The following is a 144,179-nucleotide window of genomic DNA, read 5'->3' as shown; positions in this document are numbered from 1 at the left end:
CACAGTGAAGACATCTGCCCTTGCATTATGCTACTCTGCTGCTGAGTATGCATGCCCAGTGTGGAACACATCTCACCACGCTAAAACAGTAGATGTGGCTCTTAATGAGACATGCCGCATTATCACAGGGTATCTGCGCCCTACACCGCTGGAGAAATTACACTAGGTTCTTGTGGGTTTTTTCGGGCTATAGAGCCATGTTCTAGAGGCATTTCTCCTGACGTTTCAGAAATTACACTGCTTAGCCGGTATTGCACCATCTGACATCCGCTGGGAAGTAGCAGCCAATAGTGAAAGGACCAAGGCAGAGACATCTCCAGCTCATCCCCTGTTTGGGTATCAGCCAGCACGTCAACGACTTAAATCAAGACATAGTTTTCTTAGATCTACAGAGACACCCGCTGGAACACCCCAGCAAGCGAGAGTCCAAAAGTGGCAGGCTCAAACCCAGCACCTCAATCCATGGGTGATACCAGATGAGAGACTCCCCCCTGGGCACACAGAAGACTGGGCGACTTGGAAGGCGCTGAACAGACTGCGCTCTGGCACCACGAGATGCAGAGCCAGTCTTAAGAAATGGAGCTACAGAGCACCCACAGGCCCTTTATGGCACTTTAACCATTCCCAACCCCCTATATCCTGGTTTGCACTAGCCAGCCCTTGGGAAGTCTGACTTAGCCACGGTAGTCCACGCTCTGGTTACATCCCGCCTAGATTACTGCAACGCTCTCTACGTGGGGTTGCCTTTGAAGACGGCTTGGAAGCTTCAACTAGTCCAACACTTGGCAGCCATGATTCTAACAGGAGCGGAGCACAGGGAGCATACAACCCCCCTGTTGCACCAACTCCACTGGCTACCGATTTGCTACCGGGCTCAATTCAAAGTGCTGGCGTTGACCTTTAAAGCCCTAAATGGTTCCGACCCAAGCTACCTATCTGACCGCATCTTTGCCTATGAACCCACCAGGACTTTGAGATCTTCCGGGGGAGTGGGGGGGCTGCTCTCGATCCCGCCAGCTTCACAAGCACGGCTGGCATGGATGAGAGATAGGGCCTTCTCGGTGGTGGCTCCCCGGCTGTGGAACGCCCTTCCCACAGACATTAGATTAGCACCATCTCTAATGGTATTCCGCAAAAAAGTAAAGACCTGGTTATTTGTGCAGGTGTTCGAATAATTAGTGCAATGAATGGTAACGACATAGGAATGGAACAATGGATGATGAGTCTGGATCATGTTTTTTAGTGATGAGACGCTAGTGAATGGTTATTATAGTAATTGTGTACTAATTGTGTATTAGATTAGGTTGTTAACTGTTTTTTATATTGGTGCATTGAATTTTGCTGTTTCTTGTGTCCTGTGAACCGCTGTGCGTCGCCTCTGGGCTGAGACAGCGGTATAGAAGTAAAGTAAAGTAAATAAATAAATAAATTTTCCTGGCCTTTCATATCCTGGTCTGCTCTAGTCCTGTTGTAGTAGAGCCTGTAAGTAATGCTGCAAGTGGTAGTATGGGTGGCAGAAAGGGTAAACGGAGTGCTTGTGAGCAAGAGTTGGATGAGGAACAACAAAAGAAAAGAATCGGGGATATATTTATGGCACCTACCGATGCAGACTCATTCGAAGGGTTTTCTGAAAGCGAGGGGTCAATGAGTGAGGGAGAGGAAGGAGATACAGTGGATGTGAATAGGGAAACTAAGAGGGTTACTCAGGAGCAGGAGTCGGATGAGGAGCGACAAATGAAAAAGATCCGGGATATACTTACTGCTCCCACAGATGAAGCGTCATTCATGGGTTTCTCTAGGAGTGATGGGTCTGGGAGTGATGAGGATGGGGATGACACACTGGATTGGACTAAGGTACAAGAGGTACAAGATGTATGTGCTCAGCCAACGGGATTGTGGCGCAGCTGGCTGAGTGTCAGCTGCATTAAGATCACTCTGACCAAAGGTCATGAGTTTGAAGCCAGCCCGGGTTGAAGTGGGTTTCCAACCAACTGTGTAGCCTGTTGTCAACCTTTGCAACCTGAAAGACAGTTGCATCTGTCAAGTAGGAAAATTAGGTACCACCTTAAAGTGTGGGGAGGCTAAATTAACTAATTTATGAGGCCATAAAAAAGGATTCTGGCAAGCACTCCAGCAAAAAAGCATGCGGGGAATGCGGAAGTACTTCATCAGTGTCGCAGATGGACGATGAAAGCGACAGCTCCCCTGGCGACCAGAAAAAGTTAAATAGCTTGTGTCTATGTCTGTATATGTTGTATGTCAAAATTGGCGTTGAATGTTTGCCATATATGTGTACACTGTAATCCGCCCTGAAATAAAATAGTGACACATTTGTGGGGTTTTCTGGTGGTGGGGACTGGCAGTCAGGAGATACTTCTGAGTCTTGGGGAGATCTAAATCTTGACAGAAGATGGAGGAGTTGGAGTGATGGGCGTTGGAGTTCACGTGTGGAGTCAAGGACAGCTGTAAGAGATGATGACGGGGCGGAGGTCAGCTCATCTTCGGATGATGAGGTGTAAGATAAAAGTAAGCCCTGAAATGGTGAATCTTTGCAGAAGGCAAAGTGTTGGTTACATTCGTGTATCGTGTGGATTTGTCGCTGCCTGTTTTCGTGTTGGGCTTTGGGTCTGGGTTCTGCAGCCTGGAGTTCCTGTTCCTGTGTGTTTTGACTTGGATTGACTTCTCATGAGTGCGGATTTCTCCCTTCCTGAATCTTGTACTGACTTGACGATGACGGTGCTTGACGGACTTGGAAACGATGCTTCTTTGGACTGCTTCGACGACAACTTCTGGACTTTGGCTGGCTTCGGTTTCTCTTTCTGCGGTTTCTGTTTGCTGTTAACTGTTTGAATGCAGTGCTGTTTGTTTGCTGCTAAGTACTGTGCTTTAATCCGGATTTTGATCTCTGGTTAATCTGGATTATATTTCCGTTTGCTTTTTGAACCAAGTTTGGTTAGTTTTTTTTAAAGTTTGGCCAGAGACACTGAAGGCGGGACTGAAGGCGGGAATGAGAACAGGGCCTCCCCAGATGATCTTAGAGTCCTAGATGGTTCATTAGGAGAGATACGTTTGGACAGGTAAGCTGGGCCAGAACCATTTACAATTAACAAACACAGATGGTACATAAACAAAGGTAAAAGCTTCCCCTCTTTTTCCATCTCCAGCATCTGGAGGATGTGCTTGACTCCGGTCACAAGGGGTGCTGTCGGTCCATCTTCCATACCGAGGAGCTTTGTTGTCTTTAGACACTCTCCCAATTGGATCACCAGCATGTCTGCACGGGCACCTTTTATTGCCTATTTATCTACTCACATTACTGTTTTCAAACTGCTAGGTGAGCAGAAGCTGGGCTGATGGTTGGGAGCTCACCCCAACCCAGGCTTGAACTGTTGACCTTTCAATCGGCAAGATTTTCTGCAGCTGGTGGTTTAACATGCTGTGCTAAAGCCCGGCCTGTATTGTATTGTATTTTAGTGTATTGTATTGCTTGTATTCTTTGATTTGAGCATTGACTGAGAAACTCATCCACATTGTAATATGATCCCACATTGACTGCCATGGTGAAATCTATAGAATCCTGCGAGTTGTAGTTTTACAAAGTCTTGGGTCTTCTCTGCCCAAGAGTGCTGGTGCCTCACACAATTCCTTTCTCAAATAACCTGGGCAGTGCCGGGTCCCCAAGCTAGTCTATCTCTATATCTCTATATCTGATATCGAGCTCTCTCACAGCGATCCGACTGCCGTGAGGTATCTCCATCTCCATCTCCATCTCCATCTCCATCATCTCTATCTCTATCTCTATCTCTATCTCTATCTCTATCTCCATCTCCATCTCCATCTCCATCATCTCTATCTCTATCTCCATCTCCATCTCCATCATCTCTATCTCTATCTCTATCATCTCTATCTCTATCTCCATCTCTATCTCCATCTCCATCATCTCTATCTCTATCTCCATCTCCATCATCTCTATCTCTATCTCTATCATCTATATATATATCTATAATAAAAGTCAGTGTTTGTATGTATGTATGTATGTGTGCAGCGGATGTAGGTGTATGTGGCAGCTTTTTGATTGGCTCCCACTGTGGTACAATTTGCATAAGGTCTCTGATTGGGCAGCCACAACATTCCAAAACTCTCAAGTGGCTGAGAGAAAAAAGGAAATTTGCATATGGTTTCTGATTGGCCAGCCTCAACAGGAGCCCCTGGTGGCGCAGAGGGTTAAACCCCAGTGCTGGCAGGCCTGAAGGCCCACAGGTCGCAGGTTTGAATCCAGGGAGAGCTCCCTCTGTCAGCTCCAGCTCCTCATGCGGAGACATGAGAGAAGCCTCCCACAAGGATGTTAAAAGATCAAAACATCCTGGCATCCCCTGGGCAATGTCCTTGCAGACGGCCAATTCTCTCACACCAGAAACGACTTGCAGTTTCTAAAATCGCTCCTGACACGACAAAAAACAAACAAACCCAAAATACAACTCCGTAGCATTGCGGCATAGCAGTTAAAGTGGTATCAAACTGAATTAATTCCAATGTAGATGCATACAGCCACCATTTGATTAGAAATGAGTTGAAGGCACACAACAACAACTTAGAGCTTTAAGTTTAAATACTCTAGAGGCAGCGGATCCCATCTGATCTTGGAAACTAAGCAGCATCAGTTTTGGTTAGTACTTAGTTCTGATCGACTGAAGGAGCGGCATTCAAAGTCAGGGAGCTTCCGAAAGTCTTTGGTGTCCCTCCTCCCCATAAGCAATTTCACACTTCTTTGCTTTTTAGAAACTCTCAATCGCTCTCCATTAATCCTTTCCATCAGAACCATTTGATGCGTCTTCCTTTGCACAATTTATTTTATGTATCTGTTTGTTCAACTTATGTCCTGCCCGGGACTCAAAGCAACCGGCAATAAGAGGCGCATTAAGATGGAAATGCCGTTAAAATGGCGAGAAAGAAAGAATAGAAGAGATTAATACCACAACGAGGACGCATTGAGAATGAGAGATGGCTTTGCAGACAAACACTTGTCATACCCAGCGTTACTCAACGTTCATGCAGAATAACAAAATTGTACTTACTTACTTAGGCGATCCCTCATAGTCCGAGGATGATGGTCCTCCAAGTTCAGTGTCCTGGTGGTGGGTCCGGAGGTGACTGTGGAGCCCAATTCTTGACCTGCATCTTCTCCCACAGTGAAGGCATTGGTTTCTAGGTGGAAGGCGGTCTCTGACGGGGTTGGCTTGGCATGCCTTCCTCTTGACACATTTCTCTCTTTCACCCTCCATTCGTGCCTCTTCAAATTCTGCAGCACTGCTGGTCACAGCTGACCTCCAGCTGGAGCACTCATGGTCCAGGGCTTCCCAGTTCTCAGTGTATATACCAGAGTTTTTAAGGTTGGCTTTGAGCCCATCTTTCAATCTCTTTTCCTGTCCTCCAACATTACATTTCCGTTCTTGAGCAACTGCTTTTGGAGACAGTGGTCGGGCATCCAGATAACATGCCCTGTCCAGCGGAGTTGATGGCGGAGGACCATCGCTTCAGTGCTGGTGGTCATTGCTTCTTCCAGCACGCTGACGTTTGTCCGCCTGTCTTCCCAAGAGATTTGCAGGATTTTCCGGAGGCAACGCTGATGGAATTGTTCCAGGAGTTGCCTGTGATGTCTGTAGACAGTCCACATTTTGCAGGCATATAGCAGGGTTGGGAGGAGAATAGCTTGATAGACAAGCACCTTGGTATCCCTATGGATGTCCTGGTCCTCAAACACTCTGTGATTCATTCATGAGCCAAAAATGAGCCAACAATGTGATGTTGTGGCAAAAAAAACCAATGGGATTTTGGCCTGCATCAATAGGAGCATAGTGTTTAGATCTAGGGAAGTCATGCTCCCCATGCTCTATTCTGCTTTGGTTAGACCACACCTGGAATATTGTGACCAATTCTGGGCACCACAATTCAAGAGAGATATTGGGAAGCTGGAATGTGTCCAGAGAAGGGCGACCAAAATGATCAAGGGTCTGGAGAACAAGCCCTATGAGGAGCGGCTTAAGGCACTGGGCATGTTCAGTCTGAAGAAGAGAAGGCTGAGATATGATAGCCATGTATAAATATGTGAGAGGAAGCCACAGGGAGGAAGGAGCAAGCTTGTTTACTGCTTCCAAGGAACAATGGCTTCAAACTGCAAGAGAGGAGATTCCATCTGAACATTAGGAAGAACTTCCTGACTGTGAGAGCCGTTCAGCAGTGGAACTCTCTGCCCTGGAGTGTGGTGGAGGCTCCTTCTTTGGAAGCTTTTAAACAGAGACTGGATGGCCATTTGTCAGGGGTGCTTTGAATGCAATTTTCCTGCTTCTTGGCAGAATGGGGTTGGACTGGATGGCCCAGGAGGTCTCTTCCAACTCTTTGATTCTATGATTCATTCGGAAAAATGCTGCACTCGCAGAGCTCAGGTGGTGTTGTATTTTGATGTCGATGTTGACTTTGGTGGAGAGGTGGCTGCCAAGGGAGTGGAAATGGTCAACATTTTCTAATGTTACACCATTAAGCTGTGAAGGCAGAAGAAGGCTGAGAAGCCATGGTCATTTTGTTAAACTACACCACCAGTGGAACCTCACTCTGTGAAGACTGTGTGTTGATCAGTTGTGCACTGACCTCCACATATTAAAAAAAACTCACGCACAGGTGTCTTCCAAAGAAAATAAAAACGAACAAAATTGTGCAATATATGGCAATGGGTATATCTACATTGTTGAGTTAATGCTATGGAATCCTGCGAGTTGGAATTTGCAGTCTTTGGCAGAGAAGTCTCAAGACCTTGTTGAACTACACCTCCCAGCATTGCATAGCATTGAACCAGAGCAGTTCAAGTGGTGCCAAATTGTATTCATCTTGTGTTGTAGATGCACTCCTGAAGGGAGCGTTTCCATTCTCTGAGCATCCAAGCAACCAAAAAATATTAAGGAGTGGAATTGGAAGGGACGATTTGGGGTTTGTTCTTCACTTTCAGGAATAAAAACATAGGAACTCATAATCACCCCACAGCTGATATTCCTACCACAATGTGAGGTGTGTTTTCTGCAGTTTCAACTCAATTATCGCTGCATTTTGTTAATGCAGAACATTTCGTTTCCTCCAAACTTGATGCAAGGAAGGGAGCCCAGGCGCAAAGCACACCAATCTGAGAATAAGAATAGCAAAGGAGGTCAGTAACATACTGCATAATTATCTGTAGTGCATCTCCATAGCAGAATTAATGCAGTTGGATGCCACTTTTAACTCCTCAATGCTATGACATCATGTGATTTGGAGTCTGGTGAAGGCACAGCACTCTTCAGCAGAGAAGCCTAAAGACTTTGTGAAACTGCAGCTCTCAGAATTTCAAAGGATGGAGCCTAGCACCTGCTGGTGCTAGGTGTGAATGTTTCAACTGATCACCTTGATTAGCATTGGATAGATTTCCACAGATATATAACCCAAATTTCCTAGTTCCAACAGACCTCACTACCTCTGAGGATGCTTGCTGCAGATGCAGGAGAAACGTCAGGAGAGAATGCCTCTAGGACATGGCCATATAGCCTGAAAAAACCTACAACAACCCAATGATTCCGGCCATGAAAGCCTTCAACAATACATTTCCGACTCTTCGTGACCTCATGGACCAGCCCACGCCTGAGCTCCCTGTCGGCCGTCACCACCCCCAGCTCCTTCAAGGTCAATCCAGTCACTTCAAGGATGCCATCCATCCATCTTGCCCTTGGTCAGCCCCTCTTCCTTTTTCCTTCCATTTCCCCCACCATAATTATCTTCTCTAAGCTAGATAGATGGATGGATTAATAATAACCATCAATATTTGCTTTTGGGGATTCAGTCCTTGCCATTAAGATTCATTGCCTCTTTTCCCCCCAGGCTTTTCCCTTCATGTTACAACCAATCTTTGCAAACTTTTGACATGATCAAGAAGATCTTGCTATTTATCTCGCCATTAAGCTCAAATGGTAATCAAATTGAAAGTGGGAGAGGAGGGGAAGTAATTGGGTTGGTCACTGAACAGAAGGCTATGACCCATTGTCTTCTAAAGTACGGCTGGGTCACCCTTAATGAAGGTATTTGGCTAAAAAGATGCAAACGAAAAACATTATGTTGGTCTCCAGTTGGGGAGGTGAGCTTTGCAACAGAAAATAGACTCTTTGTCCCATTACAGCTGGGTTTCTGTTCTTCCTCCTCTGCTCTCTTAATTTCAGAGGAAAAGGGAATGTGTGGTCTTACAGAGACTTTTGCACTGTGAAATCACCACTTAGCGATCATTTGGCAGATATGGGGCCTGAACCTGAGAACGGCTCCAGCAGAGGAGAAGCAATTTCGGAAGTGATTTATGAACGCGATAAAGAAGGGAGAAAAACCCTGCTTGGAGAAAGAATGGAGACAAAACAGCTGGAGGCTCTTTTCATGGTTCATTTCGAAGCTCACTCACCATCCAGAGAACAGAAATATTGTTATCGGAATGGCTGGAAAAATCAAAATAGAATGAGGAGCTGAATCCGCTCTGGGTTTTAGTTTGAACTGTAAAGGAGCTACTGAAGCATCTGGACCTATTTCATCAAGTTAGTGAATAATAACACTTGGAATTGACCTCAAAGTGCTGTCTGAGGATGATGCATCTGCATTGCGGATATAATGCAGCGTGATCCCATTTTATTTTATTTTTCATGTCAGGAGTGAATTAAGAAACTGCAAGTTGCTTCTGGTGTGAGAGAACTGGCCATCTGCAAGGATGTTGCCCAGGGGACGCCTGGATGTTTTGTTGTTTTACCATCCTTCTCTGGGGAGCCAGAACTGACAGAGGGAGCTCATCTGTTCTCTCCCCAAATTCAAACCTCCGACCTGTCAGTCTTCAGTCCTGTCAGCACAAGGGTGTAACCCATTGTGTCCCACATTTTAATTGCTTTGGCTCAATGCTATAGAATACTGAGAGTTGTAGCTTGACAAGGTCTTGGATCTGCTCTACTTATCTGATCTGCTTATCACTCAGCCCTTCACGTGATACCTTGTCTGCTATCGCTACTTCTGACTCCCTTGAAGTTTGCACTTTCTGAGCCAGTTTTCTTATAGAGAGAACCATAATTTCTCACTTGAAGACCCATCACTTTGTGTCACAGGAGAGCTCACAATACTCTCTAAATCATCAGTTAAACTATCAGTCTCTGCCTGATCTATAATAGAGAAAGTCCTACCATTTGATTCAGGCTTGAATGCCATGAAATACAACACCGCCTGAACTCTGCGAGTGCAACATTATTCCAAATGAAGCACAGAGTGTTTGAGGACCAGGACATCCGTAGGGATACCAAGATGCTTGTTTATAAAGTTATTGTCCTCTCAACTCTGCTATATGCCTGCGAGACATGGAGTATCTACAGATGTCACATGCAACTCTTAGAAGGATTCCATCAGCATTGCCTCCAAAAAATCCTGCAAATCTCTTGGGAAGACAGGCGGAGAAATGTCAGCATGCAGGAAGAAGCAAAGACCAGCAACATTGAAGCGATGGTCCTCCGCCATCAACTCCACTGGACTGGCCACATTGTCCGGATGCCCGACCACCGTCTCCCAAAGCAGTTGCTCTACTCTGAACTCAAGAATGGAAAATGGAATGTCAGTGGGCAGGAAAAGAGATTGAAAGATGGGCTCAAAGCCAGCCTTAAAAACTCTGGCATAGACACTGAGAACTGGAAAGTCCTGGCCCTTGAGCGCTCCAGCTGGAGGTCAGCTGTGACCAGCAGTGCTGTAGAATTTGAAGAGGCATGAATGAGAGAAACGTGTCAAGGGGAAGATGCTTCAAGACAACCTTGACTGGGACTGCCTTCCACCTGGAAACCAATGTCCTCACTGCGGGAGAGCATGCAGATCAAGAATCGGGCTCCACAGTCACCTACGGACCCACCACCAGTACACAGTTCTTGGAAGACTATCCTACTTGGACAAAGAGGGATCACCTAATTAAGCCATTACTCACTTGGTGTGCATTGACACTGTAGAATGAATGCAGTTTGACACCATTTGAATAATGCAGATGCATCCTTGGTGGACTCCAAAGAAGACAAGGCAGAGGAGATGGACCTAGAAAAGCCTCTGTCTCTGGATGATGGCTCCCTTCCAAAATCAGGGCAGCCAGTGACTTGCAAACATAGTTGCTTTTGCTGTTAACCATCAAACATTTGCGCAGGGCACCGCTCGCCCGCCACATCCCACTGGGGCTTGCTCTTCCCCTGGCTTCATCTAAATGGTAATTAAGTGCACCAGCAATTATCACTAATTAGCAGGCCATGTTCCTTCAATGTTTTTGGCTGCAGAGGAGAAAAAGCCTGAAGGATTGCTTCTGCGGCTGGCTCAGATCAAAGTTTAATGCCTCCTTTTATGATAAGGCCTAATTAGAACCAGGACAGAGAAAGAAGACAAACTTGCCCAATCACTGGACTGAACATATTCCACTATTTTTTAAAATCCATAGGAACGTAGAAATCGAAGGCAAGAACTGATGCATATCGGAAACCTTCATGATCTAGAGGGTGAAATCTTCCAGTCTTCTTCTACACTGTTTACATCTACACTCTAGAACTACTTCAGCTTGATTCCACTTTAATGGACACCAAACTAAAACTTTCAGAATTCCACAGTATGAAGCCATGGCTGTGAAAATGGTGTCAAACTGCATTGTTTCTACAGCAAGTAGGTGCTCATTCTGAACCTTATTGACTTTATTCCAGAAGCTGGGGGCAACCACCAAGAAGGCTATCCAGGAACAAACCCATCTTACTAACTTAGGTGATCCCTCGTTGTCCAAGTAGGATAGTCTTCCAAGATCAGTGTACTGGTGGGTCCATAGGTGGCTGTGGAGTCCTATTCTTGATCTGCATCTTCTGCTGCAGTGAGGACATCAGTTTCCAGGTGGAAGGCGGGTCTCGGTCGGGGTTGGCTTGATGCGCCTTCCTCTTGGGACGTTTCTCTCTTTCGCCCTCCATTCGTGCTCTTCAAATTCTACAGCCCTGCTGGTCACAGCTGACCTCCAGTTGGAGCACTCAAGGGCCAGGGCTTCCCAGAGATTTTAAGGTTGGCTTTGAGCCCATCTTTCAATCCCTTTTCCTGTCCACCAACATTCATTTTTCCATTCTTGAGTTCGGAGTAGAGCAACTGCTTTGGGAGATGGTGGTCGGGCATCCAGACAACGTGGCCTGTCCAGTGGAGTTGATGACGGAGGACCATCACCTCAGTGCTGGTGGTCTTTGCTTCTTCCAGCATGCTGACATTTATCTGCTTGTCTTTCCAAGAGATTTGCAGGATTTTTCTGAGGCAACGCTGATGGAATCATTCCAGGAGTTGCATGTGACGTCTGTAGATAGTCCATGTCTCACAGGCATATAGCAGAGTTGGGAGGACAATAACTTTATAAACAAGTATCTTGGTATCCCTACGGATGTCCCGATCCTCAAACAGTCTGTGCTTCATTCAGAAAAATGCTGCACTCACAGAGCTCAGGTGGTGTTGTATTTCATCGCACTCAAGCCTGGATCAAATAGTAAGACCTTCTCTATTATAGATCAGCCAGAGGCTGATGGTTTAACTGATGATTTAGAGAGGATTGTGAGCTTTCCTGTGGCACAAAGCGATGGGTCTTCACGTCTGGGAAATTATGGTTCTCTCTGTAAGAAAACTGGCTCAGAAAGTGCAGGCTTCAAGGGCATTCCGAGGAGTCAGAAGTAGCGATACAGATGTTCCGGTCCTCAAACACTCTCTGCTTCATTCAGAAAAAAAGCTGCACTCACAGATCTCAAGCAGTGTTGTATTTCAGTGTCAATGTTGACTTTTGTGGAGAGGTGGCTGCCAAGGTAGCGGAAATGATCAACATTTTCTAATGTTACACCATTAAGCTGTATTTCTGGCATCTACACTGTTTATCTACACTCTAGAACTACTTCAGCTTGATACCACTTTAATGGTCACCAAACTATAACTCTCAGAATTCCACAATATGAAGCCATGGCAGTGAATATGGTGTCAAACTGCATTGTTTTTACAGCAAGTAGGTGCTCATTCTGAGCCTTGCTGACTTTATTCCAGAAGCTGAAGGCAACCACCAAGAAGGCTATCCTGGAACAAACCGACATGAATCTGGTTCCAACCATCCAGGTTCAATGACTCTGTAGGTCTTTCCCAGAGGGAATGTGCTCTTGTTTTGCATTTCCAGCTTTTTGGGAATTTTAAGCTCCTTCCCGAATACCGAAGGAAGGCACCAACTTGACGTCTCAATGGGAAGCTCCACCATCCGCACAGCCATCAAAATATGTCCCATGCAGACACCGGAATGAGACATTTCAGAGTTAGAAACCCATGGGACCGAGCTCTAAATAGCCCCAAGCTCTCCAGGAACAAGGGGTGATCTCTACAAAGGAGAAATCAGTTTCTCCCTGAGATAAAAAGGATATGAAATGTATTGTTGGTTGACAGGATCATAAATATTCATTGTGTGTGAAAGGGAACAGATTGCAGAGTGCAGGTAGTTCAGATGTAATATATATATATATATATATATATATATATATATATATATATAAGAGGACAGGTTCATCTATATTTATGAACTCAGGGGACGATTGCAATGAAGTGCAGGGTGGTTAGCACCTGGATTTTGCAGCTGTCAAGACCAATGTGAAATTCACAGCAATGCATATATTTCCCTACGTCCATCATGGCTAGTGGTGCCTGAGTGTGGGAGGGAATCCTGATGTTTCAGGACCAAAACCTGAAACGAAATTGATGTAACTGGGAGTGGACCCTCGTGATGGCATCACATCCCCTAATAAGGTCACAAAGGTGGAACCTGGTGATGACATTAAGCATTGTTTATTCAAAAGTTCATAGAACTGCAATTGACCACAAGGGTCATCCAATCCAATGCTGTTCTGCCAGGCCAGAAGACACCAACTAAGAACTCCCAAAAGAAGTCAGATCTGGAGGTGACTAAGGCATGGACTTCCCTGGCCAGATCCGACTTCAAGAGGTACGGTCGCAGCTGGCGCACGAGTCTTAATTGCGCAAAGGCCCTCATGGCTACCGCTGACGCCTGAGCTTCAAGCGTAAGTGATGAGTCCTGGAGGACACCCAGACTGCGGACCTGAGATTTCAGGGGGAGTGCAACCCCGTCCAGCACAGGTTGCCACCCTATATCCCAATCCGGTTTACGATCGACCAGGAGGACCTCTGTCTTGTTAGGATTGATCTTCAGCTTGTTCCTCCTCATCCAGACAGCCACAGCGGCCAGGCACTTGTCCAGCACCCGAGGGGCTTCCTTGGAATTAAGTGGAAAAGAGTAGTAGAGTTGGGCATCATCTGCGTAGAGATGGCACCCAACTCCAAAACTCCAGATGGCCTCTCCCAGTGGTTTCATGTAGATGTTGAAGAGCATGGGGGATAGAATGGAACCTTGCGGGACCGCACAGGTCAAATGCCAGGGGTCCGAGCAGGTGTCTCCCAGCTTCACCAACTGGGAGCGACCCTCTAGAAAGGATCAGCGCCATGACAGAGCCGTACCTCCAAGACCCATCCCAGAGAGTCATCCCAGAAGGATACCATGATCGATGGTATTGAAAGCCGTTGAGATTTCCAGAAGAACTAACAGGGTCACACTCCCCATGTCCAGCTCCCTGCAGAGGTCATCCACCAAGGCGACCAAAGCCATCTCAGTACCATGACCAGGCCTGAAGCCGGACTGTCACTGTCCAGATAATTGATTTCTAAGTGTTTGCAGACCACTTCCTTAACAATCTTGCCTGGTATTGACGTGAGAATGACCAGACATTGGCCATTGTTTGGGTCGTCCTTTTTTTCCCTTCTTGAAGATAGCCCTCCTCCAATCTTCTGGGACTTCTCCCGTTCTCCAAGAACTCTCAAAGATGGTTGCCAATGGTTCCAAGATGACTTCCGCTAGTTCCGCTAGTTCCGCTATCCCCATTGATCCCTAATGCTTGGAAATAGGTTTAACAGGATACCCATTCCCCAGGACTTATGAGACATAAAAATGGCATTCCCTCCTCCTCCAATGTTGCAGGAAAAAAGATATCCAATGGCTATAGAAATAATAGCAGTTGGAGGTAGATGTGGAGAGCTTGGGTCTAATTTTTGCCTCGGCATTTATTTTTCCTATTACAAGCTTACAGAAATATGTTCAAACAATATTAACATAATCACCCCTCCAGAGTTTATGCAAAAATATTCCAAGCGTCACACTGCCATAGACGCTGCAGAGGAAACCAGCACATTCCCCTAAAATGTTCAGATCTGTTCATTTCATTGGGCGTTTTGCAGGCAACTGTTTTATCACCGTCTTCCTGGAGCAGACATGATCCCCGCAGGTACTGAAGTGGTAAATTAGCATCTTCGTTTGCAAGGTGCACACTTTTTTTTTAGGACTAGGACTGAAAATGTTTCTTCTCTAGGTCACCAAATTGGCACATCAGGCTTCTCTGCAACACCTTCAATAATGTATTCATTTATGTGATAGCCCTGAAAATGACATCATTTGAAATACAACATTTGAAGAGTGTTCAGGCAAAAAACTCCTGTCGGAGACGTGTGAGAGAAATAGGAAATGAGATCAGTTTTGCCCTTAGGCTCTGAAAACTCAACATCTCAGACCCTGAGCTAAATCCAGCCCTGCTTTGGTCCCGGGAATCCCTAGTATTAAGCCAGTTAAAGAGGAGGCAAACTCTCACGTGTTTCCAACAGGAGTCTTTTTTCCTCCATGGCCACCCTGCTTCTTCATGACATCATTTCTCCTTCCATGGCACCATCTGGTCTTTTCCTAACTTGAGCAGTAAATACATCTCCTAGCACTTAGTTACCTAGAAAACCTAAAGTTACAAAATACTGCCCAATCTTGGAAATTTTACAGGGTCAGCCCTGGTTTGTATTTGGATGGGAGGTTCTGCAGGCTAGATTACAGTGAAGCCTATTGAAATGAATAACTTCCACAAGAAATCAGGTTTCTCTGGAGGAAAATTCCTAGAGATATATCCTCTCTAGTCATCCAAGGCACGTCTGGTGGAATCATATGATGATTCTATGGTAACTTCTGGTTGAATGATATGGTGCTTCTTTGGTATCTAATGGAGGTATCATATGGTGATTCTATGATATCTCCTGGAGGAATCATATGTTCATTCTATGGTATCTTCTGTTTGAATCATATGGTGATTCTATGGTACATTCGTGAGAAATCATATGGTGATTTCTATGGTATCTTCTGTTCAAATCATATGGTGATTCTATTGTATCTTCTGTTGGAGACATATGGTGATTCTATGGTGCCTTCCAGTGAACTCATATGGTGATTCTATGGTATCTTCTGTTGGAATCATATGGTAACTTCTACCTGAAGTTACCATAGAATCACCTTGGACCTAAAATGATTCTGTGATAGCTTCTTGTAGAAACATGTCATAGAATCACTTGGAGGACCTAGAAAATTCCTAAAGAGCTATTTTGTTGGTTGCAGGCAGGTCAAGTTGGAGATATTGATCCCTTTAATATGGTGGTCATATTGTTCTTCTACATGAGGACATTTGTGCTACACAACTCTGGAATATAATGTTGACTCTATGGACTCACACTTCACAGCATGCTCGAAGGATGCCATATATTTGAATTAGACCATCCCCAGTTCCCTACTCTTGAAAGACCTTGGTCCCACCAATAAGGGAGTGTAAGAACCCTCTTGCTGGTATATTAAAGATTCGGCAGGAGCTCTTCTTCCAGCAGCTGTTCCTCTTTTTCCTCGAAGCCTTTTGCATCTACAATGAAACAAAACATTGTTTGGTGCTTCAGGTGTGAGTCAGCAGAGGTGAATAAGAAAGGTCCTCAATTCAACCGCCGGCCTCCAGATGCCCCTATGAAAGGTCAAGCAAGGAAGCCTCCTGGTGTGTAGAACAATAATGAAGGGAGGAAAATGAACAAATGAGTCATTGAGCATCACCCAGAGAGAGGAAAGGAGACACGGATTGTACACTCAACTGCTTTTGGAAACTGTTTGGAAACTTCAGCCAATCCAAAATATTGTGCTTAGATTGTTGATGGAAGGTGGATTTAAGAAGCTTGCTCTTTCCTTGTTCCATTGGCCACTAGTCCAGTTCTGATACATACATACTAGTAGTAGTAGTAGTAGTAGTAGTAATAGTAGTAATAATACCTGTCTTTCATCATGGCTCAAAGCAGGGTACAACAAAAGCTGGATCAATACTGCCATATAATGCAATTTGGACATCTGTAGGGATACCAAAGTGCTTGTCTATAAAGCTATTGTCCTCCCAACCCTGCTATATGCCTGCGGGATGTGGACTGTGTACAGATGTCACATGCAACACACATGGAACAATTCCATCAGCACTGCCTCCGGAAAATCCTTCAAATCTCTTGGGAAGACAAGCAGACAAATGTCAGCGTGCTGGAAGAAGCAAAGACCACCAGCACTGAAGCAATGGTCCTCTGCCATCAACTCCGCTGGACCGGCCACGTTGTCTGGATGCCCGATCACTGTCTCCCAAAGCAGTTGCTCTACTCCCAACTCAAGAACAGAAAACGGAATGTTGGAGGACAGGAAAAGAGATTGAAAGATGAGCTCAAAGCCAACCTTAAAAACTCTGTCATAGACATCGAGAACTGGGAAGCCCTGGCCATTGAGCACTCCAGCTGGAGGTCAGCTGTGACCAGCAGTGCTAAAGAATTTGAAGAGCCACCAATGGAGAGTGAAAGAGAGAAATGTACCAAGAGGAAGGCATGTCAAGCCAACCCCAACCGGGACCGCCTTCCACCTGGAAACCAATGTCCTCACTGTGAGAGAAGATGCAGGTCAAGAATAGGGCTCCATAGTCACCTACAGACCCAAGGCCAGAACACCGACCTTGGAGGACCATCATCCTCGGACTATGAGGGATCACCTAAGTAAGTAAGTATATGGTCAGTGGAGACCCATATAATCTGATTTAACTGCATTGAACTGCATTATATGAATCTACACAGACCATATAATTCAGTTCCAAGCAGCATTATATGGCAATGTTGATCCAGCCTATGCCGTTGTGCCTGGGGGCTATAACTCTTAGTGAAAGAGACATAGACGTGAAATCTTTCCCCCAGGGGATTGCTTCTTGCCTTCCTTTAGAGAACTGGAACTCCCAAGGACCAAAACACTGTAGATAACTCAAAATAGATTTTATTGTTCACAAAGAGTTATCCCTTTAAGGCAATAAGCTGGAAGTTTCAAAGGGGGTAAAGGAAAATATACATTAGAGTCTCTGGTTGTCTTGGGTCCAAGGAGATTTCGCAGCTGAGAAGCTTTTCCATGTCTACTCTTTCTCAATGGCTGTAAATGCCTGAATATTCAGAGCCCCAATCCAAATGGCCTATATTTGAAAGCACAAAGCCTTCCTCTGGTGCCACAGGACCGGTTTGAAGGTGCTTGGGTCTCCTCAATGTTGTCCAGGGCAATCTGGGCATGAAGTATGAGTCCCAAGGGTAAAAACCTTAGAATTGGTCATGAGAGGTAACTTAATTAAGGGCTTTAGAGCCAAGTCTCTTTCTCGCATCTATCTGATAGAAAGTTTGATGGTAGAGTGGAAAAGGAAAAGCTTTGCCCTCCTCCAGGAAGAGGTGGAGCCAAGCAATTGAGCTGAGGAAGCAATATAACTGGTGCAAACAACATTGATTAACAGCTATAAATAACCAATCAATCAAACTATACATTTACAAAATAAGCAAGTATGGGCATGTTATACAGTTTAAACCCTTGCAAATTAAAGTTCTACACACAGGTGGTGCTACTCGTGCCATCACACAGCCAAAGGATTACCTGCTCTGAACTGCATTATATGGGTTTAAACCAGTGGTTCTCAACCTGGGGGTCGGGACCCCTGAAGGGGTTGCGAGGGGGTGTCAGAGGGGTTGCCAAAGACCATCACAGATAGTATTTTCTGTTGGTCATGGGAGTTCTGTGTGGGAAGAACTCCCATCGTTGGTGGGCTTCAGAATGATCTTTGGTAGTAGGTGAACTATAAATCCCAGCAACTACAACTCCCAAATGTCAAGGTCTATTTTCCCTGAACTTCACCAGTGTTCACATTTGGGTATATTGAATATTCGTGCCAAGCTTGATCCAGATCCATCATTGTTTGAGTCCACAGTGCTCTCTGGATGTAGGCAAACTACAACTCTAAAACCCAAGGTCAATGCCCACCAAACCCTTCCAGTATTTTCTGTTGGTCATGGGAGTTCTGTGTGCCAAGTTTGGTTCAAGTCCATTGTTGGTGTAGTTCAGAACGCTCTTTGAATGTAGGTGAACTATAAATCCCAGCAACTACAACTCCCAAATGTCAAGGTCTATTTCCCCCAAACTTCACCAGTGTACATATTTGGGCATATTGAGTATTTGTGCCAAGTTTGGTACAGACCCACAATTGTTTGAGCCCACAGTGCTCTCTGGATGTAGCTGAACTACAAGTCCCAAACTCAAGGTCAATGCCCACCAAATCCCATCCTCCCACCAATCCTCCCATCCCAACCCCACCATTATTCAAATTTGGGCATGTCGGGTATTTGTGCCAAATTTGGTCCAGTGAATGAGAATACATCCTGCATATCAGATATTTACATAACGATTCATAACAGGAGCAAAATTACAATTATGAATAGCAACGAAAATATTTTAATGGCTGGAGGTCACCACAACATGAGGAACTGTATTAAGGGGTCGTGGCATTAGAAACGTTGAGAACCACTGGTCTAAACTAACCATATAATGCAGTTCCAAATTGCATGACATGGTAGTGAAGCTCCAGCCATACTTAAATCATAGATAAAAACAAAGTGCTGTTAAAATAGGCATATTGAAGAAATGTAGAACAAAGATTGCAACCTATAAAGTCCTTTATGGTTTAAATCCGAACTATCCAAAAGGTCATATCTCCCTACACATGCTTACCTCAGTGATTCAGCCCTTTAATGAATATTGTACTAATCTACCATTGCGTTATTTTTAATGAATATCATAACCAGGTATGGTGGCACACGGATTTAATACATATCATTATAACCCATAGCTGATCCATGCTTTAATAATTACTATAACAATTTAGTTGCACAAGGCATCAATTAGTATCATAGTGACCCATTGTCAGGCAATCCTTTGATAAAAATAAAAATACTAATCCATTGTCACACAATGTGTTAATAGACACAATAATCATTATGAATGAAATAGTGGTGGCGATTAGGGCTGGGCGGTTTCGTTAATTCGTAATTCATTAAAAATTCAGTATTTTTTGTTAACGAAGCGATAACGAACCATTCTGGAGCAACTTAAAAACGAAACAAATTTTTCAATTCGTTTCGTAAATGCTTCGTATTTCGTTATGTATTCGTTTCGTTATTGGTTTGAGGTCGTTTCGTTATTATTTCCGCATGTCTGGGGCAGGTTTTATAGTTGTTTTTTGTTTAATTAGTGAAAAAAAATTATAATATCACACCAACAGTCAACAAGAGAGGGAGAGGGAAGCTTCAGAAGTTCCCCCTGTCCCATATGGAGGTTTTTTAGCGTATTGCGCGGTCGCGTCCGCCATTAACGAATTGATTTGTTATTGTTTCGTTATTGTTTCGTTATTGTTTTGTAATTTTTTTACCATTTACGAAATTTCGTAAATATCGAACTTTTTTTTTAAAAAGATTTCGGAATTCTTTTAAATATCAAAATGCAAAAAACCCCAAAAAACGAATCGATTTTAGAAACAAATGTTTCCATTGTTACCCAGGCCTAGTGGCGATGCAAAGGGAACTTGTAACCTTCCTTTGAGAATAATTTAAGGTGCATCTACACTGCAGGGTGAATGCAGTTTGTCAGAAATATTAAAAATTAAGTAGGTATTTTAAATTATAAAAATGTGAGCCAATCACTGAAAGGGTTAAATACACGCAATGATTCAGCAAAAGCTGCAGTCCTATATAAGCAGGTGTGCCTGTAGCTTAGTAGCTGTCAGTCTGGGGTTATTTTTTTATTTGTCATGTCCGGCAACCGAACAGTTGTATTACATTTTTGACAGAACAAACAAACATACATACAAAAGACACAGAGTTTGCAAGTTTGGTAGTTGATTAAATGTCCTTTGACCAGTATCTGGCCCCTTGGAGTGCCTCTGGTGTTGCCGCAAGAAGGTCCTCCCTTGTGCATGTGGCAGGGCTCAGGGTGCATTGCAGCAGGTGGTCAGTGGTTTGTTCTTCTCCCCACTCGCATGTTGTGGATTCCACTTTGTGGCCACATTTCTTGAGGTTGGCTCTGCATCGCGTGGTGCCAGACCGCAGTCTGTTCAGCGCCTTCCAAGTCTTCTGTGTGCCCAGGGGGAAGTCTCTCATCTGGTATCAGCCATTGATTGAGGTTCTGGGTTTGAGCCTGCCACTTTTGGACTCTCGCTTGCTGAGGTGTTCCAGCAAGTGTTTCTGTAGATCTTAGAAAACTATTTCTTGATTTAAGTTGTTGGCGTGCTGGCTGATGCCCAAACAAGGGGATGTGCTGGAGATGTCTCTGCCTTGGTCCTTTCACTATTGGCTGCTACTTCCCGGAGGATGTCAGGTGGTGCAATGCCGGCTAAGCAGTGTAATTTCTCCAGTGGTGTAGGCTACAGACACCCTGTGATAATGCGACATGTCTCATTAAGAGCCACGTCCACTGTTTTAGTGTGGTGAGATGTGTTCCACATTGGGCATGCGTACTCAGCAGCAAGGGCGGATGTCTTCACTGTGACTGGTTGTGATCTCCAGGTTGTGCCAGTCAGCTTTCGTATTATATTGTTTCTCACACCCACTTTTTGCTTGATATTCAGGCCGTGCTTCTTATAGGTCAGAGAACGGTCAAGAGTGACTCCCAGGTATTTGGGTGCGCTGCAATGCTCCAGTGGAATTCCTTCCCAGGTGAACCTCAGAGCTCGAGATGTTTGTCTGTTCTTGAGATGAAAAGCACATGTCTGTGTTTTAGATGGGTTGGGGATCAGCTGCTTTTCCCTGTAATAGGCAGTAAGAGCACCTAGAGCTTCAGAAGCTTCTGTTCAACCATCTCAAAGCTCCCTGCTTGAGCAGTAATGGCACGATCATCAGCATAGATGAAACTCTCTGTCCCTTCTGGCAGTGGCTGGTCATTTGTGTAGATGTTGAACATGGATGGAGCAAGCACGCTCCCCTGACACAGGCCGTTCTTCTGTTTCTGCCATCTGCTTCTCTGGCCCTGGAACTCAACAAAAAAGCTCCTGTTTTGCAGCAGGTTTCCTATGAGGCGGGTGAGGTGGTCGTCCTTTGTGATATTATACATTTTTCTCAGGAGGAGGCGGTGGTTCACAGCATCATAGGCTGCTGACAAGTCTATGAAGACAGCTCCTGTGATCTGCTGCCTTTCAAAGCCATCTTCTATGCGCTGAGTCCGGTTCAGCACTTGCGATGTGCAGCTCTTGCCTTTCCTGAAGCCAGTTTGCTGTGGGATCCGACATGGGTCTATTTTTTCCATAATTCTATGCAAAATAAATCTCTCGAGAACTTTATAGAGGTGGCACAACAGGGAGATTGGTCTGTAGCTTTTTGGTGAGGTGGTAGTCCTTTGTAGGTGAAATGTCAGGAGAGAATGCTTCTAGAACATGGCCATATAGCCCAGAAAACCTACAACAACCCGGTGATTCCAGCCACGAAAGACTTTGACAATACATAAAGAACTTTATTTGTGTTATGGAAACCTTGATTTTGTAAATAATCCAACCATATTATTTTACTACAAAATGTCTCATAAAGAAGACATAACATTGGTCTGTGTGTTTTTGTTCTTTTTATCACTTTGGGCTACTGTTGTGGGTCAAGCTGCTGCAAATAAGTGACTCTGCTATATGTTTATGAGGAGGGTCTTTTGTTAATAAGCGCACTCCCCCAACACAGTTGGATACCACTTTGACTGCTATGGCTCAATGCTGTGGCATTCCAGGAGTTGTAGTTTTGCAAGGTGTTTCGCAAGGAGCATTGGTGCCTCACCAAAGTGCAGTTCTTTGTGTGTTCTCTTTTGGTATTGAGGCACTGATAAAGAAGAGATGCTGGGACTGTTTTGTACCAGGTCCATTAGCTGAGAGCCTTTGAGAAAATTGAAAAGAGAAAGATAAAAATATAGCAATAATGGTAACTAACACAAAGCTTGCTCCTTTGAAAGTATGGACTCACTAGATGCATCCCTATGGCGCTAGTGTGGCAGGTTCATTCCCTAATAATAACAGTGGAAAATTTTGCATTGCGTTGCACTCAAGGTGATGATTTATTAGGCAGCATAAAGCAGATGCTTATCCACATGCACCCATCTAATTACACACAAGAAAGTTGCTTTCCTACCGCGCTGGGAGAAAGAAAGAAAGGAAGAAAGAAAGGAAGAAAGAAAGAAAGGACTGTAGGCTCCTGCTCAAAAAAAGTATCTATCTACCTGGAAGCAGAGACAGAATAATTACTTCTAAAGAAAAATGTAAAGTTCAGATCGCCACAGTGGGTTGCCTCCTAAATATTTATCTTGGTTGGGATGCCTTATGGCATCTAGTATCTAATATCCATGTAAGGGAGCAGAGCAAGAAAATGCATGGAAAGCCTATATGTGTCTGTTAGGAAGTATGTCCCTCTAAGGGTGCATCTGGACTGTAGAGTTAATGCACTTTGGCACCACTTTAACTGCCGTGACTCAATGCTATGGAATGATAGGAGTTACATCTCTCGGGGTGCATCAGCACTGTCAAATGATAGGAGTGTGCATTGTCGAAGGCTTTCATGGCCGGAATCACTGGGTTGCTGCAGGTTTTTTCGAGCTATATGGCCATGGTCTAGAGGCATTCTCTCCTGACATTTCGCCTGTATCTATGGCAAGCATCCTCAGAGGTAGTGAGGTCTGTTGGAACTAGGAAAAAGGGTTTATGTATCTGTGGAATGACCAGGGTGGGACAAAGAACTCTTGTCTGCTGGAGCTAGGTGGGAATGTTTCAACTGACCACCTTGATTAGCAGTTGATTGCCTGGCAGTGTGGAGCAATCTTTTGTTGAGAGGTGATTAGATGTCCTTGTTTGTTTCCTCTCTGTTGTTGTGCTGTTCTAATTTTAGAGTGTTTTTTTTTTCAACAAAAGATAACAGGTTTATTTAGTAAACAGCATATGGTTGCAAGTTGTAAACTTTCTTATTGAACTTTGAACAATACTTGGTTTGAAATACTTTCCACTCTTCCAGGTTACACAGTATCATTTACTCTTCCAGGTTACACTGTATTGTTTACTCTTCCTGAGGTGAAGTTCTTTTTATTAAACAGTGTTTCAATACAGGAATATCTTTCCTATTTGATCTGTCCTTGATCAAATAACTCAACAAGCTTATTCTTTAGCCTTAACCTAACTAAAGAAAACTGGCTATGTTTCTCCTTACAGCCTTGTTAGACTGAGAAACCTCTAGATTGCTTATTCAGGCTTCCCAAAGCCTCACTATTTTACTTCACCCTTCTTTTCACTCTCTCTCTGCTCCCCATACAAACTCACTGCTTCCCAGAACACTAACCAAATTTTAGAGTTTTTTAATACTGGTAGCCAGATTTTATTCATTTTCATGGTTTCCTCCTTTCTGATGAAATTGTCTACATGCTTGTGGATCTCAATGGCTTCTCTGTGTAGTCTGACATGGTGGTTGTGAGAGTGGTCCAGCATTTCTGTGTTCTCAAATAAAATGCTGTGTCCAGGTTGGTTCATCAGGTGCTCCGCTATGGCTGACTTCTCTGGTTGAAGGAGTCTGCAGTGCCTTTCATGTTCCTTGAAAAACTCTAAAATTACAACAGCATAACAACAGAGAGGGAACAAACAAGGACATCTAATCACCTCTCAACAAAAGATTTCTCCAAGCACTGTCAGGCCATCAAATGCTAATCAAGGTGGTCAGTTGAAACATTCACACCTAGCTCCAGCAGACCAAGAGTCTTTTGTCCCAAGCTGGTCTTTCCACAGATATATAAACCCATTGTCCTAATTCCAACAGACCTCACTACCTCTGAGAATGCTTGCCATAGATGCAGGCGAAACGTCAGGAGAGAATGCCTCTAGACGATGGCCATATAGCCCGAAAAAACCTACAACAACCCAGATAGAAGTGTGGTTTGGTGATGCACCAGCACTCTTTGGCAAAGAAAACTAAAACGACAAGACCTAGGATTCCATGGCAGTTCAAGTGGTGCCCAACTGCGTTAATTCTACAGTGTAGGTGTACCCTGAGTTTCATAAGGTGTACTCCCAGGTAAGTGCATATAGCAGTGGTTCCAGAGCACAAGAAACAGTCCAAGAGAAGTTACAGAAAAGTCCAAGGATCAAGCAGGGAATGTTATGTGATGCCACGCAATGATAATGGAGATGTTGTTCTGCAGCAAACCAACCACCTTGATTCTATTAATTTAAAATCAGCTGTAACTCAGCACAGCCGAATTATTCCAGCATTTCCCTTTTAAGGCAGACCATGGCCTTGCCTGCCCTTTTGTTGCTGCCACTCTAGTCTATGGCAATGCAAAGGAAGATGTGGCTCAGCCTCCCAACTCTCTTTAATCAAAGAAGACCTACCTTTGATTCAGGGTTAAGGAGGTTGATTAGAGTCCGTAGAACGGTTAAAATATTATACCATCAAAACAAGTCCCAGTTTCTCATCCTGATACAGATAGCAGGACTCAAGCTGAGTAATATCAGATCTCCTATCATTCATACACTCAACATCATCTTGTTCAACCTAATACCAATTATTTGTTTTATCTCCCTCAACTTTTGCCAACAGACACTCCTTTCCAAAGATAATATTTTCATGTCCCTTGTTGCAATGTGAAGGATGCCTATAGAAAGGAGAGTGGACTCTGAATTAGGAAATATAAAATGCACCCCCATTGGAGATATCGCCAGCCACTCTTCCATCCCTGTTTGTCTTATAGTGACTTCTTCATGAGTTTCCCTGTGAATGTTGCCTCACCACACCTTAGATTTCAGGAGATAATCCTGTCATTACCATAACCCCCTCACAATGCCCCAGGAAGACTCAGAAATCACAGAATGGACTTGCACAAGTCTATGGGTCTTCTTCCTCTTCCTTCCTGATATGATCAAATTTGTTCCTGGGAACTCTTCCTTATTTTTGGTTCCAACCTGGATCTCACCATAGGGCTTCCAATGAAATGGCCAACTTCCTAAGCATCTTTTGCTTACCTGGACTGACACCATTGTATTAATATCACTTGCCTCAATGCATTCCTCCCTGATTGTGCCCCTTTCAGAGAAAGGTCAATAAACAGACACAAGCTTCAAAATAATCCAATGATATTTATTAAAGTTTTCCACCATGGCAGACACCAACCAGCAATGACACTGGAAGGAATCCAGGCCAACAAAGGAGCAGATCCTAACTGGACTATTTTTGGACCAATCAGAAGCTAGCTCAGGAGCCCTGAATAGCTGTCAAAATGTAATAAATAGGATTTTTATTTACAGTTGTGGTATGTCACCAGCTGCGCCCATACCTTAGGAAGTCTAACTTGACCATGGTAGTCCACGCTCTGGTGACATTCCGCATAGATTACTGCAACGCGCTCTATGTGGGGTTGCCTTTGAAGACAGCCTGGAAGCTTCAAATACTCCAGCGTGCGGACCATTTGAAGCCAGGTTGTTAATAGGAGCGGTGCTCAGGGAGCATACAACTCCTCTGCTGCATCAGCTCCACTGGCTGCCAGTTTGCTACCAGGCTCAATTCAAAGTTCTGGCTTTAGCCTATAAAGCCCTAAACGGTTCCGACCCAGCCTACCTATCCAAACACATCTCTTCCTACGAACCCTCCAGGAAGTTAAGATCATCTCAGGAGGCCCTACTCTCGATCCCGTCTGCTTCGCAAGCACGCTTGGTGGGGACGAGAGACAGGGCCTTCTCTGTGGTGGCCCCTCGGCTGTGGAACTCCCTGCCTAGGGATATTAGATCAGCCCCCTCCCTCCTGACTTTTCGGAAGAGAGTAAAAACCTGGCTCTTCGAGCAAGCATTCGGAACCCCGGAATAAATAGTCAAGCTTAAGATGGAAAATGACCCAGGAACTGCAAGATGATGAAATGGATGAGGATTGGAATGAGAGGATATAGCTCTTTTTAAACTGTTATTGCATTGTGTTTTTTGTTTAAATGCACTTAATTGTTTTTGCTTTTTGAATGTATGTATTGATTGCATCGAATTGTGCCGAGATGTAAACCGCCCTGAGTCGCCTGCAGGCTGATATGGGCAGGATATAAATAATGTAAATAAATTAATTAAATAAATAAATGTCGGGTTTTTGGATTGCTGTCTCACTGACATCTTCTTTCGCCATTGGAAATAATCTTCTACTTTTGCCTTCAACCCATCTGCATCTCATCTGGCCATCTGGAACACTAGACCTGCCGGGCTGCGAACCCACGGTTCTTATGGAAGCTGAAATCAGATAACAAGGGAACAGTAAGCGAAGAAGACAACTTCTACTACTTTTGGCGAATTGGACCTGTAATAAAACACCGGTTTTATGGGTATGGGAGTTGAAACAATCAAGGTAAGGCACATTAGAAAGAAAGAAAGAAAGAAAGAAAGAAAGAAAGCAAGCAACATCGGCCCACACAAAACCTTCCTTAGCTCTGGGTAGGTCCCACTTTCCATCCAATTTGCTCATCAGTGCAGATCTAATTGGCAAGCTCTACTCCAAACCCAGATTTAATCAGGAATTCCCTCCCTGGAGCTTAGCACCAAACCTCCCACATGTCTCTTTAGTCACTGCAAAATGGTTTTGAAATGAAGTCTCTCTTTGGCATAAATCTACTGACCTTAACAGAAAACAGAATGAGATAACAAGGAACGCAGTCTAGCTTTTCCTCTCCCCCAAACTCACGATATAAACATATGAAAAAAGCTGTTTTATGAAAGTGGCAGAATCTATTGTATCCCCAGTAACAAATTATATTGTGTTTGGAATTTTATCTCCTTCGCTGTCAGATCTTCCTCAGGGGAGATTTCTTTCGGAGAGGAAGACAAAAGACTAATAACAAAAATGATGGATGTTTTCTCCTTTCTCAAAAAACAAAGCTGGGCCATGATTTGGAAGCTCACCTTCCAGGGAAGAACAGCCTAAAAAATAAGATTTTTTTTCCTGTAGAGGTGCCGACAATACAGTGGACTCTATTATAGAGATATGAAACATTTTCAGGGTGCAGATGCATCCTTAGACTCTTATTAGTCACAGTAGCTGGAGGTGGACTTGTTTGGAGAGGAGTTTCTTAATATATTTTTTAACACACGCTGCCCTCTGGGCATCATGAATAATAACTGGGATATAATAATAGTTCCTCAAGGCTACATGATTAACCAGACAACCACAGACCAAAAAAAAAAGAGAGAGAAAGAAACCCACAGCCTGACACAACACGAAAAAACAGATTAGAAACACCGAAGTGCTTGTTCTTGATTCTTATCCAATTGATTGGAAAGCAGCATATTAAAGCGCTCTGGGTACTCCCCTCCCGATCAGTGTGTTAATTGGAACTAAACATCCAGCTTACTTTGCAGTTTTCTCCAGAAGGCAAATGTTCGAACATGGTTTTGTTTCGGCAACAACTTTCTGAGCAAATTGAACAGTGGGGAGCTTATTGAGTGGGAAAGAATGCAAAGCGAGGAGTCCAAAGGCTGCTTCCAATTATAGTCATTGACCCTCATAGAGGTTAGGGTTAGAGGTGCATAGTAATAGAATCATAGAATCATAGAGTTGGAAGAGACCTCATGGGCCATCTAGTCCAACCCCTGCCAAGAAGCAGGAATATTGCATTCAAAGCACCCCCGACAGATGGCCATCCAGCCTGTTTAAAAGCTTCCAAAGAAGGAGCCTCCACCACACTTCGGGGCAGAGAGTTCCACTGCTGAACGGCTCTCCTTTCTTGTAGTTTGAAGCCATTGTTCCATGTCCTAGTCTCCAAGGCAGCAGAAAACAAGCTTGCTCCCTCCTCCCTGTGACTTCCTCTCTCATATGACCCTCATCATGTCTCCTCCCAGCCTTCTCTTCTTCAGGCTAAACATGCCTAGCTCCTTAAGCCGCTCCTCATAGGGCTTGTTCTCCAGACCCTTGATCAGTTTAGTCACCCTCCTCTGGACACATTCCAGCTTGTCAATATCTCTCTTCAATTGTGGTGCCCAAACTGGACACATAATTCCAGGTGTGGTCTAACCAAGGCTATGAGGGGTAGGATGACTTCCCTAGATCTAGACACTATACTCCCATTGATGTGGGGCTAGAGATTGCTAGAGGTTATGGGCCAAAGTTCTACAACAAGCTAAAGAAAAGTCTTTGTGAGTGACCACACATGCTTTTCCTTATCTCCTTATTTTGCATTTAGCATGAAATAGTAAAATTTGGGATCTGGAAACAGAGTGAAGTCCTTTCCTGAGAGTCATAATTGTCAGGATTTTTTTGAACCTGCATTGTTGTGTGGAGGACAAGCAGGCACCTGGTGTCCATTTCAGAGGCCAGTCAGTGAAAAATGGTGCAAATTTTCTTCCACAGCACATGCTTTCCATCACCTCTGCATATGAGATTTGGCATGCTTTGCTCCATAGTTGGTCACTGGAAGGGAATGACAAGCTTTGTTTGCAATGAGAAACCCCACTGTGGGACAAAAAACAGGTTTATTGCAAGGAATATGTGTTCCTTTTCATGTCTTGGTAGGACAGAAGTAGACCTCACAACCTCTGAGGATGCTTGCCACAGATGCAGGTGAAACGTCAGGAGAGAATGCCTCTAGAACATGGCACCGGGACTGTGGCGCAGCTGGCTGAGTGTCAGCTGCATTAAGATCACTTCTGGCCAAAAGGTCATGAGTTCGAAGCCAGCTTGGGCCAGAGTGGGCTTCTGACCAATTGTGTAGCTTGTTGTCGACCTTTGCAACCTGAAAGACAGTTGCATCTGACAAGCAGGAAAATTAGGTATCACCTATGTGAGGGGAGGCTAATTTAACTAATTTACCAGGCCATAAAAAAGACTCCAGCAAAGCACTCCAGCAAAGCATGCGGGGAATGCGGAAGTACTTCATCGGTGACGCAGATGGACGATGAAAGCGACAGCTCCCCTGGCGGCCAGAAAAAGTTAAATAGCCTCTGACTGTCTGTCTATATCTGTTGTGTGTCTTTGGCATTGAATGTTTTGTTACGCTAGCAGAAGTATCGCAGAAGCTAAGAATAATGGACTCTGGAGTAACCGGTAACAGGCTTCAGTTTTACTTGAGCAGTTCATAAATCCAACACACACCATCAGAGAGCAGACATGAAGAAACACAAAACGAAAGAGATAGGCACTAAACACAAACTGCAGCTGGAAAGGAGTTATCTCTGACACTCCCTAATTCTTCACAGAGCAAGAACTCAGGGTCACATTCTCACAGCTTGATTCATTTGCTGTTTAACGCTTCTGTGTAAACATACATCCTGGCCATACAAATCTATTACAATCACTATTCTCCTACATAAAATTACATTTAAACATACATCATACATTAAATACACACTGACATGTTTGCCATATATGTGTACATTGTAATCCACCCTGAGTCCCCTGCAGGGTGAGAAGGGCGGAATATAAATACTGTAAATAAATAAATATAGCCCAAAAAAACCTACAGCAACCCAGGACAGAAGTTGTTATTTGGAAGCTTGAAGACTTTGTTTCCTCATTCGAGGGACCGGGAATTGAGTCCTGGGAGAGACTTACATCACTCTAGCTGTCAATGACATCTCCAGATAATATTCTGAATAATCCAGACTGTATGTGCCATTAGCAGTGAACTTTGAGGAAGCCTCTGTCCCATTCTTCTGAGACTGAGAACCATCGGCTGGTTCTCCTGAACTCCTGTCATTCGAGTTCGCCTCGAGAGCTATGCCACGGATTCATAATTGCGAAGAAGTTCCCTTTCTTGGTTGCTCATTTCAGCGACTTCATTATTCCGCTGCCTTTGGAGCCGCTCCTGGCATGGATCTTGCCTCCGTCTCTGGAAGAAAGATGAAAGGTGTCAAACATTAACCCCGTCTTTGGAGGAAAAGTTCCTCCATGCAATCTAAAATTTAATTTGGCTCAGTTACTTTGGAGATGCAGTTAATTACTGGGAAATTAATATTGGCTTGGACCGAAAAACAGATTTGTATCTTGCCGAGGAAGCATCAACCCCGACCTTTTTGCTGAGGGCTTGCCAGCGCTTGGGCTTAATTAATTACCAAAAGAAATGAACGTCTGCAGCAGCGTGACAACGACTGAACTCTCCCACGAAGTGGAGGAAGAAAACAACTGACACCATTCGGAACATTTAGAGACAATGCAAAAGGCGTTTGATGTTTCTATCGAGCTGAACTTCCCCAATAGACAGTAATTGTTTATGCCACTCCTGTGGTTGTTAATGGGTTGGATGGCCACCAGCTGTCAGGCAGAGTGGTAATTTAGCCCCAAATGATAGCTCAACCAGACGGAGTTTGATGCCAGGGTTTGGGCTCGGAGTCATCATTTACTTTGGGGGTGAAAAGAGGCCAGGCCAAGAGGCAACCTCCACACAAGGAAAAGCAACAAGGCATATGAAGTGTGTTCAAAGTCGTCTGCTATTAGAAATTATTCAGATCATTTTTTCATAAATGTCAAGAGAAGATGGATTGGGTAGTTGGAATAATTTAGGCACCAAAAGAGGCCTTCCAAATACTTCTTTGGCTACAGAAGCCACTTTCTGTCTTACTTCTTTGACCTATATATTCTGCCTTGGCTAGAATATTGTGTCCAATTCTGGGCAACACAACTGAAGAGAGATGTTGACAAGCTGGAATGTGTCCAGAGGAGGACGACTAAAAGGATCAGGGGTCTGGAGAACAAGCCCTATGAGGAGCGACTTAAAGAGCTGGACATCTTTAGCCTGAAGAAGAAGTCTGAGAGGAGACATGATGAGCACCATGTAAAAATATGTGAGAGAAATTCATAGGGAGGGAAGAGTAAGCTTGTTTTTTGCTTCCCTGGAGACTAGGACACAATGGAACAATGGCTTCAAACTACAAGAAAGGAGATTCCATCTGAACATGAGGAAGAACATCCTGACTGTGAGAGCCTTTCAGCAGTGGAACTCTCTGCCCCAGAGTGTGGTGGAGAGTCCTTCTTTGGAGGCTTTTAAATAGAGGCTGGATGGCCATCTGTTGGGAGTGCTTTGGATGCAATTTTCCTGCTTCTTGTCAGAATTATTATTATTATTATTATTATTATTATTATTATTGGATTGTACAGTCCTGCACACCTGGTGATGTGGATGCATATCCATGCTCAATGTGCATCCATTTCCAATGCCATTGCATGACTGATCCTCTGCTGAACTTGAACCAGATGAGGATGTTCTGCATTGGCCACAAAAAAATCCATCCATCTTTCTAGGGAGAGCTACACTTGTGAGAGACAGCAAAGTTTTCCTAGTTTGTGTCCTTTGTCATGTCATTGCACAACCCAACATCCAGGTCCTCTCCTCCTGTTTCAAGATTACAATGGAGTGAACTTTGAGAGTGGAAGTGAATAGCATTCTAAGAAGCTGCCCTTTCTCCACCACTTAACCTTTTACAAAGTCTGGAGAGAGATCGATGCCTTGAGAAGCTCTCCCTCTGTGCTCTTTTACTTCTTGCAACTCAGCATCAGGTTTTTCATTTCCAAAGAGAATCATCTGGTATCAGAGAAAGAGGTGCTGAAACCATTGCATACAAGAGCTCAGACATGGATTCACACACACATATCTAGGCAAACGTATATATTCATGGACCCAACCAACTCAGGGCAAAGCATCATTTCTCTGCTTCTCTTGAGACAACGCCTCCCGCGCCTTGAGAATTCACACATTGAGCAGGCTCTGGGAAACAAAGCCGACACGCCATATGATGTATACATGCACACGCCGGGAGGAAGAACACACAGCAGCATGGTTTAGCCCACAGGGGGGAAGTTGTCTAATTCAATAAACGACATAAATTAGGAAATAATGAGTCACACACATGCTATTCCAGAGCGGCGAGAAACCTCTCTCAATCCATTATGACAAAGAGAGGAGACGGAAATGTCCCCAACAGGATTCTAGCTATAGTTACGGATATTGCTCCCATTAATCCAACTTGGATGCAAGAAAAATACAAAGATATAAGAAGATTAATATTTTCCCCAGAAAAGGATCTTCTTATTGTCTAGGAAGCTTTGGTTCTGAATCAAGAGAGAAAAGCAGGGGCATTATTATTATTATTATTATTATTATTATTATTATTATTATTATTATATTACTAGCTATACCTGCCACACGTTGCTGTGGCCAACCTTCCCTCCCTTTTCCTCTCCTTCTTTCTTTCTCTCCTTCCTTCTTTCTCTCTTTTTCTTTCCCTTCTTCTTTCTTCCTTCTCTACCTGTTTCTTTTCTCGCTTTCTTTGCTCTTTGATCCCATCATGTCTTGTCTCTTTCCTTCCTTCCTTCCATCCCTCCCTCTTTCTCTCTTTTGTTCCTTCCCTCCTTCCTTTCCTCTTTCACTTTTTTATTTCATTCTCTCCCTCCTTCTCTCCTTCCTTCTTTTTCTACCCTTCTGTCTTTCCTTCTTTATCTCCTTCCCTCCTTCTTTCTTTCCTTCTCTCCTTCCTTCCTTCCTTCTCTACCCTTGTTTCTTTTCTTCCTTCTCTCCTTCCCTTTCTCTCCCTCCTTCTCTCCTCCTTTCCTTCTCTACCCTTCTTTTTTTCCTTCTTTCTCTCCTTCCCTCCTTCTTTCCCTTCTTCTCTCCCACTTTCTCTTTCTCTTTCTCTTTCTCTTTCTCTCTCTCCTTCCTTCTCTACCTTTCTTTCTTTTTTCTCTCTCCTTCCCTCCTTCTTTCCCTTCTTCTCTCCCTCCTCCCTTCTCTACCCTTCTTTCTTTCCTTCCTGCTCTCCTTCCATCCCTCCTTCTCTCCCTTTCTTTGTCCTTTTTGTGTATGTGTTTTGTGTGTGTAATGTTGTTGTGTTTTTTTAAGTCCCTTCTGCTGTGTTTTTCAGTGTTTCTATGAGTGCTGGTCACTCGTTGGCCTGAGAGGTGTCTTGTGTCCAAATTTGTGTCAATTTGTCCAGTGGTTTTTGAGTTATGTTAATCCCACAAACGAACATTACATTTTTATTTATATAGATTATTGACACAAAAACACAGTATGACACAGCAATCGAGATCTATATGCTGGATTTGGTATCACAAAATCACAAGTCGAACACTTCCCAAGTGTCTAGGACTGTGTGATGTGTTTTCGAATGATGTGTGCAGATCCAAGGTGGCCTTTTGCAGTTGACAGATCATGATTTTGTCAATGTTTATTGTTTCCAAATGCTGGCTGAGATCTTTTAGCACAGCACCCAGTGTGCCGATGACCACTGGGACCACCTGTACTGGTTTACGCCAGAGCCTTTGCAGTACAATTTTGAGGTCCTGAGAATGGTTGAAGTTTTTTGTTATTTTTCTTCAATGCGACTGTCACCCAGTATGGTGACATCAATCATCCAAACTTTTTTCTTTTCCACAAACGTGATGTCTGGTGTATTGTGTTCCAAAACTTTGTCAGTCTGGATTTGAAAGTCACGCATTATTTTTCCGTGTCCATTTTCCACTACCTTTGCAGGTTGATTATCCCTTTACCAGTTCTTTACTACTGGCAGGTGGTACTTGTGACATAAGTTCCAGTGAATCATTTGAGCCACAGAGTTGTGCCTCTGTTTGTAGTCCGTCTGTGGAATTTTCTTGCAGCAGCTGAGAAGATGATCCATGGTTTCAACAGCTTCCTTGCACAGTCTGCATTTTGGGTCATCAGCTGATTATTATTATTATTATTATTATTAGAAACACAACAAGATTAGTACACAGCAAACAAGATCACTCAGCTGGCTGTTGTATTGGATCACACATCGAACCCTTTCCAAGTGACTAGGACTATGTGATGTACTGGCGAATAATGCGTGCAGATTGGAGTAGGATGGCCTTTTGCAACTGACAGGTGGTAATTTTGTCAGTGCCAATTGTGTTTAAGTTATTATTATTATTATTATTATTATTGAAACACAACAAGATGAGTCCACAGCAGACAAGATCACTCTGCTGGCTATTGTATTGGATCACACATCGGACACTTCCCAATAGGCCTGGGCGGTTTCGTTTCGTTAATTCGTAATTCGTTAATAATTCGTTAATTTTTCCAATTACAAAATGATAACGAACCATTCTGGAGCAATTATTAAAAAAAACGAATTTTTAAATACGTTTTGTAAATGCTTCGTATTTCGTTATTGTATTCGTTTAGTTATTGTTCCGAGATCGTTTCGTTATTATTTCCGCATGTCTGGGCCAGTTTTATGGTTTAATTAGTGAAAAAAAATTATAATATCACACCAACAGTCAAGAATAGAGGGAGAGGGAAGCTTCAGAAGTTTTTGGAGGTTTTTTTAGCATATTTCACGGTCGATTCGTTATTGTTTCGGAAATCGATTCGTTATTTTTTTACCATTTACGAAATTTCATAACTATCGAACTTTTTAAAAGGAAAATTTTGTAATTATTTTAAATATCGAAACAAAAAAACCCCCCAAATACAAATCGATTTTAGAAACAAATTTTTGCGTTGTTACCCAGGCCTACTTCCCAAGTGTCTAGGACTGTGTGATGTATCGGCAAATAATGTGTGCAGATCCCAGTAAGGTGGCCTTCTGCAATTGGCAGACGATAATTTTGTCAGTGCTGATTGTGTTTAAGTGCAGGCCAAGATCTTTAGGCACTGCACCCAGTGTGCCGATCACCACTGGGACCACCTTGCCTGGCTTGTTCCAGAGTCTTTGCAGTTCAATCTTTAAATCCTCATATCGTGTCAACTTTTTCAATTGTTTCTCTGCAATCCTGCTGTCACCTGAGATTGCAACATTGACAATCCATACTTTGTTTTTTAACAAGATCCTGAGGTCAGGAGTGTTGTGCTCCAAAACTCTGTCAGTCTGAATCTGGAAGTCCCAGAGTAGCTTGACGTGTTCATTCTCTCTAACTTTTTCCGGCTTGTGATCCCACCAGTTCTTTGTCGCAGGCAGATGGTCTTTGTGGAACAAGTTCCAATGAATCATCTGAGCAAGGGTGTTGTGCCTCTGCTTGGAGTCTGTCCGCATGATCTCCTTGCAGCATCTTGTTTCATCTGCTTCCTTGCAGAGTCTACACTTGGGATTTGTCACTGGCTTTTCAAGGGCAATAGAGAAATGCCTAGCCTCACCCCCTACCAACCCCAGAGATCCCTTCGTTCTGAGGACCAAGATCTATTCCAAATTCCCAGTGTCAAGACCTTACGTCTAACAGACGCAGAGCCTTCGCAACAGTGGCACCACCACTCTGGAATACTCTGCCACCTGAAGTCTGTGCCTTGCGGGACTTACCAGCTTCCCGCAGGGCATGTAAGACATACCTGTTTCGACAGGCTTTTAATGTTTGATATTGTTGTTTTTAAATTGTTTTAAATTGCTTTTAAATTTTGTTAGATTTTAGCCATTCTTGTAAGTCGCTCCGAGCCCCAGGGGAGTGGCGGCATATAAGTTCAAATAATAAACAAATTATTATTATTATTATTATTATTATTATTATTATTATTGGGTTGTTGTAGGATTTTTCAGGCTATATGGCCATGTTCTAAAGGCATTTTCTCCTGACGTTTCACCTGCATCTATGGCAAGCATCCTCAGAGGTAGTGAGGTCTCACTACCTCTGAGGATGCTTGCCATAGATGCAGGCGAAACGTCAGGAGAAAATGCCTTTAGAACATGGCCATATAGCCCGACAAAACCTACAACAACCCAGTGATTCCAGCCATGAAAGCCTTCGACAATACATTATTATTATTGTTATTATTATTATTATTATTATTATTATTATTATTATTACTTGGGCCCACATTTTCCAGCTTAATTGCTCTCTTACAAGCACCTGGTGATCTCCATCTTTCCGGCAACTCTTGCTGGGTCCTTATTTCTGCAAGAAGATATTATTGTCCGCAGAAGCAACATCCATCATCACCCAGATAGGAAGGGAGGAAGGAGCGGCATTGCTATCTATGAGAGGGAGACAACATCTAGCTTGAGAAGGAAATGAATCTTTTCCTCCTTGAGCTCATCGAAGTATGTGATAAAAGAGTCCGATGAAGGTAGGAAGGGAGGGCAAAACATTTCTGATTTCCTTGTTGCACCTTCCCCTAAAGCAGCCGCCCGATTTGTGTTTACATTCGCTGGCGAGGAAAGGGCAGATCTATTGGAAATGGGAGGCACCTGCGAGGAAAAACGCATGATAATAAATCCGGGTGACTAGTCTAATGTAATGGAGATCCTTTTTAGAAAGCAAATATGGAATGTATTTTGGTCCCTGAATAGTATAACATCAACTTAATTCACCATCAAACAGTCCCTGAAGGCACAGCCAGTGAGTTAACATTATCCATTTCCAGATTTGGAGAGAAAGGAAAAAAACACCCAACTGTTTTAAAGCTACAGGGTGAGGTATTTTTAGCAATGGTTTGACTATAATGCCCATCATCTTAGACCAGTGTTTCTCAACCTGGGGGTCGGGACCCCTGTGGGGGTCACGAGGGGGTGTCAGAGGGGTCACCAAAGACCATCAGAAAGCATAGTATTTTCTGTTGGTCATGGGTGTTCTGTGTAGAAAGTTTGGTCCAATTCTATCGTTGATGGGGTTCAGAATGCTATTTCATTGTGGGTGAACTATAAATCCCAAGAACTACAACTCCCAAATGGCAAAATCTATTTTCTCCAAACTCTACCAGTGTTCACATTTGGGCATATTGAATATTTGTACCAAGTTTAACCCAGATCCATCATTGCTTGAGTCCACAGTGCTCTCTGGATGTAGGTGAACTACAACTCCAAAAACTCAAGGTCAATGTCCACCAGACCTTCCTAGTATTTTCTCTTGGTCATGGGAATTCTGTGTGCCATGTTTGATTCAATTCCATCATTGGTGGAGTTCAGAAGGCTCTTTGATTTAAGGTGAACTATAAATCCCAGCAACTCCAGCATTACCAAATGACAAAATCAATCACCACCAACCCCACCAGTATTCACATTTTGGGCGTATCGGGTATTTGTGCCAAATTTGGTCCAGTGACTGAAAATACATCCTGCATATCCGATATTTACATTACAATTGATAACAGTAGCAAAATTACAGTTGTGAAGTAGCAACGAAAACAACATTATGGTTGGGGGTCACCACAACATGAAGACCTGTACTAAGGGGTCGCGGCATTAGGAAGGTTGAGAAACACTGTCTTAGACAATGGGCATGCTTATAGAGTGGATGGGAGTTTGAGTTTGCATCTACACTGCAGAATTAACACAGTTTGAACTCACTTCAACTGCTGTAGTTCAGTGCGAGGATTTGTCTTTCAGGGAGGCACCGGCATTCAAAAACGGCCAAAGACCTTGCTTAGTTACAGCTCCCATGATTGCACAGCATTAAGTTAAAGCGGAGTCAAACTACATTAATTCCTCAGTGTAGACACACACACACACCCTTCCGATGCCTTTCTGTCCCTCTGACCCTGGCCCAAATGTATCGGCCAGGCATTTCTCTATTGCCCTTTTCCATCTGTCGAAGATAATCTGCCTTCTGCTCCAACAGCATCAGTTATAGGTCAATGCTTATTATATTTTTATCCCTGGACTTAATATCCTTTGGTGCTCCACCGCAAAGAAAATGCATTAATTTCCCAAAGAACAACAGGCGCTGTTGTTATTACTTCCATATCTCTCAGCTTCTCATATGTTTAGGGAAGTGTGGGTGATGTTGTAACTATTTTAGACTGCTATTCCTTGATGCATCTACACCAGGCATGGGCAAACATGGGCCCTCCAGGTGTTTTGGACTCCAACTTCCACCATTCCTAAAAGCCTCAAGTCCCTTCCTTTTACCCCTCAGCTGCTTAAGCGGCTGAGGGGGAAAAAGGAAAGGGACTGAGGCTGCTGAGGGGATAAAGAAAAGGACTGAGGCTGCCGAGGGGGATAAGGAAAAGGACTGAGGCTGCCGAGAGGAAAAAGGAATCATAGAATCATAGAATCAAAGAGTTGGAAGAGACCTCCTGGGCCATCCAGTCCAACCCCCTGCCAAGTAGCAGGAATATTGCATTCAAATCACCCCTGACAGATGGCCATCCAGCATCTGTTTCAAAGCTTCCAAAGAAGAAGCCTCCACCACACTCCAGGGCAGAGAGTTCCACTGCTGAACGGCTCTCACAATCAGGAATTTCTTCCTCATGCTCAGATAGAATCTCCTCTCTTGTAGTTTGAAGCAATTGTTCCACATCCTAGTCTCCAAGGAAGCAGAAAACAAGCTTGCTCCCTCCTCCCTGTCAGTTCCTCTCACATATTTATACATGGCTATCATATCTCCTCTCAGCCTTCTCTTCTTCAGGCTAAGCATGCCCAGCTCCTTAAGCCGCTCCTCATAGGGCTTGTTCTCCAGACCCTTGATCATTTGAGTCGCCCTCCTCTGGACACATTCCAGCTTGTCAATATCTCTCTTGAATTGTGGTGCCCAGAATTGGACACAATATTCCAGGTGTGGTCTAACCAAAGCGGAATAGAGCATGGGGAGCATGACTTCCCTAGATCTAGATACTATGCTCCTCTTGATGCAGGCCAAAATCCCATTGGCTTTTTTTGCCACCACATCACAAGGGAAAGGGATTGAGGCGGCCGAGGGGGAAAAGGAAAGGGACCAAGGCTGCCGAGGGGTGAAATTAAAGGGACTGAGGCTGCTGAGGGGAAAAAGGAAATGGACTGAGGCCATTAGGAATGGTGGGAGTTGGAGTGCAAAACACATGGAGAGCCCAATTTTGCCCATGCCTGATCTACATAGTAGAATTGATGTTGTTTGATGCCACTTTGACAACAATCCTGCAGAGTTGTAGTTGGGCCTCTTTAGAAATGGGGCTCTATGCCTTGCAAACCTACAACTCACTTCATTCCATAGCCTTGAGCCTTGGCAGCTGAAGTGGTGCCGAACTGCATTAATTCTACAGTGTGGACGCATTCCGTCAAATCGTGCTCATTCTCAACTGAGAAAGGAAAAGTTGGGTGGCTAAAATAATCATATACATCAGTGCTTCTCAACCTTCCTCATGTCGCGACCCCTAAATACAGTTCCTCATGTTGTGGTGACCCCCAACCATAACTTTTTTTCCTTCCTGCTTCATAACTGTCATTTTGCTCCTGTTATGAATCGTAATGTAAATATCTGAAATGCAGGATGTATTTTCATTCACTGGACCAAATTTGGCACAATTACCCTATATGCCCAAATTTGAATACTGGTGGGATTGGAGGGGGTTGATTTTGTCATTTGGGAGTTGTAGTTGCTGGGATTTATAGCTCATCTACAATCAAAGAACTCCCGCCAACAATGGAATTGAACTCACCTTGGCACACAGAACTCCCATGACCAACAGAAAATTCTCAAAGGGTTTGGTGGGCATTGACCTTGAGTTTTGGAGTTGTAGTTCAGAGAGCACTATAGACTCAAACAATTATGGATCTGGACCAAACTTGGCATGGATACTCAATAGGCCCAAATGTGAACACTGGTGGAGTTTGGGGAAAATAGACTTTGACATTTGGGAGTTGTAGTTGCTGGGATTAATAGTTCACCTACATTCAAAGAGCATTCTGAACCCCGCCAATGACAGAATTCGGCCAAACTTCCCACATAGAACCCCCATGACCAACAGAAAATACTGTGTTTTCTGGTGGTCTTTAGTGACCCCTCTGACACTATTTCATGACCCCTCCAGGGATCCCGACCCCCAGGTTGGGAAACACTGATATACATGGATCTGGGAGAAACGCTCAAGTTGCCAGGGGCCTAAAAGAGCTGGGGATTTATAGCATCGTCCTTCGATGGATGGACTCTTTTGGCTGTCTATTGATTCCTGACCACGAGTGCCAATCAATAGGGTGATTGTGAATCTAGAGGCCTACATCATGCATCAGGAAAGTGTCCTGCCGCCGCTCCCAATGGGCTTATGTATATTGGATATTACCGCCTTTGTCATCTTTCATTAAGAACAGCTGCTTTTATTCAGTGCGGTGGAATGAAATAGGATATATTATTCAAAGCCTCGCTGGAGCAAACCTATAAGCCAGCTCTGGGAAGCCTACGGGGGCATCCACACTGTCGAATTAATGCAGTTTGGCACCACTTCGACTGGAGTGGCTCAGTGCCATGGGATCCTGGGAGTTGTAGTTTCACAAGATCCTGAGCCTCCTCTTGAGCCCAAACTACAAATCCCATGATCCCATAGCACTGAGCCATAGCAGGTCACATGGCACCAAATTGCATTCATTCCTCAAGTGTCGATGCACACTATCTCTCCAAGCTACAAATCCCAGGATTCCATAGTAATAAGTCATGGCAGTGAAAGTGGTGTTGGTCCCAAGCCTCCTCTTGAGCCCAAACTACAAATCCCATGATCTCATAGCACTGAGCCATAGCAGGTCACATGGCATTCATTTCTCAAGTGTCAATGCACACAATCTCTCTCCAAGCTACAAATCCCAGGATTCCATAGTAATAAGCCATGGCAGTGAAAGTGGTGTTGATCCTGAGCCTCCTCTTGAGCCCAAACTACAAATCCCATGAACCCATAGCACTCAGTTCATGTGACACCAAGTTGCATTCATTCTTCAAGTGTCAATGTACACAATCTCCCTCCAAGCTACAAATCCCAGGATTCCATACTATTAAACCATGGCAGTGAAAGTGGTATTGAATTTCATTAATTCTACCATGTTCAGTTTTCTATTGCCTGAATTCTATGGGATCCTGGGAGTTGTAGTTTGGGAGTTGAAACTTTCCAAAGCCTTTGCCCTCCAAGGCCTTTACCCTGAGCCATGGCAGTTCACGTGGCACCAAGCTACATTCATTCCTCAAGTGTTGATGCAAACAATCTCTCTCCAAGCTACAAATCCCAGGATTCCATAGCATTAAGTCATGGCAGTGAAGGTGCTATTGAATTACACTTAATTCTCTAATGTCTGAATCTTATGGGATCCCAGGAGTTGTAGTTTACCAAGGCTTTTACCCTCCAAGGCCTTTACACTGAGCCATGGCGGTTCATGTGGCACCAAGTTGCATTCATTCCTCAGTGACGATGCACACAAGATCCCTCCAAGCTACAATTTGTAGTTTGGGAGTTGTAGTTTTCCAAGGCCTTTACCCTTCAAGGCCTTTACCCTGAGCCATGGCAGTTCACGTGGCACCAAGTTGCATTCATTCCTCTGTGACGATGCACACAATATCCCTCCAAGCTACAAGTTGTAATTTGGGAGTTGTAGTTTTCCAAGGCCTTTACCCTCCAAGGCCTTTATCCTGAACCATGGGAGTTGTAGTTTTCCAAGGCCTTTACCCTCCAAGGCCTTTATCCTGAGCCATGGCAGTTCATGTGGCACCAAGTTGCAATCATTCCTTAGTGACAAAGAACACAACATCCCTCCAAGCTACAAGTTGTACTTTGGGAGTTGTAGTTTTCCATGGCCTTTACTTTCCTCTTTCCAAAGAGTGTCCATGCCTCTCCAAACTACAGCACTCATGCTTCCATAGCATTGAATGAAGCCCCTTCAAATGGTGTCAAACTGCATTCATTCCACAGTGTAGATGCAGCCTTGCTCTCTTGTAGTTCTCCAAATAATAAATACCTCAGATTGCTTAACTCTTGACATTTGCCGGTCCCTTTCTCCGGATGGGTTTGGCACCAGCCTCGGCCTCATTGGTGACGTGTGCATTATGTCTGTGTGTGTGTCATGTGTGTGTCCCAGGGATGGGAGAGCGAAGCAGCTGTGCCGCCCGAGGCCACGGGCTCCGTGTGCCACGCTGTGCTTGGAGCGCGTGGCCCTGCCAGGCGGGTCAAGGACTCCTTCGAAGCACAACCCACGACAAAACCCACAAAGGGTGACACACGTGTTTGATAGCTAAGTGGGATGAAATGGTGACTTGTGGTTTTGTGTTTTGCTTGCAGTCCGGTCAGGATAATAAAGAGCAACAACAACACCACACACACACAAGAGCTGGGTTAAGGGCAATCGATGTCATTGCCATCAACTCTCTCCCGATTTGGTCACATCTCACCTGGAATGACCCTTGCTCAATTCTGATCAGAGAGGTCCACAGAAGGGCCACCGAAAGGGTCAAAGGGCTGGAAACTATGAGTCCCAAAGAAGAAATAATTAGGGAAGTATGTTTAGTTTGAAAGAGAAAAGCTTGAGAGAAAGGGACATGTTTAAATATGGGAAATGATGAGGGAATTGAGTATTGAGGAGGGAATAGGGTATTTTTCTGCTGCTCCAGAGACTAGGACACAAGGGAGCCATGGATGCCTCGCCAATGGCAAGAAAAGAGATTCCACCTAAACATTAGGAAGGATTTTGAGTCTCCTTGGGAGAGATAAAGCGGGGATAATAATAATAATAATAATAATAATAATAATAATAATAATAATGAACTTCCTGGTGATCAAAGCTGCTTCGTTGTGGAATATATGGCTTTCTTGGAGGACAATGCCTGGCTCGAGAGCGATACGTGTGAAAAAGATCTTGGAGTCCTCATGGACAACAAGTTAAACATGAGCCAGGAATGTGATGTGGCGGCAAAAAAGCCAATGGGATTTTGTCCTGCATCAATAGGAGCATAGTGTCTAGGTCCAGGGAAGTCATGCTGCCCATGCTCTATTCCGCTTTGGTTACACCACACCTGGAATATTGTGTCCAATTCTGGGCACCACAATTCAAGAGAGATATTGACAAGCTGGAATGTGTCCAGAGGAGGGCGACTAAAATTATCAAGGGTCTGGAGAACAAGCCCTATGAGGAGCGGCTTAAGGAGCTGGGCATGTTTAGCCTGAAGAAGAGAAGGCTGAGAGGAGACATGATAGCCATGTATAAATATGTGAGAGGAAGCCACAGGGAGGAGGAGGGAGCAAGCTTGTTTTCTGCTTCCTTGGAGACTAGGACGCGGAACAATGGCTTCAAACTGCAAGAGAGGAGATTCCATCTGAACATGAGGAAGAACTTCCTGACTGTGAGAGCCGTTCAGCAGTGGAACTCTCTGCCCCGGAGTGTGGTGGAGGCTCCTTCTTTGGAAGCTTTTAAACAGAGGCTGGATGGCCATCTGTCAGGGGTGATTTGAATGCAATATTCCTGCTTCTTGGCAGAATGGGGTTGGACTGGATGGCCCAGGAGGTCTCTTCCAACTCTTTGATTCTATGATTCTATGATTCTATAAGAAGAAGACGAATGTCCCTTGTACTCTATTCCAGAGCTAGGATCCAGAGTCTGGTGAAGAATCCTTTTATAGAGGCTTTTAAACAGAGGTTGAATGGCCGTCTGTTGGGAGGGCTTGGATATGGATTTATACCTCGCAGAAGGAGGTTGGACTGGATAGCCTTTGGGGTCCCTTCCAGCTCTAAGTTCCTATGAACAAAGGCACCCAGAAAGGGATAATGTTGGAGTGTGCACAACCCTTTTGTGGAAGCATACTATTTATTTATCGTGTCAGGAGTGAATCAAACAGTTGTATTGTATCAAAAAAACAGCAACAACAACACAAAGTTTGCAAACTTGGCATTCTATTAAATGTCCTTAGCATACTGAATGGCCCAATCAGCATGATAGTTACAACAGATAGGACAACACAACCTACAAGGCAGAGCTTGAAAAGGAACACAACAAAAGTACCCAACAGCCACAAGAGAAGATTCAATAGTGCTGAACAGAGGCTGCAAGGAAGAAGAACACTGAAGGGAGCACGGTATAGAAGCCAAAACCAACACAATGCACATATATGTCACACACACACAATACAACACAACACACACACACAGCCCAACCCTTCTCCCCGCCCACCAATTAAGCCCCGCCCACATTCCCCTCCCTGGCTCTGTGCTGCTTTGGAGCTGTCCATCCATTCAGTGCTGAATCTCTCTCTCGCCTCCAAAGAGACTGCAGGACGCGCCTCCTTCTCTTCCTCCTCCTCCTCTTCTTTTTCCTCCTCCTCGATTCCGAATCGGGAGCCTGTCCGCGTGTGGACCCCCCCGAGGCTCCTTTTCGCGTGTTAGACTCGCTTCAGCACCGCTTCCCAGGGAGCCCAGACCCTCTCCGAAGCGTCCCTTAGGTGCCCAAAAGACGCACGGATTTGGACACAAAGGAGAAGCGCCTCCAAGTTGAAGTTGAAGGAGGAGGAGGAGGATTCAAGGCAGGGAAACGTCTCCTTCTCTATCCCAAGAGCTGAAGGACTTTGCTCTCCAAAAAGGGTTGGTTGAAGTTCAAGGAGGAAGAGGACCAAAGGGCAGCCTCTTCTTCCCCATCCCAGGAGCTGAAGGACTTTGCTCTCCAAGAAGGCTTGGTTGAAATTCAAGGAGGAAGAGGAGGACCAAGGCAGGGAAGCATCTCCTCCTCCATCCCAGGAGCTGAAAGTCTTTGCTCTCCAAGAAGGGCTTGGTTGAAGTTCAAAGAGGAAGAGGAGGACCAAGACAGGGGAGCATCTCCTCCTCCATCCCAGGAGCTGAAGGACTTTGCTCTCCAAGAAGGCTTGGTTGAAGTTCAAAGAGGAAGAGGAGGACCAAGGCAGGGAAGCATCTCCTTCTCCATCCCAGGAGCTGAAGGTCTTTGCTCTCCAAGAAGGGCTTGGTTGAAGTTCAGAGAGGAAGAGGAGGACCAAAACAGGGAAGCATCTCCTCCTCCATCCCAGGAGCTGAAGGACTTTGCTCTCCAAGAAGGCTTGGTTGAAGTCAAGGAGGAAGAGGAGGACCAAGACAGGGAAGCATCTCCTCCTCCATCCCAGGAGCTGAAGGACTTTGCTCTCCAAGAAGGGTTGGTTGAAGTTCAAGGAGGAAGAGGAGGACCAAGATAGGGAAGCATCTCCTCCTTCATCCCAGGAGCTGAAGGACTTTGCTCTCCAAGAAGGGTTTGGTTTCAGCTTCTTCTGGGAGTCTCCCTTCTTTGGGAGGAAGAGGTTTCCAGGAGGGTCAGGAGAAAGTGGCCTCACCTCTTCTTGGAAGGAGCAAGTGGGCATGGGCAAGCCATTGGCGACCCTGGAAGAGTGAGCAAGAGCCAGAAGGAAGGGAAAGAAGAGAGAAGGGTCCCAAGCAAGGTGTGGGGTATTTCCCCCAAGAGGAAGCCCCCAGCTCCCACTTCTCCACCCACTTCTCTTATGGCTTGAAGGTAAGGATGTTGACATATTTTCTTCTCTTTGCTTGGAAATGGAGAGTTATTCTCCAGGTCTATTCTGATCTGTGGCATTGTTTGGCAGTGTGGGCAAACGCTGAGTAAATGTGGTGGGAAGCAAAGGAAAGGCAGAAGGGACTTCCAAACAGCACAGGCACTCGCTCCTCCAACCTTCTCGCCTTTCTTTCTTTTTAAATCAATGGGAACTAGGTTGTGGTGAGTTTTCCAGGCTCTATGGCCAATATGTTCCAGAAGCATTCTCTCCTGACGTTTCGCCCACATCTATGGCAGGCTTGTTGGAGGTCTGTTGGAATCTATCTGTAGAATGATGTCCAGGGTGGCAGAAAGAACTCTTGTCTGTTGGAGGCGAGTGTGAATGTTGCAATTGGCCACCTTGATTAGTATTGAATAGTCTTGCAGTTCCAAAGCCTGACTGCTTCCTGCCTGGGGGACTCTTTTGTTGGGAGGTGTTAAATAGCCCTATTAGGAGCCCTCGGTTGCACAATGGGTTAAACCCTTGTGCCGTCAGGAGTGAGAATAATCTTCCAGCTTCAAAGCCTGGGTGCTTCCTGCTTGGGGGAATCCTTTGTTGGGAGGTATCAACTAGGGGTATTAGGAGCCCCCTTGTGCTAGCAGGACCGAAGACTGACTGGTCGGAGGTTCAATTCCAGGGAGAGAGCGGATGAGCTCCTTCTGTCAGCTCCAGCTCCCCATGCAGGGACATGAGAGAAGCCTCCCACAAGGGTGATAAAACATCAAAACATCTGGGTGTCCCCTGGGTAATGTCCTTACAGACAGCCAGTTCTCTCACACCAGAAACGACTTGCAGTTTCTCAAGTCATTCCTGAGATGAGAAAAATTAGAAATTCAATTCCAGGGAGAGTGCGGATGAGCTCCCTCTGTCAGCTCCAGCTCCCCATGTGGGGACATGAGAGAAGCCTCCCACAAGGGTGATAAAACATCAAAACATCTGGGCAATGTCCCCTGGGCAATGTCCTTGCAGATGACCAGTGCTCTCACACCAGAAGTGACTTGCAGTTTGTCAAGTCACTTCTGAGATGAGAAAAATTGGAGGTTCAATTCCAGGGAGAGCACGGATGAGCTCCTTCTGTCAGCTCCAGCTCCCCCTGAGGGGACATGAGCGAAGCTTCCAACAAGGGTGATAAAACATCAAAACTTCTGGGCAATGTCCCCTGGGCCACGTCCTTCCAGACGGCCAGTTCTCTCACACCAGAAGCAACTTGCAGTTTCTCAAGTCACTCCTGAGATGAGAAAAATTGGAGGTTCAATTCCAGGGAGAGTGCGGATGAGCTCCCTCTGTCAGCTCCAGCTCTCCATGTGGGGAGATGAGAGGAGTCTCCCACAAGGGTGATAAAACATCAAAACATCTGGGTGTCCTTGCAGATGACCAGTTCTGTCACACCAGAAGCGACTTGCAGTTTCTCCTGACACATGCATACAAAACTGGCCCTGATTGTTTCCTGTCTGGAATTCTAAAAGTCTAAAATCAGTACAGTAAATAAAGAACAAAACTCAGAAGACAGGGAAATTCCAGACAAGAAAAAATCAGGGCCAGTTAACACCCCCCCAACAAAGTATTCCCCCAGGCAGGAAAGAGCCAGGCTTTGAAGCTGCCAGGCTATTCAAGTTGGCCAATTGAAACATTCACACTTGCCTCAGGCAGACAAGAGTTCTTTCTCCCACCCTGGACATCATTCCAGATATATCAACCTCACTTACCTAGTTTCCAACAGACCTCACAACCTCTGAGGATGCCTGCAATAGATGCAGGTGAAACATCAGGAGAGAATGCTTCTGGAACATGGCTGGACAGCCCAGGAAACTCACAGCAACCCAGTCAATCTAGCCATGAAAGCCTTCAACAACTCAATGGGAACTTCTCGATTGCACTTGGGTACTCATCAGTGTTTCCTTCCATGAGAGATGGGAGCAGAGATCTGCCATTTCCATCCACACAAGAAAACTCTGTCTTGGTCCATGAAAATTAAAAATGAACTCTTAGGATATTATCCCAGGTTCGAGAGCTATGGAATGGAGACAGTAATGAGTGATGAGTGGGACAGACCCACAGAGAGCATATGATATGAAGAGTGATGGGTGAGACAAACCCACAGAGAGGAAACATTGCATTTCCAAAAGGAAAGTTTGGAAGGATGAATAGAGAGGACAACGTCGCTTCCAAGGTTGCAGGAGCTTTGGTTTGAGTCCTAGGCTTAGGGTGCATCTGCGGTGTAGATTGAGTACGGTTTGATGCCACTTTAATTGCTATGGCTGAATTCTCTGTAATGCTGGGAGTTGTAGTTGCCCAGTGTCTTTGCCAAAGAGGGGCAACTACAACTCCCAGGATCCCATTGCCTTGAGACATGGCAATTAAAGTGCTGTCAAAAGACATTCAACATGTGATCTAGATCAGAAATGAGCCAACTTGGGCTTTCCAGGTGTTTTGGACTCCAACTCCCACCATTCCTAACAGCCTCAGGCCCTTTCCTTTTCCCCCTCAGCCTTTGGACTCCAACTCCCACCGTTCCTAACAGCCTCAGTCCCTTTCCTTTTCCCTCTCAGCCTTTGGACTCCAACTCCCACCGTTCCTAACAGCCTCAGGCCCTTTCCTTTTCCCTCTCAGCCTTTGGACTCCAACTCCCACCATTCCTAACAGCCTCAGGCCCTTTCCTTTTTCCCCTCAGCCTTTGGATTCCAACTCCCACCATTCCTAACAGCCTCAGGCCCTTTCCTTTTCCCCCTCAGGAAGGGGCCTGAGACTGTTAGGAATGGTGGGAGTTGGAGTCCAAAACATCTGGAAAGCCCAAGTTGACCCATTCCTGATTTAGATGAAGAACGTGGTGTTGTCTCCAAAGTATTTTATCTTTGCCTGATTTTTTGTTAGGTGGGAGCAGCAAGCAAACACATTGTGCTGTCGCTGCAACGCAAAACACATTGACTCCGCATTGATATGGATTGTTATTAATGATGTGGCATGATTAAGTATGTGGATACTTTTACTTGCTCCACTTACACCATGAGGAAAGTTCCCATTTTTTGCACGGGAGACTGAGCTTGCAACAAGCACGCCCTTCCTGCAAGTCAATATTTCTGTTGCTCGGTTGTAGGCTTTGCTCATTCCTTCAATAAACCGTGGGGAAACGTGACCTTCTAGGTTACCCATCCAATTGTGTAAGGTTTACTTAGTAAACAAAGGCAACGTTTAAATATTTTGCAAGCAGCCTTGGCTTTTGCTTCCTCTCCAAAAGGTTGCTTCACGCAGGGATTTTCTTTCCCCTTTTCCACACCATTCTTGGCATGGAGATGGTTGTTTATTTTATTTTGTTGTATTATGTATTTGTTGTGTTTATTTTCTATTGTCTTGCATATTATTTTGTTGTGTTATGTTTGGGCTCAGCCTCATGTTAGCCACCCCGAGTCCCCATTGGGGAGATGGTGGCAGGGTATAAATAAAGATTGTTATTATTATTAGTAGTAGTAGTAGTAGTAAGAGCAAATTTCTGGCACCAAAAAGGTTGAGGGAAATTGTGAAAAGTGGGGTATAAATAAAGATTATTATTATTATTATTATTATTATTATTATTATTATTATTAAGAGCAAATTTCTGGCACCAAAAAGGTTGAGGGAAATTGTGAAAAGTGGGGTATAAATAAAGCTTATTATTATTATTACTATTACTATTACTATTAGCAAATTTCTGGCACCAAAAAGGTTGAAGGAAATTGTGAAAAGTGGGGTATAAATAAAGATTATTATTATTATTATTATTATTATTATAAAGAGCAAATTTCTGGCACCAAAAAGGTTGAGGAGAATTGTGAAAAGTGGGGTATGAATAAAGATTATTATTATTATTATTAAGAGCAAATTCCTGGCACCAAAAAGGTTGAGGGAAATTGTGAAAAGTGGGGTATGAATAAAGATTATTATTATTATTGTTGTTATTAAGAGCAAATTTCTGGCACCAAAAAGGTTGAGGGAAATTGTGAAATGCGGGGTATAAATAAAGATTATTATTATTATTATTATTATTATTATTATTATTACTCAGAGCAAATTTCTGGCACCAAAGAGGTTGAGGAGAATTGTGAAAAGTGGGGTATAAATAAAGATTATTATTATTATTATTATTATTATTATTATTATTATTATGAGCATATTTCTGGCACCAAAAAGGTTGAGGGAAATTGTGAAAAGCGGGGCTTCCAAAGTCACATCTCTACCAATTTATTATCATACTTGCTCCCTATTCCCTGCTTATATCATCTTCATAGGTGGCGCAGCAGGTTAAACCGCTGAGCTGCTGAGCTTGCTGACTGAAAGGTTGGCAGTTCAAATCTGGGAAGCGTGGTGAGCTCCCGCTGTTAGCCCCAGCTTCTACCAACCTAGCAGTTGCAGACAGCCAATTCTCTCACACCAGAAGCGACTTGCAGTTTCTCAAGTCACTCCTGACATGAAAAAAAAGTTTGGAAACATGCAAATGTGAGTAGATCAATAGGCAAACCAAGAATGGGCAACTTGGAAGTCCCTGAACGGAAGTGGAGTGGGCAGATAAAAAGACAACCTGGCAAAACGGCACGACCTAAAAGAATCCCACACCTTGTGTGACTGTGGAGCAGAACAGACACCTCCGCATCTGTATGCTTGTCCACTATGCCCTGCCTCATGTACGGAGGAAGAATTGGTGGAGGCTACAGACAATGCCGTTGCTGTTGCCCGTTTTTGGTCAAAAGATAATTAGCACTCCTTCTATTTTTATTAGTTTTATACTAATTTATGTAATGCTTTTGATACGAAATAAATAAATAGGTAGGAAGGCAATGGCACTCCATGCAGTCATGCTCGCCACATGACCTTGGAGATGTCTATGGACAATGCCGGCTCTTTGGCTTTGAAATGGAGATGAGCACCAGCTTCCTCAGTCAGACACAACTAGACTTAATGTCAAGGGGAAATCTTTACCTTTACTTAGGTGTAAGTGTAAAGTGTTCAACTTAGGCAGGAAAAAAATGCAATGCATGGATTTAGGATGTGTGAAACCTGGCTTGAAATAGTCCATGTGGAAGGGATCTTGGCGCATTCGTGGACCACAAGCAGAACATGAGTCAAGAGTGTGATGCAGCGGATGAAAAAGCCAATGGGCTTTTGGGCTGCATCCAAAGGAAGGTGGAATGGTGCCTTTCTGTTCTGCTTGGGTCAGACCTCATTTTGGATAGCGCTGTGTCCCGTTCTGGGCAAAGCAATCCAAGAAGGAAATGGACAAGCTGGAAGATGTCCACAGAAGTAGAGCAATCCAAGAAGGATATTGAGAAGCTGGAAGGTGTCCACCAAAATAGTCAAAGGTCTAGAAATTATAAAGCCCTCTGAGGAGTTGGTTATGTTTAGCTTGGAGAAGAGAAGAACAAGAGAGCCAGGTTTGAATATTGGAAAGGATATCCCAGTGAGGAGGAGGCCAAGCTTGTTTTATGCCACTCCGGATACTAGGACGTAATGGAACCGTGGATTCAAACAGCAGGAAAAAAGATTCCATCTAAACATTAGAAATAACTTGCTAATGGTTAATGCTGTTTAGCCATGGAATTTGCTGCCTCAGACTCTGGTGGAGTCTCCTTCTTTGGAGGTTTTTAAGCAGAGGCTGCATGACCATCTGTCGGGAGGGTTTAGCTTAGTGTTTCTCAACCTTCCAAATGCTGCAACCCTCATCTTGTGGTGACTCACCAACCATAACATTATTTTTGTTGCTACTTCATAACTAAAATTTTACTACTGTTATGAGTTATAATGTAAATATCTGATATGGGAAGTCTGACTTGGCCACGGTAGTCTACACTCTGGTTACATCCCGTATAGACTACTGCAACACTCTCTACGTGGGGTTGCCTTTGAAGACTGCTCAGAAGCTTCAAATGGTCCAGCGTTCGGCAGCCAGGTTGCTAACAGGAGCGGCACTCAGGGAGCATACAACTCCCTGAGTGGCAGGAAAAACGAAATGCAAAGAGACAGAATGGGGGACAATGAGGCCTGGCTCGAGAGCAGTACGTGTGAAAAAGATCTTGGAGTCCTTGTGGACAACAAGTTAAACATTAGCCAGGAATATGATGTGGCGGCAAAAAAAGGCAATGGGATTTTGGCCTGCACCAAGAGGAGCCTAGTGTCTAGATCTAGGGAAGTCATGCTCCCCATGCTCTATTCCGCTTTGGTTAGACCACTTTACCTGGAATATTGTGTCCAATTCTGGGCACCACAATTCAAGAGAGATATTGACAAGCTGGAATGTGTCCAGAGGAGAGCGACTAAAATGATAAAAGGTCTGGAGAACAAGCCCTATGAGGAGCGGCTTAAGGAGCTGGGCATGTTTAGCCTGAAGAAGAGAAGGCTGAGAGGAGATATGATAGCCATGTATAAATATGTGAGAGGAAGCCACAGGGAGGAGGAGGGAGCAAGCTTGTTTTCTGCTTCTCTGGAGACTAGGATGCAGAACAATGGCTTCAAACTACAAGAGAGGAGATTCCATCTGAACATGAGGAAGAACTTCCTGACTGTGAGAACCGTTCAGCAGTGGAACTCTCTGCCCCAGAGTGTGGTGGAGGGTCCTTCTTTGGAAGGTTTTAAACAGGGGCTGGATGGCCATCTGTCAGGGGTGATTTGAATGCAATATTATTATTATTATTATTATTATTATTATTATTATTATTATTATTCTGAACTCCACCAACTATGGAATTGAACCAAACTTGGCCCACAGAACTCTCATGACCAACAGAAAATACTGGAAGGGTTTGGTGGGCATTGACCTTGAGTTTGGGAGTTGTAGTTCACCTACATCCAGAGAGCACTGTGGACACAAAAAAATGATGGATCTGAACCAAACTTGGCACAGATACAATATGCCCAAATGTGAACACTGTTGGAGTTCGGGAAAAATGGACTTTGACATTTGAGAGTTGTAGTTGCTGGGATTTAGAGTTCATCTACAATCTAAGAACATTCTGAACTCCACCAATGATGGAATAGAACCAAACTTGGCACACAGAGCTCCCATGACCAACAGAAAATATGAGAAGGGTTTGGTGGGCATTGACCTTGAGTTTGGGAGTTGTAGTTCACCTACATCCAGAGAGCACTGTGGACACAAAAAAATGATGGATCTGAACCAAACTTGGCACAGATACAATATGCCCAAATGTGAACACTGGTGGAGTTCGGGAAAAACGGACTTTGACTTTTGAGAGTTGTAGTTGCTGGGATTTAGAGTTCATCTACAATCTAAGAACATTCTGAACTCCACCAATGATGGAATAGAACCAAACTTGGCACACAGAGCTCCCATGATCAACAGAAAATATGAGAAGAGTTTAGTGGGCATTGACCTTGAGTTTGGGAGTTGTAGTTCACCTACATCCAGAGAGCACTGTGGACACAAAAAATGATGGATCTGGACCAAACTTGGCACAGATACTCAAAATGCCCAAATGCAAACACTGGTGGAGTTCAGGAAAAACAGACCTTGACATTTGAGAGTTGGAGTTGCTGAGATTTATAGTTCACTTACAATCAAAGAACATTCTGAACCTCACCAATGATAGAATTGGGCCAAACTTCCCATACATAACCCCCATGACCAAGAGAAAATACTGTGTTTTCTGATGGTCTTTGGTGACCCCTCTGACACCCCTTCAAGACCCCCAGGGGTCCTGACCCCCCAGGCTGAGAAATGCTGTCTTCCTGCATGATAGAAGGGGATGGACTGGATGGTCCTGGGAGTCTCTCCCAACTTTAGGTGCCTATGAATTGCAAGATTGCTTAAGTGTAGACTGTGTGGAGAAAATGGTCTCAGTCATTATTTGCTATGCCTAACTCAATGAAGTATTGTTGAGTCTAGTCATATGTCATACCTATTGAGTCACCAACCCTACTTTAGTTGACAATAGGCTCCAGGTCAATGTGATTTGTGAACTAGACTCAAGGTCTTATCTAAAATATGGGACCGAGGAACATCAATGAAATTGTCACAGGCTTTCATGGCTGAAATCACTAGGTTGCTGTGAGTTTTCTGGGCTGTATAGCTATGTTCCAGAAGCATTTTCCCCTGATGTTTTGCTCACACTTATGGCAGCCATCCTCAGACCCCTCAATCTCTGCCATAGATGTGGGCAAAATGTCAGGAGAGAATGCTTCTGGAACATGGCCATACAACCCAGAAAACACACAGCAACCCATCAATGGAATTGATGCAAGCTTGGCACTCCTCGGAGTTGTACTTGTACAAGGCTTCTTTGCCAAAGGGTGCTGGGGTCCCACCAAACTACAACTCCCAGGACCCCATAGCATTGAGTCATGGGAGTGAAAGTGGTGTCAACCCGCATTCATTCTCCGGTGTAATTGCAAAAGTCGTTAATGAATGCTCCTGAAATCGATAGGAACTTTAGGAGGGTCTGCCCCAGGAGGAGAGACCCTGAGACCCCACCAAAGAGGGATTGCTACTTTGGCGAGCAAAGAGAAGCCTGATTTTCAGCAATTTTGTTTCCCTAAAAATCCAGAAGAAATCTCACCAAAGTCGAAGAAGTGGCAAGGGCAGCGGCAGCGCGGCAGCAGCAAAGCTCGGCTTTTGACAATCAGCTGTTTCCTTAAAATTATATTCTTAAAACTTAAAAGGTTATTCCCCGAGCGTAGAAGCCCTAAATACAAAAAGCAAGATAGCAGATAGTGTTAAAATTTAGCCAGGAAAAATATGCCATCAAAATGGAGTCGATCTGCCATCTCGCGGATACGGGGACCCGAGGGGTTTCCGTATCCGCGGTTTGGGGGAGCGCAGATTTGGCCTCCCTGATACGCCAGGAAGGCATCCCGAGCAGGCTTGCAGTCTCCCGCGGCCTGGAAAAGGTTAGTTTCATGCATTTCATAGAATCATAGAATCAAAAAGTTGGAAGAGACCTCATGGGCCATCCAGTCCAACCCCATTCTGCCAAGAAGCAGGAATATTGCATTCAAATCACCCCTGACAGATGGCCATCCAGCCTCTGTTTAAAAGCTTCCAAAGAAGGAGCCTCCACCACACTCCGGGGCAGAGAGTTCCACTGCTGAACGGCTCTCACAGTCAGGAAGTTCTTCCTTATGTTCAGATGGAATCTCCTCTCTTGTAGTTTGAAGCCATTCTTCCATTGCGTCCTAGTCTCCATGAAAGCAGAAAACAAGCTTGCTCCCTCCTCCTCCCTGTGGCTTCCTCTCACATATTTATACATGGCTATCATATCTCCTCTCAGCCTTCTCTTCTTCAGGCTAAACATGCCCAGCTCCTTAAGCCGCTCCTCATAGGGATTGTTCTCCAGACCCTTGATCGTTTTAGTCGCCCTCCTCTGGACACATTCCAGCTTGTCAATATCTCTCTTGAATTGTGGTGCCCAGAATTGGACACAATATTCCAGGTGGATAGTTTCAGGCAAGAAAGGGACACAAAATATCAAGCAGGAGAAGTTAAAAGTTCCAATTTGATTAATCTTTATTTGGGGATTGGTTACATAGTTGGGACTAGCAAAGGAGTGAAAGGAGAGCGCACACGGCTGTATAGAGTCCCTGGTTGAGGCTGCTGCTGGCGCACATTTCATCAGTTTGGCCCAACTTGGCAATCAGGAACTGTGGAACTCCCTGCTGCAGGCCACACCAGCTTGAAGGCAGGGGTCTAGGATGCCCTCGACGACACTCCCACCTTCCACTTCTCAGAAGTCTTCTCTTCCTCCGCCACAAAAAGGTTTGAGTAGTTTTCCAACAATGTTGCTCATTTACACGTATCTTATAAATACGATGGATCACTCCAAGGCTTTTCCAGTGTGCAATTTTCCTATTTATATATGTTTATATTTTTTCCCCTCCTAAACAATTCTCGGTGGGTTGCTACTGGCAACCAGGAGGAGTTGGTTGCCTTTTTCTTTGTCCATAGAAGAAGGAATGTTTCCTTCCACGCAGCAAACCCTGGCGCATTAATTTCCCCGGGGGAATGTGGGTTTCCTCCATCAAAAAAAGAAATAATCCTAGAATCAAAGAGTTGGAAGAGACCTCATGGGCCATCCAGTCCAACCCCCTGCCAAGAAGCAGGAATATTGCATTCAAATCACCCCTGACAGATGGCCATCCAGCCTCTGCTTAAAAGCTTCCAAAGAAGGAGCCTCCACCACACTCCAGGGCAGAGAGTTCCACTGCTGAACGGCTCTCACAGTCAGGAAGTTCTTCCTCATGTTCAGATGGAATCTCCTCTCTTGTAGTTTGAAGCCATTGTTCCATTGCGTCCTAGTCTCCAGGGAAGCAGAAAACAAGCTTGCTCCCTCCTCCTCCCTGTGGCTTCCTCTCACATATTTATACATGGCTATCATATCTCCTCTCAGCCTTCTCTTCTTCAGGCTAAACATGCCCAGTTCCCCAAGCCGCTCCTCATAGGGCTTGTTCTCCAGACCCTTGATCATTCTAGTCACCCTCCTCTGGACACATTCCAGCTTGTCAATATCTCTCTTGAATTGTGGTGCCCAGAATTGGACACAATATTCCAGGTGTGGTCTAACCAAAGCGGAATAGAGCATGGGTAGCATTACTTCCTTAGATCTAGACACTATGCTCCTATTGATGCAGGCCAAAATCCCATTGGCTTTTTTTGCCACCACATCACATTGTTCTGCATTAAGTGCAAATGATTGGAGACTCTGGTTGCTGTTTTTGGTTCGGACACAAGGTACGTCTACATTGTAGAATGAATGCAGTTTGACACCACATTGACTGTTACGGCTCAATATCAAGGTCTTATCTAAAATATGGGACCGAGGAACATTAATGAAATTATCAAAAGCTTTCATGGCTGAAATCACTGAGTTACTGTGAGTTTTCTGGGCTGTATAGCTATGTTCCAGAAGCATTCTCCCCTGACGTTTCACTCACACTTATGGCAGGCATCCTCAGACCCCTCAACCTCTGAGGATGCCTGCCATAGATGTGGGCAAAATGTCAGGAGAGAATGCTTCTGGAACATGGCCAGACAGTCCAGAAAACACACAGTAACCCATCAATGGGATCCTAGGATTTGTAGTTTGGTTGAGGACAATCTCTTGGCAGGCATCCTCAGACCCCTCAGCCTCTGAGGATACCTGCAATAGACGTGGGCAAAATGTCAGGAGAGAATGCTTCTGGAACATGGCCAGACAGCCCAGAAAACACATAGTAACCCATCAATGGAATCCTAGGATTTGTAGTTTGGTTGGGCACTATCTCTTGGCAGGCATCCTCAGACCCCTCAACCTCTGAGGATGCCTGCCATAGATGTGGGCAAAATGACAGGAGAGAATGCTTCTGGAACAAGGCCAGGCAGCCCAGAAAACACACAGTAACCCATCAATGGGATCCTAGGATTTGTAGTTTGGTTGGGCACCATCTCTTGGCAGGCATCCTCAGACCCCTCAACCTCTGAGGATGCCTGCCATAGATGTGGGCAAAATGTCAGGAGAGAATGCTTCTGGAACATAGCCAGACAGCCCAGAAAACACACAGTAACCCATCAATTGAATTTGTAGTTTGGTTGGGCACCATCTCTTGGACATAGAAAGCCCTTGTAAAAGTACAACTCCCCAGATCCTGTTGTGTTCTGGGCTGCATGACCAAAAAGTAGGACCAAACTGCATTCATTCCACAATGTAGATGCATCCTTAGCCCCACATTTTGGAGGCTTTTAAACAGGCTGGATGTCCATCTGTTGGGGGTGCTTTGAATCAAAGGTCTGGAGAACAAGCCCTATGAAGAGCTGCTTAAAAGGCTGGGCATGTTTAATCTGAAGAAGAGAAATCTGGGAGGAGACATGAGGAGGGCCATGTATAAATATGCGAGAGGAAGTCATAGGGTGGAGGGCGCAAGCTTGCTTTCTGCTTCCCTGGAGACTAGGACGCAATGGAACAATGGCTTCAAACTACAAGAAAGGAGATTCCACCTGAACATTAGGAAGAACTTCCTGACTGTGAGAGCCATTCAGCAGTGGAACTCTCTGCCTTCGAGTGTGGTGGAGGCTCCTTCTTTGGAGGCTTTTAAACAGAGGCTGGATGGCCATCTGTTGGGGATGCTTTGAATGCAATATTCCTGCTTCTTGGCAGAATGGGGTTGGACTAGATGGCCCATGAGGTCTCTTCCAACTCTATCATTCTATGACTCTATTAGCTACAGGTTGCTGATGGAACTTCTGTGGAGACCTTCATTCAGGCACAGAGTTTGGATTGAGATACAATCCTTGTGGATAGGATGCCTGACTTGAAAATGACTGTTAACCCTTCTCCTAACAGCTTGGGTTGCAATTCCCATTATCCCCAGCCTGCATAACAGATCATCAAAAGTGATGTTGTTGTTCAATAACATCTGGGGACTCAAACTGGGCAGACACTAAAGGGCACCAAGCGCTAGTTTTTAGAAGTTCTTAGTAAGTAACCCACGGAACAACGTTATCAGGGTGTTTCGCTCTCCAACCACTAGGATTTTTTTTTTGTCGTGTCAGGAGCGACTTGAGAAACTGCAATAATAATAATAATAAAGTTACATTCTCTGTAACTTTTTCCAGCTTGTGATCCCACCAGTTCTTTGTCTCAGGCAGATGGTCTTTGTGGCACAAGTTCCAATGAATCATCTGAGCAACGGTGTTGTGCCTCTGCTTGTAGTCTGTCTGCGTGATCTTCTTGCAGCAGCCGAGGATGGGATCTATTGTTTCCTTGCAGAGTCTACATTTGGGATCTGTTGTCCGAACGTATTCTCCCCTATGAACCATCTAGGTTGTTAAGATCGTCTGGAGGGGCCCTGGTCTCGGTCCCACCGGCTTCTCAGGCGCGTCTGGTGGGGACGAGGGACAGGGCCTTCTCGGTGGTGGCCCCTCGACTCTGGAACTCTCTCCCACTGGAGATCAGAACCGCCCCCTCCATCCTGTCGTTCAGAAAATGGGTGGAAACCTGGCTATGGGGTTTGGCTTTCGACGAGTGAATCAATATTTCTGTGATCGGATAGATGACGATGAATGATGGACAACGAATGCACTATGACGACTGACATTGTTATTATGTGATTGCATTTTGCTGTTATAACGTTTTAATTGAATATGTTATATGATGTTTTAAATTATTTTTTGGTGATTTTATTGTTGGAAACCGGCCCAAGTCCTCCGATAGAGGGGAGAAGACCGGTATGCAAAATTGCTAAATAAATAAATTGCTAAATTGTCGACTTTTCAATTCTGGCTTTGATGGCATTGGTTCGAATGGCTTGTTCTTGGGCTGCCAGAATCAGGCCCTCCTTTGTCTCCTTTTTCAGAGTTGTTATTATTATTATTATTATTATTATTATTATTGTATTGTCGAAGGCTTTCATGGCCGGAATCACTCAGTTCTTGTGGGTTTTTTCGGGCTATATGGCCATGTTCTAGAGGCATTTCTCCTGACGTTTCGCCTGCATCTATGGCAAGCATCCTCTGAGGATGCTTGCCATAGATGCAGGCGAAACGTCAGGAGAAATGCCTCTAGAACATGGCCATATAGCCCGAAAAAACCCACAAGAACTGGATTATTATTATTATTTGGTATTCTATTAGAATAGAATAGAATACCAAGTCTGCAAATTTTGTTGGGGTTTTTTTGTTTGTTTGTCTGTTTTTTAAATGAAATACAACTGTTTTGGTTTGCTCCTGACACAATAAATAATAATAATAATAATAATAATAATAATAATTATTATTATTATTATTATTATTATTATACTCCTGTGCCGGCAGGACTGAAGACCGACAGGTTGCAGGTTCAAATCCGGGGAGAGGCGGATGAGCTCCCTCTATCAGCTCCAGCTCCTCATGTGGGGACATGAGAGAAGCCTCCCACAAGGATGATTTTAAAAAATCAAATCATCCAGGCATCCCCAGGCAACGTCCTTGCAGGCAGCCAATTCTCTCACACCAGAAGTGACTTGAAGTTTCTCAAGTTGCTCCTGAGACAACAACAAAAACATCTCTTGATTGATTCTAAAGATGACCTGCCTTTGGAAACTAGCTTTTCTCATCTCTGATGGCTCTAAGGCAGTGTTTCTTTACCATACTAATGCCATGACCTCTTAATACAGTTCCTCATGTTGTGACGATCCCCAACCATAACATTATTTTCATCGCTACTTCCCAACTGTAGTTTTGCTCCTGTTATGAATCGTCATGTAAATATCTGATATGCAGGATGTATTTTCATTCACTGGACCAAATTTGGCACAAATACCCGATACGGCCACATTTGAACACTGGTGGGGTTGGAAAGGGGATTGAGTTTGTCATTTGGGAGTTAGAGTTGCTGGGATTTATAGTTCAGCTGCAATCAAAGAGCATTCCAAACTCCACCAATGACGGAATTGAACCAAATTTGGCACCCAGAACTCTCTTGACCAACAGAAAAAACTGGGTTTGGTGGGCACTGACCTTGCGTCTTGGAGTTGTAGTTCACCTGCATCCAGGGAGTACTGTGGACTCAAACAATTATGGATCTGGACCAAACTTGACAGGAATACTCAATATGGCCAAATGTGAACACTGGTGGAGTTTGAGGAAAATGGACCTTGATATTTGGGAGTTGCTGGGATTTATAGTTCCCCTACAATCAAAGAGCACTCTGAACCCCACCAATGATATAATTGTTGAAGCTGTTTGCAATTTATAATGTAGATTTCAAAGTATGCATATATGTTTAAAATGCAGTAGCTATGTGCCGAGTGTAATGTATTCCCGTGTGGAAAAAGTGAACCGAACCATGGAGGGAATGGCATTCCTAAAGAGGTCATAAATCAAGTGTGTAGAACAAATGGACGCAGCGTCATACGTCACTCTGTAATGCAGGAGGTGTGGACTAGTACTGATAACAGTTGAAGTGTTCCTGATGTTACGATCGGACTGTAAAGAAGCAATGTGCTGAGTGTTAAGTAGCTTCTAATGTATATAGCCGTAAAAATTATGTAGTTTATAGTCTAAAGTGGCTGTGCTTGATCTGTTCCTGCCTTGCTGTGTGGCCGATGTCACTGACAATAATTGGGCCAAACTTTCCACACAGAACCCCTATGACCAACAGAAAATACTGTGTTTTCTGATGGTCTTTAGTGACCCCTCTGACACCCCCTTACAACCCCCCAGGGGTCCTGGCCCCCAGGTTGGGGAACACTACTCTAAGGACAATATAACAACCGAGGCTGCATCTTTTTTGTGATGTGGTGGCAAAAAAAGCCAATGGGATTTTGGCCTGCATTAATAGGAGCATGGGGAAGTAATGCTACCCCTCTATTCCGCTCTGGTTAGACCACACCTGGAATATTGTGTCCAATTCTGGGCACCACAATTCAAATGATCAAGGGTCTTGAGAACAAGCCCTTTGAGGAGCGGCTTAAGGAGTTGGGCATGTTTAGCCTGAAGCAGAGAAGGCTGAGAGGAGACATGATAGCCATGTATAAATATGTGAGAGGAAGCCACAGGGAGGAGGGAGCAAGCTTGTTTTCTGCTTCCCTGGAGACTAGGAAGCAATGGAACAATGGCTTCAAACTGCAAGAGAGGAGATTCCATCTGAACATGAGGAAGAACTTCCTGACTGTGAGAGCCGTTCAGCAGTGGAACTCTTTGCCCCGGAGTGTGGTGGAGGCTCCTTCTTTGGAAGCTTTTAAACAGGGGCTGGATGGCCATCTGTCAGGGGTGATTTGAATGCAATATTCCTGCTTCATGGCAGAATGGGGTTGGACTGGATGGCCCATGAGGTCTCTTCCAACTCTTTGATTCTATGATTCTATGATACACTGTAGAATTAATCCAGTTTGACACCTCTTTAGCTGCCATGAGTCAATGCTATGGAAAACTGGGAGAATAATAATAATAATAATAATAATAATAATAATAATAATAATAATAAATAGCCAATTCAGGGTCACACAGCCTATCCATATATCTAAGCTTCAAGCAATGCATTTGTCCAATCTAATCCTGCTTGGATTTCTCAAGTTTTCTAATGAAGCCAGGCATCCTTGGATAAAGAATGATCTTTTCGAAGTCTCTCTAAGAAAGCAATATCATGGAACAGAAAACGGACCTCATTTCTGCTCCATCTTAGCACCTGATCCAGGAGAACCGTGTAGCCTCTAACTGGGAGTTGCTTTGCTAACTTTGCGACTGAATGATTTGCCGCTCTTCGTGGAAGTGATCCGTCAGCTAATGGAAATCATTGTGGTAACATGTGAGCTCCTGAACCGTGCAGGGAACTTGCTGCATGTGCGGCAGCCCCTGTGCTCCCAGTTTAATTAGTTGCACATTCGGATTATTGCGGGTCGATAGAAATCGTGGTTTTGCAGAGAGTTTCAGGAGAGTTTTGCAGAGGTTAAATTGGAGAAGGCGGCATTGGGACAAGGCCACAAAGCAAACCAAATAATGGCCTTGTCATTTAAAAAACAGGTAGGAATGATTGCCAGAGATCATTGCCAAATGGCCCATCGTGGCATGGAGCATAAGACACGTATCAGTTTGCAATGGGCACATAATGCAAAGTGACGAAGCGGAGCATCACCTCAAGTGTGCATTATACCAGGCATGGGCAAACGTCAGCCCTCCCTCCAGGTGTTTTGGACTTCAACTCCCACCATTCCTAACAGCCTACTGGCAAGTCTATATTAAACCTTAGATCTAGAAAGGCCTACTTTAAGGAGAATCCCTCCTCGCATGTAGAAATCTAGTCTATAATAAACCTCATATCTAGAAAGGCTGTCGGTAAGGACAATCCATGTCTGTATGCAAAAGTCTAGTCTATATTAAACATTATATCTAGAAAGGTCTACTTTAAGGACGAACCCTCCCTGCATGTAGAAATCTAGTCTATAATAAGCCTCATATCTAGAAAGGCAGTTTGTAAGGACAATCCATGTCTGTATGTAGAAGTCTAGGCTATATTAAACCTCCTTATATCTAGAAAGGTCTACATTAAGGACAATCCCTCTCTGCATGTAGAAGTCTAGTCTATATTAAACCTCCTTATATCTAGAAAGACCTACTTTAAGGACAATCCTTCCCTGCATGTAGAAATCTAGTCTATAATAAACCTCATATCTAGAAAGGCAGTCAGTAAGGACAATCCATGTCTGTATGTAGTTTAGTCTATATTAAATATTATATTTAGAATGGTCTACTTTAAGGACAATCCCTCCCTGCATGCAGAAATCTAGTCTATAATAAACCTCATATCTAGAAAGGCAGTCAGTAAGGGCAATCCATGTCTGTATGTAGAAGTCTAGTCTATATTAAACATTATATCTAGAAAGGTCTACTTTAAGGACAATCCATGTCTGTATGTAGAAATCTAGTCTATATTAAATCTCCTTATATCTAGAAAGGCCTACTTTAAGAATAATCCCTCCCTGCATATAGAAATCTAGTCTATATTAAACCTCTTTATGTCTAGAAAGGCAGTCAGTAAGGACAATCCATGTCTCCATGTAGAAGTCTATATATTAAACCTTATATCTAGAAAGGTCTACTTTAAGGACAATCCCTCCCTGCATGAAGAAATCTAGTCAATAATAAACATCATATCTAGAAAGGCAGTCGGTAAGGACAATCCATGTCTGCATGTAGAAGTCTAGTCTATATTAAACCTTATATCTAGAAAGTCTTACTTTAATGACAACCCCTCCCTGCATGTAGAAATCTAGTCTATAATAAACCTCATATCTAGAAAGGCAGTCAGTAAGGGCAATCCATGTCTGTATGTAGAAGTCTAGTCTATATTAAACATTATATCTAGAAAGGTCTACTTTAAGGACAATCCATGTCTGTATGTAGAAATCTAGTCTATATTAAATCTCCTTATATCTAGAAAGGCCTACTTTAAGAATAATCCCTCCCTGCATATAGAAATCTAGTCTATATTAAACCTCTTTATGTCTAGAAAGGCAGTCAGTAAGGACAATCCATGTCTCCATGTAGAAGTCTATATATTAAACCTTATATCTAGAAAGGTCTACTTTAAGGACAATCCCTCCCTGCATGAAGAAATCTAGTCAATAATAAACATCATATCTAGAAAGGCAGTCGGTAAGGACAATCCATGTCTGCATGTAGAAGTCTAGTCTATATTAAACCTTATATCTAGAAAGTCTTACTTTAATGACAACCCCTCCCTGCATGTAGAAATCTAGTCTATATTAAACCTCATATCTAGAAAGGCAATCGGTAAGGACAACCATGACTGCATGTAGAAGTCTAGTCTCTATTAAATCTTATATCTAGAAAAGCTTACTTTAAGGACAACCCCTCCCTGTATGTAGAAATCTAGTCTATAATAAATCTCATATCTAGAAAGGCAGTCTGTAAGGACAATCCATGTCTGCATGTAGAAGTCTAATCTATATTAAACATTATATTTAGAAAGGCCTCCTTTAAGGACAATCCCTCCCTGCATGTAGAAATCTATAATAAACCTCATATCTAGAAAGGCAGTTGGTAAGGACAATCCATGTCTGTATGTAGAAGTCTAGTCTATATTAAACATTATATTTAGAAAGGCCTACTTTAAGGACAATACCTCCCTGCATATAGAAATCTAGTCTCTATTAAACCTAATATCTAGAAGGGCCTACTTTAAGGACAATCCCTCCCTGCATGTAGAAATCTAGTCTATAATAAACCTCATATCTAGAAAGGCAGTTGGTAAGGACAATTCCTCCCTGCATGTAGAAGTCTGGTCTATATTAAACCTTATATTTAGAAAGGCCTACTTTAAGGACAATCCCTCCCTGCATGTAGAAATCTAGTCCATATTTAACCTCCTTATATCTAGAAAGGCAGTCGATAAGGTTGTTTGGGGGGAAGGATACCGTACATCTAAATGCAATAACCCACTCACAGTCCCAAAAGACAACCCTAAAGTAGCAAGCTTCCCTGCCCGGTTGTATTGAGCCGAAAAAACTGGATGATGTTTAGCAAAGCATGAAAGTTTTTCTTGCATCTGTCAAAGCCATCATTCAGGGAGTTATTTTAAACCGTGCGTATTGTCTGTTTTTGAGGATTCTTCAAAGGAACGGCCTCCTTCCTCCATTGTTCCTCTCTCTCTTTCCCATCACAATTCCTCCAGCTCTCCTTCCCAATTGATGAATATATGCCCTGTGCACCCCCCTCTTAAGACAGGATATGGCTTGTTTTTTGATTCATTTTCCTCATTGTTATTTCCTCCTCCTCTTCCTCCCCCTTTTCTCTTGAAAAGTGACATATATCTAGTTTTCTGAGCCCCCGCCCCTTGCTCCTTCCCCGCATTCGGAGGCGGTGGAAAGTACACATTTTGTGATTAGCCCATTCAGGAAATGTAAATGCGGTTGTCTTCGGCTTCTCGGTTCTTGTGGCATCTGTAGAGTTGGTGGGAGAAAGAAAAAGAGAAAGAGAGAAAGAAAACTTGGGAAGCTGCAAGGAAACCATGTTGAAAGGCCGTGGGTTGTCCCTTTGCAAACAGGAGGGGGGGGGGAGAAAGGATGCAATTCCTTTTTAAGGCTCCAAAAGAGAAAAATCAACATGCTGTGGACATGGAACGCCAAAAATATCTGGTGCTGTAATAACAGGTTGTTAAGAGAGAGGTCCTGGCAAACAAATGCACAGTCAGCCCTCCCCGTTCACAGCTTGGCGTTTTGCAGATTGGATTCTTCATGGCTTTGGTTATAAATGTTCTCTTGGGGTGCATCTACACTGTAGAGTTAACACAGTTTGATACCACTTAAAGATCCATGGCTCAATGCAATGGAATCCTGAGAGTTATAGTTTCGCAACCTGTTCAGCTTTTCTGCCAAAGGCTGCTGGATGCTCACCAAATTACAACTCCAAACCGGTGCCAAACTGCATTAATTAGACAGTGTTTGTTTGCATGCTGCAAGTCGCTTCTGGTTGCTTCTGGATTGAGAGAATCAGCCGTCTACGAAGACGTTGCCCAGGGGACGCCCGGATGTCTTGCAATCCTGTGAGGAGGCTTCTCTCATGTCCCCCTCTTCTACATAACCATTGAGAAGTTGCTTGTCATGACATCTCCTTTTTGACTTGACCATTGAGACCCAGTGTGTCTTCGTGGTTTGTCATGCTAAATCAGGACTCTGAAGACCAGGGTTCATATCCATGCAAACCCAACTTGGATAAGTCTCACATTCATCCTCAGAGGAAAGGAAAAGCAAGCAAAATTCTCCAAGAAAACCCTGGGCTCAGTTTTTGAACTCCCACCATGAAATAAAGAGTCAGACACAAGAAAATGGATCTAAAGGGCCATTTTCTGACCTATTTATTGAAAGAATTTGCAGTAAGCTGTAGAGGGAAAATCTGTAAAAATGCAACATATAACTCCTGGCTGAATGGCCACCTAGTGAGCCTAGTCCCTGGGCCAGGGGTCACTCCCTCTGACCACCTCCAAGGACAAGCGTGCACCAAGGATCCCGAGGGCCAAGCACAATTCTTTGTCTGCACCTCTCGGCCGATCATAGTTGGAAGGCCATCCTGAGGGCGCTCCCTCCCAAACCTCAGAGTTTTTCAAGAGTGAGAACCCTCCATCCAGCCCCAAGGGTAGCTCCCATTGTATGAAAACTTATGGGGACTTTTGTGGGAGTCCACCCTTCACCCCCTAAGGCGGGGGTGCCACGGTGCCTACCATCACCATTTCACCTTTAACATGCCATGGAAACTTATTAATACTCAAGGAAACCTATTTAAATGACACCACCCAAAAGCCAATTACCACACCCATCTGAAACAGTATGAGGTAGGCGAAAAAAACCCCAATGCAAACTTGGGGGGGGGGGGAATTCCTACCCAGACCATGTGCGACCAGTCTATACTCACACTGACCATATGGAGGGAGGGAGGGTCACGCTGTCAAAAGGAAACTGAAAGAAGAACAGAGCAGCCTCACCCAGCTTTCTGCTCCGCCCCCTCACATGCATGGGCCAGCAACTACCTGGCCCAAACCAAGTCTGCCTCCTTCATAGGATCATTCAAAATGCCCTCCCGCATCCTAAGCTTTGCTTGGCTGAGCGTGGGGCGCCTTTGAGTCACCATAAATTGTCAATGACTTGAAGCCAGGTAGCAATGCAACTGTGAAAAATACAAGAGGCTTCTTGAGTTTTCCAGCTGGCAACCCTGGGATCCGAGAAGGAGGCCATTTCTCCCTTCCCAGAGGGACTCATGAAAGACTCTTCAGCTAGCAATTAAATCCAATGTGCTGCTTGCCACTTTCCTCCCCCTTTCTTCCCAAACTCCCCATTGCTTGTAATAACAATTAAATGTTTATTCAATTAGCTTTGTTCTCAGAGGAGCTGCCAAAAATGTCAACAAGCTCTTTCCTATGCAGATGAGGAGTTCTGCCAATGAATAGGATGGCAGTGATTTACAACCTACAGATTTGAGGGATGGCTTCTCCATGTTGTTGTTGATGTTATGTTTGTAGTAGGGAAAAAAAGAAACAACACACCCTTGCTTTTGTTGTTGTTGTTGTTGCGTGCCTTGGGTCACTTATGACATATGGTGACCCCAAATCATAGAATCAAAAAGTTGGAAGAGACCTCATGGGTCATCCAGTCCAACCCCATTCTGCCAGGAAGCAGGAAAATTACATTCAAATCACCCCTGACAGGTGGCCATCCAGCCTTTGTTTAAAAGTCTCCAAAGAAGGAGCCTCCACCACACTTTGGGACAGAGAGTTCCACTGCTGAACGGCTCTCACAGTCAGGAAGAAACAACACACCCTTGCTGCTGCTGCTGCTGCTGCTGCTGTTGTTGTTGTATGCCTCGAGTCACTTCTGACATATGGTGACCCCAAATCATAGAATCATAGTATCCTAGAGTTGGAAGATACCTCATAGGCCATCCAGTCCAACCCCGTTCTGCCAAGAAACAGGAAAATTGCATTCAAATCACCCCCAACAGATGGCCATCCAGCCTTTGTTTAAAAGTCTCCAAAGAAGGAGCCTCCACCACACTCCGGGGCAGAGAGTTCCACTGCTGAACAGCTCTCACAGTCAGGAAGAAACAACACACCCTTGCTGTTGTTGTTGTATGCCTCGGGTCACTTCTGACATATGGTGACCCCAAATTATAGAATTCTAGAATCCTAGAGTTGGAAGATACCTCATGGTCCATCCAGTCCAACCCCATTCTGCCAAGAAGCAGGAAAATTGCATTCAAAGCACTCCCGACAGATGGCCATCCTGCCTCTGTTTCAAAGCTTCCAAAGAAGGAGCCTCCACCTCACTCCGGGGCAGAGAGTTCCACTGCTGAACAGCTCTCACAGTCAGGAAGATTTCCTAATATTCAAGTGAAATGTCCTTTCTTATAGTTTGAAGCCATTGTTCCATTGCATCCTAGTCTTCAAGGCAGCAGAAAGGAAGCTTGCTCCTTCCTCCCTATGACTTCCTATCAAACCTATTGTAGGGTTTACTGGGCAAGAGCTAGGTTGCCTTTGACTGTAGTTGAGATAAGGGGAATTGGCCAAGATCCTTCAGTGGGTCGTTATGGGTTTTTCAGGCTGTATGGCCATGTTCCAGCAGCATTCTCTCCTGACGTTTCACTTGCATCTATAGCAGGCATCCTCAGAGGACCTCGCAACTTCTGAGAATGCGTGCCATAGATGCAGGTGAAACATCAGGAGATAATACTTCTAGAACATGGCCACACAGCCCGAAAAGCCTACAATAACCCAGTGACTCCAGCCATGAAAGCCTTCGACAATACACCCTTCAGTGGGTTTTTATGGCCAGGGCAGGAGTCAACCCAGTTCTCAAGAGTCATAGTCCAATACCCTTGACCACTATACAATATCGGTTTTCTAACACAGCCATAGGAGAACGGATCCTGCTTCTCCTATGAATCTTCATGGGAGTGACTGAGAACGGACAACAGCAAAGTTGGATTCATGTGAAGGCCAAGAGTGGCTTCCTTTTAAAAACATGCTCTTCTTTCTCTCTTAGATCTTCAATTTATTGTCAAAGGCTTTCATGGCTGGAATCATTGGGTTGTTGTGAGTTTTTCAGGCTTTATGGCCATGTTCCAGAAGCACTCTCTCCTGATGTTTTTAAAATAAGAGAGGACTGAGAGGAGACATGATAGCCATGTATAAATATGTGAGAGGAAGCCACAGGGAGGAGGGAGCAAGCTTGTTTTCTGCTGTGCTGGAGACTAGGACATGAAACAATGGCTTCAAACTACAAGAAAGGAGATTCCATCTGAACATGAGGAAGAACTTCCTGACTGTGAGAGCCGTTCAGCAGTGGAACTCTCTGCCCCGGAGTGTGGTGGAGGCTCCTTCTTTGGAAGCTTTTAAACAGAGCCTATGGCCATCTGTCGGGGAAGAGGGAAGACAAAGAGAGGTGAACTACCTGAATGTTGGAAGTATCTTGGAGGTGCAAGCCCTGCTATGTATGTGACATGTGGGGGGGGGGGGGGAGCAGATCTATTCTCTATTTGATTCCCTGCTCTGATTGTATTCTAAGCTTTCTAAGACATGCCACAAGCCTTCCCTGCATTCATTCATATAAAAGGAAGCACATCTGGGTCAGGCTGCCCTGGAACTCCTTAGTCCTTGCCAAAGAGGAACTAGTTCAAAAAAAAAGTCTACGAAACATCATGCATATCTAGGGATTCTTCACCGAATTGCTGGGTTTTGCCAATAAATCTGAGGCAAACTACACTCTCAAACTGCTTCTCCCCAAGGCTGTTTGTGGAAGGGATGCACTTTTTTTTCTGGAGGTGTCTACACTGTGTGAATTTCCTAACAAGGCAAGTTAGATGCAGGGAATGCTGTGGATGTAGCATATCTGGATTTCAGGAAGGCCTTCTTTGGACAAGGTCCCCTATGACCTTCTGTCAAGGAAACTAGTCCAATGTGGGCTTGGCAAAACTATGGTTATGTGGATCTGGAATTGGTTAAGCCATCGCTCTAGGGCTGAGAACGGCGGTCAACAAATGCAACAAATAAATAAATAAGCGAACGAACCCAGAGGTTGACTCTCCCCAATGCTTCCTCTTCATCCTGGAAAGAAGTGAGGAGTGGAGTGCCATCAGCAGGGTTCTAGTCTTGTTTCACATCTTAATTAATGTCTTAGATGAAGGGCTAGAAGGCAGGATCATCAAGTTTGCAGATGACACCAAATTGGGAGGGAGAGCCAATACTCCAGAAGACAGGAGCAGGATTCAAAACGATCTTGACAGATTAGAGAGATGATGGGCCAAAACTCACAAAATGAAGTTCAACAGGGACAAATGCAAGAGACTCCACTTAGGCAGAAAAAAAGGAAATGCAAAGAGACAGAATGAGGGATGAGGCCTGGCTCGACAGCAGGATGTGTAGAAAAAATCTTGGAGTCGTCGAAGGCTTTCATGGTCAGAATCACTGGGTTGTTGTATTTTTTTTGGGCTATATGGCCATGGTCTAGAAGCATTCTCTCCTGACGTTTTGCCTGCATCTATGGCAAGCATATCTCTGAGGATGCTTCCCATAGATGCAGGCGAAACGTCAGGAGAGAATGCCTCTAGACCATGGCCATATAGCCTGAAAAAACCTACAACAACCCAATCTTGGAGTCCTCATGGGGAGAGAGGAGAATATGAGCCAGGAATGTCATGCAACAGCTTAAAAAGCAAATGGGATTTTGGCCTGCATCAATAGGAGTATAGTGTCTAGATCCAGGGAAGTCATGCTAGCTCTCTATTCTGCCTTGGTCAGACCACTTTACCTGGAATCACACTGTGTCCAATTCTGGGCATTGCAATTGAAGATGTTGACAAGCTAGAATGTGTCCAGAGGAGGGCGACTAAAATGACCATGAGTTTGGAGAACAAACCCTATGAGAAGTGGCTTAAAGAGTTGGGCATGTTTAGCCTGCAGAAGAGAAGGCTGAGAGGAGACATGGTGAGGGCTATGGATTAAGAGGTGAGGGGAAGTCATAGGGAGGATGGAGCAGGCTTCCTTTCTGCTACCCTGGAGACTAGGACGCAATGGAACAATGGCTTCAAACAACAGGAAAGGAGATTCCACCTGAACATGAGGAAGAACTTCCTGACTGTGAAAGAGAGCTGTTCAGCAGCAGAACTCTCTGCCCTGGAGTGTAGTGGAGGCTCCTTTTTGGGAGACTTTGATGCAGAGGCTGGATGGCCATCTGTCGGGGGTGCTTTGAATGTGATTTTCCTGCTTCTTGACTGATGGTTGGACTGGATGGCCCATGAGGTCTCTTCCAATTCTATGGTTCTATGATTCCATAAGTGGAATCTACTCGAGGCTTTAATCTACTCCAGGTGTTAAAGGAGCTATCCAAAGTCCTGAAGGCTAGCTCTCTCATAGGTTGAGGACCTTGGATAGCTCCTTTATCCAAGCTTCTTGGCTGATGAGTTGGACTGGATGGCCCATGAGGTCTCTTCCAATTCTATAGTTCTATAATTCCATAAGTGGAATCTACTCCAGGCTTTAATCTACTCTAGGTTTTAATGGACTATCCAAAGTCCTAAAGGCTAGCTCTCTCATAGGTTGAGGACCTTGAATAGCTCCTTTATCCAAGCTTCTTGGCTGATGGTTGGACTGGATGGCCCATGAGGTCTCTTCCAATTCTATGGTTCTATAATTCTATAAGTGGAATCTACTCCAGACTTTAATCTACTCCAGGTTTTAATGGAGATATCCAAAGTCCTGAAGGCTAGCTCTCTCATAGGGTGAGGACCTTGGATAGCTCCTTTATCCAAGCTTCTTGGCTGATGGTTGGACTGGATGGCCCATGAGGTCTCTTCCAATTCTATGGTTCTATGACTCCATAAGTGGAATCTACTCCAGGTTTTAAAGGAGCTATCCAAAGTCCTGAAGGCTAGCTCTCTCATAGGTTGAGGACCTTGGGTAGCTCCTTTATCCAAGCTTCTTGGCTGATGGTTGGACTGGATAGCCCATGAGTTCTCTTCCAATTCTATGGTTCTATAATTCCATAAGTGAAATCTACTCCAGGCTTTAATCTACTCCAGGTTTTAATGGACTATCCAAAGTCCTAAAGGCTAGCTCTCTCATAGGTTGAGGACCTTGGATAGCTCCTTTATCCAAGCTTCTTGGCTGATGATTGGACTGGATAGCCCATGAGGTCTCTTCCAATTCTATGGTTCTATGATTCCATAAGAGGAATCTACTCAAGGCTTTAATCTACTCCAGGTTTTAAAGGAGCTATCCAAAGTCCTGAAGGCTAGCTCTCTCATAGGTTGAGGACCTTGGATAGCTCCTTCATCCAAGTTTCTTGGCTGATGGTTGGACTGGATGGCCCATGAGGTCTCTTCCAATTCTATGGTTCTATAATTCCATAAGTGGAATCTACTCCAGGCTTTAATCTACTCCAGGTTTTAATGGAGATATCCAAAGTCCTGAAGGCTAGCTCTCTCATCGGTTGAGGACCTTGGATAGCTCTTTTATCCAAGCGCTGAAAGGGAGTCATTGCCTTCTGAAATTGGGGCAAGAAGACAACATTAATCTCACCTGAAGGGGAGATGGATGCGAAAGATGAGTAAGACACAGAAGCTGAACTTTCCGTTCTCGCCGTACTTCGAAATCATTTATCATCCACGAAGCAGCAGTCTGTTTACTCATCAGCTCATGTGTATTCATTGGGTTCAAATTTAGTGACTTGGTTCCAGAAGGAGATTTTTTTTCATACAGATGTATCTGACACATCCATAAATCTGTGAAGAGCATGCAAACACAGGCAGAGCTTGGAAATATTACTATATCTATATATTTCCAAATCTCACCGCTAACATACTGGCACCGGCTGGAAAATTGAGGGGTTGAAGTTCCAAAAGGAATATATCAAAGTTCTGCAGAGATTTATGCACATATATGGTGACAATGAGGACATCTTCCAACTGTTAGTTCTTATTTAGGGAAAACTGTATCACTCACATCCCAGAATCAGATCTTGTTGGAAACCCTGATTCTTATGGGTATCCATGACCCCCTATATCAGTGGTTCTCAACCTTCCTAATGCCACGAGCCCTTAATACGCTTCCTCATGTTATGGTGACCCCCAACCATAAAATTAGTTTCATCGCTACTTCATAATTGTCATTTTTCTGCTGTTATGAATAGTAATGTAAATATCTGATATTCAGGTTGTATTTTATTCACTGGACCAATTTTGGCACAAATACCCAATACACCCAAATTTGAATACTGGTGGGATTGGGGGAGGGTATTGATTTTGTCCTCTGGGAGTTGTAGTTGCTGGGATTTATAATTCACCTACAATCAAAGAGCATTCTGATCTCCACCAATGATGGAATTGAATCAAACTTGGCACACAGAACACTCATGGTCAACAGAAACTCCTGGAAAGGTTTGGTGGGCATTGACCTTGAGTTTGGAGGTTGTAGTTCACCTACATCGAGAGAGCACTATGGACTCAGACAATGAGAGATCTGGACCAAACTTGACACGAATTCTCAATATGCCCAACTGTAAACACTGGGGGAGTTTGGGGAAAATAGACCTTGACATTTGTAATTGCTGGGATTTATAGTTCCCTACAATCAAAGAGCATTCTGAACCCTACCAATGATTACATTGGGCCAAACGTCCCACATAGAACCTCCATAACTAACACAAAATACTGTATTTTCTGGTTGTCTTTGGTGACCTCTCTGACACCCCATCGCGACCCCTCCAGGGGTCCCGACCCCCAGGTTGAGAAACACTGCCCTATATCTATGTATTTATGACCTACCCATCGTTTATCTACTTATCCAGTGATTCTCAACCTGGGGGTTGGGACTCCTGGAGGGGTCGCGAAGGGGTGTCAGAGGAGTCACCAAAGACCATCAGAAGAACACAGTATTTTCTGTTGGTTATGGAGGTTCTATGTGGGAAGTCTGGCCCAATTCTATCATTGGTGGAGTTCAGAATCCTCTTTGATTGTAAGTGAACTAAAAATCCCAGCAACTAAAACTCCCAAATATCAAGCTCTATTTCTCCCAAACTCCACCAGTATTCACATTTGGAAATATTGAGAATCTGGCCAAGTTTGGTCCAGATCCATCATTGTTTGAGTCCACAGTGGTCTCTGAATATAGGTGAACTACAACTCCAAAACTCAAGGACAATGTCCACCAAACTCTTCTCATATTTTCTGTTGGTCATAGGAGTTCTATGTGCCAAGTTTAGTTCAATTCCATCATTGGTGGAGTTCAGAATGCTCTTTGATTGTAGGTGAACTATAAATCCCAGCAACTACAACTCCCAAATGACTAAATCAATACACCTCCCCCCACAACCTCACCAGTACTCAGATTTGGGTGAATCAGGTATTTGTGCCACATTTGGTCCAGTGAATGAAAATATATTCTGCATATCAGATATTTACATGATGACCCATAACAGTAGCAAAATTACAGTTTTGAAGTAGCAACGAAAATAATTTTATAGTTGGGGGTCAGCACAACATAAGGAACTGTATTAAGGGGTCGTGGCATTAGGAAGGTTGAGAAACACTGTACTTATCTATCTACTATCCAGTCAGATAGATATAAGAAATATTGAGGAAGATGGGGACTGAACAAACTTAATCCTGAATGTGTTAGTCCCAGTAAGGAATAGCCATTAAAGCTGGGGATCCTGAGACCTGTGATCCAAAAAGTTGACTTCCTTAACCATTTGCATTGCCCTCCCTGTTGACCACTTGTGGACTCATAATTCATATTTTCTGAATCCGAAATGGCTACTATCTACATCAAGATGAAACCATGTGGCCCTCCAGTTGTTGTTGGATTACAGTTCCCAGCATTCCTCACCATCTGATTATTTTGCCATGAACCCTCCAGGAATGTGAGATCGTCCGAGGAGGCCCTGCTCTTGGTCCCGCTTGCTTCGCAAGCACATCTGGCGGAGACGAGAGACAGGACCTTCTCTGTGGTGGCCCCTCAGCTGTGGAACTCCCTGCCTAGGGACATTAGATCAGCCCCCTCCCTCCTGACCTTTCAGAAAAGAGTAAAATCTTGGCTCTTTGAGCAAACATTTGGAACCTCCGAATAAATAGACAAACTTGAATTGGAAAATGACCCAGGAATGGCCCAAGACGATGGAACGGATAAGCACTTGAATGAGAGGATATAGTTTTTAGCTTTTAATATTGTTATTATGCATTTTCTTATGTCTAATTGCACTATAATGGTTCTTTTTGTTTATCAATGTATGTATTTTCATGGCATCGAATTGTGCAGATTGTGTACACTGCTCTGAGTCGCTTTCAGGCTGATATGAGCGGGGTAGAAATAATGCAAATAAATAAAATAAATGAATTGCAGTCCGCCAATAGCTGCAGAGCATCGAAGTTTGCACACCTGCTCCACAAAATGGTACAACCCATGGAAGCCAACTGGATGTGGAGCAGTTGGATGGAAGTGCTTTTTTGGAGTATTCATAGAATCATAGAATCAAAGAGTTGGAAGAGACCTCCTGGGCCATCATCCAGTCCAACCTCATTCTGCCAAGAAGCAGGAATATTGCACTCAAATCATCCCTGACAGATGGCCATCCAGCCTCTGCTTAAAAGCTTCCAAAGAAGGAGCCTCCACCGCACTCTGGGGCAGAGAGTTCCACTGCTGAACAGCTCTCACAGTCAGGAAGTTCTTCCTCTCTTGTAGTTTGAAGCCATTGTTCTGCACCCTAGTCTCCAAGGAAGCAGAAAACAAGCTTGCTCCCTCCTCCCTGTGACTTCCTCTCACATAATTCCTTCCATTTTGTGGGAATTACTCATTAAGGAAGAGCCTTGGTGGTTGAATCCATTTTTGTTGTTGATGAAATTTATGTTGCCACATCAGTGTCTGCCCTCTCTCTTCCAATTAAGGTTTGCAACAATTAGGGAGAAATGAGAGGGCCAGATTCAATACCTAGTCCTAAGTAGAGTAGATGTTGTATTGTAAAAAGATATAAAACATATAAAAATCAGGAGAAAGAAAGATATATAATCCAAAAAGGTTTAGCAACAGATTATAACCAAACAATATTCCAAAGGTTTCATGAAGTTTCCGAGGTGACAAAGTCCAGATACAGCCAGAAATCACAGATATGGCATACGTCCACAATCAAGAAGGCATAACTTGAACAGGAGTGCATGAACTGGAACGTAGAAAATTTCCAGGATATATGAACTCCAAAACCAAAGCTTGAGAACTCAGGCTTAGCTTCTCATTTTAATGTAGCATTGCCTGAACTGCCCTTGAGGTAAACAACTTGTTTAATAGATACCCATTACATCATTCTGTTTCCCATGAATTTCCTTCACAACTTTCCCATGTAATCTCTCAGAATGATGCAATCTATTTTCTTCTCTGATTTGTAAACAAAGACTTTTGTTGATCTCCGTAGCTTCCCACGGTAATCCTCCTTATCACTCAGCTCTTCACTCGATTCCTTATCTGCTGTTGATACTTCTGACTCCCCTGAATGCCTTTGAGGCCATGCACTTTCTGAGCTCATTTTATTATTTTTATTTATTTATTTAGAAATTTTGTATACCGGTCTTCTCACCTCCATCGAGGGACTCAGGCCGGTTTCCAACATCAATATTACAAACAATCATTAAAAACATCATATTCCATATTAAACTAAAACATTAAAATAGCAAAATACAGTCATATAATTACAATGGTCAGTCGTCACAATAAAATCATTGTTCATCATCATCCATCCATATCGCAGGATATTGACTCACTCGTCGAATGCCAGTTTCCAGAGCCAAGTTTTCACCCGTTTTCTAAACGTCAAGATAGAAGGGACAGTTCTGATCTCCAGTGGAAAAGAGTTCCATAGCCGAGGGGCCACCACCGAGAAGGCCCTGTCCCTCGTCCCCACCAGACGCACCTGTGAGGCTGGTGGGACTGAGAGCAGGGCCCCTCAGATGATCTTAACAATCTTGATGGTTCATAGGGGAGAATACATTCGGACAGGTCAACTGGGCCAGAGTCGTTTAGGGCTTTATAGATTAACACCAGCACTTTCTCACAGAGAGAACCATCATTTCCCAGACTTGAATTTTCCAGACTTGAGAACCCATCACTTTGTGCCACAGGAAAGCTCACGTTGTTGTTCATTCGTTCAGTCGTCTCCGACTCTTCGTGACCTCATGGACCAGCCCACGCCAGAGCTCCCTGTCGGCCGTTACCACCCCCAGCTCCTTCAAGGCCAGTCCAGTCACCTCAAGGATGCCATCCATCCATCTTGCCCTTGGTCGGCCCCTCTTCCTTTTTCCTTCCACTTTCCCCAGCATAATTGTCTTCTCTAGGCTTTCCTGTCTCCTCATGATGTGGCCAAAGTACTTCAACTTTGTCTCTAGTATCTTTCCCTCCAGTGAGCAGCCGGGCTTTATTTCCTGGAGGATGGACTGGTTGGGTCTTCTCGCAGTCCAAGGCACTCTCAGCACTTTCCTCCAACACCACAGCTCAAAAGCATCTCTCTTCCTTGGCTCAGCCTTCCCTAAGGTCCAGCTCTCACATCCGTAGGTGACTACAGGGAAGACCATGGCTTTGACTAGGCAATGGATCTTGGTTGCCAGTCTGATGTCTCTACTCTTCACTATTTTATCGAGACTGGACATTGCTCTCCTCCCAAGAAGTAAGCGTCTTCTGATTTCCTGGCCACATTGTGCATCTGCAGTAATCTCACAATCCTCTCTAAACCTTCAGTTAAACCATCAGCCTCTGGTGGCTGACCTACAACAGTAGACTTCACTGAATCCATGGTGAGTTGATAAGTCATATTTACACAAACTCAGTCTCAGATTTAGTCTGGTCACTAGCCATGTTGGCTTGGAGTCATTGACGGGGTTTCCCAAAAGGAAGCTCTTCTCAGCGTATTTTTACTACTGAAGCACCTGCAGAGTCAAAGCATTTCCTTGTTGGGTTCTTTGACCTAGATACTTCAGTGAAACAAGTAGGGAAGCTCAAGAGACCAGGTCCATAGCTCTGTGAAGTGGGACAGGGGTCATTCGAGGACTCACTATCGAATCTGACTCACACCAAAACACAGAAGGAACTGGGATGCAGAGCATAGCTGGCATTTTGCACAAAGATGATTCCACTTTCTGCTCCCAGGACTTTAACGTCTGCAGAAATTAGATTTCAGCGCTCTCTTTCCCACTCTTTCCAGCTATTGCTTTTTATGGATTGCAGTTTCCTTGGCTGTGTTTTATGAGCTATAATAAACCCTCCTGGCAGTGTTTCAATCTGAAGTGTTGTATCAAAATGTGCTGGCGGAGAAACAGTTCTGTGTTTCAGTCCAAACTTGAATGGATTCAGCACATTTCAACTTCTGACTAAGGATGCATCTACACCATTCATGGGCAAATGTTGGCCATACAGGTGTTTTGGTCTTCAACTTCCACAATTCCTAACAGCTTCAGGCCTCTTCCTTTTCCCCCTCAGCCAATTAAGGGAAAAGGAAAGGGACTGAGGCTGCCGAGTGGGAAAAGGAAAGGGAGTGAGGCTGCCAAGGGGGAAAAGGACTGAGGCTGCCGAGCTGGAAAAGGAAAGGGACTGAGGCTGCCGAGTGGGAAAAGGAAAGGGACTGAGGCTGCCGAGGGGGAAAAGGACTGAGGCTGCCAAGGAGGAAAAGGAAAGGGACTGAGGCTGCCAAAGGGGAAAAGGAAACGGACAGAGGCTGCTGAGGGGGAAAAGGACTGAGGCTGCCGAGGATGAAAAGGAAAGGAACTGAGGCTATTGAGGGGGGAAAGGACTGAGGCTGCCGAGGATGAAAAGGAAAGGAACTGAGGCTATTGAGGGGGGAAAGGACTGAGGCTGCCGAAGATGAAAAAGAAAGGGACTGAGGCTATTGAGGGGAAAAAGGACTGAGGCTGCCGAGGGGGAAAAGGAAAGGGACTGAGGCTGCCAAGGGGGAAAGGATTGAGGCTGCCGAGGGGGAAAAGGAAAGGTCCTGAGGCTGTTGAGGGGGAAAAGGAAAGGGACTGAAGATGCCAAAGGGGGAAAGGAAAGGGACTGAGGCTGCCGAGGGGAAAAAAGGAAAGGGACTGAAGCTGCCGAAGGGGAAGAGGAAAGGACTGAGGCTCCCGAGAGGGAAAAGGAAAGGGACTAAGGCTGCCGAAGGGGAAAAAGAATGGGACTGAGACTGCCAAGGGGAAAAAGGAAAGGGACCGAGGCTGCCAAGGAGGAAAAAGGAAAAGGACTGGGGCTGAGGCTGCTGAAGGGGGAAAGGAAAGGAACTGAGGCTGCCAAGAGAGAAAAGGAAAGGGACTGAGGCTGTTAGGAATTGTGGGAGTTGAAGACCAAAACACCTGGAGGGTCAACGTTTGCCCATGCCTTATCTACACTGTACATTTAATACGGTTTAGTCCCACTTGAAATGCCATTGCTTGATGCTATAGAATCCTAGGAGCTGTACTTTGGTGTGGAACCAGCACTTTTTGACAGAGAAGGTGACACACCTTGCAAAACTACAATTCCCAGAAACTCTTTTCTTTCTCCAGACATTAATGCCATGACCCTGCAATGAATGGGGTGCATTCTGCTCATTAGACTCATTTCTGTTTGAACTGTCCACCTTCTTTCCCTGAAAACCCTCCTCTCCTCAACTCTCCCCAATTTTGGCTTCTGTAATTAAAAACATTGATGTTCTCAAGTGACGTCCATCTCTGAAACAAGATACAATTCCCAAAGGCGGGGACAACGACATTTAATGAATATGTGGAGGGCTGTTAATGACTTTTTGGAATTAACCAGCAACAACATTTGTCCGGTTTAATTTTGAGGTGAGGACCAGAATGGGTAGAAATGTAGTTTGTTGTTTTGTTGCTCACTTGAGGCCTGCTGAGGAATGAATTAGAACAGAGGTGGGTGAAGTCTGATCATATTCAGTCCCGTTTTGGGTTGTATATTCTCCAAAACATCCTCCTTTTTGCCTCAAATGGGATGTCATTTCTAAAATAGTCCCACAAACATCCTACAAATGTCCCCAATGTCTACTAGAATGCTGTTGGTGTGGTTTTGGAGCACAAAGGAGAACATCAACCCTTTCTCAAGACCAGCTTTAGCTCTTATATCCCACCCTTTCTGCAAAACTGGGACTCAGGGCAATCTACACATTCAAACCATTACATAACACGGAACTCATGTCCTCTCTAGGAATTTTCTAGGTCCATCCAGGTGACATCTGGTCATGTCAATAACATTCACTGTTATCCACATTTTCCTGTTTCCATGGTGAGCTCAGGAACGTAACCCGTGTGCATATGTAGAACTTCAAAAAGCACACAAAAGCTCATGATTAAAACAGAATCGTGCAATTAAACATATTAAAACCACTTAAATCGTGCACTTAAGGAGGATAATACAAAGCGTTTGGCAAACAGTACAATTAAAATACGGTGGTGCAAACACCTGGGAACCCTTGACTGTTGTTTTGCAACCTCGTTGCCTGATGAAGGAATTGGAGGACTTTGAAAGTTTGCACCTTTTTGCTGGCTGAAGAGAGGTATCGCTGAGATGTCTACGTTAGGTTTTGTTTTGCCGCAAGACCTATGCAGCTGACCCTGAATGTTTCCGTGTAATTAAGGCATCACTCCAACCCTTGGATTTATGCCGGGAGAGAAGTGTTGCTGAGCGATGCATTATGTAGCCGGCTCTTGGCACTTCATCCCCATAACTCCTCCACCTGCGTGACCTCTCCTTTATGAATCCGCTCGCGGAAGCTAATATCTCCTCCAAAGGAAAAAGGGGTCTCTTGTCACTCGTCCCTTTGCTCCCGGCCTCTTCGCAACGGGTCAATTAAGCCATCACGTTGGAGGCCTGGCAGATGGTTGTTAGGATATAATCGGCCTCTGAATCTTAATCAAACTTCCTTTTTAAAATGAAGCTGAAGCCAAGACGTGGCTTTATTCTCCATCACTGGTGCCTCAGTGTGGCATTGTTTACGCATTAGAACAGGTTCGGAGTGAACCAATGTCTCCCTTGGAAAGGAAAAGGACACAGTGATGGCTCAGGTTACAAGAAGGATTTTGGAGATGTTTGAGATGAATTTGGAAAATAATCTGCTTCATTCAGTTTTAGGAAACTGGAGCTTTAGATCAGTGGTTCCCAACCTGTGGTCTGTGGACCACCAGTGGTTCACAAGAATGAAAATATGCTCCGTGGTTCCACCATTAATACACCATTGCCTCAAAACCATGTGGCAACTAGAGCAACTGGTCTCACGAAACCCTCTTATAGTGCCGAGGCAATGGGGATGTTGGGAGAGGAGAGGCACACTACCCATGAAAGATTACTACTACCATATCACTCTAGATTATTAAATATAGTTTTCTGTGGGTGAGCAGGTGCCAACTACTGGATGGCATATGTTTTGTATCAGAAACTAGAGCTGATGTGATCTACCCAATGCAGTTTTCTGAAAAAGCACCCCAAAAAACCCCAAACTGAATCTAAAGTTGAACAAAAACTGATTCGTAACCCTTTCGGTACTAATGTTGGAGAGTGGTCACTACTCAATGTGATCCCTGGTCAAAGTGGTCCCTGGTCAAAGTGGTTCCTGGTCAAGTAGTTTCTGGTCAAGTAGTCCCTGGTCAAATGGTTCCTGGTCAAGGTGGTCCCCGGTCAAGTGGTTCCTGGTCAAGTAGTCCCTCGTCAAGTGGTTCCTGGTCAAGGTGGTCCCTGGTCAAGTGGTTCCTGGTCAATGTAGTCTCTAGTCAAGTGGTTCCTGGTCGAGTAGTCACTTGTCAAGTGGTTCCTGGTCAAGTAGTCCCTGATCAAGTGGTTCCTGATCAAGGTGGTCCCTGGTCAAGTGGTTCCTGGTCAAGGTGGTCCCTGGTCAAGTGGTTCCTGGTCAATGTAGTCCCTGGTCAAGTAGTCCCTCATCAAGTGGTTCCTGGTCAAGGTGGTTCCTGGTCAAGTAGTTCCTGGTCAAGTAGTCCCTGGTCAAGTGGTTACTGGTCAAGGTGGTCTCTGCTCAAGTAGTCCCTGGTCAAGTGGTCCCTGGTCAAAAAAAGGTTTGGGAACCACTGCTTTAGATCAAACAAGCTGTCTTTCCCTAGGTTTTGGGAGTCTTGAAGACAATCATAGACAACAATGGCCATCCAGCCCAAGCAGAAGTCACTTTTGGACTAGCTTTTTGATCTGCTGCCCTTTCATAAGGTATCATATTATAGGAACATAAGGATGGGCCATCTTGACTCAAACTCTTATATTGTGTCAGACTATTGTTCCATTTAATCCAGTATTTCCAGTGCTGACTGCTTGCCTTGGATGTCCAGGGTCTCCATTGGAATGGGATGGAGATCCTTGGTCCTCCCTGGTGGCCTTACATCCAAGTACAGACCAGGCCTGACCTTCGTTGGTTTCTGAAATCACACAAAATTGGAGACCTTAAGTCTGGTATTGTCCTTACTTTGGAACACTTACTTGCTGAACCCAAATAATGACCATTGACAGGTTATGGAAAAAATGAAAGAAAATCTTGCATTGGCTGTCCGATTTTCAAAACATTGAGAACCTCACAGCATTTTGATTACTTTGACAGGTGTGGGTATTAACTCCTCTTGGCCATGTCCTGTGGGTATGCTATATATGTATGTGCGTGTGTGTGTACACACACACACACGCAATGTATTGAATGTGCTTTAATTGTTTTAAATTCACCTTTTAACAGCATTATCCATTTAATTTATTTTAATTAAATTGCACCCTGTGAATTATTTTAGCTGTTTGGATCTAACCTGTGTTGCAGAACATAAGTTAAATCAAAATAGCTAAAAGAATATACACTCTGGGGCAGAGTTCTTTCATGGAGGGGCAATGCCCTCCTCCACCCCATAATCCACACTCCTGGGCATCTTATTTGCCACAATGGGCAATCAATTGTCTTTTGAGAAGTCCAAGAGCAAAACTGCACTTTGTCCATTTGGTCCATCCCCTCTTTTCCATTAAGCAACCAGTAAACAAAGCGAAAAGTGTCACCTTCGGGCATTTCCAAACTTGTGGTTCCCGTGTGACATTGAAACTGGGCACTTGTGCAGAGTTCATGAAAATCAATCCTGGGTGCCAAGTTTATATCATTTAGGAAAGCAATAGCACCCTGTGGCTTCTATAGTGGCAGGACTTTTGTGTCGTGTTCCATAAAGTGAAGGGATCCCACTGCATCACTTTAGTCTAATTTAAAAGAATACCAAGTGGCTTCCGGCGTTGGAAATCAGTGGGAGGAAGTCTGTTGTGCAAGCGATAAGGCAGCTTAAGCACCCTGTCACTTTACATGTTGTCTGAACATGGTTAACTTGCTGGGACACAGAACAACTTTTGGGAAGGTAGCTTGTCCAAGAGATCTCTTTCCTTGTTCCTGGATCTTGTTTAAAGTAGCGAGTCTGCGCCTTGCAATGAAAAATAGAAAGATAGCAGAAGATGCTAAGGGTTGATCACTTTCAATAGGTGTCTTTCCTTTCCCATTGGCTGTTGTCCATGATGTCCATAGGCATACGTTCATCCTGTGACTACATTCCTCTGGGAGGAGGTTTTGTAGTATGATGATGTCTTCTTCCTTCTGCAATAACAAAAGGATCCCATAGACTTACAATTCAGGGCCAAATAGGTCAGGGTAGGGGTGAATGCATGTGGTCCACCTTACCCTAACACCCACCAAGGCAACTTAATGTATCCTGGTCCCATATTTTAAAAAGTCATAAGATGCTTCACAGCTTCACTTGCACTTTCTGGCAACTTTTCAGAAACAATAGCCATTTCACTTTCCACAGGCTTATGTGGTCCAGGGAAAGGGGATGGACCTTACCTTCCACCTCTCATCCTTGTCTTACCAGAAACCGCTGGTGGCTATTGCTCATCACATCACATCCACCGATGCTGAATGGAGCAATTGGAGAAAGGTGGGGGAAAGGAGGGAGATATTCCTCCTTCCTCTTGCATCACACCATCAGTGTCAGTGGATGCAATGAGCAATTATTCCAGCCAATCACTGAACAACATGGTGAGGACACCCGCCTGCTGTCAACTGACTTGGAAGAGAAACTAATTAGGTATGACCAGTGAAAGATAATATTAGACATATATTTGAATTTAATATGAGAAATGTATAAAATATATGAGAATGTCTAGAACAACAGTCTCTATTGTCTTTTCTAGACACAGAAAATGCCTTTGATAACTTAAATTGGGCTTTGTTATTTGCCATTCAGGAAGGAATGCCTTTTGGTGGCAATTTTATTAAATGGGTTGGATCAAACTGTTCAATACCCAGAGCATAACTAATACTTAAAAGGGAGTTGTCTAACCTATGTAAGCTAAGAAAGGGAATAAGATAAGGATATCCATTATCACCATTTTGGTTTATCTTCTTGCTTCCTGAAAGTGTCCAAAGTTTTTTTTGCCAAGGATAAAACACAAAAGTCTGGATCTGAGCGGCTCCTGTCTTTGAGAACTGTAACATGGCCTTGAAAGATACATACTCTCTTCATTTCCTTCCCGTCTTTGAAAGATCAAAGATACGATCAGAGTTTCATCTCCCATCTGCCAGGGCTCCCGTGTCTCCAGAGTTATTGTTTGGTACAAGAACTGTCAAGACATTTAGGGCAGTGAAGAACTCTTCAGAATCAGAGGACAGATTAGGAACAAGGAGATCTTTCCTGTCTTTGTATTTGGGAGAATCTCGCTCCAAAAGACATCAATAAATCCTCCCTCCCTCCTGAAACCTGTAAGTCGGAGATAATTCTTTAAGAAGAACCTTGACACCTGACAGCACCTGCTATAAGAACTTCACTGTTTCGCAAAATCTGAATGTGATCAATCAATAGAAAGAAAAATGCCGTTTGACAACAACAATACAAAGATTGCAAATATTTCTTTAAGCCTTGCTGGTGCTTGAATTCTGGCTAAGGCTCTATCCATCCAGAATTTGTCATGGATACACCAGTCTTGCCTCCTGATCCCTAATGATCTATATAAATAAAAATGTAATGTCAGTTTGTGGGATTAACATAACCCAAAAACCACTGAACGAATTGTGTCCAATTTGGACGCAATACACCTACCACCCCAAGGAGTGACCATCACTAAAAAAAATGGATTACGTCATTTGGGAGTTGTATTGCTGGGATTTACAGTTGACTTACAATCAAAGAGCATTCTAAACCAATGATGGAATTGAACCAAACCTGGCACATAGGACTTCCACAACCAACAGGAAATTCTGGAAAGATTTGGTGGGCATTAGCCTTGAGTTTGCGAGTTGTAGTTCACCTACATCCAAAGAGCACTGTGGACTCAAATAATGATGGATATGGACCATACTTGGCACAAATACTCCATATGCCCAAATGTGAACACAGATGGAGTTTGGGGAAAATAGACCTTGACATTTGGGAGTTGTAGTAATTGGGATTTATAGTTAACCTACAATCAAAGAGCATTCTGAACTCCACCAATGATAGAATTGGGCCAAACCCCCATGACCAACAGAAAATACGGAGTTTTCTGGGGGTCTTTGGCGAAGCTTCTGACAACCCCTCATGACCCCCCAGGTGTCCCGACCACCAGGTTGAGAAATGCTGCCTTAAGGCCATCAAGTCCAATTCCCTTCACCAGGGCAAGAAAACATTATCAAAGCCCTCTTTACAAAGAGTCATCCAGCCATAGATATAGATAGAGATATATAATTCACACACAGAGATATGTATATGACAGATATAATATCATAGATTTGAAAGGGACCCTTAAAGAAGGACAATAATATGTTGCATGTTCCAGAGTGGGCAAACCAGACCCTCTCCACATCAACACTGACTAAGAAACAGCAAGAAGTACTGTTTACTCACAAGCAGAAAGGAATTACATATATTAGAAACCAACACTTTCTCATTACTTTATTTTCCAGATCAACAGACTGGGCCACAGCAACGTGTGGCAGGGGACGGCTAGTAATTTCATATATTTAGGATTAGAGAAGAGATATGCGTCCAACTTCTGAAATAGCACCTTCTTAAGTTTCCAAAGCAAAATACATTCCGATTTGGTTGGCAAGTGGCTTCTTTGGTGATGCACCGAGAAAGACTTGAAGTGTCCATTCAACTCCTTTGAAATGGGAGGCTATAGGAAAGATCTATGGATACCACAAACCATCAAAAAGACCAATGAATGGTTCCTGGGCCTTTCAGACTCTAGTGCTCTTCCAGCAGTCACCAGCCAAACCCTCTCCAATACCAGAAATACAGCTCAATGGTGTAACATTAGAAAACGTTGCGCATTTCTGCTCCCTTGGCAGCCACCTCTCCACAAAAGTCAACATTGACACTGGAATACAGCACTGCCTGAGCTCTGCAAGTGCAGCGTTCTTCCAAATGAAGCAGAGAGTGTTTGAGGACCGGGACATCCGTAGGGATACTAAGGTGCTTGTTTATAAAGCTATTGTCCTCCCATCCCTGCTATATGCCTGTGAGATGTGGACTGCCTACAGACGTCACATGCAACTCCTAGAACGATTCCATCAGCTTTACCACTGGAAAATCCTGCAAATCTCTTGGGTAGACAAGCAGACAAATGTCAGCATGCTGGAAGAAGCAAAGACCATCAGCATTGAAGCGACGGTCCTCCACCATCAACTCCGCTGGACCGGGCATGTTGTCTAGATGCCCGACCACCATCTCCCAAAGCAGTTGCTCTACTCTGAACTCAAGAACGGAAAACGGAATGTTGGTGGGCAGAAAAGAGAATTAAAGACGGGCTCAAAGCCAACCTTAAAAACTCTGGCATAGACACTGAGAACTGGGAAGCCCTGGCCCTTGAGCACTCCAGTTGGAGGTCAGCTGTGACCAGCAGTGCTGTAGAATTTCCAAATGAAGCAGAGAGTGTTTGAGGACCACCAGGGGCATCTTAGATTGGGAGGTCCTGTCCAGTGGCCGCAGGATCTGACAGTGGAAGCTCACGCAGCTCACTGGATTTGAACCTGTGACCTTTCGGTCAACAAGCTCACCCCGACTTGAAGCCACAAGTCGCGGTGAGCTCCCACTGTTAGCTCTAGCTTCTGCCAACCTAGCAGTTCGAAAACATGCAAATGTGAGTGGATCAATAGGTACCACTCCTGTGGGAAGGTAACAGTGCTTTATGCAGTTATGCCGGCCTCATCACCTTGGAGGCGTCTATGGACAATGCCGGCTCTTTGGCTTAGAAATGGAGATGAACACCAACTTCCAGAGTCGGACAAGAGTGGACTTAATGCCAGGAAAAATCTTGACATTAGTGATCCCTTTGCTTTCTGATGGATCAATGTACACAAACTTTGTTCCAATTCTGGAGTATTTCAAATGTCAGAATTTAGGTTTAAGGAATATTTAACCTAAAGAATAGACTCTTCACTCTCCGTTGTTGAATCACAACTCAACATGCAGGTAAATCTTACAATTGCAGCAGGTCTACTCTATTTTGGACTATGTGCAGGACGACGAGGAAGATGACTTATAGCAAGAGCTTTTATGGCATTATATCCCCTAGTAGTGCAGTGGGTTAAACCGCTGATCTGCTGAACTTGCTGTCCGAAAGGTCAGTGATGTGAATCTGGGGAGTGATGTGAGCTCCTGCTGGTAGCACCAGCTCCTGCCAACGTAGCAGTTCAAAAACATGCAAATGTGAGAGATCAACAGGTACCACTCCTGAGGGAAGGTAACAGTGCTCGATGCAGTCATGCTGGCCACATGACCTTGGAGACGTCTATGAACAATGCCGGCTCTTCATTTTAGAAATGGAGATGAGCACCACCTCTCAGAGTCAGACACATCTAGACTTAATGTCAAGGGGAAAACCTTTACCTTTTAGCTCACTTCTCCCAGATCTTTGGAGCATTATCCAGAATCATATTACTCTTGAAATATTTCCTATGCATTGCCAGGTGGTTGGCATTAATCACCTCTAGGCCATCCCAAAAAAAAGAAGCCTTTTGCAAGCACAGAAGGGATAGAGGGAATGAACGGCAAGGCAAAGCCTGGCTGGTATTTAATGGTGGCGTTTTATTATTTAAGTGCCGACAGTGTATAAATGTCAGTCTGGGCTTCTGGCTCGATCTAATAAAAGGGGCTTTGATTCGAAAGGCTTATCTTAAGAAGGGAAGTTTCATAACCTCGGTCAACAAGTTGGGGAGGAAGGCACAGGTGGGAGGCAAAGTGGCGCAAGAAGAGGAAAATTGTTGGGGTAGCGATGGGCGCATCTGCATTGTATGCAGAGTGGCACCTATTTGACTACCATTTTTTATTTCTCGTGTCAGGGCAGCCAGTCAAATATATTACATTTCTAACCGAACAAAGCAAACAAACAGAGAAAATACAAAATGTGTGAGTTTGGTAGTTTATTAAATGTCCTTTGACCGGTATCTGGCCCCTTGGAGTGCCTCTGGTGTTGCTGCAAGGAGGTCCTCCACTGTGCATGTGGCAGGGGTGAGGTTGCATTGCAGCAGGTGGTCAGTGGTTTGCTCTTCTCCACACTCGCATGTCGTGGATTCAACTTTGTAGCCCTATTTCTGAAGCTCTGCATCTCGTGGTGCCAGAGCGCAGTCTGTTCAGTGCCTTCCAAGTCGCCCAGTCTTCTGTGTGCCCAGGGGGGAGTCTCTCATCTGGTATCATCCACGGATTGAGGTGCTGGGTTTGAGTCTGCCACTTTTGAACTCTCGCTTGCTGTGGTGTTCCAGCGAGTGTCTCTGTAGATCTTAAAAAACTATTCTTGATTTAAGTCGTTGACGTGCTGGCTGATACCCAAACAGGGGATGAGCTGGAGATGTCACTGCCTTGGTCCTTTCGCTATTGGCGGATGTCAGGTGGTGCAATACCAGCTAAGCAGTGAAATTTCTCCAGTGGTGTAGGGCACAGACACCCCGTGATAATGCGGCATGTCTCAATAAGAGCCACATCCACTGTTTTAGTGTGGTGTGAGATGTGTTCCCCACTGGGCATGCGTACTCAGCAGCAGAGTAGCACAGCGCAAGGGCAGATGTCTTCACTGTGTCTGGTTGTGATCCCCAGGTTGTGCCAGTCAGCTTTCATATGATATTGTTTCTAGCACCCACTTTTTGTTTGATGTTCAGGCAGTGCTTCTTGTGGGTCAGAGAACGGTCCAGAGTGACTCCCAGGGATTTGGGTGCGCTGCAATGCTCCAGTGGGATTCCTTCCCAGGTAATAATCCTCAGAGCTCGGGATGCTTGTCTGTTCTTAAGGTGAAAGGCACATGCCTGTGTTTTAGATGGATTAGGGATCAGCTGGTTTTCCCTGTAATAGGCAGTTAGAGCACCTAAAGCTTCAGAGAGCTTCTGTTCAACCATCTCAAAGCTATTTGACTACCATGACTCAATGCCATGCAGTACTAGAGTCTGTAAAAAAGACATTAAGTCCAGCCATGTCCGACTCTGGGAGTCGATGCTTATCTCCATTTCTAAGCCGAAGAGCCGGCGTTGTCCATAGACACCTCCAAGGTCATGTGGCCACTGGCATGACTGCATGGAGCATCGTTACCTTCCCGACGGAGCAGTACCAATTGATCTACTCACATTTGCATGCTTTTGAACTGCTAGGTTGGCAGGAGAATCCGGTTCTGAGTGCCAAGTTTGGTCCAGGTCCATCATTAGTGAAGGTCACAGTTTCTCTGTTTGTGGGTGAACTACAACTCCCAGAAAGGAAAGTCATTTTCCCCCCAAACCCCTCCAGTAATCACATTTCAGCATATCACGTATGTGCGCCAGGTTTGGTCCAGATCCATCAGTGTTTGGGTTCACAGTACTCTCTGGATGTAGGTGAACTACAACTCCCCCAAATCAAGGCAAATTTCCCCCCATAGACCTCCAATGTTTTTTTGCTGGTCATGTGAACTCTGTGTGCCAAATCTGGTCCATTTCCATCTTTGGTGGATTGCAGGTGAACTATAAATCCCAGTACGTACAACTCCAAAATCTCCAGGCCAATTCTCCTCAAAACCTACCAGTATTCAAATATGGGCATATTGGGTATGGATGCCAAGTTTGGTCCAGATCCATCTTTGGTGGAGTTGAGTGCTCCTTGATTGCAGGTGAACTATAAATCCCAGTACATACAACTCCAAAATCTCCAGGCCAATTCTCCTCAAAACCCACCAGTATTCAAATGTGGGCATATCGGGTATGCATGCCATGTTTGGTCCAGATCCATCATTGCTTGGGTTCATAGTGCGCTCTGGATTTAGGTGAACTACAACTCCTTTAAATTCCTCCAAAGACCTCCAGGATGTTTTATTAGTCATGAGGGTTCTGTGTGCCAAGTTAGTTCCAGGTCCATCGTTGGTGGAGTTAAGAGTGCTCTTAGATTGCAGGTGAACTGTTAATCCCAGTACCTACAACTCCTATACATCATGGTGAATTCTCCCCAACTATTATGTTCAGTTGCTGATCTATTCTGCTCTGTTTGCTGTGTGCCATAGAAAAGAATAGGAAAGGGTTAAGGGAGAGGCAGTGGGCGGGGTCATGCAAATTCCACACCAATGGAGAGAGTCAGGAACACTGGGATGTCTGTGGTGGAGGAAACACATACAACCTAGGGTTAAATTGTCCCCACCACTTGGCTGGTGGGCAGTATGGTGTTTGTGGAGGACGTGGCCACTTTTATTATGTGTCTAGATGTGGTTTTGCCTGTCTGTACCAAGTCTGGGATTTATCTGCGGTGGATACAGGGGTCAAATGGTATAGACTAACCCACCTCTCGGATGCACCTAAATGCAGTGAAACGATCCCACGTTGATGACATTTTCCCTCCCGATAATGGCTCTCGCGTCCCAAAATAACAGGCTCCTGGCACCAAATACCAATCTCCCTAAATCAGATTACCGAGTGACAAATGGTAGATGACAACCGACATTTGTTATTATGCTTCTTTGCAGAAAGAACGGGGAGAACGTTAAGCACAAGATTGGCTCTTTTGTGGAGATTAATGGTGGCTAAATGCTGGAAGCCTGAAAAGAGGGACAAAATAGACGCGTTTATGTGGCGGAGAGGCAAACAGAGGACTTTGAAATGAGAAACTGTCTGAAAATAATAGGAAACTCAGAAGATGAAAACACATCCCTTTCTATTTTAAATAGATGTGACATTTATTGGATTTAACACATACAAACTAATTCCCAACAAGGTAAACAAGGAGAAAAAAGGGCGGCACTTAATGTATCTGGATACCTAAAACTGAACTATACTCAGGGGCGGCTCATCCATTATGCGAAGTAAGCGGTCGCAGAACACTTTTTTTTTGCCAGGGGCGCAGAGGCTCCTCTGTAAATGCCCCTCGACCACCACTTGAGGAGCGCCCCCTCAGATCACAACAGCCCTAGCAGTCCGGGGGGAGCTTCGGCTTTCTTGCCTCACTGCCGGGCGATCCTCTTCCCAAAGGGGCCGGGCCCTTGAGCCTCGCCTAGCCCCTCTCGTTCCTGCTCCACTCGGCCACCAGGTGCGTGAGCAGAGCCGGCGCTCAATCATTCTCCGCGTTCGATCCCTTCCCCATGACCGGCTCCCTTTCCCGATCCCCCGGCGCTCCACCCGCCTCCTCTCCTCTCCCCAATCTGCGGGTGGGCCAAGGGGCAGAGCTGCCGCGCCTGGCCCGCTTCGGGTCCAGAGGCGTGTCTGAAGACCCCAGCATGCGCACCAAAAGTGACCTCTTCTCCTGACTTTCTCTTCAGCCATTGGGACCAAGAGAGAGAGAGAGAGAGAGCCCCTCCGTCTGGAGGTATCTCCCACCTCCGCTCCCTCCTTTGTTTTTGTGCCTACCTTCAGGAAAGGTGGGCAACTCCACCTCTCTCTCTCTCTCTCTCTCTCTCTCTCTCTCTCTCTTGGTCCCAATGGCTGAGGAGAAAGTCAGGAGAAGAGGTGACTTTTGGTGCACACACCGGGGTCTTCAGGCACGCATCCAGACCCAAAGCGGGCCAGGCAAGGGAGCAAGTGCGGCAAGTGTAGTTACTGGGATGTATAGTTCACCTACAATCAAAGAGCATTCTGAACTCCACCAATGATGGAATTGAACTAAATATGGCACACAGAACTCCCACGACGAACAGAAAATATATATCAATGATTGGTTGGGGGGGGGGGGGCAAAATACTGTTTGCTTACTGTTGAAAATTACCTAGGGCCGCCTCTAACTATACCACATCAAACTGAACTATATTACAACCCATTCCTAAACATGGCCATATAGCCCAGAAAACTCACAGCAACCCAGTGATTCCGGCTACAGAATCCTTCGACAACACATTCCTAAACCTCTCATTTATTACACTGCAGGAGAAGGAGACCAAGCCATCCAAAACCCCCATAATCTATGAGATTGCATGCCTCATTGAGTCATTGTTCATGTGCAACGTCTCTGTGCATGGTGTCTTTTTCAATGCGCAAGGACGGGTGCGTGCATCAATAAAGAGGCATCCAATCTAGAATTTGTTTTGGGAGTTTTCCTATGTACACAGCTATGGAAAACTTGGATGCAAGGAAAGCAAAGAATGCCAGAGCGCATGGGATTTTGGAAGCAGGATGTGCAAGCCATGCCTTTGTATCCATCCGCTCCAGCCTGAAAGAATGCCAGGCTAGGTCATTTCATTTTGCATTTTTGGCACTTGCGATGCCAACCGCAGCACAGCAAGCGTCAGATGTGAAGTGCACTCATGCGAATGCTTCACTGGTTATCGCTGAGAGATGCACATCAGGAGAGGAAGGCATGGAGGGGACCTTTGCTACACTTTCGGATGATTTGAAGCAGACAGGAGGTGGAGAATGCTCAGTGTTGCTGGCTTGTTCAATGTGCGATGTGCATTTGTCTGTGAGAGTGTGCGCGCGCTCAAATTCTACACCTTTCCATGTGGCAAAAAAGAATAGATTTCAATTTTCAATATATCATTATCATCATCATCAGTTCAAAAACATGCAAATATGAGTAGATCAATAGGTACCGCTCCAGTGGGAAGGTAACAGCACTCCATGCTGTCATGTCGGTCATATGACCTTGGAGGTGTCTACGGACAACATCGGCTCTTCGGCTTAGAAATGGAGATGAGCACCAACCCCCAGGGTTCGGCACGACTGGACTTAATGTCATCAGAAAACCTTTACATTTACCATTATTATTATTATTATTATTATTATTATTATTATTATTGACACAAAAGCACAGTATGTCACAGCAAATGAGATCTCTATGCTGGATTTCGTATCACAAAACCACAAGTCGAACACTTCCCAAGCATCTAGGACTGTGTGATGTATTTTCGAATGATACGTGCGGATCCAAGTCAGGTGGCCTTTTGCAGTTGACAGATCATGATTTTGTCGATGTTTATTGTTTCCAAATGCCAGCTGAGATCTTTTGGCACAGCACCCAGTGTGTCCATTACCACTGGGACCACCTGGACTGGTTTATGCCAGAGCCTTTGCTGTTCGATTTTGAGGTCTTGATAGCAGCTGAGTTTTTCCTCAATGTGACTGTCACCTGGAATGGCGACATCAATAATCCAGACTTTTTTTCTTTTCCACAATCATGATATCTGGTGTATTGTGTTCCAAAACTTTGTCAGTCTGGAATCGAAAGTCCCACAGTATTTTTGCGTGTTCATTTTCCATGACCTTTGCAGGTTTATGATCCCACCAATTCTTTGCTGCTGGCAGGTGGTCCTTATGGCATAAGTTCCAGTGAATCATCTGGGCCACAGAGTTGTGTCTTTGTTTGTAGTCTGTCTGTGCAATTTTCTTGCAACAGTTGAGGAGATGGTCCATGGTTTCATCAGCTTCCTTGCACAGTCTGCATTCTGGGTCATCCATTGTTTTTTCAATCCTGGCCTTAATGGCATTGGTTCTGATGGCTTGCTCCTGGGCTGCAAGATTCAGGCCTTCTTCTGTCTCCTTCTTCAGGGTTCCATTCATGAGCCATCACCAAGTCTTCTCCTTGTCAACTTTTCTTTCAATCTTCTCAAGGAACTGCCCATGCAAGGCTTTGTTGTGCCAGCTGTCAGCTCTGGTTTGGAGTGCAGTTTTCTTGTATGGGTTCTTTGTCTGCTGTGCTTTGAGAAGTTTCCGATTATTGACTTCAATTAAAGAAGGTTCTTGGCTTTCCTTGACATATTCTGGCAGGGCGTCATATTTTTCTTCTTTGACTGCTTGTTTTACTTGTAAGAGTCCTCTGTCACCAGACTTTCTAGGCAGATAGAGCTGGTCAACATCACTGCGAGGATGTAATGAATTATGAATGGTCAAGAGTTTTCTTGTTTTTCTGTCCAAATTGTCCAGTTCTGCCCATGTCCAGTTTATGATGCCAGCAGTATATCTTATGACAGGTATGGCCCAGGTGTTTATTGCCTCCATTGAGCTTGCTTTTGAGAATTTTCCTGACCCTTTGAATGTATTTTTTGCTGACCACAGTTTTCACAATAATAATTGTTGTTGTTGTTGTTGTTGTTGTTGTTGTTGTTATTATTATTATTATTATTATCATACACAACAAGATTAGTACACAGCAAACAAGATCACTCTGCTGGCTTTTGTATTTGATCCCATGTTGGACACATCCCAAGTGTCTAGGACTGTGTGATGTATTGGCAAATAATGTCTGCAGATCTGAGTAGGGTGGCCTACAGGTGATGATTTGGTCAGTGTTGATTGTTTTTAAGTACAGGCCTTTAGGCACTGCACCCAGTGTGCTGATCACCACTGGGACCCCCTTGACTGGCTTGTGCCAGAGTCTTTGCAGTTCGATCTTGAAATCCTCATATCATGTCAGCTTTTCCAGTTGCTTCTTGTCCATTCTGCTGTTGCCTGGGATTGCAACATCGATGATCCATACTTGTTTTGTTAAAGAAATTGGGCTACAAAGCTGCATTGAAAAAAGTGTAGTCCATGACATGCAAATGTGGAGAAGAGCAATCCACAGACTACAATGCAACATGCACAATAGAGGACTTGGAAGGCACTGAACAGACTGCACTCTGGCACCACGAGATGCAGAGCCAACCTGAAGAAATGGGGCCACAAAGTGGAATCCACGACATGCGAGTGTGGAGAAGAGCAAACCACTAACCACCGACTGCAATGCAACCTGAGCCCAGCCACAAGCACAAGGGAGGACCTTCTTGCGGCAACATCAGAGGCACTCCAAGTGGCCAGATAGTGGTCAAAGGACATTTAATCAACTACCAAGTTTGCAAAATTTGTGGTTTTTTATCTTTTTGTTTGTTTTGTTCTGTTAGAAATGTAATACAATGGTCTGGTTGCGGATGACACGATAAATAAATAATAGAAGACCTGCATATAGCAACACCAGAGGCATTCCAAGTGACCAGCTTCTGGTCCAAGGAAATCTAGCGTAATGTCTAGTTTGTAAAAAATTTGTTTGTGTTTTTAAATGCATTTTAACTCCACCCTCAACTCGCTTCTATCATGATAAATAAATAAAAAGGAGTCATAGAGTTGGGTGTCATCTGCATATAGATGGCACCACACTCCAAAACTCCAGATGACCTGTTCCAGCAGTTTCATATAGATGTTGAACAGCATGATGGGGGACAAAACAGAGCCCCGAGAGACCCCACAGGCCAGGGGCCAAAGAGTCAAACAGGAGTCCAACAGCAGCAAAGGTAATAGGATTGCTGCTGTTTCTTTTCGCCTGCCAAACAGCGCTCCCTCCTTTCCTTGCTCTCCCACCCCCTTTTGCACTGAATCATCACAGCTAACATTTAATTAATTTGTGACACTTTGACAGTTTGCAAGGAGACGTTGGTAGTTCTGTCAAGCTGCATTGATAATACTGTCAGGCAAGGCCCTCGGGGAGAGATCAGCTATTAAACTTATTTGCTCCAAATGTGCTTGTTTTGTGACAAAGTCAAAAACCACACAAAGGCCAGACAATGCCCTCATTCTATTAACTGAGGGGTTTAATGTCTGGAAACAGATCACATTCTGGGGACCTCATCCCATGAGTGGAGGAAAGCACGGAGAATCGTCTTCAACAGTTTCACTCTTAAAGGTAAAGGTAGTCCCCTGACATTAAGTCCAGTCATGTCTGACTCTGGGGTGTGGTGCTCATCTCCATTTCTTAGCCGAAGAGCCAGCGTTGTCCGTAGACACCTCCAAGTCATGTGGCCGGCATGACTGCATGGAGCGCCGTTACCTTCCCGCTGGAGCGGTACCTATTGATCTACTCACATTTTGCATGTTTTCAAACTGCTAGGTTGGCAGAAGCTAGGGCTGACAGCGGAAGCTCACACCGCTCCCCGGAATCGAACCTGCGACCTTTCGATCAACAAGCTCAGCAGCTCAGTGTTTTAACCCACTGTGCCACTGGGGGCTCATAGGATTTGGAGTAATGGGTTCAAATTACAGAAAGGCAGATTCCATCCGAACATTAGGCAGAACCTCATGACTGTAAGAGCTTTTCAACAGTGGAACTCACTGCTTCGGAATGTGGTGGAAGCTCCATCTTTGGAGACTTTCAAACAGAGGCCAGATGGCGATTTGCCGGCTTCGATTGTGCTTTTCCTGCATGCCAGGGGGTTGGACTAGATGGCCCATGTGGTCTTCCAACTCTATGCTTCTTTTATGCTTACCATACCATTTGGTTCCATTGTGTTTTAAAGGAAAATGGATCTTTTCAACCCCAACATATGTGAAGTATTTTGACCATTTGTTCTGTAATATTTCGCATTCTGAGCTATCAAATGGATAACTGTAATACCTCTCCAGTCTGCATTCTTCTTCTCTTCAAAAGGGAAACTTCCCAATTGTAGAAGTCCAGAATCTAGTGTTGTGACTCAGCTGGAATCACAGGGTGTCTCTGATGAGGATGATGGGATTCAGGTTCACAGTCTGGTTCAAAATGAAAATGTTCCTGTTATAGACAGTGACGAAGTGCAATTTCCCACAGCAAGGAATGAGAGTGTTGATACTGAAAATAGCCAGGTGCAGATGGACTCAGAGAAGGAGGACAGTTCTCAGCCTGATAATGAGCAAGCAGGGAAACAGGCTGACACTAACAAACAGACTGACCTTGATGAAACGGGAACCTTAGATCGCGTTGACCGTTTGGAATTCTGAGTTCAAAGGAGTGAGAGAATAGCTAACAAGAGGGAGGCCAGAGGCCAAAGAAACACCTTCATGTGTTGCAAACGGTATTAAACAGTGTGTTTTAGACCAGACCTTTGTCAAAGCAACTTTGCGTTTACCTAGGAAGCTTGCCTATGCTTGGCTGGATCATCTTGCAGTTCATGGTTTCAGGACTTTGCCATGTTCTTTGGAGTTTGTATTACATTTTTTAACAGAACAAACAATCATACAAAAACACAGAGTTTGCAAGCTTGGTAGTTGATTAAATGTCCTTTGAGCAGTATCTGGCCACTTTGAGTGCTTCTGGTGTTGCCGCAAGAAAGTCCTCCATTGTGCATGTGGCAGGGCTCAGGTTGCATTGCAGCAGGTGGTCTGTGGTTTGCTCTCCTCCACACTCGCATGTCGTGGATTCCACTTTGTAGCCCCATTTCGAAGGTTGGCTCTGCATCTCGTGGTGCCAGAGCGCAGTCTGTTCAGCGCCTTCCAAGTTCTCTATTGTGTATGTTGCATTGTAGTCTGTGGATTGCTCTTCTCCACATTTGCATGTCATGGACTACACTTTGCATGTCATGGACTACACTTTTTTGGCTGCATCTCGTGGTGCCAGAGCACAGTCTGTTCAGCGCCTTCCAAGTTGCCCAGTCTTCTGTGTGCCCAGGGGGGAGTCTCTCATTTGGTATCAGCCACTGATTGCGGCTCTGGGTTTGAGCCTGCCACTTTTGGACTCTCGCTTGCTGGGGTGTTCCAGCGAGTGTCTCCGTAGATCTGTTCTGCAGCAGGCTTCCTATGAGGACCACTGGGTGATCAACAAAGTGACCCTCAAGCAATTGGACCCATGCACAATGGGAGAAGTTCAAACATGTGGTACTACCTCCCTGACTCAAGTGTCCATTCTCTGATGGAGGAGAGAGTGTTGCCTCCCACTTTGGGAACTGATTTCACTGGACTGTGGAAGGCTTCACCTCTGGGCCCACCACCTCTTTATGGGGCAACTGCAGAAGATGCTGAATCCTGGCAGTGTTTGGCAGTTGCTGGGTACCAGCTATGAAACTCCCATTGGGAGCCAACATAAGAAGTGAAGCACTTTAAAGACAGAATAAACCAGCTCTTTGCAGGTAGCAGACAGGAGGGAGTCTGGCAGGATGTATGTAAATAAAGAAGCGTATGTTTGCTTTCATAGAAGTGATATTGTTTGAAATATGAGCACCGCATCCCAGATGCTTGCCTGCAGAGCCTCAGCGTTATTAAAACTCTGCCTTGCTCATGATGGACGGCGGATCTAATCTCTCCTTCTCTCTCAATCTGTTTGGAAACAAGATTCTTGTGAGGCATCAGAACCTGGTTGGTCTCATTGGAGAATGGAGTGGAATGAGGCCAAATGAGTGTTTCTACCTGGAAACGCAAGCTATCCTTTTGCAAAAGCCCCTTACATCTTGAGTATAGAAAATCGAAAAGACTATATTTCTCTTGCACAATGCCACCATAGACCTGAAACCTTCAAGGGAGACCCTTCTCTCGATCCTATTATTATTATTATTATTATTATTATTATTATTATTATTTGAAACACAACAAGATGAGTCCACAGCAAGCAAGATCATTCTTCTGGCTGTTGTACTAGATCACACGTTGGACATTTCCCAAGTGTCTAGGACTGTGTGATGTATTGGTGAATAATGTGTGCAGATCCCAGTAGGGTGGCCTTTTGCAGCTGGCAGATGATAATCTTGTCAGCCCCAGTTGTGTTGAAGTGCAGGCCAAGGTCTTTAGGCACTTTAGGCACTGGGATCACCTTTACTAGTTTGTGCCAGAGTCTTTGCAGTTTGATTTTTAAATCTTCATATTGTGTCAGCTTTTCCTGTTGTTTCTCTGCAATCCTGCTGTCACCTGGGATTGTGACATTGACGATCCATACTTTGTTTTTTAACACGATTGTGAGGTCAGGAGCATTGTGCTCCAAAACTCTGTCTGTCTGAATCTGGAAGTCCCAGAGGAGTTTGGCCTGTTCATTCTCTGTAGCTCTCTCCGGCTTGTGATCCCACCAGTTCTTTGTCGCAGGTAGATGGTATTTGTGGCACAAGTTCCAATGAATCTCTGAGCAACAGTGTTGTGCCTCTGCTTGTAGTCTGTCCACGATCTTCTTGCAGCAGCTGAGGATGTGATTTATTGTTTCTTCCGCTTCCTTGCAGAGTCTACATTTGTGATCTGTTGTCGACTTTTCAGTATTATTATTATTATTATTATTATTATTATTATTATTTGCCATGTTTTCTCTCTTAAAGAGACCCTATTTTGAGAGGACTCAAGATAGGTTCTATCTGGTGGAGACCCCATACTTGGCCTCTAGACAGGGGTGGCTCAACCCATTATGCAAAGTAAGCATTTGCAGTATAGTTGATTTTGCCCAGGGGCACTCTTGAGGCACTCTTGGGGGAAAATAGACCTTGACATACGGAAGTTGTAGTTACTGGGATTTATAGTTCACCTACAATCAAAGAGCATTCTGAACTCCACCAATGATGGAATTGAAACAAATATAGCACACAGAACTCCCACGACGAACAGAAAGTATATATCAGTGATTGGTTGGGGGGGGGGGGGCAAAATACTGTTTGCTTACCATTGAAAATTACCTCAGGCCGCCTGTAGAACTTACATTCCTAAATGGGACCTTCTGAGGGTGCATTGACTGCTGGGGATGAAGCAAGACTTACCTTTTACTAGAGTTCCTATTTTAACATAAGAATTACTTTGGTTTCTTAAAGTTATAACTCATTCACCTGAATGCTACTGTTGATCTCCATTTTGAGAAGAACTGAGGAAGATTTGTAAATAACAAGAAGTAGACTGTTGTTTCCATATGGTTCAATGAAAATACTCCAAAAACTGATGAAAGGAGTGATGGACCCACTTTCTAATCCCAGGACATGCTTTACGAGGAATTTTCCAAACTCTAAGGCAATAGGACAATTCTTTAAGTTTTAACTCATTCGCCTGAATTCTACTGTTTGTTTCACTAGAGCCCCAAGCCTCTTTTCACCACAAACCACACAGTGTGCAGCTAAAAAGTAAAATGTAATAAAAGCTGAATATAGAAAAGAAAGCAAATATAAAAAAGGAATCAAAGTTCACCAGATTATGTCCATGGAAACCAAAAGTCTCAAAAATCCCTTCAGAGAAACTCTCAAAGATAATTCCAGTGATAGGTGCATAAATCCAAGACAGGCAAAACTATGCCATTCAAAGTCAAGGTAGTTAAATCCCAGACAGGCAAAGCTATGCCTCACAAAATCAGAACAAAGAAACACCCTGACCATTGGTTACATTAATTTCCCAGCTCTTCCCGAGATGTCTGTACCTGAATGCAGTGTTGCTCTCACAATGATTGTATCAACATGAACCACTTTTAAAATCCAAAAATCCCTCCCATGAGATCACTTCTTCTGCACCTGCTCTCCTTATCCCTGAGCCACTTGGAGAAGCGAGCCCATAACTGATGGCACTGTTGTCTTAGCTCTAATCTCTCTGACCTTGACAAACATTTGTCTTCTCCAATTTACTTGGACTGAACTTCTGGTAGATTCCCATGGGGACGGCCTCCACCATTCTCTTGGGAACTACCAAGAAAATCCAAAATATTGCTGCCTGAAGATTCCAAAAATTTCTCTCTGGGCCCTGTGAATCTCTCCCAGCACACCCAGCCTCATCTTCTGAACACTCAGAATCTGACAAGGCCATAACACTGTTGGTTTCCATTTTGAGAAGTACTGCAGAAGAAAACAGAGGAGTAGTATGAGCCATAGTGTTAGTTTTTGGGGCAGGAGGGGGTATTTTAATTGCTTTTCAACCTATGGGGCCCCCGGTGGCGCAGTGGGTTAAACCCCTGTGCCGGCAGGACTAAAGACCGACAGGTTACAGGTTCGAATCCGGGGAGAGGCGGGTGAGCTCCCTCTATCAGCTCCAGCTCCTCATGCGGGGACATGAGAGAAGCCTCCCACAAGGATGATCAAACATCAAATCATCCGGGCATCCCCTGGGCAACATCCTTGCAGACGGCCAATTCTCTCACACCAGAAGCGACTTGCAGTTTCTCAGGTCGCTCCTGACACGACAAAAAAAAACTTATGGGGGTTTGCATGACTTTGTAGCCAAGAATATCCCAAAATCACAATTTTTTTCTTACAAAAAGAAGATTGGAGGGATTCCTTGAGGGAGCTCTAGGCCACTGGTGGAGTAGCAGGTTAAACTACAGAGCTGCTGAACTTACTGACCAAAAAGTTGACAATTCAAAACCGGGGAGTGGGTGAGCCCCTGCTGTTGGGCCAAGCTTCTGCCAACCTAGCAGTTCAAAAACATGCAAATGTGAGTAGATCAATAGATACGAAGGCGAGTAGATCAATAGTTAGGGAAGGTAATGGTGCTCCATGCAGTTATGCTGGTGACATGAACTTGAAAGTATCTATGGAGAACACTCCATAGATACTTCGGCCTAGAAATGGAGATGAGCACCACTCCATCTCCATTTAGTGTCAGGGGAAACCTTCCCCCTTACCCTTACATTTACCTTTTGAGGGACCTCGTGGGGGACATTGAGGGCCACAAAAGTGGGGTTTTGGGGGCAGCATGGAACCGACAGGAAACCATATGCCATCCTTTGTACATTCATCATAATGCGGCTGAACTTCAGTGGTGTTCGGAGTCAAGTCATTACAGAATTTTGAGGCCATGGAAAGTAAGAACTCAATTAATGCAGTCTCTAAAGGCAAAGAAGTCAGTATTCAATCTTCTCTGAAAAAGGAGAGATTTTGCTGGCTGAACATTCAAAGGGAGAGGCTTCTAAAGAACTCGGGGTCTGGAATACATTGCAGAAGTTCACCGAATGGGACTGGTATGATAATATTATACCTTGAGATTAGAAATGGGAGACTTCATTTATCCCTATCTCCTTAATTTTGGCCTCTTTCGGTCTGCTCTGCATTAATCTCTCTCTACGCGTATTCTCTTTGGAATAGAAAATCCTCCCAAAGTGTATATGAATGTGTGTGTGTATATAGAGAGGGGGAGTATACATTTAAAATACATATATGCATGTTTGAAACTGCCAATCTTAGTATCTATTGGATAGCACAGTTCCTATCATCCCCAGAGGTAGTCTTATTAGTCATGGGCCAAAATTAATAGTTGGATGGCGGAATAATAAGAAATGGGGGAAGCGGTGTGCTTGGAATGACAAAAAGATGTGAAAAGCAGCACAATTTATTAATTCAAGAGAAGGTCAAGGGTGGCCTTGATAGCAGGGAGATTTCAAGGAGCCGGATGCCCATCTATTATTCGGTTATTCAAGTTTTTTCAGATAAATCAACTGAGTGGCTTAACGCCCACACAGACAAGATTGAAACCACTTCTAATGACGATGCTGCACATGAGAGAAACTTCTCAGAATTTGGCTGGATGGAGAGGACATGAAAGTGGTGATTCAATAGAAACAGAAGAGAAAGAAAGGGACAGAGAAGGAGAGCGTGCACAGCAGTCCTGGGGATCATCCGTCACAATTCTTTTTGAACTACAGTGCCCAGAATCCCTCAATCTGCATAGTTGCCTCAAAATTTGGACCAAGGATATACATTGGGTATCATAGCAGTTACTTTGCCTTTGATGAAGTTATCCAAGGTACTGAATATGTTTTGAGAATAGAGATCAGGACCTTGGAGAGCTCTCATGTACTGGCTCAGTAAAATCTGGTGTATTTGTATTTATTTATTTTAACTAGCTGTCCCCCACCACGCATTGCTGTGGCCCACATGGGGGTTGTGTGTGGGAAATTTGGCCCAATTCTATCGTTGGTGGGATTCAGAAAGCTCTGTGATTGTAGGTGAACTATAAATCCCAGCAACTACAACTCCCGAATGTCAAGATTCTATTTTCCCCAAATTCTACCAGTGTTTTTTTTTTGGGCATACTGAGTATTTATGCCAAGTTTAGCCCAGATCCATCACTGTTTGAGTCCACAGTTATCTGTGGATCTAGGTGAACAACAACTCCAAAACCAAATGACACTGCCCACCAAACCCTTCCAGTATTTTCTGTTGGTCATGGGAGAACTGTGTGCCAAATTTGGTTCAATTCCATCATTGGCGGGGTTCAGAATGCTCTTTGATTGTAGGTGAACTATATATCCCAGGAACTACAACTCCCAAATGACAAAATCAATTTTTTGAGTGAAGAACATACATTGGGTTGTTAGGCGTATTCTGTCCAAATTTGGTGTCAATTCGTCCAGTGGTTTTTGAGTTAAGCTAATCTCACAAACGAACATTACATTTTTATTTATATAGATGTCAGCACTTGGGCAACTTGGGCAACAACAACACACCGGCCTACACACATTTTGGTGCCTCAAATGTTAGCCCTGCTTCTGGGTATATTTGACCTGCTGATTAAAAAAAATGGCACCAGTTTCTCTGTATCATTTTTTGAGATACAGAACATATGTCATCTATCAGTTTCCCATAGAAAACCATAATAACTATATCAAAGAAACTAGAGCTGATGAGGTCTATCCAATGCAATTTTCTGAACTAACCCCAGGAACAGGCCAAAACCATGACACCAAGAAGTTGTTGTTGTTTGTTGTGTTTATTATGCCTTTTCCAACAAAGGATACAACATCAAACATATACAGTCAAAGAAGATAACACATCTATATAAATAAAAATGTAATGTTCATTTGTGGCATTAACATAACTCAAAAACCACTGGATGAATTGACACGAAATTTGGACACTAGACTCCTAACAGACCAACAAATGACCATCACTCATAAATCCCCCCCCCCCCAAAAACACAAAAAATTAGAAGGATGAGAGAGGGAAGGAAGGGGAGAATAAAAGAAAGAAAGGAAGGAAGGAAGGAAAGAAAGAAGGAAAGAAGGAAAGAAGGAAAGAAGGAAAGAAGAGAGAGGGAGAGGGAGGGAGGGAGGGAAAGAAAGAAAGAAAGAAAGAGAAAAGGAAGCATGGACACAAAGAGCGAAGGAAGGAAGGAAGGAAGGAAGGAAGGAAGGAAGGAAGGAAGGAAGGAAGGAAGGAAAGAAGGAAAGAAGAGGGAGGGAGGGAGGGAGGGAGGGAGGGAGGGAGGGAAAGAAAGAAAGAGAAAAGGAAGCATGGACACAAAGAGCGAAGGAAGGAAGGAAGGAAGGAAGGAAGGAAGGAAAGAAGGAAAGAAGGAAAGAAGGAAAGAAGGAAAGAAGGAAAGAAGGAAAGAAGGAAAGAAGGAAAGAAGGAAAGAAGAGAGAGGGAGAGGGAGGGAGGGAGGGAGGGAGGCAGGGAGGGAGGGAGGCAGGGAGGGAGGGAGGGAAAGAAATAAAGAAAGAAAGAAGGAAATAAAAAAGGAATCATGGACTCAAAGAGCAAAGGAAGGAAGGAAGGAAGGAAGGAGATAGAGAAGGAAGAAAGGAGTGAAAGAAGAAGAAAAAGAAAAAGGGAAGAAGAGGTAGAGAAGGAAGGAAAGGGAAGGAAAGAGGTAGAGAAGGAAGGAGAGAAGGAAAAAGGTAAGGAAGGAAAGAGGGAGGGAAGGAAAGAAGGAACAAGAGAAGGAAGAATGGAAGCAAAAAGTAGAGGAAGGAAGGAAGGAAAGAGGTAAAGAGGGAAGAAAGGAGAGAAAGAGGATGGAAAAGAAAAAGGAGGAAGAAAGAGGTAGAGAAGGAAGGAGAGAAGGAAAGAAGAAAAGGGAAAGAAGGAAAGAGGGAGCAAAGGAAGGAGGGAAAGAAGGAGAGAAAGAGGGAGAGGAGGTTGGCCACAGCAATGCATGGCGGGTACAGCTAGTATGTCTATAAATATGCATATGCCCAGCGGCTTCCATAGAGGAACCTAGATGTGTGTGAGTTACCAGCAGGATACTAACAACTTATATATTCCCTTTTCTAACATTCTGCACACCAGCTAAGGGCCTTTTGTGGAAAAGAGGAAGATCATAATCATGTCGACAAAAATCAATACCATCAATAAATGGTTCTGAAACTCATTTTTTCTTGCCCGCTGGGGATTTGGAGGTAAACACAATTCAGGGCTGATCGATGAAGCTCTCTAGTGCTGGGTCTTGTTATGATCCTGTTGACACAGACGGCGGGGGTCTGTTTCCTATAGTTTCATCAGTTCTTCTCCATCATTGTCAACAGCGATGCTTTTAGGATGTGACCCGAACCTAACCCAATGAAGGGATGAAACACAGAGAGAATAATGCAGGTTGTGTTGGAGAGAAATTCAGCAGGTGAAGAGCATTGCTGGGGAGGTCGAGGTTGGGAAATGTAGTGTCAGTTTTATACAGAGTCCAAATCTTGAATCTGATCAGGCCTCTTTGGAAAGCTTTTGGCACATTCCAAGACTAAGAAGGCTGTCTTCCAAAACAGAGCTGACTCAAAGCTTTGAGTGGGATGTACAATTTGTAAACATAGTGAAGAAACAAAAGGCGACGGTTGTTTACATTTGTTACAGCGAAAATACTCCAGGAGTAGAGGGAGGGAGCAGCACACCCACTTTCTAATCCGAAGGCATGGTTTATACAGAGTTCTTCAATCTCTGGGGCAAGAGGAGCATTTCCCCAACAACAACTTGACAACAACTTGAAATGGTGTCCAACCAGTTATACCTATGGAGACACTTCCTTTAAGTCTTGGGGAAAACCTCTAATATGTGCCCTTTGCAAAGAAATGCCCTGAAGTACAGAATTTCATGCAATGGAACTGATGTGTTTTCACCAGCTGTGTTTTAAGTTTGGCCACAAACATGTTAGTGATACGTATCTATTAGGCATGTGCCAATGTTTATTCCCCATAGTCACCTACGGATACCTACAAGAAGCATTCCCTGAACATCAAGAAAAGTGAGTACTAGAAATAATATCATACGAAAGCTGACTGGCACAACCTGGGGATCACAACCAGACACAGTGAAGACATCTGCCCTTGCGCTATGCTCCTCTGCTGCTGAGTATGCATGCCCAGTGTGGAACACATTTCACCACACTAAAACAGTAGATGTGGCTCTTAATGAGACATGCCGCATTATCACGGGGTGCCTGCGCCCTACACCACTGGAGAAATTACACTGCTTAGCCGGTATTGCACCACCTGATATCTGCCGGGAAGTGGCAGCCAATAGTGAAAGGACCAAGGCAGAGACATCTCCAGCTCATCCCCTGTTTGGTAGGCCTGGGCGGTTTCGTTCGTTAATTTGTAATTCGTTAAATATTCGTTAATTTTAGCAATTACGAAACGATTACAAAACTTATTTTTAAACCCGGAAGTGTTTTTAAATATCGAAACGGCATGCGCCAAAAGATTTTGTATTTCCGTCCATTTCGGAAATACGTAAGATGGCTTGGCTAGATGCTTGCTGGGAGCTCTCCTCTCTCTCCTCTCCTTAGCCAGTCAGAGGCAGAGCCTGAAAGAGGAGGAGGAGGAGGAGGAGAGGGCGGGGAAGGCGCCGGCTGAGCAAGCGAGCGAGAGGGCGAGCGACCCTCAGCGGGAAGGCGGCCCGTCCCTCCTTCCTCACCTTTGCGGTGGGTGTGCTTCATTCTCCCAATTCCTTAGCGGAGGGCTGGGCTAGATTGCCTTTGGGGAGCCCTTCTCCCAATTTCGCATTGCTTCGGAGGAGCCGGGCCCGACTCGGCGGCAGCGCTTGAGGGCCCGCCAGAGTGAGTGCCTGCCTTCCCTCCTTAATAATAATTTCTCCTCCCTATTCTACTAAATTAATAATTAAATTAAAAAATATTGAAAAAATATTGAAAAAATATTTTAAAAAAGGGTGCCATCTTTACAAAATGTTTTGTAAATATTAACGAAATTTCGTAAATACCGAACTTTTTTAAGGGAAAATTTTGTAATTATTTTAAATATCAAAACAAAAAAAAACCCCCAAATACAAATCGATTTTAGAAACAATTTTTTGCGTTGTTACCCAGGCCTACTGTTTGGGTATCAGCCAGCATGTCAACGACTTAAATCCAGACATAGTTTTCTAAGATCTACAGAGACACTCGCTGGAACACCTCAGCAAGCGAGAGTCCAAAAGTGGCAGGCTCAAACCCAGAACCTCAACCAATGGCTGATACCAAATGAGAAACTCCCCCCTGGGAACACAGAGGACTGAGTGACTTGGAAGGCACTGAACAGACTGCGCTCTGGCACCACAAGGTGCAAAGCCAACCTCAAGAAATGGGGCCACAAAGTGGAATCCTTGGCATGCGAGTGTGGAGAAGAACAAACCACTGACCACCTGCTGCAATTCAACCTGAGCCCTGCCACATGCACAATGGAGGACCTTCTTGTGGCAACACCAGAAGCACTCCAAGTGGCCAGATACTGGTCAAAGGACATTTAATCCACTACCAAACTCACAAATTTTGTATTTTGTCTGTTTGTTTGCTTTGTTCTGTTAGAAATGTAATATAACTGACTGGCTGCCCTGACACGAGAAATAAAAATAAACCTACGGATATGAGAGCTGGACCATAGGGAAAGCTGAGTGAAGGAAGATAGATGCTTTTGAACAGTGCTGCTGGAGGAAAGTCCTGAGAGTGCCTTGGACCACGAGAAGATCCAACCAGTCCATACTTCAGGAAATAAAACCCAACTGCTCATTGGAGAGAAGAATAGTAGAGGCCAAGATGAAGTAATTTGGTCATATCATGAGAAGATAGGAAAGCCTAGAGAAGAGAAGGATGCTGGGAGAAATGGAAGGAAAAAGGAAGAGGGGCCGACCAAGGGCAAGATGGATGGATGGCATCCTTGAAGTGACTGGATTGACCTTGAAGGAGCTGGGGGTGGTGACGGCCGACAGGGAGCTCTGGCGTGGGCTGGTCCATGAGGTCACAAAGAGTCAGAAATGTCTGAATGAATGAATAACAACAACAACGTTTATTTTTAATTCATTTTTCGTATCAAATCTGTTAGATTCATGCATACGAATTGATATCAGAAACATTCAGGAAAGGTGGAGGGGTGGAATTTAAGAATCGACCAATCATTTTCATTAAGATTCTGTAACATTTGGATGCCTCCCAAGGCCAGTTTAATTTTCAGTATAAGCATTAAGCTACTTTGGTAAAGCCAGGACAACATCAAGTGTTTAAAAAAAAAAACACTTGATGGCTGTTAGGAATTGTGGGAGATGAAGTTCAAAAAACACTTGAAGGGCCAAAGTTTGCCCGTGCCTCCTCTAGACCTCTTCCAGTTCTGCTCACAAATCAGAATTTTCAAAACACTTTGCACTTTGCAGAAAACCCATCTGTCTGCAATTTGATGATTTCATTGAGTGCAACTATTGCGTCAAATTTTGATAATGAGAAAGGAAAATTACAGCCATTTTGAGGTTTCGAACGACTGGCCACAAATTCCAGGAATTGTGACTGACATGGATTCAAAGCAAAGCATCCAAATGGACCAAATGGTTGCATTTTCATTCCCAGCTTAGTTCTGTATTTGGTGCAAAGCTGCCTCCGTTCCGTTTTGCATTATGGAATTTCAGTAAATAATGCCTCTGGAAAAGATATGTCTTGTAGTTGAGTCTCCTAGTAATGTTACAACTGAGGATAGGAGTAGTAGAGGTGGAAAGAAAAGTGCTCAAAGTTTGGATGAGGAGCAACAAAGAAAGATAATTAGGGAGATATTCATGTCCCCTACAGAAAAAGACTCTTTTGAGGGATTTTCAGAAACTGAAATGGAGGAGGAAGGAGATGGGAGTAGAGGTGTAAAAAGGACTACACTCGAGCAAGAGCCTGACGAGGAGTATCAGAGGAAACGCATCTGTGATATACTTACTGCTCCTACTGAAGAGGAGGATTTTATGCGTTTCACAAGAAGCAATGGGTCTGGGAGTAGTGACAAGGAGGAGGATGGGGTGGATTGGACTCGTGTGCAAGAAGTCAGAGATGTGTGTACACAACCTATGTCCAGCGGTACTTTTGAGGGGTTTTCTGGGGATTGGCAAACTGGTGAAACATGGGGAAACCTAAGTCTTGATAAGAGATGGAAAAGTTGGTGGGATGGGTGTTGGTGCTCAGCTGTAGAGGCTAAAGCGGCTGGCAGTGATGAGGAGAGGGTGGAGCACAGTTCATCAAGTGATAATGAGTTGTAAGATAAATGTAGGCACTGAGGTAATGGAATTTTGCAGAAGGCAAACTGTTGGGATTCGTGCCTGGGTCTTTGTCGCTGCCGTTCCTCTTGTTGGGTCCTGGAACTACAGGTTGCTGCTTTCTCCGTGTATCAACTGGCTTTGGATTCCCGTAAGTGCTGACTTCGGATTGCCTGGACAATGACGCTGCTTTTTGGACTCTAATATCTTCAACTTCGGACAGTTTTTGGACTACGGCTTTGTGTTCTTCCACCTTGTTTACTTGCATACTTTGAACTCTGTGAATTTGGAGCATTTTGCTCAATCCTTTGTTTATCCCAGATTATAAATTAAGTTTTTGTCTTGCAAATTGCTTGAAACCTTTTGTTTTGACCAGCGACACTGAAGTAAGTGTCCCTGAGTCCTTTTTGTTGCCTTAATAAACTTGGTTTGGACCTTATCCCTGTGTTTGGCTCTTTAAAGGCATCTGGATCCCGACAATATGCCCCTGCCATAGATGGCTATATTCTGTTTTATTTCCCAGCCATGATCATTCATGTGGAATGATTAATCTATAGTAATCATAAGCCCAAATTGGCCATTTCCTCGTTTTGTTTGTAAATGGTTCCCTTTTTAGTTAAATGGGCTTGTCATTTCTAAATGTTCTGGTTGAGGTGTTTGGACAAACACATTTTGCACAACGTGCTGAAGGTTCCCTTTTGTTTCCTCTCTTTTGTGATTTATGATCCGTGTTGTTTGGCTTGTCATTAAATACGCTCTCTCCTCCCTATTGTAAAACCCGCAGAGGATAATTAACCATCAGAAGTGGCAGGTTTTTTCCCCCTCCTAGATGACTAAATCTTCTTCGAAACTTTTGTGATTCCGACTCTCCCTGTCAATCTATCAGATTGTTCTTGGGAAGGCAATGCAGAAATGTCACACCGAACTGCAAAACACAGGGTCGGATTTGACACCGAGGAGGCATCACATAACTCTGCACTCGCAGAGTTACACAACAGTTGTGCAAAACGGCCTCCAAAGTGAATAAGTGGCATGACACAAGCAAATGCTCCATGACACAAAGTTTTAAATATGGGCAGATATTAACTTGCTTCTTCTCTCCATGGATCCTTTCACTTGCTACCAGGTCTGTTTCCAGATTTTTGCTACTTACGTTATGGCTTTGTGCACATTGTAGAATGAGTGGACTTTGACACCCCTTTAGGTGTCAAGGCTTTTACTTAGGCGATCCCTCGTTGGATGAGTAAGATGGTCTTCCATTATGGGTTTCCTTGTGGGTCCGCATGTGGCTGTGGAGCCCTATTCTTGCTCTGCATCTTCTTCCGCAGTGTGAGCATTGGTTTCCAGGTGGAAGGCGGTCCCAGTCGGGGTTGGCTTGATGCGCCTTCCTCCTGGCATGTTTCTCTCTTTCACCCTCCACTCATGCCTCCTCAAATTCTGCAGCACTGCTGGTCACAGCTGACCTCCAGCTGGAGCGCTCAAGGGCCAGGGCTTCCCAGTTCTCGGTGTCTATGCCAGAGTTTTTAAGGTTGGCTTTGAGCCCATCTTTCAATCTCTTTTCCTGCCTACCAATGTTCTGTTTTCCGTTCTTTTCTTCTTCTTTTTTTTAAAGTAATCTTTATTGAAATTTTCATTTGTTAAAAACCACATGGACATTAGAAATACATTCGCCACGTATTAACCATTCATCACATAGGCGGGGGGGAAGTGTACAGAGGTGAGAAAGGGTGATAGGGTATAGATCAAGAGGGAAATTGGGGTAAAAAATTGGGGGGGGGGGGTAGGGAGAAGAGGGGGTAATATACATAGAAGCGGAAAAAAAATGGGGAGATACAGACTAACCTTACATATCTTTCTAACCACACATACCCTACGACATGAAGACAAAGCTACATAAAATTAAAAGACTTCCAATTTTGTGACCTATCGGAAATTGTCTTTCGTAGCTTAAAGGGGAGACCCCCTCTGCTCGCTCGATGAGGCTGGGGGTCCTCGGTCCCTTTTTCTCTTTATTGACCCTAGTTTTTCAAAAATTATTTGTTTTTCTTTGTCCTTATATATCTTGAGTGGTTCCTTCTTTCAAGTACTTTTTTTTCTTTTTCATATTCTTCCACCGCTTTCCAGTTTGTAAGTTTTATTGGAGAACCGGAGCTTCTCTTCAGGTAAAATGTTAATTTGTCCATATTTTTAATATCGCTAAGTTTGTCCAGCCATTGGTCCGCTGTGGGGGTATAATCTTCTTTCCAGACTTTGGCGAGTACGATTCTTGCCGCAGTGGTAATGTATGTGAATATGATGTCATCGTTTTTCCCCAGCTGTAGGTCTTCTTCTATGAGCCCTAGTAGAAAGATTTCTGGTTTCAGAGGAATTTTTCCGTTCTTAAGTTCAGAGTAGAGCAACTGCTTTGGGAGACGGTGGTCAGGCATCCGGACAACGTGGCCGGCCCAGCGGAGTTGATGTCAAGGCTCAATGCTATGGACTCCTGGGATTTGTAGTTTTACATGATCCTTAGCATTCTCTGCTAAAGAGAGCAGAATCCTCACCAAACTACAGTTCACAGGATTCCAGGTCATTGGTGTTAAACTACATTCATTCTAGAGTGCAGATCAGGCATGGGAAAACTTTGGCCCTCCAGGTGTTTTGGACTCCAGCTCCCACAATTCCTAACAGCCTGTTAGGATTTCTGGGAGTTGTAGGCCAAAAACATCTGGGGACCCCAGGTTGAGAACCACTGATTTAGGGCTTTATAGGATAAGACCAGCACTTTGAATTGTACTCGGAAGCTAATAGGCAGCCAGTGGAGCTGGTGTAGCGAGGGAGTAGTACGCTCCCTGCACCCCACTCTCGTAAGTAACCTGGCTGCCGAGTGTTGGACCAGCTGGAGCTTCCAGGCAATCTTCAGAGGCAACCCTATGCAGAGTGCATTGCAGTAATCTATTCGGGATGTAAACCAGAGCATGGACCACTGTGGCCAAGTCAGACTTGCCATGCTAGATAAATCCGTGTCCATCTTCTTCTCTTCCCAGCTCTCACTTCCTCCCACACTTATTACATCCTTCTCCGTTTGCTGAGTTTTGTCCTTATTTCCCGACAAAAAACGCTTGTCAATCGCTACAGCCGCAGACTGCATCGAAGAGAGAATCCATCAAGCGTTGTCTCTGGCGTTCCCAAAGCTGTCATGTCTTAAATGCTCTTAAGCTGCGTCGAAAAGAGACACGGTTGGCACAACTTGTCTTTAACGCATTGTCTTTAATATATTCTCCAGCAGAATTCAAATCATTTTGGTGGGGACAATCTTTCCCGTTAGAGAAAACAAACATCGTGCAGGAGGTGGCTTGTCCATCATGCAATGCTCCCATATATTTAATTCTGTGGATGGTTGGACTGGGATGAAGAATGTGTGTGGATGTGTTTTGTAGAATACCATACTACTCCAAGTCCATATAAGTCAGGATTTAATGTGGAATTTGAGATTGGCAATCAAAGAGCATTCTGAACTCCACCAACAATTGAATGGAATCAAACTTGGCACACAGAACTCCCATGAGTAACAGAAAATACTGGAAGGGTTTGGTGGGCATTGACCTTGAATTTTAGAATTGTAGTTCACCTACATCCAGAGAGCACTGTGGACTCAAACAATGATGGATCTGGACCAAACTTGGCACAGAAATTCCATATGCCTAAATATGAACACAGATGGAGTTTGGAGGAAATAGACCTTGACATTTGGGATTTGTAGTTACTGGGATTTATAGTTCACTACAATTACAGAGCCCCCGGTGGCGCAGTGGGTTAAAGCACTGAGCTGCTGAGCTTGTTGATCGAAAGGTCACAGGTTCAATTCCAGGGAGCGGTGTGAGCTTCCGCTGTCAGCCCTAGCTTCTGCCAACCTAGCAGTTCGAAAACATGCAAATGTGAGTAGATCAATAGGTACCGCTCCGGCGGGAAGGTAAGGGCGCTCCATTCAGTCATGCCGGCCACATGACCTTGGAGTTGTCTACGGACAACGCTGGCTCTTTGGCTTAGAAATGGAGATGAGCACCACACCCCAGAGTCAGACATGACTGGATTTAATGTCAGGGGACTACCTTTACCTTGAGATTGGCAACTTTGTTGGCCACTACAGTGGGTCTTTGGTATCTGTTGAATTCTGGTTCCAGAACCCTCTGTTGATACCAAGACCCATGAATGTCCAACCCCCATTATATACAATGATACCCCTTATATTACTTATTTACTTAGGTGATCCCTCATTGTCCGAGTAGGATTGTCTTCCAAGATCAGTGTTCTGGAGGTGGGTCCATAGGTGGCTGTGGAGCCCTATTCTTGACCTGCATGTTCTCCTGCAGTGAGAGCATTGGCTTCCAGGTGGAAGGTGGTCCCAGTCGGGGTTGGATGATGCACCTTCCTCTTGGCATGTTTCTCTCTTTTGCCCTCCATTCATGCTCTTCAAATTCTACACCACTGCTGGTCACAGCTGACCTACAACTGGAGTGCTCAAGGACCAGGGCTTCCCAGTTCTCTGTGTCTATGCCACAGTTTTTAAGGTTGGCATTGAGCCCATCTTTGAATCTCTTTTCCTGCCCACCAACATTCCGTTTTCCATTCTTGAGTTCGGAATAGAGCAACTGCTTTGGGAGACGGTGGTTGGGCATCCGGACAACATGCCCGGTCCAGTGGAGTTGATGGCGGAGGACCATCGCTTCAATGCTGATGGTCTTTGCTTCTTCCAGCATGCTGACATTTGTCTGCTTGTCTTCCCAAGAAATTTGCAGGATTTTCTGGAGGCAACACTGATGGAATCATTCCAGGAATTGCATGTGACGTCTGTAGACAGTCCACGTTTCCCAGGCATATAGCAGGGATGAGAGGACAATAGCTTTATAAACAAGCACCTTGGTATCCCTATGGATGTCCCGTTCCTCAAACACTCTCTGCTTCATTTGGAAAAAAGCTGCACTCACAGAGCTCAGGCGGTGTTGTATATCAATGTATATCAGTGTCAATGTTGACTTTTGTGGAGAAGTGGCTGCCAAGGGAGCAGAAATGGTCAACATTTTCTAATGTTACACCATTAAGCTGTATTTCTGGCATCGGAGAGGGATTGGCTGGTGCCTGCTGGAAGAGCACTTTGGTTTTCTCAATGTTCAATTACAGGCTGAGCTTCTCATATGCTTCTTCAAAGGTGTTGAGAGTGGCTTGTAGGTCTTCTTCTGAATGCGCACAGATGATGTTGTCATCAGCATATTGGAGTTCTATAACATATGTTGCTGTAACCTTGATTTTGGCTTTCAGTTTGCTGAGGTTAAATAGCTTGCCATCTGTCTGATAGATGATTTCCACTTTGGTGGAAAGCTTCCCATCACAAAATGGGAAGCAATGAAGATGGAAAATAAGGTTGGGGCAATAACACACCCCTGTTTGACACCTGATTCCACCTTAAATGGGTCATTTTGGGAGCCATTGCTGTCCAAGACAATACCTCTTATATCAACTTCAAAACCAAGGCTTGCTTTTTGGAATTGATAATAGAATCTGAATAGAATTGTGGCAAGTTCTTGGTGGGATGGGCATACCAAGCCACCTTGTCTCTCTCCTGAGGAATCTGTACAAGGACCAAGTCGCAACAGTAAGGACTGACCACGGAACAACAGACTGGTTCAAGATTGGGAAAGGCGTACGGCAAGGCTGCATACTCTCACCCAACCTATTCAACTTGTATGCAGAACACATCATGCGATGTGCGGGGCTGGATGAATGCAAAGCTGGGGTGAAAATTGCTGGAAGAAACATTAACAACCTCAGATATGCCGATGACACCACTCTGATGGCCGAAAGCGAGGAGGAGCTGAGGAGCCTTCTAATCAAGGTGAAAGAAGAAAGCGCAAAAGCCGGGTTGCAGCTAAACGTCAAAAAAACCAAGATTATGGCAACAAGAACGATTGACAACTGGAAAATAGAGGGAGAAACCGTGGAGGCCGTGACAGACTTTATATTTCTAGGTGCAAAGATTACTGCAGATGCAGACTGTGGCCAGGAAATCAGAAGACGCTTACTTCTTGGGAGGAGAGCAATGTCCAGTCTCGATAAAATAGTGAAGAGTAGAGACATCAGACTGGCAACAAAGATCCGCCTAGTCAAAGCCATGGTATTCCCTGTAGTAACCTACGGATGTGAGAGCTGGACCTTAGGGAAGGCTGAGCGAAGGAAGATCGATGCTTTTGAGCTGTGGTGTTGGAGGAAAGTGCTGAGAGTGCCTTGGACCGCGAGAAGATCCAACCAGTCCATCCTCCAGGAAATAAAGCCCGACTGCTCACTGGAGGGAAAGATACTAGAGACAAAGTTGAAGTACTTTGGCCACATCATGAGGAGACGGGAAAGCCTAGAGAAGACAATTATGCTGGGGAAAGTGGAAGGCAAAAGGAAGAGGGGCCGACCAAGGGCAAGATGGATGGATGGCATCCTTGAAGTGACTGGACTGACCTTGAGGGAACTGGGGGTGGTAACGGCCGACAGGGAGCTCTGGCGTGGGCTGGTCCATGAGGTCACGAAGAGTCGGAGACGACTGAACGAATGAACAACAACAACAATAGAATCTGAACTAGATAAGAGAGAACTGACTGTAGTTCCATCTGTGAAACTTGGCTTTGTAAAAGCTGGTGTTAAGGCATGAATAACTTCTTTCTCCCCATGTATCTTCTCCAAATGCTACATCTGAAGTCGCCGAAACACAAACCTCCAGCCGCTTCTCACTATTTGCCGCAGCGTTTTGGAAAATGTTGCCTTTTCAAAAAGGGATGTTGAGTGATCACTCCAAGCCTTTGACAATAAGTCGCGTGGCATGATCCAATTAGCATAAACTTTTGCGAAATCGCTTTGTTTGCTGAAGGGTCCTAATCGGCGTTTAATCTCCTCTGGAGCGGAGAGAGATAAAGGCATAATCAAAGCAAGATGGGGAAAAGCAAGGCCGTTCTGGAGGCATTTGGCAACATGTTCCACGCATAAATGTAATGGCTCTCCAGAGGAAGGCCATAAATAGCCCTCTGTACCTGCCAAACTAGGCTTGGATCCATCAACTTCTGTTTCATGTGTGAATGAACAGCTAGGTAGCACACCTTGGAATCTACAGTTGGCCTTCCGCATTTGCAGATTTCACTTTTGGAGATTGGATCATTTTCAAATTTTAATCCGTTCCCTCCAGGAACTTCCAGGTCCACCAATGCAACACTATGGTCAACATCTGGCCAGAGTTATGGTAACTATAAAGTCATAGAGAGACCGAAAGAGAACATATCTTTCAGCATTTAGAGGTCTTCCAAAATATTTGTATTGGAAGTGGACAGATGCGGGATAGATGCGGGGAATGCCATGGATGGAACGTACCTGGATTTCAGGAAGGCCTTCGACAAGGTCTCCCATGACCTTCTGGCAAGGAAACAAGTCCAAGGTGGGCTAGGCAAAACTATGGTGAGGTGGATTTGGAATTGGTTAAATGGAAGAACCCAGAGGGTGATTCTCCCCAAGGCTTCCTCTTCATCCTGGAAAGAAGTGATGAGTGGAGTGCTACAAGCAGGGTTCCGTCCTGGGCCCGGTCCTGCTCAGGATCTTCATTCATGACTGAGATGAAGGGCTAGAAGGCAGGATCATCAAGTTTGCAGACGGGACCAAATTGCAAGGGAGAGCCAAGACTCCAGAGGACAGGAGCAGGATTCAAAACGATCTTGACAGATTAGAGAGATGGGCCAAAACTAACAAAATGAAGTTCTACAGGGACAAATGCAAGAGACTCCACTTAGGCAGAAAAAACAAAATGCAAAGATACAGAATGGGGGAGGATGATGCCTGGCTTGAGAGCAGTACGTGTGAAAAAGATCTTGGAGTCCTTGTGAACAACAAGTTAAACATGAGCCAACAATGTGATGTGGTGGCAAAAAAGGCCAATGGGATTTTGGCCTGCATCAAGAGGAGCAGAGTGTCTAGATCCAGGGAAGTAATGCTACCCCTCTATTCTGCTTTGGTTAGACCACACCTGGAATCTTGTGTCCAATTCTGGGCACCACAATTCAAGAGAGATATTGACAAGCTGGAATGTGTCCAGAGGAGGGTGACTAAAATGATCAAGGGTCTGGAGAACAAGCCTTATGAGGAATGGCTTAAGGAGCTGGGCATGTTTAGCCTGAAGAAGAGAAGGATGAGTGGAGATATGATAGCCATGTATAAATATGTGAGAAGAAGCCACAGGGAGGAGGGAGCAAGCTTGTTTACTGCTTCCATGGAGATTAGGACAAGGAACAATGGCTTCAAACTACAAGAAAGGAGACTCTGAACATGAGGAAGAACTTCCTGACTGTGAGAGCCGTTCAGCAGTGGAACTCTCTGCCCTGGAGTGTGGTGGAGGCTCCTTCTTTGTAAGCTTTTAAACAGAGGCTGGATGGCCATCTGTCAGGGGTGATTTGAATGCAATATTCCTGCTTCTGGGCAGAATGGGGTTGGATTGGATGGCCCAGGAGATCTCTTCCAACTCTTTGATTCTATGATTCTATGGACCATATTTCATTTGGTGAGGCCTCAGCACTCTTTGGCTATGCATAAATCTACAACTCCCATGATTCCATAGTACTGAGCCATTACAGTTGGAGTTGTCTCAAACTGCATTCATTCTACAGTGTAGATGCACCCTTGGAAACCTAACTTCTTTGGCATCACATGAGAATCTGCCTTGTGCCCCTCCTGGCCCCCCCAACCCAGTATTGGCTTCTCTGATTGGCAGCAAGGCCACTCTCCTTGATTTCTGGTGAGCTGAAAACTATTTTTTATTAAATGCCTGGTTTTATGGAGTACCTAGTAAACGTGCAAGAGTTTGCACATTTAATAGGCACTTTTGCATCTTGCTAGCTTCTGCTGAGATTTTCTGCAACAACATCTTGCCATCACTCTGTGAAATTGATATTTAGTTCAGAAGGCCACTAAAAGAGAAATACTAATTAGGGGTTGGATGGGAATTTTTCAAGAGTGCTTTTGGGTGCAGCTATATTGCAGAATTGATGGAGTTTGACACACTCTTAGTGTCTAGATCTAGGGAAGTAATGCTACCCATGCTCTATTCCGCTTTGGTTAGACCACACCTGGAATATTGTGTCCAATTCTGGGCACCACAATTCAAGAGAGATATTGACAAGCTGGAATGTGTCCAGAGGAGGGCGACTAAAATGATCAAGGGTCTGGAGAACAAGCCCTATGAGGAGCGGCTTAAGGAGCTGGGCATGTTTTGCCTGAAGAAGAGAAGGCGGAGAGGAGATATGATGAGGGCCATGTATAAATACGTGAGAGGAAGCCACAGGGAGGAGGGAGCAAGCTCGTTTACTCCTTCCATGGAGATTAGGACGCAATGGAACAATGGCTTCAAACTACAAGAAAGGAGATTCCATCTGAACATGAGGAAGAACTTCCTGACTGTGAGAGCCGTTCAGCAGTGGAACTCTCTGCCCCGGAGTGTGGTGGAGGTTTCTTCTTTGAAAGCTTTGAAACAGAGGCTGGATGGCCATCTGTCAGGGGTGATTTGAATGCAATATTCCTGCTTCTTGGCAGATTGGGGTTGGACTGGATGGCCCAGGAGGTCTCCTCCAACCCTTTGATTCTATGCTTTAACTGCCAGGGCTCAATTTTTCCATCATTTCCAGATGGAACGCCTCATGCAGGGACATGATGGTAACACATCCGGGCATCGCCCAAGCAACATCCTTGCAGACAGCCATTTCTCTCACACCAGAAGTAACCTGCAGTTTCTCAAGTTGCTCCTGATGTTATAAAAAAAAGATGGAACACCCAATGTTTGGAGAACATGGGAATTATAGTCACAAACATCCAGATTTCAATTGGGGAAGGCTGTGCTCTTCCAGGAAAACTCTACCAGGTTGTGTTGGATCATACCTTTCATCCTTCTCAGATGGGACACCCAATAGTTGGAGATTGTGGAAGCTGTAGACCAGGGTTTCTCAGCCTTCCTAATGCCATGACCCTTTAATTCAGTTCCTCAAGTTGTGGTGACCCTCAACCAAAAAATTATTTTTGTTGCTACTTCATAACTGTAATTTTGCTCCTGTTATGAATCGTAATGTAAATATCTGATACGCAGGGTGTATCTTCATTCACTGCACCAAATTTGGCACAAATACCCGATATACCCAAATTTGAATACTGGTGAGGTTGGGGGGGGGGGGGATTGATTCTGTCACTCGGGAGTTGTAGTTGCTGGGATATATAGTTCACCTACAATCAAAGATCGTTCTGAACTCCACTAATGATGGAACTGAACCAAACTTGGCACACGGAATCCCATTACCAATAGAAAATACTGGAAGGGTTTGATGGACATTGACTTTGAGTTTTGGAGTTGTAGTTCACTTACATCCAGAGAGCACTGTGGACTCAAATGATGATGGATCTGGACAAAGCTTGGCACGAATACTCAATGTGCCCAAATCTGAACACTGGTGGAGCTTGGGGGAAATAGAGTTTGACATTTCAGAGTTATAGTTGCTGGGATTTATAGTTCACCAACAATCAAAAAGCATTCTGAACCCCACCAATGATAGAATTGGGCCAAACTTCCCACACAGAATCCCCATGACCAACAGAAAATACTGTGTTTTCTGATGGTCTTTGATGGCCCCTCTGGCACCCCTGACGACCCCCGTAGGGCGATCCCCATGTTGAGAAACACTGTTGTAGATTCAAAACATAAAAAAAAATCTCAACGTTGGGTTGTGTTGGACCATAACTTGCATTATTCCCAGATGGGGTACCCAGTGGTAAGAAATCATGGAAGTTTTGGGTTGTTGTAGGTTTTTTCGGGCTATTTGGCCATGTTCTAGAGGCATTTTCTCCTCTAGAACATGGCCATATAGCCCGAAAAAACCTACAACAACCCAGTGATTCCGGCCATGAAAGCCTTCGACAATACATGGAGGTTTGGGTCTGAAATATCCAGATCTCAGCTTCGCTCTTCCAAGAGTGCATTGTCAAGTGCTTCTACCAATGGTAAAGCCATTGAGAAGAGCCCCATGACTATCATCTTCTCCAACATCTGGTCTATCTGACCCAAGTTGGGTGAGGTTGGAAGAAACACCTTGGTTTGCAGCCTCCGTATTGTGCAAAAGGATGGCAGAGATGCAAATTCTGGAGGATTTGGAGACGGCAACTGTTTCACTCAGACAGCATTGATCCCTGGTTAGTTGTCTCGTTTTAATGAGGCACCACCAGCACTGTTATGCATTTGTCAGAAATGAAAGGAAGGAAACCAGTGAGGAGAACAGAGGGACCATTGCCATATATTAACTTTTCTCATAGGAAACTTCTCTGATTGCCGTCTCCATTCCAACATCGGAGTGGATCATTTCCCCAGCTGGATTTAATGGGTGTGTGTGTGTGTGCATGATGTGCTGAGGGAGTCAGGGAGAAGGCCACATTCTTTTGAGTTTCCTTGCAACAAATCAAATCTGTATGCCAGAACATTCCCAAAGCCTCAAGGATTTGTCTCACTATTTGTTTATCACCTCTCAGCACACCAGGTTTGCACAGGTGAGGTACAGAAAACAAAGATACATCATTCATGTGTGCGGACACATACATATGAATGATATTTGCACCTCAGATAGTGTATTGAGCAATGAATACACCATATGTTTATTTGATTGATTTGAACATTTCAGCAATAACTCTTTTGGTAAAGGTTCAGTAAATGTTTCCCCCTAACATTAAGTCCAGTCGTGCCCAACTCTGGGGGTTGGTGCTCATCTCCATTTCTAAGCCGAAGAGCTGGCATTGTCCATAGACACCTCCAAAGTCATGTGGCCAGCATGACTGCATGGAGCACCATTACCTTCCTGCTGGAGCGGCACCTATTGATCTATTGATGGGGATGAATAGTGATTTTATGCTAACGATTTGGCCTTATATAATTATATGATAGTACTTTAATGTGTTTATATTAGTGTATTATTGGATGTGATGTTTTAAACTATTGTGCATGAATTCCTTTGTTGTAAACCGGCCTGGGTCCCTCGCTGGAGGTGAGAAGACCGGTATATAAAAGTTCTAAATAAATAAATAAATAAATACTCACATTTGCATGTTTTTGAACTGCTAGGTTGGCAGAAGCTGAGGCTAACAGCTTCTTTGGTATCTTACTGATATATAAGTTCCTCCATGGGGACAATTAGACATTTTTGTTTGGTTCACAGTGGCTATTTTTATTTACTTTCTTTTTATCCCAACTTTCTCCTGATACAGAGACTCAAAGCAGCTCCACTTCACATTCACTTTAAGAGTGGAGCAAATGAGGAATCAAACCCTGGTCTCCAGAGTCCTAGGGTGCACCTACAGTGTAGAAAAATTGCAGTTTGACATCACTTTAATGGCCTCAGATCCTGAGATTTGTAGTTTGGTGAGATACTAGTGCTTTTTGGCTGAGAAGTCTAAAGAAGATATGGTTCCATAGTATTGTACCCTTAGTTCAACATACCAGTTAGCAAATTCATTGCCACTTACGGTATGTTGTTTTCTCCTTTTGTGGCAAGGCAGGTCCCAAACCTGGAGGGCTCTTCTTCTTCTTCATGGATTCCCCCAACATGTCCTGGTATGATGGCATCTATGAGAACAGAAGCCTCAATGAGTCTGGCCCAGAACCAAAGCCTGCCCACGAGTACAACTACTACGCCATGCTCCTCACCCTCCTCATCTTCGTCATCGTCTTTGGCAATGTCCTAGTGTGCATGGCCGTGTGTCGAGAGAAGGCTCTTCAAACCACCACCAACTACTTGATTGTAAGCCTTGCAGTGGCAGACCTTCTGGTGGCCACTCTGGTGATACCATGGGTGGTCTATTTGGAGGTAGGCACACCCATTATTGTCATTGTTGTTGCTGTTGTTGTTGACATATATGGAACAGTAGTAGTGAGCACAGATCAAGTCTGGGCAATGTTTATGTCCCAGGACCCTCCAAGGACTACAAGAACTGCTAAGATATTTTTTCAAGTGGGCAGAAGTTCATTTTTGGTCCTCAAAATGAGTATGTTTTATGTTGAGGACAAGGAAATGTTTGAACACATTTGAAAGGTAAATTGTTGCACTTGGAGGTTTCCAGGAGCATGAATTTGCTCTCTCCTTTAGAAAGAATCTCATACTTCTGGGAGTGTCAAGAGTGTCAAAGACTCTTCGAGGTCCTCTTTGACCTCCCTGGGTCAGTAGATTGTCTTCTGCTCTTGCTTTAGCCAGAGGGGGAAAGAATGTTCAAAAATATTTGGAAAAAGGTCATATATGTATGTATGTATGTGTGTGTGTGTGTGTGTGTGTGTGTGTGTGTATATATGGTGAGAAGATGATGGTGAGGATAATCCTTCACCGATGAATCCTGAACTGTTGGAAGCCTTCATAGCTCAGAAAGTAGAATTGGAAGAACTTCATCCAGCAGGTCCACCCAGTCCAATCCCTTATAGACTTACTCCAAATTCACACATGGTTCATTTGCAAAGGAAACATCATTTTTCTCAGTAGAAAGTGATGCTTTTGCACATGGTAGCATATGCAGCTCATTTCTGTGCAAAAAAATGCAGTTTTGAGAAGGACAGCAGAATAAAATGGAAGCATTATGTCATAGTATGGGGTTCAGGGACCCAATGGAGTTGAGAAGAGAATATTCCAATGTGTCTTTGCCTTTCTTTGGAAGCATTTCTTTCCATTTTGGAGCAGAAACTGTCCAAAAATTGTGCCCATCCCTTGCTCTTCATATTGAGGACAAATGAAGAGAAAGATATGCTAGGTAGGCCAAACTATCTATTTCCTTCACTTTCAATTTCCAACAAGACTCATCTCCCAATCATAAGCCATGTTCCACATCCATTTTGGAGAGAGCTGCTTGTGCAGAACATCTCTCTTGTTGATCTGCTAATCCCTTCTGAAGCCTCATGTCTCTCCCATAAAGGCAATGGCATTGAGGGAGATTGGTGTAGCTTCCAAGGCCAAGGCCAGAGGCAGAGGGAGGTTCCTGACAGCTTGTTGGATGCGCATTCAAGTCAAGCACTGCTTGTTTCCAAATGCTCCTGGGCTGATAGGATTGGTACTGATCTCTCTGGACACATCTACAATGTCTGCGTTCAGAGAAATCAAGATCTAGCCAATGGCGTTGTGCAAGGAACATCTGGAAAAGCAATGGAAGGTGTGATTTGCACAGTAGGGATTTGCTGTGCAAAGCACTTGTTTTCTCATGACCATTTGATGCATTAAAGGCATCAAGAGAAGAATCAGTCCCATTGGGTTGTTGTAGGTTTTTTTGGCCCGTATGGCCACGTTCTAGAGGCATTCTCTCCTGACGTTTCGCCTGCATCTATAGCAAGCATCCTCAGAGGTTGTGAGGTCACACAACCTCTGAGGATGCTTGCCATAGATGCAGGTGAAACGTCAGGAGAGAATGTCTCCAGAACGTGGCCATATAGCCTGAAAAAACCTACAACAACCCAGTGATTCCAGCCATGAAAGCCTTCAACAATATATTAAATCAGTTCCATTTTCTGGTAGCATACACATACATATAATTGCATTGCTGTTGTTGAGTTTCTTCTCTTTCCAGGTGGTTGGGGAATGGCGATTCAGTCGCATCCACTGCAACATCTTTGTGACTCTGGATGTTATGATGTGCACTGCAAGCATCCTCAACCTTTGTGCCATCAGCATTGACAGGTAAAGGATCCCTCTCTGATTTCTCTCTAGTCAATGCTCAAAATGTAGCAGCAGAATTGTCAACAAAAAGCAAAACATGATTCCTCCTCCTCGTCTTAGACCTAAATTTCCTTTGATTTGTATCTCAGCTGTACTGGAGAGTTCCAAGTATGCACCACTGATGTGTCCCCTTTTTCATGTGTTGCGTTCCAAAGGTACACAGCCGTGGCCATGCCGATGCTTTACAACACGCGCTACAGCTCCAAGCGCAGGGTCACCGTCATGATCTCTGTGGTGTGGGTCCTCTCCTTCGCCATCTCCTGCCCCTTGCTTTTTGGGCTCAACAACACAGGTAAGCACCATGCTCCAATATACATTAATGGGGGCTGTAAGTGGAACCAATTCAATCTCCCTACAATGGGCAATCATCTGCTCGTTGTCCATAACAAAGTTGCGTGTGGATGGGCAACACGCCTCCCGCCAACAACGAGAAAAGACACACACACACTGAAATGGAAAGGAAATGGCCACAACTCATTTATTGATTACAGGAACTGGAAGATTGGCAACCAGACATGGATTCTGGATCAAGATTGGTCAGCCCGCTGCTGACCGATACCGCTACACACGTCAGGGTGCCACCGGCACAATACCGGGCTGAGTTACTCGACACCCTGGGAACCACCAGACTCCCCCCCCCCCCACATGACTGGGTGGGGGAAAGAAAACCAGATCCAGATCCCATGCCACAAGCCAAGGAGAGTTGTGACGGGATAACAAAACCAAAACAGTGTTAACAATAACCAAACAACATGAGTAGGCAGGGAGGGTGGGATGGTAAGTTGAATCAGGTACAGTGCCTGCACGTGCGCTGGGCAGCTCTATAAGAGCTGCCGGACGGAGGGAGGAGGCTGGCCCTGGCCAATCAGCTGGCCGTGTAGGGCTGGCCGCCGGTTGGCCAGCTGTCCAACCGGCAGGAAAACTTCCCACGTGCAGGGGGCTTCTGGGAAGAAGAAGCCCCCTGTGACCTCATGGCCGGTGGGAGAGTGCCCCCCACCACAACGGGTATCACCGGTATGTCCGGCAATGCATTACCACACAGAAAGTCAGCATTCACAAGTACATCTACATAGTAGAGAATCGAGCACACGTTTCTTGCACCGATGTTGAGATTTGGTATTGTCCCAAATAAGGATCCCACCCCCTGTGAAATATTATTTCATTCACAGATTTCTAGCATTGCATTACCGAAATGGCCATGGAGCATTTCTAAGTAGAGTACAACCCCTTTATCCATGGACTCAATCTCCATGGTTTCACTTACTCAGAGTCCCAAAACGATGCCCTTTCAGAAGTTATCATTTGATGAAGCTCCAGAATTCTTGGGCAAGGAAGGCTTAAGACCTTGCAAAAGTACAATGCCCAGGATTCCATAGCATTAAGTCACGGCAGATAAACTGGTGTCAAACTGCATTAGAATTATAGACTCATAGAGTTGGAAGAGCCATCTAGTCCAACCCCCTGCCAAGAAGCAGGAATGTTGTATGCAAAGTACCCCTGACAGATAGCCATCCAGCCTCTGTTTAAAAGCTTCCAAAGAAGGAGCCTCCACCACACTCTGGGGCAGAGAGTTCCACTGTTGAACGACTCTCACAGTCAGGAAGTTCTTCCTCATGTTCAGATGGAATCTCCTTTCTTGTAGTTTGAAGCCATTGTTCCACGTCCTTGTCTCCAGGGCAGCAGTAAACAAGCTTGCTCCCTCCACCCTGTGACAGTACCTCTACAGCAGTGGTTCTCAACCTGTGGGTCCACAGATGTTTTGGCCTTCATCCCCCAGAAATCCTCAACAGCTGGTAAACTGGAAGTATTTCTGGGAGTTGAAGGCCAAAACATCTGTGGACCTCCCTAGACCCTCCAGTGCTATTCTATGGTATGCTTCCAACCTAGCTGTAACCAAAATATAGGAGTCATTATTATACCTGGAAAAATTTTAGAACTGATCCTCAGCGGACACATCCGTTGTACTGCACCAAAGATACTAGATATACTAGATATTTGAGAGGATTAATATCTCAGTCTCCGGAATGCTAGAAACTTGGAAAGGAAAGTCTTATAGGGAATGGAATTCGTATTTGGGGACAATGCTTTCATTCCTTCTGCCCATAGTTACCTCCTGCTCCTTTTTTCACACCCTGTAAGGCTCTTCTAGTAAGAAAGTGTAAGATACATCAGATCCAATGGCTAGAATCCTGTTGGTAGCAATATATAGAACACAGATGTCTATTGCTAAGATACACAAAGTATATGTGGACATTAATATGAATATGGACATTAACCCATGATAAGTTGTTCCTCTATATTGTGTATAGAAGTTGTTGTATGATAACATATTTGAAGTTTCAGCAACAATAACATATACTTTGTGTATCCTAGAATCCTGTTGGTGACATTGGCCACCATGATTACTCTTATGTTGGTGGTTGGAGAAGGGTCACAGCCCAACACAACCCTTCCATTGTGCCAGCAGTTGTGCATGTCAAGGCACAAGGCATGTCTAGATAGGAGGCCTGTCAACCATTGCACAATAAGATGATGCATCAATGTGACTTGTGAAATAGTTTGTTGAATTGTGCAGTCCAGTATATGGGCAACCAAGTCCACTAACCACGCTGCGCTGGCATAATGTTATGCTATGAAAACCATAACAAATTTGTGATAATCCCTCATGAAAATATCACCTGGGTGGTTTGGGTGGAGATGTGTCTTCTGTCACAACACACATGTACCCACACGCACACACTGGCAGTAGCTCCTAATGGCTGGGACAATGCCCCTGCAATCTCTTGTGTCTTCCAGAGGAGAATGAGTGTATCATTGCCAATCCTGCCTTTGTTGTGTATTCCTCTATCGTCTCCTTCTACGTTCCCTTCATTGTCACCCTGCTGGTGTACGTGCAGATATACATAGTGCTGCGGAAACGCAGGAAGCGGGTCAACACCAAACACGTCGGCACCCACCTGGGCCCGGACTCTGACACGCAGGCCCCGCTGAAGGTAAACGCAACCCACGCGCCTCCCATCCAACTCCACCACCACCATTCCCCATCCCCTGTCCTCTCTCCTCAAGGGTCCTCTTTTATCCCTCGCTTTTCCAGTCTTCCCATTTTTCCTTCCCAAATCCATGTTGTGAGTGAACCCAAGATGGCTGCTTGATCCACTTGCCCTTCTAGAACTCCTTGATGAAGCTCCATCAAGTCAGACTGTGGGGAAAATAATGTTATGGACTATAACTCTCACTATTACTGAAGCTAGCATGCCAAGTTGTCACAGTAAAGGCAGAATTCTGGGAATTGTAGTTCCCCCTCCCTTGTCTTTGGATGTATCGATGCTTGAGTGTAGGTTCTGGGAAACATGGCCCAGTAGGGTGCTTCCTCTTCTCAGTTAACCATTCTCATTATCTCTAAGGTCAAACCTGTTAGTAAGTCATGCATATGCAGCAGAGATCTGGGTGGAATAAGGGAAGAGATTTCAGGAAGGAAGACTATTGCAGAAGCATACTGGAAAGGTCTGTAATGAGGCTGCAGACTTGTTGGTGCTCTACAGATCAACTCCATAGTGATGAGGCCACAAAAAGTCAGATACTGGAGAAAGAGGCTGCTCAGAACTAGACAGATCTCACCTTCCCTCCTTTGCCAATGTTGTGTGGCCATGGAGCTGAGGGACATTGCCTTTCGGGACCACAACTTCCATTGAATGAACCTGGCCAAGAAAACACCACAATAGGTTCACCTTAGGCTCACTGTGAGTTGAAAATGTCTTGAAGGCACGCAACGAAAGCATACACGTACCTACGTTCATTGACCACCAGAAGCAAAAGAGACCAAAGTGGAGAACAGTCCGTGGACATGGTGATCTTTTGATGTAACCAAATGAGGGAGGAGGTCCAAGAAATGCTTAATTTCTTTCAAAGTTGGGAAAGGAGGCTGCTCCTCAAGCTTCTGAAGGAACATGGTCCATGGCTGGTAGGCTGCAACAAACTGGAAGTGTGTCCATATTTTGATTTCATGTGGAAGCTGGCAGCTTGGAATCAGTGGCCAGTATTATGTGTCATCTTATTTATAGAATCATAGAGTTGGAAGAGACCTCATGGGCCATCCAGTCCAACCCCATTCTGCCAAGAAGCAGGAAAATCATATTCAAAGCACCCCCAACAGATGGCCATCCAGCCTCATAGAATCATAGAATCAAAGGGTTGGAAGAGACCTCATGGGCCATCCAACCCCATTCTGCCAAGAAGCAGGAATATTGCATTCAAATCACCCCTGACAGATGGCCATCCAGCCTCTGTTTAAAAGCTTCTAAAGAAGGAGCCTCCACCACACTCTGGGGCAGAGAGTTCCACTGCTGAACGGCTCTCACAGTCAGGAAGTTCTTCCTAATATTCAGATGGAATCTCCTTTTCACGTAGTGTAGTCAGAACTGCTGGCATCTATATTTGCTACCATATGGTTGCTTGTTCAAGTAGGGTTGCATTATTTTTCACCACTTCCAGAACCAAGTGTAATACTTAATTTGGCCCCAACCCCAAGCCTGTTTCCTCTCCCTGCTTTTATGTGGATGAGGGATAGACTTTGCCAAGCTCTTCAAGGAGACGTAAAAGGGTGACTCTCCCTAAGCTCTGCTTGAGGCCCTCCTCCTGGCAACCCAGTCCCTCTTGCTCTGGGGCAGCTGTCACCTGACGTAACCCATGTGTCCCTCCTTGCCTCCCCATCCCCTTCCCCATCCTCAGGACAAATGCACGCATCCAGAAGACGTCAAGCTCTGCACGCTCATCTTGAAGACCAATGGTAGCTTCCCGCTTCATAAACGGAAAGTGGTGAGTGTTCCTCCCAGGGATAGACCTCAGGCTTGCAGGGTGAGCCCACTGTCTTCTCAGTTGGGTCTTCAAGGGCCAAAACCCATGGCCAGGGGCAAAGTAAGGACTCAGGGCACAGGCAGGGAGATGTAGACACCCCAGAAGTCACACTTTACTTAATAGTTTGCTTTTAGACGATATTGAGGCTTGGAGCAGGCCTCCCCAATTAAATTTGGAGCCTAATTCCATGATCTTGATGTGATAGACACAGATTTTTATCTAATCTGGTACACTCCAGGCCCCAAATTCATATCAAAATTACTTAAGGATGAAAGTGTATGATAGTTGGAGGCCCCTTCTTGAAGACCAATGGTAGCTTCCCGCTTCATAAACGTGGTGAGTGTTCCTCCCAGGGATAGACCTCAGGCTTGCAGGGTGAGCCCACTGTCTTCTCAGTTGGGTCTTCAAGGGCCAAAACCCATGGCCAGGGGCAAAGTAAGGACTCAGGGCACAGGCAGGGAGATGTAGACACCCCAGAAGTCACACTTTACTTAATAGTTTGCTTTTAGACGATATTGAGGCTTGGAGAAGGCCTCCCCAATTAAATTTGGAGCCTAATTCCATGATCTTGATGTGATAGACACAGATTTTTATCTAATCTGGTACACTCCAGGCCCCAAATTCATATCAAAATTACTTAAGGATGAAAGTGTATGATAGTTGGAGGCCCCTTCTTGAAGACCAATGGTAGCTTCCCGCTTCATAAACGTGGTGAGTGTTCCTCCCAGGGATAGACCTCAGGCTTGCAGGGTGAGCCCACTGTCTTCTCAGTTGGGTCTTCAAGGGCCAAAACCCATGGCCAGGGGCAAAGTAAGGACTCAGGGCACAGGCAGGGAGATGTAGACACCCCAGAAGTCACACTTTACTTAATAGTTTGCTTTTAGACGATATTGAGGCTTGGAGCAGGCCTCCCCAATTAAATTTGGAGCCTAATTCCATGATCTTGATGTGATAGACACAGATTTTTATCTAATCTGGTACACTCCAGGCCCCAAATTCATATCAAAATTACTTAAGGATGAAAGTGTATGATAGTTGGAGGCCCCTTCTTGAAGACCAATGGTAGCTTCCCGCTTCATAAACGTGGTGAGTGTTCCTCCCAGGGATAGACCTCAGGCTTGCAGGGTGAGCCCACTGTCTTCTCAGTTGGGTCTTCAAGGGCCAAAACCCATGGCCAGGGGCAAAGTAAGGACTCAGGGCACAGGCAGGGAGATGTAGACACTCCAGAAGTCACACTTTGCTCAATAGTTTGCTTTTAGACCATATTGGGGCTTGGAGAAGGCCTCCCCAATTAAATTTGGAGCTTAATTCCATGATCTTGATGTGATAGACACAGTTTTTGATTTAATCTGGTACACTCCAGGCCCCAAATTCATCTCAAAATTACTTGTTTAAAGTTGAAAGTGTATGATAGTTGGAGGCCCCTTCTCCGCAAGCGCTCCTGACAAATTGTCCCAAATTGCTCAAGCAAGTCTCTTTGCATGTATATGCTGAACCCACCCCAACATTTGCTCTCCCCCTCCACAAAAGTCATTTGGGAAACAGTCAATATATACTATTAGCCATGCTGACAAAAGGGGATTTGGGAAATGTAGTCCAGAAAAGTAATTTTGCTCAGCTCTGATCTCTTCTGTTGTACTTCTGACGGTCTCTTTCTCTGCCCAAGTAGGGAGCAAAATGCAATATCTATGGTCCTAAATTGGGCACCAAAGGACAGAGATGAGAGTTAGAGTAACAGTTTCTGGTTGTTCAAAGGTTAGTCTCAACCACTGCTTAGAAATAGCAGCCACACACAAAACCACACACTCTGGAAATGGATTTTTCATGCACAGAAACCCACAAGTTTCATGTAAAAAAATTTCATGCAAAAAAAGTTTCATGCAAAATTTTTTCCTATCGATGTATTTCTGTGCAGAAAAATTTCCCAAAACACTTCCAATTGAACCGCTATCTAGTGAAATAGTCTCACTATTGCATTATTATTCCCAGCCAGGTATCGCAGTATCTGGGAATCCATTTGTTTGCTCAGGAAACAAATCGCAGCCAAAATTCTCTCCATCCCTAATACATATCTGTGGGAATTTTTGTGTAGGACACAGTGAACCAGATCGATGAGATGGAGATGGCCACCAGCACCAGCCCGCCAGAGAAGAGCAAACATAAGCCATCGGTGCCAAGTCACAGCGAGTTAGCTGTGCCGGCCCCATCCCACATGTGTGCCAACTCAACGCTGAAGTCTCCAATGGACAGCCCACTTCAAGTCGCAAAGAACGGGCACACGACAGACAACCCCAAAACAGCCAAGGCCTTTGAGATCCAGACCATGCCCAACGGCAAGACACGGACTTCCCTCAAGACCATAAGTCGGAGGAAATTCTCACAGCAGAAGGAAAAGAAAGCCACGCAGATGCTTGCCATTGTGCTTGGTAAGATGTTGGTTTGGTCACCTGTTATGGTCTACAGAGATCTCCTAGCAGTCCAAGAACCATCTTGAGTCTGGTCAATGGCAACCTAGTGTCAAATCTAGTTTTTATTTCCAATTAGAGAAGATATACTGAATCACTAACTACATGGCAAGTCAACCCTTATCTAAACCTCATGTATTCAGTAACTTTCCTCTAGTTGGATTTAGGACTAAATAGTTACAAAGCCCAACAATATTTTTATTGGTGTCTAGGTTTTTAGGCCTGTTATTTGGAGTACTGAATTGGAAAATGGCATTGGATAGACTGCATAAACACTAGTTTATTAGATATAATTATAATGGTTGGGGGAGCCTCCGGTGGCGCATTGGGTTAAACCCCTGTGCTGCCAGAACTGAAGACCAACAGGTCACAGGTTAGAATCCAGGGAGAGGCGGATGAGCTCCCTCTATCAGCTCCAGCTCCTCATGTGGGGACATGAGAGAAGCCTCCCACAAGGATGATTAAAAACATCAAAATAATCTCGGCATCCCCTGGGCAACATCCTTGCAGATGGCCAATTCTCTCACACCAGAAGCGACTTGCAGTTTTTCAAGTCGCTCCTGACATGACAAATAATAATAATAATAATAATAATAATAATAATAATAATAATAATGGTTGGGTTGCTGTATGTCTTCCGGGTTGTATGACCATGTTCCAGAAGCATTCTCTCCTGAGGTTGTGTGGTCTGTTGGAAACTAGGACCTCCTAGTTTTCTAGTTTCCAAGAGACCTCACAACCTCTGAGGATGCTTGCCATAGATGCAGGTGAAACATCAGGAGAGAATGCTTCTGGAACATGGCCAGACAGCCTGGAAAACACACAACAACCTAGTGATTCCAGCCATGAAAGCCTTAGACAACATTATCATGGTTTCTAGGGTTTTCTAGGGTGAGCAGATGGCAACTGGTATATGGCATATGTACTGTAGCTCAAAAACTAAAGCTGATAGGCAGAAACCGATATGATTTTTGGAATCAGCAGGTCAAATATACCCAGGAACATGTCTAACATTTTAGAGTGTTGACCAGTGTATTGGATGAGCTCATGGGAAGACTGGGATCTACCTGCTAAAAGACGTCTTGAATCAGGATATTGATTTATTTATTTTGGATATTTATACCCTACCCTTCTCAACTTCCTGGGGGGGGGGGGGGACTCAGGATGCCTTGATCCAACACCACGATAGAATTTATCTCTGCACACTTGCTTAATTTCTTCTGAAAACCATCTAAGCTGGAGACCATGATCAGGACCCAACAATTAAGGATGTGCTGTGTGTAGAAGCCATCTTCTCTTCCTTTGTGATGCTGACTTGTCTCTTTTCATTTCTCCTCTGCCAGGTGTCTTCATCATCTGTTGGCTCCCTTTCTTCATCACCCACATCCTGAACATGCACTGTGACTGCAACATCCCCCAGGCCATGTACAATGCCTTCACGTGGCTCGGATACGTCAACAGCGCCGTCAACCCCATCATCTACACCACCTTCAACATTGAGTTCCGAAAGGCCTTCATGAAGATCCTCCACTGCTAGCTTCCCCTTGAAGGACCAAGCGCATGGATAGCATCGTCATACTATGGGGAGGTCTTGTGAAGAGAACTTCTGTGGTGTGGTATCTCTAAGGAAGCACACACAGGGTTCCAAGTGTGCCGTGTGATTTTTCAGCCAGCAGTTGTGGTCCGAGACTGCCTCGTTCTCACGGTGATGTGTGGATTCTGAGGGACCGTCACAAAAAGTGTTCATTTCCAATGCAACCTCTGCACTGTGCTTTTTAACACAAAGAAAGGAAGCAAGGAGACCAACAGCAGCATTTGCTTGTGGCCAGCAAGGCCTTCAGTGCATTAATCACATGACTTGTAGAGGAACACAACTATGGGAGACACTTTGACTTATTCCCGTGTTGTTGTTACTGGTACGTTTCTCACCAAAGACACCGTCACCTTGTCTGCTTTGCAATAGGAGATGCTTCCACACACTGGATTGATTTTTCTGTAAAAGCCAGCACTCCTAGGAATCATGTCCAATGGAATGGCCTTCAGGCTTTGAACTGAACGCTTGGGTTCTTGGTCAAGTCTTGGTGGAGCCAACTTCACCAAAGGTTTCGACCAGCCCAACCACTATTACCCTATGATTTTCAGAGTGGTGAATGTACGAAAATGGAATCTCAGGGCAGAGTAGGAAAGGGGGGGAAAAAACTACAACGACTGTATCATACTAATGTATATATGGAGGGAGGGGGGAAATGGAAGGAACTGAGCCGAAGCCCAAGCCAAAAAAATAAATAAGGTGTTCCAAAACTTGTCTTGCATGGTATGCACTACATTTGAAAAAGCCATCTTCACTTGAAGTTCTAGGCAATGGTTGTTTCAGATCCTCCATCATCATCATCATCATCATCATCATCATCATCATCATCATCATCGTATTGTCGAAGGCTTTCATGGCCAGAATCACTGGGTTGTTGTAGGTTTTTCCAGGCTATATGGCCATGTTCTAGAGGCATTTTCTCCTGACGTTTCGCCTGCATCTATGGCAAGCATCCTCAGAGGTAGTGAGGTCTGTTGGAAGTAGGAAAATGGCTTTATATACCTGTGGAATGACCAGGATGGGGCAAAGGACTCTTGTCTGCTGGAGCTAGGTGTGAATGTTTCAACTGACCACCTTGATTTGCATTCAATGGCTTGGCAGTGCCTGGGGGAATCTTTTGTTGAGAGGCAGGCATGTAGCCTGGGAGGGGGCTTGGGGGGCTTGAGCCCCCCCCCCCCCCGAAATTCTGATGGTGGTCCACGAGAAGGCCTTACTGGTACATTATTTAAATTGTTATGTTTATTCATATCATGATCTGATCACTATGCCCAATATATCCCATATGCATGGGGGTATTGGGGTAACAATACAAAAGGATTTCTAGGGTAGACCCTCTTTCACTCAGACTCAGCCCCCCCCCCTCGAACCAAACTCAGCCCCACCCCCCCCCCCCACCCCCCAAAAAAATCCTGGCTACGGGCCTGTTGAGAGGTGATTAGATGTGCCTGATTGTTAACTCTCTATTGTTTTGCTGTTGTAATTTTAGAGTTGTTTTTAATATTGGTAGCATATTATTGGAGAACACAGAAATGCTGGACCACTCTCACAACCACCATGTCAGACTACACAGAGAAGCCATTGAAATCCACAAGAAGCATGTGGACAATTTCAACAGAAAGGAGGAAACCATGAAAATGTACAAAATCTGGCTACCAGTATTAAAAAAAAACTCTAAAATTAGAACAGCACAACAACAGAGAGTAAACATCTAATCACCTCTCAACAAAAGATTCCTCCAGTCACTGCCAGGCCATCAAATGCTAATCAAGGTGGTCAGTTGAAACATTCACACCTAGCTCCAGCAGACAAGAGTCCTTTGCCCCACCTTGGTCATTCCACAGATATATAAACCCATTTTCCTAATTCCAACAGACCTCACTACCTCTGAGGATGCTTGCCATAGATGCAGGCAAAATGTCAGGAGAAAATGCCTCTAGAACATAGTCATATAGCCCGGAAAAACCTACAACAACCCATCATCATCATTTGGTTTTTAACAGGCATCTTGCTCTTCCTTTCCCCACAGACCATTTCTCGAAGAAGAACAAAATTGGTCCATGTAAACACCTGCTAAATAGTATTTCAAAGGCACCACATCCCATCTGATCTTGGTAGTTAAGCAGGGTCAGTGCTGGTAAATACTTGGAAGGTGGTCTGCCAGAAAAACCAGGTGCTGGAGGCTATATGAGGGTTGAATGAAAAGTAATGCCTCCATCTTCGTTACTTGGGTTTGGATAAATCAAATGCAGAAATAATCCTTAGAATAGGCTCTTTAGCTACCATTATTCGCTTTTCCACATAATTACCAGACAATTGGATACATTTCTGCCAACAATGAACAAGTTTTCTGAAGCCGTCACAGAAGAAGTCTGTGCACTTTCATTTCAGGAGTCAACATCCTGGGTACCCATCGTGCACAGATCTTCCGATAGCCAAGCAAAGCAATAATGTGACCCACACGTCCTTGTGAAATGCCAATTATGCTTGAAATTTCTCTCTGAGTGATATGAGGATTGTCCTGAATCAATCTGTCAACCTTTTACTTGTGAAACTTGGTGGTTGCTGTCACAGGACGTCCAACTCTTTGTTTGTCATGCAAGTCAGATGTTCCCATCCCAACATCTTTAAACTTACTTGCCCAACTACACACAGTATTCACATCAACACAATCACCATAAACAGCTTGCATTCTCTGATGAATCTCCATCCTTTGGTGTGACACCTTCTGCTGTCAAGAATTCAATGACTTCACGTTGCTTAAGTCGCATTGACTGACCGTCTGCGCAGGGTTCCATACTTCACACTATAACAACACAACCGTTCAATGCTAGGGCTTCCTGCCAAAATGGAACTGTAGAGGAGAGTCTACTGAACAAGCCAGTACTTGCTGCATATTATTATTATTATTATTATTATTATTATTATTATTATTATTATTATTATTTAGGGCACTTCTACCCTGCCCTTTTCAACCCCCAAGGGGAGATTTAGGGCGGCTTACAACCGGCACAATTCAATGCCAACAATTCAACAGATAAAATACATAACAGCAATAGCCACAGTAGTTAAAAACAATCAATTAATACAATAACAACTAAAAAGCCAATCTAGTGGCCAACGTTCACCAAGTTCTAAAATCCGTAAGTCCATTCAGCATTACCATAGTCCTTTCCAAATTCTGGTCGTCAATACCTTACCAGTCTGCCAGATTACCCAAAGGCCTGGTTCCATATCCATGTTTTCAGCTTCCTTCTGAAGGAGAGGAGGGATGTTGATGACCTAATTTCCCCAGGGAGTGAATTCCACGGGTGAGGGGCCACCACTGAGAAGGCTCTGTCCCTTGTCCCTACCAGCCTCACTTGTGATAGAGGCGGGGCCGAGAGCAGGGCCTCCCCAGAAGATCTTAAATTCCGAGGTGGGACATAGAAGGAGATACGTTCGGACAGGTACGCTGGGCCGGAGCCATATAGGGTTTTATAGGTCAAAACCAGCACTTTGAATTGTGCTCGGAATTGGATCGGCAGCCAGTGGAGCTGACATAACAGAGGGGTGGGATGCTCTCTGTATGACGCTCCGGTGATTAATCTAGCTGCCGCCCGTTGGACTAGCTGAAGTTTCCAAACAGTTTTCAAAGGCAACCCCACGTAGAGCGCATTGCAGTAATCTATTCGGGATGTAACAAGAGCGTGGACCACTGTGACCAGATCAGACTTCCCAAGGTACATCTGTTGAGGAGTTATGAAGGTGGAGGCATTACTTTTCATTCAACCCTCGTATTTAGAATAATGGTGAACCACCTCTGAACAGCCCTTGCCTAAGACAACGTTATGAAGTTTATGCAGCCACCCAGTCATCCAACAATTTGAAGCCATATACTCGTCTTTTCCTTTTTTTCCCATGGAGGCACATATTTCATTGAGTTTTACCCTTCCTTCATCCCTTAGCCACATTTTTAGAAAGCTTTGATGCTTTCTAAATTGGATTCTCGCCATTCTCGGATAAAGGCAGTGGTGGGAAGGAACATTTTCAAACTCAGTCTGTCCAACGTCACCACTCTTTGTCGTTCGCCATCGGGAAGCCCGTTGACTAGGCCCATCTCACCAAATGGCCGATGCTGTAACTGCTCACTGTATCCACTTCACAGAAGCTTTTGTAAGCTGCCTGCAGCTATTCTACAGCCACTTAATAAAATGACACAGAAATGGGTCTCTGGAATTTTAATTTGCAAGTCCGTCTGGTGAATAAGGTAGGATCTATCAGTTGTCCTCCTAAATGCAAGATACTCCACTTTGGCAGGAAAAACGAAATGCAAAGATACAGAATGGGGGACGATGAGGCCTGGCTCGAGAGCAGTACGTGTGAAAAAGATCTTGGGGTCCTTGTGGACAACAAGGAATGTGATGTGGCGGCAAAAAAAGCCAATGGGATTTTGGCCTGCATCAAGAGGAGCATAGTGTCTAGGTCCAGGGAAGTCATGCTCCCCATGCTCTATTCCGCTTTGGTTAGACCACACCTGGAATATTGTGTCCAATTCTGGGCACCACAATTGAAGGGAGGTATTGACAAGCTGGAATGTGTCCAGAGGAGGGCGACTAAAATGATCAAGGGTCTGGAGAACAAGCCCTATGAGGAGCGGCTTAAGGAGCTGGGCATGTTTAGCCTGAAGAAGAGAAGGCTGAGAGGAAATATGATGAGGGTCATGTATAAATATGTGAGAGGAAGCCACAGGGAGGAGGGAGCAAGCTTGTTTTCTGCTTCCCTGGAGACTAGGACATGGAACAGTGGCTTCAAACTACAAGAGAGGGGATTCCATCTGAACATGAGGAAGAACTTCCTGACTGTGAGAGCCGTTCAGCAGCGGAACTCTCTGCCCCGGAGTGTGGTGGAGGCTCCTTCTTTGGAAGCTTTTAAACAGAGGCTGGATGGCCATCTGTCAGGGGTGATTTGAATGCAATATTCCTGCTTCTTGGCAGAATGGGGTTGGACTGGATGGCCCAGGAGGTCTCTTCCAACTCTTTGATTCTATGATTCTATGATTCTATCACACAATGAAATCTCATTAGGATTGCATACGTTCAGCCAAGCCCCATCTTGAATCAGCCTCAGGTTTCAATGGGACTCCACTTGTCTGGCCTGGGGACTCCTAAATACCTCTTTCTTCTGCATGCTTTCTATCTTTGCAGCCAACTTCACAATCAGTCAATACATCCATGCCAGAACCTAATCACTTTATGGTACTTGGTGGCCTCCAAGGTAGTTGGGACCATTGAGGGGTTTGGACCAAACTTCAAAGGAACAATTCAAATAAGTGGGTTGTTGTAGGTTTTTTCGGGCTATATGGCCATGGTCTAGAGGCATTCTCTCCTGACGTTTCACCTGCATCTATGGCAAGCATCCTCAGAGGCAGTGAGGACCTCTGGATTTATTTATCGTGTCATCAGCAACCAGACATTTGTATTACATTTTTGACAAAAACAAACAAAAAAACAGACAAAATACAAAATTTGTGAATTTGGTAGTTGATTAAATGTCCTTTGACCAGTATCTGGCCACTTGGAGTGCCTCTGGTGTTGCTGCAAGAAGGTTCTCCATGGTGCATGTGGCAGGGCTCAGGTTGCATTGCAGCAGGTGGTCAGTGGTTTGCTCTTCTCCACACTCGCATGGCGTGGATTCCACTTTGTGGCCCCATTTCTTGAGGTTGGCTCTGCATCTCGTGGTGCCAGAGCGCAGTCTGTTCAGCGCCTTCCAAGTCGCCCAGTCTTCTGTGTGTCCAGGGGGAAGTCTCTCATTTGGTATCAGCCACTGATTGAGGTTCTGGGTTTGAGCCTGCCACTTTTGGACTCTCGCTTGCTGGGGTGTTCCGGCGAATGTCTCTGTAGATCTTAGAAAACTATGTCTTGATTTAAGTCGTTGACATGCTGGTTGATACCCAAACAGGGGATGAGCTGGAGATGTCTCTGCCTTGGTCCTTTCACTATTGGCTGCTAATTCCCGGCGGATGTCAGGTGGTGCGATACCGGCTAGACAGTGTAATTTCTCCAGTGGTGTAGGGCGCAGACTCCCCGTGATAATGCAGCATGTCTCATTAAGAGCCACATCCACTGTTTTAGCATGGTGAGATGTGTTCCACACTGGGTATGCATACTCAGCAACAGTGTAGCATAGCGCAAGGGTAGATGTCTTCACTGTATCTGGTTGTGATCTCCAGGTTGTGCCAGTCAGCTTTCGTATGATATTGTTTCTAGCTCCCACTTTTTGCTTGATGTTCAAGCAGTGCTTCTTGTAGGTAAGAACACAGTCCAGAGCGACTCCCGGGTATTTGGGTGCGCTGCAATGCTCCAGTGGGATTCCTTCCCAGGTGACATGAATACAACACATTGTGGGCTGCAATACATAAGAGAGGACTGGGGGTTTGCACTGAGTATTGGAGTTTTTGAATCTTGTCTGCCTTTGAAAGATATGGAACACCTTCTGATCCATGTTCCATGTTCACTTTCTCAAAGGGATGGCCACCGTATTGGAGCTTAAGAATGAAACCATAAGAGGGACTTCGATGTTGTTTAGAGTGTGAGGGAATAAACACACATGGAGACCACCAATAATGGCATGATGGGCAAGACGACATGGGTCATCTGGAGAATCCTAGAGGGATGGATTTGGCTTCAGGAACTGACCTAGCACAGCCTTGATCCTATTGGAGACTATTGGAGTCTTTCACTCTCTGTCTGCAAGAAAGGAAGGACCAGACAGTTGTGGAAGGAGAAACACCTGCAGCTCAGACAATGGCAAAGCTTTGCAGATCCTTTCAAAAACACAACTCTGAGTTACTTTCCAAGAGTGGGAGATACACGGTTAAACGTCGGGAACAATCAAGCACACCAGTTTTGCACCGTTGCCATGTTTCATCCCAGTTCCTTCCTCTCGGCTTTGATGCCACAGTCAATAGTTCATCCCCGTTGGGTGACATTTTTCTGTTTTCGTCTCACTTGTTGAGGCCGGGGCGGTGGGGGAGAGCGGTGGCCTCCTGCTTTTATTTTAATCGCGCAAAATGCGTTGACATTTAGGGTGTTTGAGTCTTTTAATTAAGGGGATGGCGAATTGATTCGCAGCCCTGGGTTGAATTCGTTTGGGTTAAAAGGGAAAGAAAGCAGGGCAGCCGGCAGGAGCAAGCCATCTTCTCGGCCTCTGGAGCTCACAATAAGTGCTTGGCATTTCCATTTTCTGGCTGGGGAAAGGATTTTGTTGCCTTCCTGTGTTGATGGAAGAAATTAATCTTTGCTTTACATGTAATCCTGCTAATCTCGCTCGACAAAAGCATCTCTAATTGCCATGTGACTTTCCACACCGTGTGCCGATTAGCCATGCGCCATCCATTGGCAAAGCATTGCTCAGGGCAGGAAGCATCAACAGGAGCCCAGCTGGTTCAAGGCAGGAAAAAGCATCTTGTGGGCCTTCAAAATCTGACTAAATGGGGGAGTTGGGATTTGACCAACCCGAATAGGTTTGTCCAAGAAGATTAGGAACATGTGACCCTCCAGATGTTCTAAATCTCATTCATTTTAGCTAGAAAGGGGAGGACAAATAGGAGAGGTAGACCAACAACATCTGGAGGACCATTCATTCTATAGCCATGCCATAGAGCAGTGGTTCTCAACCTGGGGTCCCCAGATGTTTTTGGCCTGCAACTCCCAGAAATCCTAACAGCTGGTAAACTGACTGGGATTTCTGGGAGTTGTAGGCCAAAAACATCTGGGGACCCCAGGTTGAGAACCACTGCCATAGAGTATTGAAACTCAAAGAAGGGTTCCACAGACCATTGATAGCCATGGCTGATGGTACCTGCTGAGTTTCCTGGAAAGAAATACTTGCTAAGAATAGATCTCCAAGATAACATTGATGTCTTACATGCTTGGATTGGGTTTGCATGCGGATGGGCAACACTCCTACCACCGCCAGAACCAGAGATGAGACAAACACAGAGATGGAGTAAAAATGGCCACAAGTTGTTTATTGATTACAGGAACAAAGGGTTGGCTGCCAGGCATGGGTTCTGGATCAAGATCGATCAGCCCGCTGCTGATTCTGAGTGAAAGAGGGTCTAGCCTAGCAAACCTTTTGTATCATTACCCCAATATCCCCATGCATGCCTGGGGTCAGCAATATATTGAATAAACATAACAGTTTAAATAATGCACCAATAAGGCCTTTTCGCGAACCACCATGAAAATTTGGGGGGGGGGGGGACTGTAGCCCCCCGAGCCCCCCCCCCCCCCCCCCCCCCGGCTACATGCCTGATCAGAATGATTCAATTCCGGTTTGCTACGTGAGATAAGGCTTTTCACTCTGAAGACAGAATTCACTATAATGGTTGATCTGTCTTGATTTGGATGCCTGTTTTACGGGGTCTCCTCAACCCAGTTGTCATCCTGAATTCACGAGACAATACAAAAGAGGTCAGAACACCCCGCTCTTTCCCAAAGGTGCCTGAACATCTTCGGTGTTTCTTGGCACTCGAATTGCCTGCCTGAATTTCAATTGCTCTGAGGTAATTTTAGCTGTTCCCATCCAACAGCAATCACAAACTTGGCAAAGGCAATTTTCAGTCTTGGGTGACATGGCAAATGGATGAGTTCTTCCCCATTTCTGAGAGTGGAAGGTGAAATGATCAAGCAATTATGGACTGGATTGTGAAGAGACACATTCTGTCCGCGGCCCGTCTGGGTGGGATTTTTTGTTTTGTTTTCGAGGACTGTGTTGAAATGGAATTTTTCTTACAAATGCTGTTGTGTGTTTACTAGAGAAATCAAGGTAAAATATGGTCCATGATGCCATGTATAGTGTGTTTAATAAGATAAGGAACACACCTTATTGTGGGTGATAGAGATTGGGTGAGTGATTCATATACATACTCATTGAATATACACAAGTTGAAAGTATCCAACAGGATCCCACTCCTCATTGTTGACAGAATAGACCCACTGAATTTATTATTATTATTATTATTATTATTATTATTATTATTATTAATTAATTAACTTTATTTGTACCCCGCTAGCATCTCCCGAAGGACTCGATGCGGCTTACAAAGGCCAAGGCCTCAAAAACATAACATAACAATACACAACCTAAAGCAAATCAAAAACAGTTAAAGCAATATTAAAACAACAAGCAATAAAACAATACACCAAGACACATGCCTTAGTCACCTCTAGACTGGATTACTGCAATGCGCTCTACGTGGGGCTGCCCTTGAAAACGGCTCGGAAACTCCAATTGGTCCAGCGGGCAGCAGCCAGGATGTTAACTGGGGCCCATTACAGAGAGAGGTCAACCCTCCTGTTTAAGGAGCTCCACTGGCTGCCGTTTATTTCCCGAGCCCAATTTAAGGTGCAGGTGCTTACCTACAAAGCCCTGAACGGTTTGGGACCACCCTACCTGCGCGACCGCATCGCTGTCTACGAACCCACACGCTCACTCCGGTCATCTGGAGAGGCCCTGCTCGTGATCCCGCCCGCGTCACAAGCGCGTTTGGTGGGGACACGGAACAGGGCCTTCTCCATGGTGGCCCCCCGCCTCTGGAACGCCCTCCCGAAAGACCTCAGACAAGCCCCTACACTGGCAGTCTTCAGAAAGAATTTGAAAACCTGGCTGTTCAAATGTGCCTTCTCAGACTAGGAACCCTATGTGCCTTCTCTGACTAGAAACCCCAGTTCCAAATCCCAGAAGCACTTTAGTCAGAACCAAGACCACCTCACACTGCACACTGCACTTACACTATAACCCCATATCCCTCCAACACATCAGCACTTTTAATCCTGTACCCCTACGCCGGCCGGCTCAGTTTTTAATAATGTCTTGTTGTATTGCTATTGTATTCTGTTTCTCTGCTTAACTGTTTTATTTGCTAGGTATTGTATTGTTGTATTGTGTGGGCTTCGGCCTGTTGTAAGCCGCATCGAATCCTTCGGGAGATGCTAGCGGGGTACAAATAAAGTTATAATAATAATAATAATAATAATAAGAAGAAGAAGAAGAAGAAGAAGAAGAAGAAGAAGAAGAAGAAGAAAACTCTGGGCCGGGCCAGAGTAATGGGTACAGATTAAAAGTGCTGATGTGACAGGTGATATGTAGGATTATAGGGTAAGTGCAGTGTGCCGACAATCTTGATTTCTACTAAAGTGCTTCTGGGACTTGTTGCTGTAGTTTTCCTATTCTGGAAAGGCACATCGGAAAAGCCAGGTCTTCAAGTTCTTCCTAAAGACTGCCAATGTAGGGGCCTGTCTAAGATCTTTGGGGAGGGTGTTCCAGAGTCGGGAGGCCACCACAGAAAAGGCCCTGTCTCACGTCCCCACCAGACGCACCTGCGACGTAGGCGGAATCGCGAGCAGGGCCTCTCCGGATGAACGAAGTGAGCGCGTGGGTTTGTAGACGGAGATGAGGTCACGGTGAACATTACTTACAGTTATGTTCACCACTGTATTCAATTGGCCTATTCTAGTTAGGACAAAGCAACAGTGTCCTGACCTGAAGTCATTTTTAATGCTAAACTGTAAAACGGTAAATTGATTCTCCAGGATGTATTCAGAGAAGCAACTGACCCACTGGGAGGAAAGAAGGAGAAGAACACGTTGGTGCATTGTGACTGGATGTGCATTCAGTTACATATCCAACAACCGCTCTGGGCCAGAGTGAAGAGACAGAGGGCCAGGGGACAGTTCCATCTGCATTTGTCATCAGTTGGGGCCCCCTCCCCCCAGCACCAACCACCGCTTTGGGCCAGAGTGAAGAGAGAGGGGGTCAGGGGACAGTTACATCTTGTCTCTTGCATATGTCATCAGTTGGCAATCCCTTTCCCCAGCACCAACTGCTGCTCTGGGACCAGAGTGAAGAGAAGGGCCAAGAAGACAGTTCCACCTTGTCTCCAGTGTCATCATTGCACCACCTGACATCCGCCGGGAAGTAGCAACCAATAGTGAAAGGACCAAGGCAGTGACATCTCCAGCTCATCCCTTGTTTGGGCATCAGCCAGTACATCAAAGACTTAAATCAAGAAATAGTTTCCTAAGATCTACAGAGACACTCACTGGAACACCTCAGCAAGCGAGAGTCCAAAAGTGGCAGGCTCAAACCCAGAACCTCAACCAATGGCTGATACCAAATGAGAGACTCCCCCCTGGGCACACAGAAGACTGGGCAACTTGGAAGGCGCTGAACACACTATGCTCTGGCACCACAAGATGCAGAGCCAACCTCAAGAAATGGGGCCACAAAGTGGGATCCTCGACATGCGAGTGTGGAGAAGAGCAAACTACAGACCACCTGCTGCAATGCACCCTGAGCCCTGCTACAAGCACAATGGAGGACTTTCTTGTGGCAACACCAGAAACACTCCAAGGGGCCAGATACTGGTCAAAGGACATTTAATCAACTACCAAGCTTGCAAATTTTGTATTTTGTAATACAATTGTCTGGTTGATACTGACACGATAAATAAAATAAATAAGCCTAGGAGCAAGGTTTCTCATATTGCACAGAGTCCTTAATTAAATACTGAAGTTGAAGAAACTCCAGGTGCTGTGAAGAATGTTGTGCATTTCGCATGAAAGCTATTTTTCAAGTTACAAAGCCCTGACAGTTTTCTTTTCTTTCTTTTTGTATTCTTTTTTCACAAATTGGGTGGGATGAAGGCCTTTGTGATTTGAAGCCACTTGACTCCAAACAACAAAAGACACATAAGCCTCCCATGCTCACCAGAGAAAAACACTCAGCTTCTTGCATTAATGTCTCCCTCCTTCCTCTAAACTTCAGAATAGAT

The 144,179-nt window shown here is 44.6% G+C and overlaps 1 protein-coding gene across 3 annotated transcripts; it reads left to right on the top strand.

The window, feature by feature from the left end:
- The first annotated feature begins 44,117 nt into the window (after positions 1-44,117).
- On the top strand, positions 44,118-132,961 carry DRD2 (dopamine receptor D2). 3 transcript variants are annotated; one of them, XM_067470807.1, is made up of 8 exons: positions 44,118-45,401; positions 121,263-121,570; positions 123,306-123,415; positions 123,610-123,746; positions 126,251-126,447; positions 128,183-128,269; positions 130,401-130,734; positions 132,117-132,961. In XM_067470807.1, the coding sequence occupies exons 2-8, from the start codon at positions 121,295-121,297 to the stop codon at positions 132,308-132,310; spliced, it is 1,335 nt and encodes a 444-aa protein (XP_067326908.1). In that variant the 5' UTR covers positions 44,118-45,401; positions 121,263-121,294; the 3' UTR covers positions 132,311-132,961. The 3 variants fall into 3 exon arrangements, with proteins under 3 accessions (XP_067326908.1, XP_067326907.1, XP_060643521.2); XM_067470806.1 differs by having other exon boundaries at positions 121,259-121,570; XM_060787538.2 differs by lacking the exon at positions 128,183-128,269 and having other exon boundaries at positions 121,259-121,570.
- The last annotated feature ends 11,218 nt before the right edge of the window (positions 132,962-144,179 follow it).

Source organism: Anolis sagrei, chromosome 7, assembly GCF_037176765.1.
Source record: "Anolis sagrei isolate rAnoSag1 chromosome 7, rAnoSag1.mat, whole genome shotgun sequence".
NCBI classification, from domain to species: Eukaryota; Metazoa; Chordata; class Lepidosauria; order Squamata; family Dactyloidae; genus Anolis; species Anolis sagrei.
This window is presented reverse-complemented; position numbering and strand designations above follow the sequence as displayed.

Bases quoted from the DNA above. Each gene is read 5' to 3' on its own strand.
- DRD2 (XM_067470807.1), top strand. From the start codon at position 121,295: ATGGATTCCCCCAACATGTCCTGGTATGATGGCATCTATGAGAACAGA. The intron at 123,747-126,250 runs GTAAGCACCATG...TGTGTCTTCCAG, and splicing joins TTTTGGGCTCAACAACACAG to AGGAGAATGAGTGTATCATT. The intron at 128,270-130,400 runs GTGAGTGTTCCT...ATTTTTGTGTAG, and splicing joins CGCTTCATAAACGGAAAGTG to GACACAGTGAACCAGATCGA.